This window comes from Eptesicus fuscus, chromosome 17, assembly GCF_027574615.1.
Source record: "Eptesicus fuscus isolate TK198812 chromosome 17, DD_ASM_mEF_20220401, whole genome shotgun sequence".
Lineage (NCBI taxonomy): Eukaryota > Metazoa > Chordata > Mammalia > Chiroptera > Vespertilionidae > Eptesicus > Eptesicus fuscus.
In genome coordinates, this window is record NC_072489.1 from 2,142,335 (window position 1) to 2,286,513 (window position 144,179).

The 144,179-nt window shown below is 43.0% G+C and overlaps 2 protein-coding genes across 3 annotated transcripts; one reads left to right on the plus strand and one right to left on the minus strand.

Annotated features, from left to right (window-relative positions):
• Window positions 1-3,930: 3,930 nt before the first annotated feature.
• Window positions 3,931-112,381, minus strand: WAPL (WAPL cohesin release factor). 2 transcript variants are annotated; one of them, XM_008149063.3, is made up of 19 exons: window positions 111,993-112,381; window positions 107,508-108,028; window positions 84,003-85,046; window positions 80,537-80,637; window positions 44,326-44,421; window positions 42,163-42,315; window positions 41,774-41,910; window positions 39,662-39,773; window positions 35,526-35,753; window positions 31,653-31,764; window positions 31,191-31,288; window positions 29,696-29,772; window positions 26,221-26,396; window positions 25,772-25,887; window positions 24,260-24,424; window positions 21,888-22,095; window positions 18,182-18,270; window positions 6,769-6,864; window positions 3,931-6,226 (listed from the first exon to the last, which is right to left on the minus strand). In XM_008149063.3, exons 2-19 carry the CDS (start codon window positions 108,004-108,006, stop codon window positions 6,161-6,163), a joined length of 3,573 nt encoding a protein of 1,190 aa, XP_008147285.1. In that variant the 5' UTR covers window positions 108,007-108,028; window positions 111,993-112,381; the 3' UTR covers window positions 3,931-6,160. The 2 variants fall into 2 exon arrangements, with proteins under 2 accessions (XP_008147285.1, XP_028012615.1); XM_028156814.2 differs by having other exon boundaries at window positions 80,537-80,655.
• LOC129152083 (uncharacterized) lies at window positions 111,256-117,411 on the plus strand. Its single transcript, XM_054729324.1, has 3 exons — window positions 111,256-111,278; window positions 112,176-112,776; window positions 117,022-117,411. The coding sequence occupies exons 1-3, from the start codon at window positions 111,256-111,258 to the stop codon at window positions 117,088-117,090; spliced, it is 693 nt and encodes a 230-aa protein (XP_054585299.1). The 3' UTR covers window positions 117,091-117,411.
• Window positions 117,412-144,179: the final 26,768 nt, after the last annotated feature.

The window sequence follows — 144,179 nt, forward strand, 5'->3', positions numbered from 1 at the left end:
TGCCCGCAACCAAGGTACATGCCCTTGACCGGAATCGAACCTGGGACCCTTCAGTCCGCAGGCCGACGCTCTATCCACTGAGCCACACCGGCCAGGGCTGTCTTGTTTTATCACGCTACTAGATCCTGATGTAATGTTAACTAGAAGGACTAATTTGGGAAATCTTGTTTTGTCCCTGACTTTAAAGCAAATACTTCTAGGAATTTTACTATTAAGAATAATTTCTGGCCGAAACCGGTTTGGCTCAATGGATAGAGCGTGGGTCTGCAGACTGGAAGGTCCCAGGTTCGATTCCGGTCATGGGCATGTACATTGGTTGTGGGCACATCCTCGGTGGGGATGTGCAGGAGGCAGCTGGTCGATGTCTCTCTCTTATCAATGTTTCTGGCTCTCTATCCCTCTCCCTTCCTCTCTGTGAAAAATCAATAAAATATATTTAAAAAAAAAATAAACAATTTCTGGCTCAGTGGTTAAAGCATCGACCCATGAACCAAGAGGTTTACTGGTTGATTCCAGGTCAGGGCACATGCCCGGGTGCAGGCTCAATCCCCAGTAGGGGGCATGCAGGAAGCAACTGATCGATGATTCTCTCATCATTGATGTTTTTATCTCTCTCTCCCTCTCCCTTCCTCGCTCTCTAAAAAAAAATTAAAAAAGAATAATTTCTGTAGATTTTTACTAGATACCTTTAGCTGTTTCAAGGAAGTTCTTGTCCATTTCTACCTAGCTGAAAGGCTTTTTTCTTTAATATAGTTGAATTTGTTTTACTAGTATTAATGTCAAATATTCAAATAAAAGATCTCAGCTAATATTTTTAATATTTCTTTCAATATTATTTGAATTGAATGCTTTTTGTGCATCCATTGAGAAGATACCATGTTTTCTTCCTAGAATCTACACTAATAAAAGAGAAAGATGCAAATTGACTGTACCTTTGCGAGGCCACCAGCCAATCAGGAGTGAGTATGCAAATTAACCCAACAAAGATGCCAGGTTAATTTGCATATGCAGGTACTGAGCGGCTGGCGGTGGGACGGGACGCAGGTATTCTGCACCACCCTAGCAGCTCTGGGCCTCTGGGCAGCGTGGGAAGGCAGAAAGGTGGCTCCGGGGCCGGAGTGAAGGTGGTGCCGGCAGCCAGGGGAAGGCAGGCCCATTCTTGCACGAATCTTCGTGCATCGGGCCTCTAGGAACACCTGAAACTAAAGGAATAATTAATAGAATAAATTCATGTGTGGTGACTTACTAGTAGTTAGTGATTTTTTAAAAATGTTTTTATTGATATTGGAGAGGGAGAGAGAAACATTGATGTGAGAGAGTAACATTGATACATTGCCTCCTGTACTCAGAGACTCAGGATGGAACCTAAAAGCTGGGCATATGCCTGACCAGGAATCAACCGGTGGTGACCTTTTGGTGCACAGTCAATGCTCAACCAACAGCCACACCAGCCAGGGCTAATTACTGATTTTTCTCATGTTAATTGACCATTGCATTCCCATGATAGACCCAGTTTGGACATCTTGTATTCTCTTTTTATAAATTGCTGCACCCAATTTGCTAACATTTTAAAGGAATTTAGTGTCTATGTTTGAGTGGAATAACCCTGCAATTTTCTTTTTCCTGTTATCCTTGTCTTAGTTTATATCCATTGTATAGACTTCAGACATGAGACACATCGCACTTTTTTTCAGTGCTCTAGAAGTTTATGATTGGAATTATTTCTTGAAAATTTAGTGGAAGTAACTTTCAAAACCATTACCTTTGTGTTATGTTAGAGAATTTTTTTCAATACTGAAAATTTTCCATTTCATTTTGTGTCAGTCTTTAACTCACTTTATTTTTCCAGTAAATTCATTAGCATTTATTTATTCAGAGTATTCAGCTAATGTCTTCTGAGGTCTGTCTCTGTACTTACGTATTTGTTTAATTTTAACAATTGTACTTTATTTCTTCCTTCTTAGTCAGTGTCCCCAAAGTTAATCTTGACCAAAGAATCAATTTTTGCCAAATTATTTTGTTTGTTACCTTCTTTCTACTTGTCAAAGGTTTATTCTGTAACTCTTCATCTACCTTTAAAATGGAGTTGGTATTTTAGAATTTTGTCACTTTGGTATTCAAATATAAACATTTAAGGTTAAACAGTTCTCCTTAGGTAGTTTGCTATATCCCACGATTTTTGATATTTTACTTTTATCATTTAGTTGTAATTCTTAAAAAATTCTAGTTTTTTTTAAAAATATATATATATGTGTGTGTGTGTGTGTGTGTGTGTGTGTGTGTATATATAATTTCAGAGAGGAAGAGCTAGAGAGATAGAAACATCAACGTCCCTACGGGGGTGTGTATGTGGCGGGGGGAGGTGGGGGATTGAGCCCACAACCCAGGCATGTGCCATTGGCCGGAATCAAACCTGGGACCCTTTAACCCGCAGGCCAACGCTCTATCCACTGAGCCAAACTGGCTAGGGCGCATTATAATTTCTTTAACCCATGATTTACCAAGAGATGTGTTTTAAAATTTCTAAATGTAATGGAATTTTTCATCTGACTTTTGTTATTGTCTTTTAAATGAATTGTTGTGCTGGTTTTTCTCAGTGGTTAGAGCATCAGCCCACAATCTGCAGGGTCTCAGGTTTTGCAGGCTCAATCCCCGGCCCTGGCTGGGGCTCGAACAAGAGGCAGCCAATCATCGATGTGTCTCATGTCCATTTCTCTCTCTCCCACCCCTACTCCCCTCCCTTCTACTTTCTCTAAAAATCAATGGGAGAAAAACCTCTCTCTTCCTTTTGACTAATTTCGCCTGTTCTACAACTTTTATCAGCTGATTCATGTTATGTGTGTTTTCACTTGGCTCGTTCCACTCAGCATTATGAGATCCGTCCACACTGCTGATTGAGAGCCCATTCCTAGTTGCTGCTAGGTAGTCTTCTATTGCATACATGTGTCACCATTTGTTTACCCCATTGCCTGTTGGTGGGTACTTGGGTTGTTTCCAGTGTCTGGATATTAATGGCTATAAACAATTTTCCACAAGTTTTTCTGTTGAATGTTTTAGTTTCTCCTAGGTAAAATGGAAATGTAAACTAAACTCAATGGGCTCAGCAATATGAAAGGCATTCTTCCAAGTAGTCACAGTAGTCTGTTTAGAACATTTAAAATTCCCAACAGAGTGAAAACAGAACTGTTTGCTAAAAGCTACCATTTACCATTCTAAGTTGGGAACCTCATGCTAATGCCTCACATGCAGTTTTACTTGACATTCACAACCCGAGGTCACACCACATACTATTTCCATTGTCTAGCGAGTACACAGGATAACAGTTCAGGACTTTGCTCAGTCAATAGAATAAACAGTACTAATACTTGAAATGTCTGTATGTGATTTAGGTCTTTCTATGGTCATAGCCTGCACCATTCAACATGGCTGTACACTGTTGACATAAGAGGGGAGCAGACAGCAAATTCCAGGAGAGGCCCTCCAACCCAGGTTTGAAGTTAACGAGGTGAGGGAGGGAGAGGTTGAGGCCTCCACTTGTAGTAAAAACGCAGAAAACTAAAACTAAGGGCTGACAACTAAGAGACTGAAAAAACTAAAAAGCAGCTATAAAAACTAAAAAAAAAAAAAAAAAAAGTCTTGGGTCATCTTCAGAGACAAAAAGACTAAAGCAACTTAATGAGCAAACCAAGGACCCAAGTACACCATCAGAAGACTGTGCCTAAGGCAGCCCAGGTGCTGAGTTAGCATGGCATCCAGGTGAGTGCTACTCAGCACATGGAGAAGTACATGATGCTTAGCCAACACCGGCTGTGAAGTTTTTACGTGGAAGTTGAAAATGTGGAATTTAAGTGAGACAGTAGGCAGCAACATCAAGTCCGTGAGACTTCTTCCTCCCAAACAGTTCAATAGAGTTATGTTAAAGACAACATGTGTATTGAAAGTAGCAATTTTATTTGAGTTAAAATTATTTACAAAAAACCCAAAGACATACTTCATGAAACTGGTACAAACTATTTTTCCTGCCGTTGGCTTTTGCTCCAAAGATCACAGCTGAGAAATACTGTATAAAATAAGATTGGATTCAGAAAAGTATTCTACTGTTCTAATTTCCAACTGGTAGTATTTACAGAGATATTTACAATGGAAAAAAAGGTTACTTTAAAACTTTAATTTGTAAGTCAGCCTCAAGTACCCTAAAATGCAGAGTTCTCTGAGGGTTAAACACACAAATGTGCTGCAGCTGGTGAGGTGATGTCTCCCCCACCCCCACCAAAATCTGCATCTATCAGTGCTTGACAATTAGTTATTATTTAAATAACAAAACAAAAAACTGTTAAACACCGAGGTAAATCAATTCTCAAATGATTACCAGTGTAACAGAAAAATGTAGTTCGCCCTGATTGTTCTCATCCAAATGTTCTGTATTTCTTACCACCTGCCAGTCAGCTTTACCAAAAAAATCTGTTCCTTTTCCTAAATCAATGATTAATAAATATCAATGTATTTTAAAATAATTAAACAAAATATATCTAATTCCATTTTCTGGGTATCATTTCCTGATATGCCTTTAAAATAGTTTGCTAAGCTAGCTTCTGTACTCAGGGCAAGTACAACCTGTCTTTCCCAAGTTACACTGGCACACTATGCTCTCAAAAGGTGATGGGTGGGGTCAGGGTAGGTGGGAGGGAGAAAACAATTTGTCCAGAACCAGTTACTTCCTTATAGATTTCCCAACAATCTGCATTATCAAAAATAGGAAGACATTAGAAGGCAGCCACTGCATTAAAAACATTACAGCTGGCACTGATACAAGAGCCCCGATTTGTCACTTTATACAAGGAAATAACAAAGTCTAAATGACTAAATATTAGACTTTTAGCTATTTTCCCCAGTACACACCAAACTAATATTTTTATGGCTTCAAGTTTTACAAATCCAATGAAGAAACATGATATGACTACCTGAAAGGTATTTAAAAATATGAATGAAATAGATCTCTAAAAGCCTGTATTCAGGCCTGATCAATTAAAGAAAAAATGTATAACCGGTGGTCTGAACAATAATACAAGAAAAATTTGCAGTGTTGTGAAATTAAATGTGTGTTTTGTGTTCCATGACTGTTCCAAACAACACACTGCTCTGTGAAGTAAGAATCTAAATGGAAAAAAAGGGTCTTTTCTACACCAGCAATTTAAGGCTTTGCGTTTATGCATTTGATCCTGTCACTCTATAGAATATACACGTTATCTGGAAACATGAATTCCACATTGGTGTTTTAGCTTCTTATATTTACTGTACTGAGCATTAGAACATATATCTAGAGAGTCCTCCCTCCAAACTTAGTTCCAGGAGCCTCCCCGAACATGAGGCGTAAACTGCCCTGGTTGTCCAGTCTGCTTCAGCCTTTAACAGGGCGCATCATCTTAGGTAACAGTCCCTTCAGCTGTTACTTGTTTTCTTGCGTCTATAGTTATGTCTCACTATGGTATCATAATGAACATGGTCACGGTCTGAAAAGTGAAAAATAGTTTGACAACCTAAATCAAATCAAGAATAAAAAGTATGCTATTAATCCCTTGTGTCTTTGGATTCCATCTAATTTTAAATATAGACAGTAGTTCAGGGAACAACAAGAAAAAAATTCACAAAATTATTAAAAGCTTTATTTACGATCGGAATCATTCAACAAAAAAAGCAAAAGCAAATGAGCCTGAAAAAGGAACTACGCTGTTGTCCAGAATGTCCTCAGAACATTCGATGCCTCAGTAGCTAAGCTGCCTCTGCACCTGGCTGGCATGACAACAGTGGCTCAACATACACAGCAGTTGCACTAACAGCAGCACAAATTTCCCCCTAAATCTTGCCCAGAGTGAAGCAAGAGAACAAGGGGAGAGTATAAACTCTGCCAAAGTAAGTGTACTTAAATACTGCATGGAATTAACAGCCTGAACCTTTTCCCTCATTTTTGATAGTTGCAGATTGATGTAGTAACTGTCATTTCGCAAATGCAGAATGCATGACGAAGAAATCAGGAGGCCTCAGAAATCCAAACGTGAATGATACTGATGAATGTTCTTGGTGTTCTTCAAGGAGGTCTTTCATGACTTCTGTCTAAGACCAGCTCCAGCATGGCCGAGCGCCCGCAGCAGAGGTACAGCAGCTAGCAATGTTCCAAGTACTCAATCACTCTAGAGATAGACTTCTGGCCTGTGGTTCCAACAGCACACTGAAAGCGGGGCAGGAGGATGGGGAGAGAGGAAGCAACAGTTACTAGTTCACAAATTTTAAAAAGTATTAGATTAAAGCATAAATTCTTTAGCTTTACTAAACTGAACACTGTGACTCAAACACAGAGATTACATTATGGCTTTGATAATATATTTGGCCATTATAACAATTATCCCAAATAGAGCAAACTTATTAAAAGAAGATCCCTGTGGCCCTGGTTGGGTTGCCCAGACAGTTGGAGCATTGTCTCGTATCCCAAAAGGTTCAATTCCGGTCAGGGCGCATGCCCAGGATGCGGGCCTGATTCCCAGTCGGGGCCTGTAGGAGGCAGACCCTTCATCGTTCTCAGCTCATCGATGTTTCAATCTCTCTATCCCTCTCCCTTCCCCTCTCTCTCAAATCAATAAAAACATTTAAAAAATAATAATAAAGATCCAGTTTTCTTTCCACTAACTATGACCACAGAATTTTTAGTTCTGCTGGCATTAATGGATCATACTTATATTTAAAACCACAAAAGCTGCACTGGAAGCTACTTACAGTAAGATTCATAAAGCTCAGGAATTTTTTGAGCATCTCTGTCATTATTGAAAAGTCCCCTTCAGGCAGATACTCCCGCACAGTGGTCACATTGATCTGAGGAGACATCAAAGAAATACTGGTCAGCCCTGGTCAGTGTGGCTCAATTGATTGAGCATCATCCCATGCACTGTAAGGTTGCCGTTTGATCCCAGTCAAGGTGCGTACGGGAGGCAACCGATTAATGTTTCTCTCTCCCCCACCCAGCTCTCTGAAATCAGTAAAAACATATTAAATACACACACACACACACACACACACACACGTATGTATTTATGTATGTCAGGTGGTAGAAAACATGAGCTTGCACCTTGCATGTGTTGATGGTTATGGGGCACATTGTTCCAAAACTCTACAGTTCAAGGGTCCCTGAACTCCTTGGCTAATATGCCATTTCCTCTCTTTCCTCGCTCAACAGTGCTTGCATGCGTGTGTTCCCATTCCCTATCCCATCCTATCCACAGAAAGAAAGGAAAAAGGCAAAGCTGGCAAAGGCTACAAAAGAAATTTATGTGTGCATATTTACTTTTGTAACTGCACAGGAAAATGCTTAAAACAACTAAACATGCCCTAACCGGTTTGGCTCAGTGGATAGAGCGTTGGCCTGCGGACTCAAGGGTCCCAGGTTCGATTCTGGTCAAGTGCATGTGCCTTGGTTGCAGGCACGTCCCCAGTAGGGGGTGTGCAGGAGGCAGCTGATTGATGTTTCTCTCTCATCAATGTTTCAAGGTCTCTATCCCTCTCCCTTCCTCTCTGTAAGAAAATAATAAAATATATTAAAAAAAGAAAACACCCAAAAAACTAAACGTGCTGTTGATTATGTGTGTGTGTGTTGGGGCGGTGGGGAGAGTGTTAGGAGAGGAGGAAGGAGTGCAGATTTAACATGTTACACTTCAGGGACACAGACAATAAACAGGGTGGTGAAGGCTTGGGGTGGGAGATGGGGACAGACTAGAAGAGATCAATGGGGGGAGAAGGGGGACATATGTAATACTTTTAACAATAAAGATTAAAAAAAAATAAAATGTTACACTTCAGAATGTACTCAGAGCTGCTTATGTAACAAAAAGAAAAAGATCAAAGAAAATCCCTCGCCTTAGCTGGTTTGGCTCAGTGGATAGAGCGTCGGCCTGCAGACTGAAGGTCCCAGGTTCAATTCTGGTCAAGGGCACGTGCCAGAGTTGCGGGCTCGATCCCCAGTAGAGGGCATGCAGGAGGCAGCCGATCAATGATTCTCTTTCATCATTGATGTTTCTCTCTCTCTCTCTCCCTCTCCCTTCCTTTCTGAAATCAATAATAAAAATATATTATTTAAAAAAAAGGAAAGTCCTCATGTTCCACAGGTGAATTCAGCTAATTATGTAGGCTAAGAATTAAGTAGATCTTCCCAAAAGGCACGCAGCATAATCTATGCAAAGGAGCATGTCAGGAGCCAGGAGAGATTAAGGTGTTTCCTCCATTTACTGTTAGCAAGAGAGAGTCAAACTACTTATAAACCAGTCTGTTAGGGAAAATGTACGACTTGCTTTCCAAACTGTTGTCTTTCATCTTTGGCTTTCGGGGCAGTGCCATGGGGCTGGCATGAACAAGCGTCTCATGAAAGGCGGCAAAAAAAGGAGCCGAGAAGGAGTGCCCAATCTACTCCCTAAGACAGACCAGTGTGGCTGGAGAGCACCAGCTCTGTCAATGTGAGAGATACTGGGAAACACCAGTCACCAGAACGCAAGGAACCCAAACCGCATCGGATGTCTCAAGGGCCGAGGTTTTGAAGTGAGCCTAGCTGATCTGCAGGAAGACAAAGTTGCATTTAGAAAATCCAAGCTAATTACTGAAGATGTTCTGGGCAAAAACTGCCTAACTTCCATGGCGTGGATCTTACCCAAGACAAAATGGGCTCCCTGGTCAAAAAAACATGGTAGACCGTCAACACTGCCGATGGTTGTTTGCTCGTCTATTCTATGTTGGTTTTACTAAAAAGTGCAACCACCAGATTCAGAAGACCTCTTAGGCTCAGCATCAGCAGGTCTGCCAAACCGCAAGATGATGGAAATCATGACCCAGAGATGCAGACAATGACTTGAAAGAAGTGTCAATAAACAGATTCCAGACCCCATGGGGAAACACCTGGAAAAGGCTTGCCACGCTACTCATCCGCTCCACCATTTCTTTGTTAGAAAAGTCAAATGCTGAAGAAGCCCAAGTTTGAACTGGGAAAACTCATGGAGATTCATGGTGAAGGTCTCAGTTCTAGAAAAGCTACAGGTGCTAAAGGTGAACAAGCTGATGGATATGAGTCCACAGTCCAAGAATCTGTTTAAAATTCAGACTTTTAAGGACTACAAATAAAAAATTTTATTTGTGAGGAAAAACTGTTCTATTTCAATATGTCTTTGAAATGCTTTAGATGTTCATAAAGAATAAAAGGAAACACTCTTCTTAAACGGTTCACCTATAACAAAAAAAACACAAAAAAGATACGCTGTCCTGAGGATGGGGGCAGGGGTGTGCAGGGCAGGAGCCCTTCTGGTTTGAGTTTTGTTGATGGGACAAGGAAGGAGAAATATAATTACTTTCTTTTAGGAAATCTGCTACCAGTCCCCTCCCCCTTTTTTAATATTCTTCTGTCCAGGTACTTTTGAAATTATAAAGAAGCAAAATAATGGCACTAAAACAGTTTCAGAAAAGATCTCATAAAAAACACGTTGCTAAAACAGCTGTATGCTAAGGTATGCATATCAATGGATGTTTTCTCCGTGAACCTCCCACCAAAAGCCACCATAGGCCCCCAGCACTAAGCACTTCAGAGGTTTTACAAAATATTTTAAAAATATACTGACGTTGAGAGCATAAGGGTTGGAGTTACAGTAAAGCTGGATTTAAGAATGTCTCTAGGGCTGAGGCATGACAGTACAGCGGTGGGAAGAGCTGTGCAGTAGTTACAGAAAGGAAAGGTATGAGCAGCAAGGCCTATCTGGGAAATTTAGAAGTACCCAAGGGGTATGACAGATTGAGAAATTGCAGAAGCAGTTTTAGGTTTGGGGTCTTGTCGCAGTAAACAAAGTCACCATTCCCTAAACGATGTGAGCCAGGGAAGATTGGTAAGAGGAGTTATGTGATCAAATATGCTTTTAAGGAAGTTAGCTATGGTGGCAGTGTGCAAGACTTCAGGAATGGAGAGCGTCGAGAGAGCAGGAAGGACCGGCAGACCAGCAAGGAGACTGACCACTGTGTGCACCAGATGTTTGGTGGGCAATGGACAGTGACACCAAGTCTCCTGGGCATCCTCAGCATGAGGCCCTTCATAAACCAGCATCTACTATATGCAACTACCTGCTTTCTTTTTTTTTTAAATAAATCTTTATTGTTCAGATTATTACAATTGTTTCTCCTTTTTTTCCCCCCATATCTCCCCATTGCCCGGTTCCCTCCCCCACCTTTGTCCTTATCCATAGGTGTATGATTTTTGTCCAGTCCCTTCCCATACCCCCTCCACAGACCACTTTCCCCCTGAGAATTGTCAATCCACTCCCATTCTATGCCTCTGATTCTATCACGTTCACCAGTTTATTCTGTTCCTCAGATTTTGAATTCACTTGATTTTTAGAATCACTTGTTGATAGATATGTATTTGTTGTTCATAATTTTTATCTTTACTTTTTTCTTCTTTTTCCTCTTTTTAAAGAATACCTTTCAGCATTTCATATAATACTGGTTTGGTGGTGATGAACTCCTTTAGCTTTTTCTTATCTGTGAAGCTCTTTATCTGCCCTTCAATTCTGAATGATAACTTTGCTGGGTAGAGTAATCTTGGTTGTAGGTTCTTGCTATTCATCACTTTGAATATTTCTTGCCACTCCCGTCTGGCCTGCATAGTTTCTGTTGAGAAATCAGCTGACAGTCGTATGGGTGCTCCCTTGTAGGTAACTGTTTTTCTCTTGCTGCTTGTAAGATTCTCTCTTTGTCTTTTGCCCTTGGCATTTTAATTATGATGTGTCTTGGTGTGGTCCTCTTTGGATTCCTCCGTTTGGGGTTCTGTGCGCTTCTTGAACTTGTAAGTTTATTTCTTTCACCAGGTGGGGGAAGTTTTCTGTCATTATTTCTTCAAATAGGTTTTCGGTATCTTGCTCTCTCTCTTCTGGCACCCCAAAAATTCGGATATTGGTACGCTTAAAGCCATGCTGGAGGCTCCTTATGCTATCCTCACACTTTTGGATTCTTCTTTCTTTCTGCCTCTCTGGTTGGGTGTTTTTTTCTTCCTCATATTCCAGATCTTTGGTTTGACTCTTCGGGTGCAGTGGTCTACTCTGTATATTCTTTATTTCAGACAGTGTATGCATAATTTCTGACTGGTCCTTTTCCATTTTTTTGGTATTCTCATTAAGGTCCTTGAAGGTCTCTTCAAGTTTCTCAGCGGTTTTTAGAAGATTCTTGAGTAACCTTATAAACCTGGGTGGTCGCTCTTGGTACTCCCCTTTGTGGGCTGAGTGGAAAGTCTTGGTGTAGTTAAAAGCCCTGATTGCTGTTGGTACACTGGGAGGAATTGACCTCCGGTCCAATTGGCTGTGAGGGCCTGCTGTGTCTATAACGGAAGAATTGCTGTGCTGGAGACACAGTAGGGCTTTGGTGCTCACTGAGTCTGCCTCTTGAATGTGTCCCTTATGAGAGTGGTGGAAATCTGGTGTCGTCCACACCGACAGAAAAGTCACTCTCACTCTCCGACCGATGGCCGAGAGTCCCGTAGGCGTCTGGGTCCCCCGCGTGTCCCCAGAAACTGGGGTTCAGAGTGGTTGGGATTGTTGGTATCACTGGCGAGAATTGATCTCCAAGCCAGTTGGCTGTGAGGATCAGCAGTGTCTCCGCTGGGAGAGCTTCTGTGCTCAGCTTGGATGGGGCAGAGTCTCAGGGTGGCGCAGACAAGCTTTGGTTTCCCGTCTGCTCCGCCCTAAGAGGGGCGTTTTCTCTGAGCCCGAATTTATGACTGCGCACCTCTGAGAGAAGGCAGCTTTCGAGCCTCTCCCGCTGCCTAACAGACCAGTTTCTCCCCAGCTGGGGCTTTGTTTTTCTCCCGAATGAGAAATCCAGTCACTGGGAGGGCTGTGCTCAGCTTAGATGGGGCGGAGTCTCAGAATGGCACAGACAAACTTGGTTTCCGTCCGAGCCACCCTAAGAGGGCCGGTTCCTCCGTGCCCGAATTAATGGCTGCGCGCCTCTGAGAGAAGGCCGCTCTCAAGCCTCGTCCGCTGCCAAACAGCCCAGTTACTCTCCGACCGCAGCTGGATTTCAGCGCAGTCGGGCGGCCCTGCTTTTCTCCCAAACGAGAAAGCTAGCCACGCAGCGTCTGCTGCCCTCCCTCTCCGTGCGCGCGCCGCGAGCAAGCCTGCCGCGTATTCAGCCGCCCGCCCTTTCCGCGCTCACGGATCTCCGCACCTCCACAGCTCCTGAGGCTCAGCGTCCCCCTCTCTGTTTTTCTCTAGTTGTAGGTTTTCCACTCTGTCAGCTTTCTGGTGGTTCTGGACGGTGTGCGCTCTGTTTTCCAGTTGTAGTTTCAAAATTGTTGTGGTAGGCAACAGTTAGGTGTTTACCTTATGCCGCCATCTTGGTTTCTCCTCTAACTACCTGCTTTCTTGTCTCTCTCCCACCTAACACACGGGGCAGCCAACCAATTTCCTTCACATTTGTGCTAGCTTTTTCGGTTAATCATAATGATCCCCAAGGCAACATCTGTCTCTATGAATTCATAACGTTCCCCATAATGCAGACACTCTTTAGAGATGAGAGAGAAAACAAATAGGAAAGATGTTCCAAGATAAACCCCACAGGGTAATAAAAAAAGTTAATTTCAAGAACCATTATTTAAGAAAAAAATGACTAAAACTAGTGTTTAATAGAATCTCCTAAAATTTACATAGTATGTCCCCCTGCTTTTTTGAGATCCGCCTTCCCTTTGTTGGAAGGGCTGAGCCGAAGAGAATCTCAGAAAGGAAGTAAAGATCTGGCAGGGCCTCCAGAGCCATGATGAGAAATTTGCTCTTGATCCGAAGAGCAGTTGTGCCAGCAAGGGCCACGAATGACGACATGGGCTAGTGTGCCTGTAGATCAGAGCTGGACGGCAATAAAAACATGGACAGACAGACAAGAAAGATTCAGATAAATACACAGGACTTCAGACACATGGACATGGTGGGGGTGGGGGATGGGAGGCAATACAGAAAGCTCAATAGCGAAAATGACAAAGTGTTTGTGGGTGGACAGACCACAGCATGAATGCCTCTCCTAATTAAGCCCTTCACACTATCACCGAGATTCTAACCTTCCCATCTCAGGAAAGAGAAGCGAACCTTCCCACTACGCAACAGACCGCCATGCTTTCTTGGCCCCTGAACCTCCCTTTCATTTGAAAATGGGGCTGTTCTACGGGTCCCTATCCTTAAGAACAAAAAGACAGCCTGGCCAGTGTGGCTCCGTGATTGAGCATCTGTAGGGAGCGGTTATATGGTTAAGCCTCGGACTGACCTGCTGGCAAAGTCGCAAACAAGTCCCAGCTTAAGAGGGCACAGTCCTCTAAGCATAATTAAGCCTGCTGCTCCCTAGATCCTTCCTGGGTAGCTAGTGGGCTGTGGGAGGGGCAGCAAGTGCTGCCAAAACAAGTGAAACTTACAAGAACATTGTCAATTGCCTTGTTTGTCCCTAACTATAAATAAAGCCTCAGCTTTGCAGTTTGGATTGGTTCTGTGGCCTCAGCCAGGCACAGAAAGATCCACCCAGCTCCCAGCTTCATGAATCTATTTCTGCGTCTTGTTTTCTTTTTTTAAAAAATATATTTTATTGATATTTTTACATAGAGGAAGAGAGAGGGATAGACAGCTAGAAACACTGATGAGAGAGAAACATCGACCAGCTGCATCCTGCACACCCCCTACTGGGGATGTGCCTGCAACCAATGTACATGCCCCTGACCGGAATCGAACCTGGGACCCTTCAGTCCACAGACCGACGCTCTATCCACTGAGCCAAACCGGTTTCGGCTTGTTTTCTTTATTTCTATTATTTTCTCAATCCCTGGCTGCCTCCATTTAGAACCGGTTCGTTCATCTGTCTTTCCGCCATGTCTGGGCCCCGCCGCATCAGGCCCCCGCAAGCATCGACCTATGAACCAGGAGTTCTTGGTTCAATTCCTGGTCAGGGCACATGCCCAGGTTGTGGGTTCAATCCCCAGAAGGAGGCGTGCAGGAGGCAGCTGATCCAAGATTTGCTCGCATCATTGATGTTTCTATCTCTCTCCCTTTCCCTTCCTCTCTGAAATCAATAAAAATATATTTAAAAAACAACAACAACCTCCATGTGTCCCGCTCTAAAAGCAGACTGTCCCAAAGGCCAGAACCATCCACTCTGTTCCCTCAGCACAGAACTGTCTGGACATTCATACTTCTTATAGTTCGATTACAATTATCTAAATCTCACATAGTAGCCCCATTTACCTGGCCAATGAGTAGTTCAAACAAAAGCATGTGGGCCAATATTGGCCAAGATGAGGGGAAGTCTACTTGGTATAGTGGGTGTGAAGGGGTTTTAGAGGGGTGGAAAAGCAATGCTCTTAAAAAAAGAAACATACAGAGAGAAACCAAGATGGCGGCATAAGGTAAACACCAAATTGTTGCCTACCACAACAATTTTGAAACTACAACTGGAAAACAGAGCGCACACCATCCAGAACCACCGGAAAGCTGGCAGAGTGGAAAACCTACAACTAGAGAAAAAAAGAGAGGGGGACGCTGAGCCTCAGGAGCTGTGGAGGTGCAGAGATCCGTGAGCGCAGAAAGGGCGGGCGGCTGAATACACGGCAGGCTGGCTCGCAGCGCGCGGAGAGGGGGCGCAGGAGAGGGGGCGCAGCAGACGCTGCGTGGCTAGCTTTCTCATTTGGGAGAAAAACAAAACCTCCCGACTGCACTGAAATCCAGCTGCAGTCGGGGAGAAACTGGTCTGTTTGGCAGCGGACTAGGCTCGAAAGCTGCCTTCTCTCAGAGGTGCGCAGCCATTAATTCGGGCACGGAGAAATCGACCCTCTTAGGGCGGCGAGGACGGAAACCAAGTTTGTCTGCGCCATTCTGAGACTCCACACCATCCAAGCTGAGCACAGCCCTCCCAGTGACTGGATTTCTTGTTCGGGAGAAAAACAAAACCTCCTGTCTGCACTGAAATCCAGCCCCAGCTGGGGAGAAACTGGTCTGTTAGGCAGCGGGAGAGGCTTGAAAGCTGCCTTCTCTCAGAGGTGCGCAGCCATTAATTCGGGCACGGAGAAACCGCCCCTCTTAGGGCGGAGCAGACGGGAAACCAAAGCTTGTCTGCGCCACCCTGAGACTCTGCCCCATCCAAGCTGAGCACAGAAGCTCTCCCAGCGGAGACACTGCTGATCCTCACAGCCAACTGGCTTGGAGATCAATTCTCGCCAGTGATACCAACAATCCCAACCACTCTGAACCCCAGTTTCTGGGGACACACGGAGGACCCAGACGCCTACGGGACTCTCGGCCATCGGTCGGAGAGTGAGAGTGACTTTTCTGTCGGTGTGGACGACACCAGATTTCCACCACTCTCATAAGGGACACATTTAAGAGGCAGACTCAGTGAGCACCAAAGCCCTACTGTGTCTCCAGCACAGCAATTCTTCCGTTATAGACACAGCAGGCCCTCACAGCCAATTGGACCGGAGGTCAATTCCTCCCAGTGTACCAACAGCAATCAGGGCTTTTAACTACACCAAGACTTTCCACTCAGCCCACAAAGGGGAGTACCAAGAGCGACCACCCAGGGTGATTGGGGAAGCTGAGCTACCGGCCCCTATAGGTCACCGACCACACAAAGCCACTCCATCAACACAGGGAGGCAGCCAAAATGTGGAGACATCGAAGTATGTCACAAGTAGGAGAAATAGATGAAAGCAAACTAATGGATGACACAGTGTTCAGAACCATGTTTATAAGGTTACTCAAGAATCTTCTAAAAACCGCTGAGAAACTTGAAGAGACCTTCAAGGACCTAAATGAGAATACCAAAAAAATGGAAAAGGACCAGTCAGAAATTATGCATACACTGTCTGAAATAAAGAATATACAGAGTAGACCACTGCACCCGAAGAGTCAAACCAAAGATCTGGAATATGAGGAAGAAAAAAACACCCAACCAGAGAGGCAGAAAGAAAGAAGAATCCAAAAGTGTGAGGATAGCATAAGGAGCCTCCAGCATGGCTTTAAGCGTACCAATATCCGAATTTTTGGGGTGCCAGAAGAGAGAGAGCAAGATACCGAAAACCTATTTGAAGAAATAATGACAGAAAACTTCCCCCACCTGGTGAAAGAAATAAACTTACAAGTTCAAGAAGCGCACAGAACCCCAAACGGAGGAATCCAAAGAGGACCACACCAAGACACATCATAATTAAAATGCCAAGGGCAAAAGACAAAGAGAGAATCTTAGAGAAAAACAGTTACCTACAAGGGAGTACCCATACGACTGTCAGCTGATTTCTCAACAGAAACTATGCAGGCCAGATGGGAGTGGCAAGAAATATTCAAAGTGATGAATAGCAAGAACCTACAACCAAGATTACTCTACCCAGCAAAGTTATCATTCAGAATTGAAGGGCAGATAAAGAGCTTCACAGATAAGAAAAAGCTAAAGGAGTTCATCACCACCAAACCAGTATTATATGAAATGCTGAAAGGTATTCTTTAAAAAGAGGAAAAAGAAGAAAAAAGTAAAGATAAAAATTATGAACAACAAATACATATCTATCAAGTGATTCTAAAAATCAAGTGAATTCAAAATCTGAGGAACAGAATAAACTGGTGAACGTGATAGAATCAGAGGCATAGAATGGGAGTGGATTGATAATTCTCAGGGGGAAAGGGGTGTCTGTGTGGAGGGTATGGGAAGAGACTGGACAAAAATCATACACCTATGGATAAGGACAATGGGAGGGAGGGAACCGGGTGATGGGGAGATAAGGGGGGGGAAAAAAAGGAGAAACAATTGTAATAATCTGAACAATAAAGATTTATTAAAAAAAAAAAAAGAAGAAGAAAGAAAGAAACATACAGGAAGAGGCCACCTTTACCTGCTCGGTACATGGCCCTGAGGGGAGCTAGCAAAAGAACGACAACATACAGAGGACAGTAGAGTCTAAAGACAGAAATTATCCAAGTCCTTGGTATTACTGAGGCCAGACTCTTCCACCTTGAGCCAGCTAAGCATGAGTTTTATATTATGCTCTTTTTTACTTCAACCAAAGATATGTGAATTGATTTATCATCCATTAGTCAAAAACGTTCTCATTAAACCCAATGTACTATCACTTGGAATGTACCTTTAGAAGTTCACCAAATATTCAAAATAGTCACGGGAATGTAAAGTACAGAATAGGGCCCTAGCTGGTTTGGCTCAGTGGCTTGTTACTGAAGGGTCCCAAGTTCAATTCCAGTCAAGGGCACGTACCAAGTTCCCTTAAGGAGCCTTAACGAGCAATCAGCAGGGACCTGAGGCTACACCCTCCCCCACCCCCATGGGGCTTGACAGGGGACCTTCAAGGTGCCCTTCCCGTCCTGGCGCTGGGCTAGAGGACCTCAGGCTGCTCCCCCAACTCCAGCACCGGGCCAGGGGACCTGAGGCTATGCCCCCTGCCCGGCAGGGCTTGACAAGGGTGGGACTGGCCAGGTCTGGATCTAGCCCAATGAGGGGGGGGGGGGGGGGGCAGGGGACAGCCAGGTCTGGATCTCACGTGATTTTGAGGTGCATGTGGGTGGGCGGGAACTTGACTCTGGATCCCATGGTGTGCCCCAGACTCTGACAGGAGGAAGGTTTTCATATATATTTTACTAATTTTCTTTCATCTCTGACACTTCTATTATAAAGAAAGGGCAAATAGTAATCTTAAATTATTTCCTCTAATTAATCCCCTTTTAATGTGCACGAATTTCGTGCACCGGGTCACTGGTCCATATATATAAAAGCCTAAGCAACCCAATGACCAGTCGACCAGTCGCTATGACGTGCACTGATCACCAGGGGACAGACACTCAATGCACAGTATTGGGCTTTCTCCTGTCTATATTGGGCCTGCAGGGATTGGGAAGAAACTGGCTATCCGACATTCCATTAGGAGTCCCAGATTGTGAGACCCTATCGGTGCACGAATCTGTGCACTGGGCCTCTAGTACAATATGATTGCAAAATAATGTTTTTAAAAAGTTCACCACATATTTGAAAGTTTTTAACATGAGGGGGAAAATAGAGTAATATATAAGCTAATTAAATAATGGTATGAAGCTGCCACAATGGAATCTTTTCAATACACATAAAATAGTGAACTCTTACTTACGGGACTCTCCTGGCAGAGACACCCAAGAAGCAGTGCTGTGTACGAGGCCACAATGCAATCCTCCATATGTTTGCCAGCATGCTGAAGGGCTAAGAATAAACAAAACACTGTAACAGTATATCAAAAAATAAAACCCCACAAATCCAACAACTCAGTTATCGTTTCTTCAAAACTATTAAACATTGATAAATGATGCTAGAAAAATGAGATATCCACACAAATTAACAAAAAATAATAACTCAAGTGGAAGATAATATAAGAGCTAAAACCATAAAACTCTTAGAAGAAGAAAATACAGAGTAGTCCTGGCCAATGCGGGTCAGTGGTTGCAGTACCGTCCAGTACACTGAAAGGCTGCAGGTTCGATCTCTGGTTAGGGCACATCCAGGTTAAGGATTCCATCCCCAGACAGGGTGCATACAGGAGGCAACCAATAGATGTCTCTCTCTCTCCCCTTCCTCGCTCTCTAAAAATCAATTAAAAACGTATCTTCAGGTGAGGATTAAACTCAAACAAACAAAAATCACAGACTAAATCTTTGTGACGTTAGGTTAGCAAATAGTTTCTTCAACATTAAAACCACAAATGATGAAGTAAAAAAATAGGTACTTTTGTATTTCAAGTTACCATATACCATCAAGAAAGTGAAAAGACAACCCTCAGAATATATCTGCAAATCATATACCTAAGATCAGGGGCAAATATCCAGAATAAAGAATGTGTGCAGCAAAAAAGACAAACTGATTTAAAACATGGACATTTGGCCCTAGCCGGTTTGGCCCAGTGGATAGAGTGTCAGCCTGCGGACTGAAAGGTCCCAGGTTCGATTCTGATCAAGGGCACATGCCAGAGTTGCAGGCTCGATCCCGTGTGTGCGTGCGTGCGTGCGTGCGTGTGTGTGTGTGCGCGCGCGTGCGCGCGCATGAGGCAGCCAATCAATGATTCTCTCATAACTGATGTTTCTTTCTCTCTCCCTCTCCCTCTCCCTTCCTCTCTGAAATCAATAAAAATGAATTAAAAAAAACAAAACAAAACAAAACAACATGGGTATTTGGATAGATATTTCTCCGAAGATATATAAATGACCATTAAGCATGTGAAAAGATGCTCAACACCATTTCTTAACTAGGGAAGTGCAAATCCAGTGACATACACCTTTACTCCCACTCGAATGGCTGAAATAAGAGACACGTAACTCTAAGAAACTGAAATCCTTACATGTTGCTGGTAGGAAATTAAAATGGTGCAGCCACTTTGGAAAACAATTTGGCAGTTCCTTAAAATGTTAAACATAGAATTAACAAATAATCTAGAAATTTCACACTTGGGTACATACCCAGGAAAATTGAAAATATACATGTTCACACAAAAACTTGTACATGAATGTTTTAGCAGCATTACTTATAACAACCAAACATAAACACAAACCAAATTTTGTCCATCAACTGACAACTAGATAAACAAAATGTGGTATACACATAAATGGAATACTATTTGTCTATAAAAATGAATTAGGGCCCTAGCAGGTTTGGCTCAGTGAATATAGTGTCAGCCTGTGGACTGAAGGGTCCCAGGTTCGATTCCGGTCAAGGGCACGTATTTAGGTTGCAGGCTTAATCGCCAGCCCTGGTCAGGGTGCAGCATGTGGGAGAGGCAACCAATCGCTGTCTTTCTCTCACATCAATTTTCTCTCTCTATCCTCCCCATCCCTTCCACTCTCTCTAAAATAAAAATCAATGGAAAAATATGCTCAGGTGAGGGATGAATGAATGAATGAATAAATACAAAAATAAAAATGAATTAGGTACTGGCACATGCTATGACATGGATGACCACTAAAACATTATGCTAAGTGGAAGAAACCAGTAACAAAGGGCCATATTGTATGATTCCATTTATATAAAACTAGAGGCCTGATGCACGAAGACTCGTGCAAGAATGGGCCTTCCTTCCCCTGGCTGCCGGCATCGCCTTCGCTCCAGACAGGAGCCACCTTTCTGCCTTCCCATGCTGCCCAGAGGCCTGGAGCGGCTGGGGTGTCCTGCCCTAGCCCCAGCTGCTCGGTGCCTGTGTATGCAAATTAACCTGGCATCTTTGTTGGGTTAATTTGCATACCCACTCCTGATTGGCTGGTGGGTGTCGTGAAGGTACGGTCAACTTGCATCTTTGATTAGTGTAGATGTCCAAAATAAGCAAATACAGAGACAAAAATAGATTAATAATTTCCAGAGGCTATGGAGTGGAGAGTAAGGGGTAATTGCTCTTTGTAGGTATGGGATTTCTTTGGGGGGGGGGGGGGCTGATGAAAATGTTCTGAAGTTAGACAACCTTATGAATATATTGAAAACTACTCAATTATTTACTTTAAAAGGATGAATTTTTTTATATCCCCCTCCCAATTTATATGTTGACCTCGGGATATGACTGCACTTGGAAATAGGGTGTTTGGTTTAAAAGGTAGCTAATTTAATTGAGGGCATTAGTGTGGGACCATCTAATATGACTACTGTCCACATAAGGAGAAATTAGAACAAAGCACACACAGAGGGAAGATCATAAAGACATAGATCATCTAAAAGCCAGAAAAGAGAGGCCTCGGAAGACACCTTGATCGTGGGCTTCAGCCTCCAGAACTGTGAGGAAATAAATCCTGTTGTTTAAGACACCGAGTTTATGTTACTTTGTTATGGCAGCCCTCACAAGCTAATATTTATCCCAAATAAAGCAATTATTTAAAAAGACTGCTAAGTGCCCTATCTGGTTTGGCTCAGTGGATACAGTGTCAGTCTGCAGACTGAAGGGTCCCGGGTTCGATTCCGGTCAAGGGCACATGCCCAGGCTATGGGCTCGATCTCCAGTAGGGGGAGTGCAGGAGGCAGCCAATCAATGATTCTCTTTCATCTCTGATGTTTCTATCTCTCTCCCCCTTTCCTTGCTCTCTGAAATCAATAAAAACATATTTAAATATAAAAAATAAAAAAGACTGCTAAGCAATAAAAAATGTTATGCCAAAGGAAACACCAAAATTAATAAATGAGAAAATAAAACAGATTTCTTACAATATCAGAACTAACGACATTAGATTTGGAGAGCATGGGCACAAGAGAGAGAGGAGACTCAGAATCCAACACTGTGGTGCTTGCTTCCTAGCTGGGTGAAGATGAACATATTACTTAAATTTTGAAACTTGAGTGACATGAAATAACAACTGGCTATTTTGCAGAATTTGCATGAATCAAGTATCATAGTTCCTGACAACAGTAGATAATGTTTGATTAGTGAAGCCATTACCTTCAGTATATTCCTTACTGTGTTTGCCACCAACTACGTATACCATTTGAGAACGATAACTGTAATTTATGACAATAGATCTCAGTACATAAAGGGAGAACGATAAAATAATCTCAAAGTTTCAAAACTAAAAACTTTTAGGGGTCACAATGTTCAGCTGCTTCTCTTTACAGAGACGTAAGGCTGGCCCCGGAAGGAAAGGCACCATTCCTCACTGCACATGTGCTGTCCTCACTGCCAGCGTGCCAACCAACGCCTGTGCGCACTGAGACAGCAAAGCTGTGTGCACTGAACTAGAGAGGCCATGAAGTAGATCAAATAAAAGATCATGACAACACATGAATTAAAAGTATGTCTGGAGAAAAAATAAGCCATCATTGAATTTTCTATGTCAATACACTCAAAATAAATGTACCTTTATTGAGGTCAAGTTCTTCCTCCTCCTCCTCCTTCTTATGTCTCTCTTCTGCACCATCAGTCTTTTCTGTTGATACCCACTGTATTTCTCCACTTGTTTCTTGCCACTCTCCACTCTTATCATGCTGAGTGGTGGGAGTATCTTTGATCAACTCATCTGTTTTACTTTCTGCCAACTGGGCTGCTCGCTCTCGCTCAAGGAATAGCTGACAAAAATTATTTTTGAAGAGATTAAAAAAGAGATCACCAACCAACATGTATGTAGCCAAGTATAAAGTTCTATTTGTTTTTCACCATCACTAATCCTGAGAAGCAAGTTGTATGATAAAAAGGTTAAGTATCAATAAAAGCCCTTGTTTGGTTATCCTTGCTCCACATCTTATGAAGGCCAAAATGAAAGGGCTGGTTTGGCTCAGTGGATAGAGTGTCGGCCTGCGAACTGACAGGTCCCGGGTTCGATTCTGGCCAAGGGCACATGCCTGGGTTGCAGGCTCGATCCCCAGTGGGGAGCGTGCAAGAGGCAGCCAATCAATGATTCTCTCACATCATTGATGTTTCTATCTCTCCCTCTCCCTTCCTCTCTGAAATCAATAAAATATATATATTAAAAAAAAAAAAGAAAGTATAAATGCTGTTGGTATTCAATCAAGTAAATTAAGTGTCTACTAATGATGCAGGCAGGCATTCTGTTTGTAAGAATGAAAATCTCAGTACTTCCTTTAATTTGAATAACAATGACAAAAAATTCAAGTAAAAAAAGCTATAAACTTGAATAATTAAAACAAAACAGCCCTAGCCAGTTTGGCTTAATGGATAGAACATCAGCCTACGAACTGAAGGGTCCCAGGTTCAATTCTGGTCAAGGTGCATGCCCGGGTTGCAGGCTCGATCCCCAGTAGGGGGCATGCAGGAGGCAGCTGATCAATGATTCTCTCTCATCATTGATGTTTTCTCTCTCTCCCTCCCTCCCACTTCCTTCCTCTCTGAACGCAATAAAAATATGTTTAAAAAACAATACAAAACAAAACCCCAAGCAGAATGGATGAATTAACTGAAAAGAAGAACAATGAATAAAACTACATCATACTAGGTAAAAGCAACATGGCTTCTTTAAAAGAATACAAAAACCAGTAAAAAGTAAAAAGTTTCAGAGAAAAACTCAGAGCTGAAACTCTACTAATCATATTAAAAATGAAGTGCAATTGTCAATGAAAGTGCACAGGGAAAATTCAAAAGGGAATACCCTGAACCTCCTTGCCTTCACTTTCCTGATCTTCCCTGGGTGGGTACAGTACTGAACATGCAGAGAGCACTGAACATAATGGTATGATTTGGGGAAAACCCAAAGTTACTAAAGACAACTACCTGATAATCAAATGCAAAGTAGACCTCAGAGATTTCTTAGTGTACAAAGAGTGGTCTATAAAATTTAATGCCTTAAAAAATAAAATTCAGGTTTTGTATAAAGCAGCATTTCTTAAAATTGGTTCAAGGATCCCCAAGATCCTTTCAGGGAGTCCATGAGGTCAATGACATTAAGAGGTCAAGTGACTTCTTTCATTCTCTCTGAATATACAGTAGAGTTTTCCAGAATGCACATAAAAGCTCGTGTACTTATATTATTGCTCTAGTGCCTAATGGTATGGGTGCCCATGTTTCACAATTTTCTTAGTTTTGATTTCTAAATCAGTAAGTTTGGAAAGACAGAGCACATATAAACAAAATACCTTTAATTTTTAAGAGTATAAAGATCAAAATGTTTGAGATGAGAATGATGGGCTCCTAACTGCAATTCAGGAAAAGATCAAATTGTTGTGGATTACTTTTGAGGGCACAGTTCAAACATTATTAGTTTCAAATAGGCCAAAAGAATTAACAGGTTAGTTAGCAAAGGCTTCAGAAACAATGAAAAGGATGGTTTATTATCACTTCTGCATATATGCAAACTATCATTTAAGGAAATGACAAAGGCAGCTAGGAATTTATGAGACTGGAAAAAAGTAAAAATTGTAATGTCCACTGTTGTCAAGAAACAAGAGGTGGGGCTGAAGGCTGATTCCTAATTTGTGATTAAAAATCTATTTTTGACTCATAAACAAATATGCCTTGTTTATGCTTTTCACTAACAATGCTTAACAATGCTTAAGGAGTGATTACAACTGTTGAAGACAGTCAGCAGAGAGAAAGTAAGTAAGGGTATTCATTCTGACCCAGTGTATCTCTCACTGAACTGGTGAGAGTGGGAGCGAAGTGGGGGAGAGGGGGCAGGGAAAAAAGGAAAGGAGGGAGGGGAGACAAGACAGAGAGAAGTGCAACTGATAAGGAAGTTGGAAACATGCAACAAACTGAAGGTGTTAAGTTATTGCTTACCTGCACTAAAGCCTGAACGGCATGAACTTGTCCAGCTATCCTTAAACTGTCATCTCCTTCTCCACTGCAGAAGGAAGAATCGAAAGAACACGACGTTTCCATGTTGACAAGACAGTGCCGATTCCGAGCACTATATTCTACTAAATTTATCAGTAGACCTAGGCCCTATAAAAATTAAAACATGCATGTTACCACAGGTGAGAATTAAAAGCAAATGAACACAATATACATCACTTTTACTGGTAACTAGAAACCTAATCAGTGCCCTACCATCTACAGAATAGTTAAAAACTAGTATGTAAGATAATGGTCTTCCCAAAAAACGATGTCACCACTTTTTAAAAATCTTCACCTGAGGATGTTTTCCCATTGACCTTAGGTAAGTTGAAGGGATGGAGGGAGGGAGAGAGAAACATGGATGTGAGAGACATATAAGACTGTTTGCCTCACACACACACCCCGACTGGGCCTGAAGATCGAACCTGCAACCCAGGTATGTGCCCTTGACGGTGAATCGAACCCCCGAGCCTTTGGTGTGGGGGCAGACACTCTAACCACTGACCCACACTGGCCAGGGCTTGATTTCACCACTTTTTTAAAATCTCCATTTTTTAAATTCTTATATTTATTATTTGTACATAGGGCCCTTCACAGCTCTTTTGTACAATAAGATCATGTTCATAAGGAATCTACTGAAACCCACAATATCTATATACTAGAGGCCTGTTGCAAGAAGAGATTCGTGCAATAGGCCTTCCTTCCCTTGGCTTCCAGCACCGGTTTTCCTCCGGCACCTGGGACTCAGGCCTTCGCTCCGGCCAGAGTCTGCCTTCTTCATCTTTGCTGCAGACTCCGGCCAGTTTGTCTTCACTGCTCTGCTGCAGACTCCGGCCAGAGTCTGCCATCTTTGTCTTCGCTATGGCACTCCGCCCCTGTAGATCCCTTCGCTCCCCGCCCACCCTCTCATAGTAGGCATCCTGCCCCGCCTGGCCACTCCGCACCTGGAGCAGCTGGGCGGCCGCCATCTTTGGCCTTCTAATTTGCATACTCCCTCTGATTGGCTGTGGGCGTAGTGGAGGTACGGTCAATTTTACATGTTTGTCTATTATTAGGTAAGATATAAAAGCCTAAGTGACTGAACAACTGGTCACTATGACGCACACTGACCACCAGGGAGGAGACGCTCAATGCAGGAGCTGCCCCGTGGTGGTCAGTGTGCTTCCGCCTCTGGAGCAGCACTACCAAGTGGCGGCGGCACAGGAGCGGTGCCCAGCCAGGGCTTGGGCTCCTCCCCAGCCGCCTGCCACTTTGCACACTACTACATCCCCCAAGGGGTCCCGGATTGTGAGGGCACAGGCCAAGCTGAAGGACCCCACTGGTGCACGAATCCGTGCACCAGGCCTCTCGTATCCAATAATTGGTTCTAATCCCAAAACTAAGATGAAGTTTTCATTATCAACCAAGCACATAATCAACCAACTACTCATTTCTGAAATAGCTGCTTGGACTCACTAGCACTCGAATATCAAATCTCTGCTCCTGAGGTAGGTACTTTGGAACCTGAAGCACACAGTTCATCGCTGTGCCGATCAAGCCATCCTGTTCTCCTGTTTTGGTGCTGCCCCACTCTAAAACAGAAAACAGTGTCAAAGTGTTGCTGGTTCTTCTTCATGATACCAACAACCAACAAACATTAACAAGAATATGAAACGTTAGAAATGTATAGCTCTTTCTTTTTTGAAACACATTAACTATAATATTTCCAAGCCAAGATACCAGGCTGGTTCTAAAATTACCAACTCCTAAAAGCAGTTAAATCTATTAGTATACATGAATAAGTGAATTACATGATGGCAATTAAAAAAAATCACTATATCAAGAAAAGAAACAAGGGTGTAACTTATTTTTACATGTAAATAAACAACCTTCCAGGGAGAATCTATGTAACACACGTTACTTACCATTGTCGTTAGTTAAATTGAGCAGCACCCCAATAATGGCCCGCATGCAGTCTTCCACGGCTTTGCCCACGTGGTTAGTGACATTCTGCTGAGGCAGAGGCTTGCTATCAGGCAAGCATATACTGTTCTCAGCACGGTTATACTGCTGAATCAATTCTTCACAATGTTGCAATGCTCTTAAGAGAAAACAAAATGTAGACTATTATTCTAAACAAAAAGAGTTAAATTTAAAACTTCTTACTTGGGCCTTAATGTTTCAAAATCTGTCATATATGCTGCCATATTAACTTACTTTCCTATCCCTATGTTATACTGTATTACCTAGTCAATCATGTACCAAGTATGTCTGGTATCACAATAGCTGCTACAGTTGATTTATTTTGGGAAAATTTGATAATTTAAAATTTTCTAGGCCAAGTTAAATTATAAATTCTATACAGAAGTTTTTATCTCTATTACTTAACAGTTGTCCCCCATTTTACCATTCTTTCCAACACAAATGACTACAACCCTTCTCCAAACAAGCTAAAGTTTTTAAGAGTTAACACTAGACACTTCTGAATTTCACTCAGATGTTTTTTAATGCATGTTCTTAGCAGATAGAGAGTATTATTTATATTAATACTGCACAATAAAATGACCTTGTATAGATGGGTATTAAATACTTCATAAATGTTAGAACAAATGACAGGTCATTTAACTGATGTGTCTCCTGGCAGAATCAAGGTATCAGCTGTACTGAAGGATTCTCAAGATGCTACCCAAAATAACAAGTACATTGAATGCTTACGCAGGTATAATATTTATGAATACTCTCCTTAAATCACAAAGTCCATTAAAAAAAAACGTCTATGATGACAGATGATGTAAGCTGTCTGCTGATATGCCATGCATTATATATCACACAACACCCTTGAAGAAAACTGTACTATATCTGTTCCCCCTCTAGCTGCCTTTGGTTAGGACGGTATTCCTCATGCCTGATTTATAATAATGTCTTACGTAGATGTTTAGGGATGTTAGCCAGAACTACTATGCTGTTATGGTTCACTCAACTGCCTTAAGTGGTACTGAGCTAAATCACAGTTTGAATTGAGAGGTGGGTGAAGAAAAGTAAGGTATATTATTTAATTTTTCAATATATTATCCCTGCATTTATCAGGGTTTTACAGAAAAGTTTAAAAAGCCAGATTAACTGTAATATTTGTTGGATCTTTCACAAATATCCAACTCTGACCTCTACCTCTACTTCTAAGACATTTGACACAAAGGTCCTAATTACAACGAAAGAGCTAAAACCTGTCCTTATCAGGAGGCATGAAACATATAAGAGACATTTTAAAAGCAACAGATTTAACTTGCAAGAAGACTCCCTTTTTAACAGAGTAAAAAAAGCTAGAATACATGCCTTAATGGTATGAAGTGTGATACAAAATTTACAAAATACAAGAGAGATGGAGAAGAAATTTACAGATTAAGAAAATCGATTAGAAAATACTGGAAATTGAATACTGACTGGACATAATATTAGGCAATTAATAATTTGTGGGGTATGAAAATAATAATGTGGCTATATTTTAAAGAGTCCTCTTCTATATACTTAAGTATTTATGAATGAAATGATAAATTTGTGGTATGCTTCCAGATAATCTAGAAGGGGGAATGATAGGGTTACAGATGGAAACAAGACTGGCCAGGATTGATGATGACTCAACCTGAATGATATGTACATCAAGGTTTATAAACTATTTTGTCTCCTTATGTCATGTGTGATATTCTCCCGAATAAGAGGTTAAAAAACAGATAAACTTGAGTCAGGTAGTAAGTGGGACTTTGTTACTATACTAAGGACTTTGAATATATGTGCAAAACCAGTAAGTAACTACAGAGATTTGCAGTTTGAGATTATTTTTACAAAGCATAGATATATCTATGCTTTGTAAAATATATATTTTGTAAAAAAAAAAATATAATATATATATATATATACATTTTTAAATATATTTTTATTGATTTCAGAGAGGAAGGGAGAGGAAGAGAGAGATATAGAAACATCAATGATGAGAGAATCATCGATCGGCCGCCTCCTGCACACCCCCTACTGGGGATCAAAACCCCGGAACCCAGGAAGGTGCCCTTGTCTGGAATCGAACCTAGGACCCTTCAATCCGCAAGCCGACACTCTGTCCACTTAGCTAAACCAGCCAGGGCAAAAGCAGAGATTTGAGGACAGTTAACCCCCTGTGGTGTTGTATTGGACAGGCTAGAATATCAAGAGTTAGGACAGAGAGAGCAGGAAGAGGCTGCTGCACTGGGGTGACAGCATTAGCCTAATGTCATGAAGTGGGGCTGAGTGTGTGTGGAATGGGGGAAGAGGCTACATACAGATCTGGGGGGAAGATAAAAACAAAAGGGAAGAGGAGGGATAGTGATGTTTATTCATAATAAAAATAAGGCTGATACTTAGTTTTACTATATGCCAATAATTGTTCTAGGCCAGTGGTCGGCAAACTGATTAGTCAACAAAGCCAAATATCAACAGCACAACGATTGAAATTTCTTTTGAGAGCAAAATTTTTAAAACTTAAACTTCTTCTAACGCCACTTCTTCAAAATAGACTTGTCCAGGCCATGGTATTTTGTGGAAGAGCCACACTCAAGGGGCCAAAGAGCTGCATGTGGCTCGCGAGCCGCAGTTTGCCGACCACGGTTCTAGGCTTTATGCATATATATTAACTTTTTAAAAAATTAATCTTATTGTTGAAAGTGTTACAGATATCCCCTTTTTCCTCTGACTCCCCTTCTTCCTCTCCCCTATATTAACTCTTTTAACATATATTGTTCATAATACATACAACATACAAGAGACATTTAAAAATCATTTTTAAAGTTTAGAAATATATTTTATACATACTAATAAACATTTTAAATGTTATAATTTAACATATAACATGTATGTTATTATTATTTTTAAAATATATTTTATTGATTTTTTACAGAGAGGAAGAGAGAGGGATAGAGAGCCAGAAACATCGATGAGAGAGAAACATCCATCAGCTGCCTCCTGCACACCCCCCACCGGGGATGTGCCTGCAACCAAGGCACATGCCCTTTGACTGGAATCGAACCCGGGACTTTTGAGTCCGCAGGCCGACGCTCTAGCCACTGAGCCAATCCGGTTTCGGCCATGTATATTATTATTTTTATTATAACAACAACCTTGAGTAAGTAGATACAATTATTAACCCCCCTCTGAAGAACTTGTAGCAAGGATCCACTTGTAAAAAGCTAGGATCCACACTCCAGTCACTCTGGCTCCAGAATCTGCACGCCTAACTTTTATTGGACTGTACTGCTTCTGGTACACAGAATTCGACACACGAGGTGTTTTATGGAGGAAGAGGATACAACAGTATTTTCTTTAAGCCAATCTAAATGCTTTAAATAAAAAGTGTAATATTTCAGAAAAACTTACTTAGCTGATGAAACAATGAGTTGTGAATCTTTATATGCTATCAAGTAGCTTTGATTCTCTGGATTATGCACTGTTACCTAAAAGGAAAAAATTTGAAATGATTGTGTCAATCCATAACTTCAGTCATTCACATACAACACACTTATAACTAGTGCTCTAAAAGACAAAGATGAGAAAATTCAGCCCTTGTCATGTAAGTAAATAACAACCCACATGTTCCTGCTTTCAAATAATAAAGCTATCGCTTTATTACAAAGTTAAAACATTACCATTACAATTGCTTGCTCATAATGTATTCTGTGCTATACATTCACTGTAATGACTTACCAAGCACATTGAATGTCAGAAAAGAGCAGTCTCTAACTTATACACAAACTAATCAAGTTCTTAAATGGATTCATTTAGAATTAAAAAAATATATACAGGATTGGGTAAAAGTAGGATTACAGTTGTGAGTACACAAAATAGTTTATTCTTGTATTATTATTAGTTGCATTTTATTTCCATACAAACAACTGTAAACCTAGCTTTGCCTACCTCTGTATATCTGTTTATCAAATGTACTTGAAGTACTCTAGAACAGAGAAGGAACAATTTCAACTATGCCAAATTTTTTTTTTAAAGATTTTATTTATTGATGAGAGAGAGGGGGGAAAGGAAGAGGAACATTGATTTGTTATTCCACTTATTTATGCATTCATTGGTCGATTCTTGTATGTGCCCTGACCAGAGATCGAACCCAAAACCTTGGTGTATTAGGATGGTGCTCTAACAACTGAACTATCTGGTCAGGGCCAAAAAGTTTTAACTACACTAGATTATGTCCCCACTGATGGTTCAAAAAGAACTGGCTACTCCAATCTGATCAATACACAATCTATGCATCCTGCACTTCACTGGCAGCATAATTTCTCTTAACTGGGTTAAGTTATTCATTAAAGGGAAAGAACAAATATACTTATTATGGCACACAGTTCAATAGTACCATTCTTCAACACCAAATATTAAGAAAATTCTTATTAATTAAAAGAACAAATGAACACCTGACTGCTTTTTACTATCATTTTCCCTAAACAAGTTAACATAAAGGGTGTCCCAAAACAATGTGTACACACTTTAATAGCTGATAGTTCAATTTTGAAAATGAAATGTATTTTAACAAACACTGCCTTTATTCAAAGTGTGTGAATACAGTTTTTTGGACACCCTATATATTAAGTAGAATTCCACATTAAGGAAAGAACAATAACATTTGGCAATATAAACAAAACCAACATGCAAGGTTTTGTATGGAGCAGCAATATACATATTCTTAAAAGACTAAACTGCTCATTTAACTTGTTCATTAACAATGGTTGCTCAAAGAATGCATCACAATTACAATTTGGACTTTTTAAAAAGTGAAACTCTAGAGATACATAATATAAATTATTTGGCAGTCTCATAAACACAATTCAGATTAAATAATTTTCTCCAAACAGTTGTCTATACTTACACTTTCTAGAACTCGTAAACATCTCTCTGCTCCCCATAATGAGGCTACTAGTTTCTCTTCATCCTCATCTCTACTGAGATGATCCACACACTCTTTCACTAGAAGAAAAGAAATGGATGTGTACCAATTAGCACGTCTCAGCACCTAAGTACCTGCCCCCTTCACGAACATTAAAAGCCAACTAACTGTACACATGCTGTGGATATGCTGGAACCTCTCTGACATGAATTATTCTAAGTTTTATACTATGAGATGTTGAAATGTATGAGACTCTAATTTATTGTAATTATTTTCTTTCCATTACTTTCCAAGCATTAGTGGCATTTCCTATGAAAGAGATTTGCAAAATCTACTAAAAGAACAGATATTTTCAAGTGATGAAATTATTTTCAAAATATGTAAATAAAATATATTTTTCATCCTTTTAAATATATGAAAATGCTATGAGTATATTTATCATACCTTTATCTACAATATGATCCAGACCACCCAAAAGCCGGAGTTCTTCTTTAAACCAGTCTCCTGCTCGTTTAGAAGTAAGGGATAGTAACGTCTCCATAGCTAAATGCCCAGTCTAAAAATCAGAAGTACCATTAATGAATCTTTACTTTTAACAATGATTCTGAGGCAACAATTCCAGAGGTTTTCTTTAGAAAAGTTCACTGCATGCCCATAAAGTTCACTGTATTCTTTTTCTTTTTTCAGAAATTTTTATTGATCTGAGAGAGAAAGAAACATCTATCGGCTGTCTCCCACATACACCAGACCAGGGACCAAACCACAGCCTGGCCATGTGCCCTGACAGGGAATGGAACCAGGGCCCTTTCAATGTGTGGACGATACTCGACCACTGAGCCAGACTGGCCAGGGCCATGGTGTTATTTACAATGCAGTAAGTGCTTTTATAAGTGAAACTGGAGTGATTTTAATTTTATCTGAATAGTCATCAGCTGAAGAAATGGTTTTAACCAATGGTTTGCTTTCATGGAAGAGGAATCTCATTTATCAGTTCAATGAAATAGATACTGGTGGTATTTCCAAGGTATATGCTCAAAAGTGGGAGTGTTGAATTAAAGGGTGCCTGTATTTTGACTGCAAATCAATATATACCAGATTAATTTACCATGAAGGCTAAAACAAGTAACACTCTAAGTGTGGGCATATCAGTTGTTCTGAATCCTCAAAATCTTATCATTTTAAATTTTTTTCCTGAGGGTAAAAAATTGTATCTTATTGCTTTGGTTTGTATTGTTCTAATTACAGTAAACTTCAGCATCTTTTCACATATTGTTTCTCTTGTCAATTCTTCTTTCCTTATTTACCTGCTAGGTTGCTTATCCTTTGCTTATTGTTATATATATTTTCTTATTTATTAGATTTACCAGGCTTAAACTTTATACTGCAGTTAGCAGCTTGGATACACATTGTCTGGTTACCATGACAAAACTATATATAATTTCAGGACCACCACTAAAGGAAGCACAGAATAGTAAGTCATATTTATAACAAGACTGAAATTTTTCTTTATTTGCCTTTAATTATTATTTTTCTTTTCTATTGTATTTCATTCTAAAAGCATATAGCTATCCCCCGCCAAAGAGCAGTCTGAATCTTGTTGCAATAGGAACTTCAGCATAAAAAATTAGCAAAGCTAAAAAGACCTGGTTTTCTTTCCAAACCTTCTTTCCTTTGTAATTTGCAAGTCTACATTAAGTCCTCCTGAACAATTTGGAAATGAATATAAATTGGGTATTTAAAAATGCAAAAAAAAAAAACACATCTTACCATCAAATTTCAGTATTACAGATTTAGAAGAGATCTAGAACATTTTAGTCTAATCTCTAACAAAGCTGATGTCAAGGTGAAAATATAGAACTGAATTCAATGCTATAAAAACAGATTCATTTCCCCCCATTCCCAGTCTAAGCCCCTGAAAGAATAATTTAATGAGATTGGTTCCGGTATATTAGGCTCATGAGTCACATAGTGAATCTGAAACCTAATGAGACTTTATTTAGGAAGAAAGGGGACAGTAATTTGATGTTAATATCACAAAAGCTGGTGAGTTTTTATGCTAAAAAGGGACTTTATCATTTCCTTCTATTGGCATAAAAAGGATTGTGGGTATTTTAGGCTATTTTCAATATATTATATGCTAGCATTTTAACACAGCCTACACAATCCAAACATTTTACTTGAAAACTGAAATAGTCCTCAGAGTTAAAGCACAGCCAAATCATTAATCAGAATATTATATCCAGCTACTGTTAGCTCTGTTATTTAAATTGTACCTGAAAACATTATAATATTAATATTTTAAATTATCTTTCCAGGGCACATCAGGAGTAGCAGTATATTTCAAGGAAGAAATTAAGCAATTAATAAAACAAACAAAAATTATGCACAGGGAGAGTCAATGTACCAACAATGTCTACTTAAGATTTAAAACAAACAGATATTAAGAGAGAAACAAAGACATTCTAAAATCAGCAACTCTGTTCTGGTTTTAATCATGTGAGTAAACTAGTTAACACAATATAAGAAAATTATTATGCTGGTATTTACCACCCTAATAAATTCAACAAACCATGGAGGAAAATCAATAAACAAGTTTATCATGTTATTTAATATCAAATACCTGGAAAGAATTTAATATTGAACAATATGGGAGATAGAACAAACACATAAAGGTATGCAGCAAATAAAAATTATAGGCTCAAATTTATTCTTTACATGATTAAAAGTTTGTATATATTATAAAAATATAAAAAAATAAAGAAAAATTACGAATACATTTTACAAGTAGTATAAAAATAGTTTGGTGAGGTAGAGGGATTGTTTATCCACTATCTGAGCATAAAACAATTCTTTGTCCAACTTTAACACATGAAAGTACTCTTTAGTAGCACATGTCAATTTTATATCCTGCCTTTAAATGTTAACTTGCTTTCCCTTATCAACCCCACTTTACTCAAATTCCATACTCTACCTTCACCAAATAGAGCAATATCCCTAAGTCATAGCTAGCTAGCTCAACAATTTTTGAGGCAATTGCTGCAGTCTTCAGTTTAGTAAGCAGTTGGAAAAAAAAAACACTGCTTATGTAGTTTTGATGTTGGAAATACCTGAAAGTCAAGTTACATATAAACAAATAATTTTATTTTTTCAAAATGACAAGGCGAAGTATTTTCTACTAGCCTGGTAATCTTGAGGAGTATTATTGATTATACAAGTAAAAGATAAAAAAAGAACTGGAATTAACCAAAAGCAACACAGTCATTTTAAACTTGGAGATATGTATTGAGCATAAGGGTAACAGTTAATGGGACACCCTGACAAACTCTAGAACGAGTGAATGCTCATTGAAAATGACCTTGTAGCTTTAGCCGGTTTGGCTCAGTAAATAGAGCATCGGCCTGCGGACCACAGGGTCCCAGGTTCAATTCCGGTCAAGGGCACGTACCTTGGTTGCAAGCTCCTCCCCAGCACCGGCCCTGGTGAGGGCTCATGCAGGAGGCAACCAAGGGATGTGTTTCTCTTACATTGATGTTTCTCTTTCTGTCTTTCCCTCTCTCTTCCACTCTCCCTAAAAATCAATGAAAAAATACCCTTGGTGAGAATTAACAACAACAAAATAATAATTAAAAAAAGAAAAACATTAGAGAAAGAAAATGGCCTTGTAAATATCTCTGAATTCTTATTCCCAAAACCCACAGAGAATAAGTATTCAAATTCCTAATAGCTTAAAAGTAATTTCTACATTAAAAAAAAAAAAAAAAAAAAAAATCGAGCCCGACTGGCGTGGCTCAGTGGTTGAGCATTGACCTATGAACCAGGAGGTCAGGGTTCGATTCCCAGTTAGGGCACATGCCTGGTTGCAGGCTCGATCTCCAGTGTGGGGTGTGCAGGAGGCAGCCGATCCATGATTCTCTCTCATCATGGATGTTTCTCTCTCTCTTCCTCTCTGAAATCAATAAAAATATGTTTTTTTTAAAAATCAAGAAAAGAATTAATGTGCTGGGGGGTGGGAGAGGTCAATGGGGAAAAAAGGAGATGACATATGTAAAACTTTTAACAATAAAGAATTTAAAAAGAGAGAGAAAAGAATTAGGCAAAATGCAATAAAAATTTTACTGGCAAAAAAATATATAGATGGGCTATAGTTTAGGAATTTCAGGCAGGGAACAGAATTATTCTCAGAACTAAACCTTCAGAAAATCTGCTGTATTGTAAACCAAGAGGCTAAATGATTTGTCCAAAGTCACACACTTGCTGTGACTAAAAACTTTCTGGAAGTAATTTTCATTTTATAATGGAAAGAAGGAAGGAACCCACCGTTATGTTTTCTAGATCAAGATGCTTGTTGTGTACAGTTTCACAGAGCCTTCGAATTTTTTCCTTGATTTTGTTCATGTCTTTTTCATTCAGTAGCTTAGCTGAAGAAGCATCTTGTTCCAGTTCTAGAAGTCGAATCATTAGGTCTAGACTAGCTCTATCAAGATCCATGTTCAAACGATCTCTACTCAATATGTACATGAGGGCAGCTGTACAAAGGGACAGATTCTTCAATGGACAAAAAAAAATTATGTAATCAATTAGTGGCAATTTCAGGAAATAAGACCATTTTGACATTTATTCACATGGTGGAAACCTTGAAAATGTTTGACTCATTGAAACCCCCACCCCTTAAAATATTCTATAGAAATGTGAGTTAAATAAAGTACTGCTGCATGAAGTTGTGCTTTCTGAAGACCTCCCTACCTGAATGCTCTAAAGCAAGAATATAAGTGAAAGTACATATTTCTTTAGCTATTCCGTGTTTAATAAGAAGTTTCAGTACATTTTTTCAGCTCTCTCTATGTAATCCTATTTTACAGTACACTTCACTATCATTCTTTGATTAAATAAAGTCAAATTTCAAAAAATAGATTTCAATAAGTAAAATCAATAATCTGTACCCAGATGCTCAGTGGTTGAGAATCAACCCATGAACCAAAGAGGTCACCGGTTAGATTCCTGGTCAGGGCACATGCCCGGCGTTTTGAGCTCAATCCTCAGTTGGGAGCCTGCAGGAGGAAGTCATCGATGTTTCTCTCTCGTCAATGTTTATCTCTCATCAATGTTTCTACTTCTCGCCCTTCCCCTCTTTCTAAAAATCAATAAAAACATTTTTTAAAGTGAATAATGTGTGTTTTAAAATGTGTACTAGAAACTTAGCTATGTTTTTCTGTAAAATAAACACAACCACATTTGTGTCAATATATAAAACTAAAATGCCCAAATAAACACATTTAGACTCATTTCTTTAAAATAAACCAATTAGGTCTGGCTGAACCAAGTATCCTACCTAATAATAGACAAATATGCAAATTGACCGTACCTTTGCTATGCCCGCGATTGGCCAGGAGGCGCGGGGGGGGGGGGGCGGGACTCGGGGTGGCCAATTGGGCCGGCGGGACGCTGAGCTTGCGTCACCAGCGGCAGCTCGAGCTCAGCATCTGCGCCATGGCTGTGCTGCGGCACAGAAGGGGCCTCTGGGGCAGCGAGCTCACGTCCCACCGCGGACCATCAAAAGCAGGGGAGCTGGGTGCCTGTCCGCTGGTGCACCAGCGGACAGGCACCCAGCTCCCCCGTGATCGAAAGCGAAAGCGTGTAGGGGACCCTACACGTGCATGATTCAATCATGTACCAGGCCTCTAGTTTAAAAATAAAATCATGTGTTCTCAAAATCATTCAAATCAGGTAGCTGGCATACTTTGCTTATAATAGGTACTAAAACCTATAAGTAATGCAAGGGATATAGTTTAGGTCAGCATTATTTCAACATATAAGATATACTGTATTACACTTATTTCAATGCATAAAAACACAACTATGTAAACATTTAAACTTTAAATCCCCCAAAGCAAAGAAATTTCAGACTAAGTGACTAATTAAATGCTTACACAGAAAATTAATTTTGGAAATTAGGATGACACAGTATAGGCTTTGGGAGTCCAATGCCCCCAAGAACACAAATTAATGCTTTGGTCCTCTTATCTACATCTACGTCTACATCTACATCTATAAAACCCTAATATGCAAATAGAACGGTGAACCGGTCGCTATGATGTGCACTGATGACCAGGGGGCGCGCGTGGAACATGGCGGGCATCAGCTGCTGCGGGATGGTGGAGCAGGTGAGCTAAGGCGCCAGACCAAAGCGGGGCGCCAGTCGCTCTTTGCTCCTGCGAATCGCAGTCTTGCCCGGCGCTTCCACCCGCTGCCAGCGCTGGTCCCGCTTGCACCGGCTGGCGGCCTCAATTACTCGACGCCGTCAGCGGGTGCAAGTGGTGGCTGTCAGCCCCGATCGCCTCTGAGGGCTTCTCCATCTCCCCCTGCTCTTGAGGGGCAATTGGGGCAGCAGCTACTGCTGGCACCAGCCCCAATCACTCTGTGCTGTCAGTAGGTACGAGCAGGGCCGGCACCGTCAGCGCGTGGGAGCAGCGGTGGCAGGAACGGGGCTTCTGGCAGATAGGGCACCAGAGGCCAGGCGGGGGTGTGGAGGATGGGCCGAGACCCGCTCCAGTGCCCACCGCAGCCTCGCAGCCCTCAGTTCCTTTCAAGGTGCATAAATTCGTGCACTGGGCCCCTAGTAACTGCATAACAAAACAAATTAACAGGTCTCTTCTCTTCCCCCTCATTTTGTATCTGCTACAACTTGGTAATGGAGTTATCCTCACAGAGGGATAAGTACAATGCTTTCAGTTTCGGAAGACTCAAGAGTGTCTTCCTTATTCTGCATTTGAAACATAATTTCCCTGAACAAAAATATATAATAAAGTCATCTCAAAATACCACTATTGATAATGATTAGCAATGATTATTTTTTAACTTCAAAAATGTTAAACCTGACTTTATCACATATTTTTAAGAGGAAATGTCAAAGTCAAAATGAAAATGAGGAATTCTTTTTCACAATGAGCTATGTCCCAATTCAACATCCAGACAAAATGCTTTTTAAAAAAGTTCAAAACCTTTTTTGTCATGCTACTGATATCAAAGATTAGTAAAAGATTTTTTTTCTAGTACTTCCTGGTTAGAGGAAATCAATGCTTACAGAATTAAATACAGTGGATCCTTGGTTTTCAAACCTAATTTGTTCCGGAAGGCTGTTTGAAAAGTGATTTGTTTGAAAACCGAATCATTTTTTTTCATTAGAAATAATGTAAATTGAATTAATCCATTCCAGACCCCCAAATGATTCCCTGCTTTAACCTTTCTTATATACACTGCATGTCTAATGTACTGTTTAATTTATAAATACTTTTTTTTTAATCCTCACATCCAGGGATATTTTTCCATTGATTTTTAGAGTGTGGAAGAGAGAGGGAAAGACAGAAAGAAATATTGGTGTGAGAGAAGCACATCAATTGGTTGCCTCCTGCATAAGCCCCAGCAGTACTTGCCCTTGACCGGAATCAAACCTGGGACCCTTCAGTCTGCAGGCTGATGCTTTATCCACTAAGCAAAACTGGCTAGGGCAACACTTTTCTTAAATTTATCGAACCACCTTAAACGAATCACTTTTAGCATTCAGTCCAGGTAAGTCTTTCAGGTCTGCATGAAACTTTGCTTGTTTATATATCACTGCCAAAATGGCTATCACTGGCTAACTGCTTTTTATTTATCCAAATCAACAAGTTTTTCTACTTCTTCAATTGTCTGTGATCATTGTTTCTTTCGCACCCTTAGCAATATTAGGAATTTTGATGGCCGCTTTGTTTTAAAATTGTGCTAATCATTGGTTTGATTTTGCCAGCAACAAAAGCATTCTCTCCTTTGTTGCCTGAGAGACACTTTTTGTCATGCTGCGGCAGCAGCCCAAAAGGATTGTCAGGTGGAAAACCAAAGTTTGGTTGACAAATGAGACCTTTCTTTCTGTGAACAACTTGGTGGAGAACTGAATTGTTTGAGATGGGGTATCCAGTATGCTATAACTGAATAATGTTTTGTTTTGTTTTTGTTAATCCTCACCGGAGGATATTTTTTCCCCATTAATTCTTAGAGAGAGTGGGAGGGGGGGAGAGAGAGAGAGAGAAACATCAATGTGAGAGACACATCCATTGGTAGCCTCCCACATGCATCTGGGTCTCAGGATCTGGCCTGCAACCAAGGTACATGCCCCTGACCAGAATCAAATCTGCGACCCTCCAGTGTTGGTGGGCCAACGCTCTAACCTCTGAGCAAAACAGGCGAGGGCCTGAATAATGTGTAAACAGTATAAAATGACCAGAGGAAAAAATGTCCTGAGAAAATAATCTTAAATGCTTAAGCAAAAACTTCTAGCATGAAACTCTATATTTAGCTAATAAAACTCAACCCATATTTAGGAAATATTTATATCTGAATATACATAAATATATTTGTCAATAACCAAACAGAATAGAATTTTTAAATAATGCTTCTCAAACCCAGAAACTTAAAAATACCTGATGGTGCTGGGAATCATCCAAGGTTTTAAAGACCATTGCTACCATTCCGTGTGCTCTCAGGTGCATTCGAAAACTGGGCATGGCGCATTTAGTAGCCAAGCTAATAACACTAGAAGAAAATAGACTAGTTAGGGAGGCTAAAAATAGCTAGTGCATTGGTATTTTATTTGCACAATACCAAAACAAGGTCATGGGGTGGGATGTCAAAGCGTTGCCTGCACAGATCACAATATAAAAAGCATGGGCAAACCAAATTATTAAAGATTTACTAATATATATGTGATTAGGTATGTTATATTAAACTATATAAATAACAAATGATCATCCTTAGTTTACTTCTTACAGTACTTACTACCATGAAAAGCAAAAAGCCTCAGCTACTTTTCATAATGGCTCCAATACATAAACTTTATATTTGATTGAATATATTCTGATTGGATAATTCAATCAAATCAAGATATTCAATCCTATATAATAAAAGCGTAGTATGCAAATTGTCCCCTCAACTGGGAGGTGTCTGGGAGTTCGACCAGGGGGCAAGGCCAGCCAGGAGAAGGGAGTACCTGGCCGGCGGCCAGCAGCCACTAGGGACACTACCAGTACACAAATTTTGTGCACTGGGCCTCTAGTCTATACTAATAAAAGGGTAATATGCTAATTAGACTGGATAGACCAGACGTTTTCTGGACGTCATTTCGGATGTCCTTCCTGACAAAGCCGGGGTCTAGGTGAAGCTGCCCGGGGTCCCAGGTGCCTGAGGCCAGCCCAGGTGAAGCCGCCTGGAGGTCCCAGCGCCGCGGCCCCCTTCCGCAGAGGTGGTGGGAGAGGGGGCTGCGCAGTCTCGCCCCTTCCACAGAGGCAGCCACAGAGGCAGCAGTGTGGGCCCGGTCCTGGCGCCACGCCTCCGCAGAGGCGGGGGGTCGGGGGGAGGATTGGGCGGGGAGGGAAGGGAGCGGCGTAATCCCAGAGCCTCCACAGAGGCTGGACAGGGTGTGACCATGGTTCCTCAACCTCCCACAGCCCCTCGCCCAACCAACCTGGTCCCAGATCACGCCCCACCCCCCCACCAGTGGGCGGGGTCAGTGCTAAGAAGCAGCGAGCCTGGTTTCTGGTTGAGCCACACTCCCCCTCACCCTCACACCTGCTCAACCAGAAGCCAGGCTCATGGCCGGTGAGCACAGCAGAGGTGATGTAAGCCTCTCCTGCCTCCGTGGCAAGTGGGCGGTAAGAAGCAAGGGGCCCTGGACTACGAAAGCCCCGGACTGCGAGAAGGATGTCTGAGTTCCAGCTTAGGCCCACTCCCCGGGAGGTCCTGGGCTGTGAGAGGGCACAGGCTGGGCTGAGCCCTGTGCACAGGGCCTCTAGTATATATATAAAAGCCTAAGCGACCACTGAGGTCGCTATGACACGCACTGACCACCAGGGGGCAGACGCTTAACGCAGGAGCTGTTCCCTGGTGGTCAGTGCACTCCCACAGTGGGAGCGCCACTCAGCTGACTGACGGGTGCCAGACACCGGACTCACGGCTGGCAAGCGCAGCTGCGGTGGCGCGAGCCTCTCCTGCCTCCACGGCAGTGCTACCAAGCGGTGGCAGGCGAAGTAGGAGTGGTGTGGCACCTGGCCCAGGCTCGGGGCTCCTCCCTGGCTGCCTGCCACTTCTTGCACTACTATATCGCCCGAGGGGTCCTAGATTGCGAGGGCGCAGGCCAGGTTGAGGGACCCCAACGGTGCATGAATCCGTGCACTGGGCCTCTAGTATAGTATGCAGAAGATTATCCAAATTAAAAGATGCTTGAATTTATCAAATTTACTACTTGCATGTTTAAAATATTGGGCTGTAAAAGAACGTAGGGATTCTTTAGCATAACACTTCTTTCAAGAATCTGGAAATTGAAGCCTAGATTATGCTAAAAAGATATAAACATCCAACTTTCCTTCCTCCATAGAATAAAATCCCTTATACGAAATCAATCACATTTTAACATTATTATCACTGACTATAAACTACATCCATAACAAAATCACAAATGTTTAGCTCCATCCATCTGAAAAATTTTAATGAGCTATATAGCATGTATACAATTATCAAAAGTAAAAGTAAGAGCTTACCTAAGGCAACGTGTGTTTAGAGGCTGAGTGCTCTTTAAGCCACTTAACAAATACTCAATGTCATCAGTGAACTCTTGATTTTCACCAAATTCCACCACATCATTGAAGTGCTTCACGTGCTGAACAACAGTATATAACTGCCAAGAAAATAAGTCCATCTCTTTGGTAACTATGAACTGGTATATTTAGTTAAATCTATAGGCTTGCTGCACTGTATTTATTACATGGCCACTGACAGTTGCTTTGAAAACACTGGTAGTACCAGGACAAGATAAGTTCGTGACTCAAAGCTGTGAGTATCAGTGTACTGTATTTGTTCAAGACACTAAAATGCTAAATGTTAGACACAAAAACCTATCCATACATAGGAAAACTACAGGACTGCTTACTTCTTTGTCTTCTTTTCTGCATTTTAGTGCGGTAACTATATCTTGGTAGGGCTGAGTAGGTATTGTCACAGTTTTTATCACTTTGGGTGGTGGTGCAGGAGCCTTAAAAACTCCATCATCTTTTTGATTTGGTTCCTTTGAAGACAGTCTCACCTATTAAAAAGGGTATTAAGTTAGTTATTCTAAAAAATATATACATATACATAAAAATAGTAACATGTCCTCTACCTAGCACATGTATAGCTTAAGATAAAAAGATGGGAGGAAGCCTCTAAAAGGTCATAAGGGACATTTAAAAATTCCATTTACTCCAAGGTAAAATTAATAATATGTTTTACTTACAAAAGAACCACTCAGGAATTCCTACTGTTCTTTCTTAAACTGACATTTCACACAATCTACTATTTGTCTCTAGGACTATTAGAAGGAATAAAGAACCACAATTCTATATATAAGCAGCATGGATAAGAAGTTAGGAATGGGATAGATAAACTACAACAGATAGACAAAATAATTTTTAAGTACAGAAATAAATAGCAAAGTAAGAATATAATTACTAATATGTACAATGATGATTTTATACTGTAAAAGTTTAATGTATTCAACTTAAGAAGAGAGGGAACTAATTATACATTATATTTTAGAAAGATCTCTATGGCTAACTTTTGTTGTTATAAAGAACTCACTCCTTAAAAACAAAAAAGAACTCACTCCTTGATAGCTCCAGATGACCATTATCTAGAACAGCCATGCCCACCTAAGCATCTCTAAAATCCTGATGCCCCCCGTGACACAGAATTCTTATTATTCAAAAAGTGAACTCTTATTCACGTGGAGGAAGCCTAAAAGATCATTAACTTGGTCAAAACAAGCTTTCAAAGAACATGGCATCCATGAAAGAGAAAAATAAAAGAATGAAAGGATTAGCTGAAGTACTGAGGAAGAAATCACAAAGAAATAGTTAAAATAATGATAATATGAAGTGATATGAAAAAAAGCAAGTTTCAAAACATATAATAGAGAACTGAAATGCATAAATGTCATAATATATATTTATATACTGTATATGAGGCCCCTAGAATCATAAGAAAAGCAAAAAATTCAGTTAATAACTCATTCTCGAATTGCCCCCTTAAAAATCAAACTGCCCCTCTGTTGGGAACCACTGATCTAGAAATATTACTGTATATGGTCCTACCAGTTATTCTGAAGAAATTAATTTGATAAGAATATTTTTCAAATGCGTTCTGAATTGAATTACTGGAATGCAGGAAAAAGTTCTCTAAAAAGTGAATTAACCACTCAAAGCCACTTTATCATCTATGTAGGATATAATGTATAACACAACTCTAAATACACATTTCAAAGACAGACTAATTTGCCCTTTAAAACGGAACACTATCCTATACAATAAAAGCCTAAAATGCAAATTGTCCCCTTGACCGACAGTTCGACTGGGAGTTCGACTGGGAGTTCAACCGCTCGCTATGACGTGCGCTGTCCACGAGGGTGTGGTGTGGAACATGACGGGTGTCGGCACGTGACGCTGGCAGTGGGCGGCAGTGGAAGCACTGCCAGCCCCGATGGGCCCTGATGAGCGCGGGATGGCAGAGCAGTTAAGTGGGCGGCGCCAGGCCAAGGGGGTTTCGAGCGGGGCCCAATCGCCCTGCAGACAGCAAGCAGCGGCAGCGGGGCCGCCACCCGGCTCCCAGGTGCTGAGGGAGCTGGGCGGGGGCCTGATGACTCAGCCGGAGGTGGGTGCGCAGGGGCGGGGGGGCCCAGGTGCTGCCCAGTGCCCAGAAGTCAGCTGGGACCTGCCCTTCCATGCCAGACGCTCACACTTTGATTGCTGGCCAGGCCTAGGCACCGCACCCGTGCATGAATTTCATGCACCAGGCCTCTAGTAATTCCATAAAATGTGGGTCAGAAGTAAAAAAAAATTTTAAGGCTTTTATTTATAACCTAGTAGGACCCGAATTTCTGTAATCCCATCCACAATCCTCACTTTTCCAATGAATTAAACTAAATTTTTATTAGGAAGCCACTAAATTTTAGTTAAGAAGTCCAAAATAAACTGGTAAAGAGGAAAGTCAGAGACATCCAAATTATGAATAAAGATAGCAAATAAAACAAACATGAAATTAAAAACTACAGTTCACTTACTGTAACACTCTGAGGTTTTGCTACTGGTGGCCCAGGTAGTTCTTCTGAGTCTGGATGGTTCCAATGTCTGGCATTATACACAGCTTTTGTAGGAGACTATAGAAATGAGAAAAAGGTCAACTGTTTCCATATTTTGCATCCTTATGAAACTGTCTCATTTCATAAAATAAAAATCATAATGAATAATTTAAATGCATAAACATATACCCTAGACCAGCTGTTGCCAACCTTTTGGACCTCCGCGGACTACTGGTTGGCGACCCCTGCCCTAGACAGAGCAGATAAACAGTATCTAGCTCATATTCCCACCATGTACCTATCCCTATGGTAGACATGGAGTCACTGTGATATTCTCCCATGAAATTGACAATCAGTGCTCTAGAGGACAACTATTAACAACCAGGAGAAGAAAGTAAACCTCTCGCCAGGCTTGTACTAACTTATTAATCAATGTAAGTCATTCAATATGTTCTTTATTCCTCATGCTACTGATTCATGCCCCACATTCTTCCAACCATAGGAATCAGGCAGCATAAGTGATAAAGGCCCATATTCATTTAAGTGAAACTGTCAGGGTCAGATGAGTATCATCATTCAAAAGTTTTCAAATTTTATAAAGGTAAATTTTGTACATATGCCTGTTACAAAACATAGAGGGGTCTAAAGCAGTACTATGTAATAACATCCATAATTTCTACAGCAAAATTTATACATATTTACACTAAATAGGATTTTGCCCCAACTCAGTTTAGGGTAGTTCACTGGCAAATCAATTTACTATAAACAATGAGAAAAAAACTTTCAGTTTAACATTCTTTATTTCAGAAATGAGAATAAAGAACTGTGAACCTGTATAATCAAATCCATAGGATAAAACCTGTATAAAATGAACATATTAATTATTCCAAAGGAGACTGATTACAAAGACCAACATTTTGTCCATCCTTTATAAATGATGTTAAATTTTGTTCTTTAACCTTCAAATAAGTGGTTTTAATCTCATTAGAGATTATAGGAGTATGATAATTTACGTATTTTCAGCACTAATACAAAAAAATAAGAGTACAAGAGGAGAAACATACTTCAAGATTGGCCAAATATCTACATAAAAATATTACCCATCTTCCCTTACAAGCTGCAATGAACTAACATAATTGAAATTAAGCATCATACAAAGGTATCTTTTTATACAAATATTATCTTCAAAATAACCATGTTATAACATCAAGATTGCAGTGTAAACTCCACAAGAACTCTGCTTTTTAAGATTTTTTTTTTTTTTCTAGAGAGAAAGAGAAAAGGAGAGGTTGTTCTGCTGCCTCCTACATGTCCCCTATGGAGAACTGAGCCTGCAATCTGGACATGTACCATGACTGGGAAGCAAGCTGGCAACCGTTCAGTGCTCAGGACAATGCCCAACCAACTGAGCCACACCAGCCAGGGCAACAACTGGTTTTTAAAAGATAAAGTTTAAATTGATTCACATATTAAATGTGTTAGAAAATCTTAATGTTAAAAGAAATTCTACTGTGAAACTTACATCAAGTAGAAAGTCTCTCATTTATAAACAGACCCATTATTCTTATGTTTGTATAAAGTGATGGTGCATTAGTAATCTAAAAGGCAGTTTATGTACTCACACAATGGCTTAATTAGCCTCTTGAGGCACAACACAGGCACTCAAGCATCCACCATATAATCTACATGCTACTAGTTGATAGATCCCTCGTTTAAACAACCTCTAATACACAAACCACTGACCTGTGGAAAGAATAGGTACCTCAAAGCTCAAGAACTTTCTTTTTAAAACTCACTGATTTCAGCTCAGTTAGTAGGAGTGTCGTCCTTAGCACCAAAAAGGTTGCAGGCTCAATCACTGGTTGGGGCACATACGGAAGGCAACTGATCGATGTTTCCCTCACATTGATATTTCTTTCTCTCTCCCTTCCTCTCTAAAAATCAATAAAAATATATATTTAAACATGAATGGAAGGAAGGAAGGAAGGAAGGAAGGAAGGAAGGAAGGAAGGAAGGAAGGAAGGAAGAGTTATCTGGTTCCAGAAGTAACACAATAGCATGTCAGGTCAAAGTTCTAAATTAAATTGACACCCTCCTAGTTAATTGTAAGTGGCAACACACTGAACAGTTAACAAAGTAGAGTTAGGAACCATATGGTCTGGATTAAAAGCCAGATAAATAGTAAGCTCTACTACTACGTATTACTCAACATTTTTCTCATCTCTAAAATGTGGTTAATAACAGTACCTACTGCAATGAGTTGTGAATATTAAATAAATATATGTAAGACACTCAAGAGAGTGCCTGAAACAATATGTGGTATACAAATATTATTATTGATAATACTAATGATAGTTATTATGTAATCATGTGCAATTCCATCTGAGTCCAGCATCTTCATAAGATTATTAGCATATAATGGTCTACCCACCTAACAGAGAGACTACAATAGACAAATGGAATAACTGACATGAAAACACTAACATTTATAAAAAAGCAGACTGGGATACATCGATCTAACTCATCTCAAAAGCCGTTGAATAATATCCCTGATGGATATAAATGCAAAATCCTCAACAAAATACTAGAGAAACAAATTCAAGAACAAATTAAAGGATCATACTGCTTTTATTCAAAACAGTACTGTACATACTAGTAAAAGCAATTAGATAAGAAAAAGAAATAAAAAGCATCCAAAATAGAAATAAATAAAAGGTTCTCTATTCACAGATGACATGATCTTAGATGCAGAAAACTCTAAAGATTACACATATAAAAATAACTTTCGAACTAATAAATGTATTCATCAGGAAAAGTTGTACAATACCAAGTCAAGACACAAAAATCAGGTTCATTTCTAATACAACTAACAAAAAACAATCGAAAAGATAAAATGAAATAAATCCCATTATAACAGCATCAAAAACAAAAAATACTTAGGAATAAACTTAACCAAACAAGGCCAAAGATCTGTATACTGACACCTACAAAACAATGTTGAAAAGAAACTAAAGACACAAATAAAAGGAAAGATATCCTGGATTGGAAGACAATATTGCTCAAAAGTCCATACTACCCAGAGTAATCTACAGATTCAATGTATTCCTACCAATGATATTTTTTACAGTAATAAGAAAAACAAACTTAAAATTCATATGGAACCACAAGCAACCTTAAATAGCCAAAACAGTCTTGAGAAAACAAAAAACTTGGAGGACTCACATTTCCTGATTTCAAAACATATCACAAAGCTACAGTAATCAAAACAGTAGGATACTGAGATAAAGATAGATATATAGACCAATGAAACAGGATGGAGAGCCCAGAATCTATAGGCATATGGTCAAATGATCTTCATCAAGGGCGCCAAAACAACACACTGCAGACAGTCCCTTCAACAAATGGTGCTGGGAAACTGGATTATACAAAAATCAACTCAAAATGGATTCAAGACTTACACATAAGATCTAAAACAGTAAAACTCCTAGAAAAAATGCAAGAAAAGATACAGAACACTGGTTCTGGCAATAACTTCCTAGATATGACACCAAAAGCCTGAGCAACATAAACAACCATAGAAAAGTAGGACTACATCAAACTAAAAGGCTTCTGCACAGCAAAGAAAACAATTGAAAGCGTGAAGAGGCAGCCCAGCCAGTATGGCTCAGTGGTTGAGTATCAACCCAGGAACCAAGATTCCTGGTCAGAGCACACGATGTCTCTCTCATCAATGTTTCTATCCCTTTCCTTTCCTCTCACTCCAACAATCAATAAAACATTTTTTTAAGAGGCAACCTACAGAATAGGAGAAAATACTTGCAGATGATATATTTGATAAGTGTTTACTATAGAAAATAGTTGACCCTAGGGGGACATCTATAATACTCTCAACAATAAAGATAAAATTTTAAAACATATTTTTATTGATTTCAGAGAGAAAGGGAGAGGGAGAGAGAGAAAAAAACATCAATGATGACAGAGAATCATTGACTGGCTGCCTCCAGCATGCCCTCCAATGGAGACTGAGCCCACAACCTGGGCATGTGCCCTGACTGGGAATAGAACTGTAACCTCCTCATTCACAGGTAAATGCTCAATCACTGAGCCACGCCAGCTGGGCATAAAGATAATTTTTTTAAGCCCTAGCCAGTGTGGCTAAGCGAATAGAGCTTCAGACTGCAGACTGAAGAGTCCTGGGTTCAATTCTGATCAAGTGCACATGCCCAGTAGGGGGCAAGCAGGAGGTAGCCGATCAATGATTCTCATCACTGATGTTTCTCTCTCTCTCTCTCCCTTCCTCTCTGAAATCAATGAAAATATATTTAAAGGTAAATTGTTTAAAAAGAAAGAAAACATAGTTGACCCTTAAACCATGTGGGTTTGAACTGCACAGGTGTTAATACATGATGTTTTTCAATAAACACAGTTTGCCCTTCATATCTGAGGGTTTTGCATTTGCAGATCCAGCCAATAGCATATTCAACCTATGGTGGATAAAAAACCCAGTATTTTTGGATTCCCAACTGCAGATCACAATATTGTCTTCAACCGGCAGTTAGCTGAATCCATGGATGCAAAATACTGACTGTAGTTTTTTTTGGAGAGTTAAAAGTTATACACGGATTTCTGACTGGGGGATAAAGGGATGCAGTTAGCACTTCTAACTCCCGTATTGATCAAGGGTCAACTATAAAAGGAATTCTTAGAATTCAGCAGCAAAACAAATAAAAAATGGGCAAAGAACTTAAATTTCTCCCAAAGAAGACATACAAAGGGCCAGTAAGATTTATGAAAATATGCTCAACATCATTAGTCATTAAGAAAAATTCAGGAGGAACCAAGATGGTGGCATAGGTAAACACCTGTACTTGCTGTTTCTCACAACCACATCAAAACAACAACTAAAAGACAAAACAAATGTCATCCAGAACCACGGGAAAGCATGCTGAGTGGAAGTTCTACAACTAGAAGGAAAGAAAAAAGCGCATTGAGACTGGTAGAAGGCGCGGGGGCGCACGTGAAATGGGCTGACAACTGGGTACGCTGTTGTCTTTTTTAATCGGGAGCGAGATACAGCTCCCGAATGCTCTGAACTCCATTTCCAGGCGAGACTCTGGGGACCCAGACTCGTACGGGGAGAAACTGGACTGTCTGGCATCGGGCCGGAACGCGAGAGTGGCTTTCTCTCAGAGGTGCTCACAGTTACCACTGTTCCTGCATGGGGGTGCAGGATGCGGAGACACGGGGACCTCCCTGGTGCAGGACTGACAGGCAGCCATGTTTGCTCTGCCCTGGTGATTCCCTGAGACCCGGCCCCACCCAATTTACAACCCCACCCAAGCTGTGCATAGCAGCTTTTGCATATGAATGGCCTGTCCTTTAGCAGCCTAAAACCTAACCAACTGCAGGTGGGTCAGAGAGCTCCAAAGCTTCCAAAAGAAGGCCCAAGGCCTGGCAGCAGCAGCCTGGCTTGCTTTACAGCTAGACCTCATCTGGGTACCTCCAAACCCCAAACAAAGAGGAGGAATCTGCAGATCTTTCTGTAGCTCTTGCTGGGTGGCCTCAGGCAGTGACTGACTTTGCACCTCCTTGGAGATCCAAGAGCCAGTGTACCCCAGTGGTCAGTGTGAGACCATACCAGATTACAACTCTCCACATCCATAAGCGACACACTCAAGGGGTAGACTCAGTGAGCACCAAAGCCCCACTGAAGCAAGTTCTGCCCCATAAGGGTATCTTCTATGTGCAACAGATCTTCCAGTGTAGACACAGCTGGTCCTCACAGCCAATTGGCCTGGAGGTCAATTCCTCCCAGTGATACCAATAGCAATCAAGGCTTAACTACAAGACTGTGCACCCAGCCCACAAAGGGGTGCACTAAGAGTGTCCACCTCGGGTGATTGGGGAGGCTAAGCCACTGGGCCCTATAGCACACCTAGCACACAAGGCCACTCTATCAACACAGGGAAGCAGCCAAAATGCGGAGACTAAGGAACATGTCACAAATTAAAGAAATGGAGGAAAGCAAACTACTGGATATGAAGTTCAAATCCACAGCTATAAGGTTACTCAAGAATCTTCTAGAAACCTCTGAGGAACTTAGTGAGACCTTCAAGGATCTTAGTGAGAATGCCAAAAAAATGGAAAAGGACCAGTCAGAAATTAAGCATACACTGACTAAAATAAAGAATAATATACAGAAATTCAACATTAGACTAGAGGATCCCAAAAATCAAGTCAAAGATTTGAAATACGAGGAAGCAAAAAATACCCAACCACAAAAGCAAAAAGAAAAAAGAATCCAAAAATATGAAGATAATGTAAGGAGCCTCTGGGACAACTTCAAACGTACCAACATCCGAATTATGGGGGTGCCAGAAGAAGAGAGAGAGCAAGATATTGAAAGAAAACTTCCCCTACCTGGTGAAAGAAATAGACTTACAAGTCCAGAAAGTGCAGAGAACCCCAAACAAAAGGAATCCAAAGAGGACCACACCAAGACACATCATAATTAAAATGCCAAGAGCAAAAGACAGAGAGAGAATATTAAAAGCAGCAAGAGAAAAACAGTTAGTTACCTACAAGGGAGTACCCATACGAATGTCAGCTGATTTCTCAACAGAAACTATGCAGGCCAGAAGGGAGTGGCAAGAAATATTCAAAGTGATGAATAGCAAGAACCTACAACCAAGATTACCCAGCAAAGCTATCATTCAGAATTGAAGGTCAGACGAAGAGCTTCACAGGCAAGAAAAAGCTAAAGGAGTTCATCACCACCAAAACAGTATTATATGAAATGCTGAAGGGTATTATTTAAGAAGAGGAGTAGAAGAAGAAGGTAAAGATAAAAATTATGAACAACAAAGTGACAATAAATGCATATCTATCAACAAGTGAATCTAAAAATCAAGTGAATAAAAAATCTGATGAACAGAATAAACTGATGAATATAATAGGATCAGGGGCATAGAAAGGGAGTGGACTGACAATTCTTGGAGGAGAAGGGGTTTGGGGGGTGCGGGAAGAAATTGGACAAAAATCTTACACCTATGGACGAGGACAGTGGGATGGGGGGTAAGGGCATGAGGTGAGGTGGGAACTGGGTGGAGGGGAGCTATGGGGGGGGGGAAGAGGAACATCTTTAATAATCTGAAAAATAAAGATTAAAAAAAAAAGAAAAACGCAAATCAGAATCACAATGAGTTATCACATCACATCCATTAAGATAGCCAACGTCAAAAGAACAGAAAAAAAACAAATGGTGGCAGACAAATTGGAACCATTTCCTTAAACACTGTTAGTGGGATTTTTTTTTAATGGCTGAATGACATTCCATTATCCACTTGGACTTTGGATTACTGGAGCTGTTCCTGGCTCCTATCTTGAACCTACATTTCTTTTTTTATTTTTTAAATATATTTTTATTGATTTCAGAGAGGAAGGGAGAAGGAGAGATAGAAACATCAATGATGAGAGAGAAATCATTGGTCAGCTGCCTCCTGCATGTCCCCCCACAGGGAATCGAACCCGAAACCTGGGCATGTGCCCTTGACTGAAATCAAAGCTGGGATCTCTCAGTCCGCAAACAGACACTCCATCCACTGAACCAAACAGGCTAGGGCTGTTAGTGGGAATTTAAATAGTGTAGCCATTATGGAACACAGTATGGAGATACCAAAAAATTTAAAAACAGAACTACTACATGATCCTGCAATTCCACTTTGGGATATTTATACAAAAGAATTGAAATCAGGATCTTCAAGAAATACATGCACTCCCATGTTCATTGCAGCATTTAATCACAATAGCCAAGAAGTGGAAACAACCTAACTGGCTATCAACAGATGAATCCTAACTAATAAAATAGTAATATGCAAATTGACCGCACCTTCGCTACGCCCAAGCCACGCCCACCAGCCAAAGCCATGCCCACCAGCCAATCAGGGTGAGTATGCAAATTACCCAACAAAGATGGCGGTTAATTTGCATACACTGAGGGAGGGAGGAGTGAAGACTGAAGGAAGAGGGAGGAAAAGCGGAAAGCAAGGTGGCTGCCAGAGGGAAAGCCCAGGCGGGGCGGAGCGGGGCGGGCGGCAGCGGAGCGCGGGTGCAGGTGCATCGGCCGCAGCGGCCGCTTGCAGGATTCTTCCTGCAAATGGGCTACTAGTGGATAAAGAAAATGTTAGATACATCCATACACCAGAATATTATTTAACCATAAAATTCAATCACATGCAATAACATGTATGAGCCCTGTGAACGCAGGGGGTGCGGGGTGGGGGGTGCAGGAGGTGGGGGGCGAGGGGAGGAAGGGGGGAAGACACCTACTAAGAAAGGTTCCTCATGGCTATCTGGGCTCAAATAAAATATCAGAAGCCGCCCAAGCCAGTTTGGCTCAGCAGATAAGATTGTCAGCCTGTGGACCAAAGGGTCCCAAGTTCCGGTCAAGGGCACATACCTTGATTGCAGGCTCCTCCCAGGCTGGGCCCTGGTCCGCACACTAGCAAGAGGCAACCAATCAATGTGTTTCTCTCTCATTGATGTTTCTCCTCTCTCTTACACTCTCCCTAAAAGACCATGGAAAATTATCCTCAGGTGAGGATTAAAAAATAAATAAATAAATTATAAGGCTAAACAGCCATTTCTTTCTTTTTTTTAGTAACTCTTTAATATTTTTAGTTAAATTGGCTCATTCTTCAAATCTAAATAAATTTATTTTTAAAAATTTATATGATGGCCATAAGTTGAAAAATCAGTATGATTTAATGCTAATAGAAGATAACCATAGAATAAGCAGAATGAAAATACCACGTTATTATGAAATTCTGTCCAGGTGCTTGAGCCTTCAGCCTCCCTGGTCTTTTTTTTTTAAACAGCCTTTTCTGCACAAGGGCCTCACATGCAAATTGCACTCTGTGCTAACCTGCCTGCCCCTACACTGACTGCCTGCAGTTTCTGTCATCTGAGCCAGTCCTTAAATGGTTTCTTGGAATCCTATTTCAACCAACAGGATTGAAGCTTTCCTCATTCAATCAGCTACATAGCTCTGACCAATCAGCATGGCTCTATTGGACCAATCAAACTCTAAGGATTTGGCATCCTTATTTGCATGAGGATGGACAGGTCAGGAACCAGGGGTGGGAACTTTTGTCCATACAAGCCAACTCTCCTCTGGCTGGGGAAGCACCTTCTCCACTGAAGATTGAAGACTATAAGACACCAAAAATGAAAATGTCTCACTGGAGCACGGTCACAGAGCAGAGCAGCCTAGCCGAACAAGGGCCTGGCACCAGGGCTGCCTGGCCAGGGAGCAACCTTAGTCATGCTCTTTTCACAGCAGCTCTGCATCACTACGGAGCTGTTCATAGCAGTGCTATATCACTGTTTGCACTGAATACAGTTTCCTTCATCTCACCCCAAATTGGGGATTCATGCTGGCACTGAATTGGTGTCAACTACCATCATCTGACACGCTTAGGATGTTGTGCTAAATAAGCAACTCTCAGAGGGACTAATACCGCATGTTACCATTTGTGTAAAATATCTAAAGTTGTCAAACTCATTAAAACATAAAGAATGGTGGTTGGCAAGGGCTGGTGGAAGAAATGGGGTGTTGCTGTTCAATGGGTATAGAGTTTGTTATGCAAGATGAAAAAGTTTGAGGTATCTGTTGTACAACATTGTGCTCACAGCTAATAATACTGTATGGTACATTAAAAGTTTCTTAAGAGGGCAGATCTCATGTTGTGCTTTTAACCACAACGAACCATTTTTCAAAAAGCCCTTGAAAACTAGCTATGTAGAGAATAACTGAAAATTTATATTAAAAGGACCCATTCACCCCCTGGTGTGGCACAGTGGTTGAGCGTTGACGTATGACCCAGGAGGTCACATGCCCAGGTTGCGGGTTCAATTCTCAGTATGGGGCATACAGAAGGCAGCGGATTAATGATTCTCAATCATTACTGATGTCTCTCTCTCTCTCCCCCTTCCTCTCTAAAATCAATAAAAAGATTTTTTTAAAACATGGGTTTATTATAGGGTTTACTATAGGAAGGGGGAAGAGATGAAGATACATCCTACTTTCTAAAAATTAGTGAGATAAACAACATCTGAATGTAATTATTGCACACTGGGAGGAGAGGAACCAAAGTGCATGACAATGACTGACTGAGGTCTTCACATGATTCCAAAATGATATAATTCACATGCACTGAGATGATTTGTATCTGAAAATTACACAACACTATATCACATGCTAATGTCACTTAGTAAAAGTGACTGTGTACAGTATCTGCAAAAAATGTAACCACCAACTTTTCATGGAAAATGAAAGTCATCCTTACCATACCATTTAGCAACCTAGCTAAGTTTTATCTGGATCATTCTGACTGCACCACCAGGCTCATCTTTAATCTTGTTAATTTTATTCTGGTTTGTGAGGCAGACAAAACATATTAACCAGATTCCTCAACTTTTCTCTGTTAAAATATCTGTGAATTGTTTGTTCTGCAATCTATATAAGAAGAATATTTAGAATAAATTAAGTAGAAAGCTCTTTAGAAATATTCTAAGATTGAAATCATTTTAATACAGTTCAGTTCTAGTCATCTTAAATATACTATTCTTTACTATTCAATTATCCAGGGCACAACAAACAAAGAGAACCTCAAATGTAACACACTATTACAGTGAAGGAAAAAATATTCCAAAGACAGGCCTATGAAGGAATCACATATTCATGAGAGAGAATCCAGTTTCTATCAAGATAATGGATAAAAATCTGTTTTTACAATTATAATGCCAAGGCTATGGTTAAACAGAATGGTGTGTTGAATCACAATTATAAGGAAAGAAAATTTCCTTCATGAAAAGCTAAGAAGAAATGACAGTATTATGCTATACTTCATTAAACTGGTTCCCAAAAGGGGAAAAAATTAGAATAACTGCTTTTAAGTCATATGAACTTTCAAAATAGTACTTGAGTTTTCAAAGAAGACTATGTACTAAATGAGGACAAATACAGTAACCTGATCAGAATTCATCCAGCCTGCTCTGGCTGAGAGTTCAGCTGGCTGGAACATTGTTGGGTTCACCAAAAGGTTGCAAGTTTAATGGGAGGCAGCCGATAAATGTTTCTCTCTCACATTGATATTTCTCTCTCTCTCCTTTCCCACCTCCCCTCCCTCTCTCTCAAATCAGTAAACATATCCTCCATTGAAGATTAAAAAAAAATTCATCCAGCTGTTCCCACTCAAGAATATCAGACCAGAATCACACCAATCAGCACGCTCTAAACTAAGTTCTGCCAAAACCAAGAGCTGCAATGCACAAGTGTGTATAGTGTGTGTGTGTGTGTGTGTGTGTGTGTGTGTGTGTGTGGATGTGTGAGGCAGAGGGGTACTTTGGTGGCAATTCAAACAGGAAAATCTGGATTTGGCTTTTTAAAAAACTGTTAAGGATATATATATTTTTAAAGATGAGTATTAGAAGCTGAGGAAATTTGACGGAGAAAGGTTTACAAAGATTAGGATACCTTTTAGCTCTTCATAACTTTTAGGCATAACATATAATCTCAAATTGTTCTAAACTATGATAAACTTAAAATAAAATTTCATAGTTTGTTCAGTATTCAGATGATTAAATTGTTTGAGGGAAAACTGCAGATATCTCTAAAGTAAAACCAAGAATGACTGTACTGCTTTAGACATTTAGAATATGTTAAGACAGAGCATTATGAACAGAATATAATACACGGGTAAAAAGGAGGAGTAGAACTGAAAAGTGTCTTTCCTGACTGATTCACTTAAGTTTCACAGATAAACTCTTTAAAGATACAGCTGCTATTTTTATGAGAAAACTGTCAACTCATACCTACCTGAAAAACAATACATATTACTACTCAGTTGTGAGTACAACTTCAAAAGTGTAATTGGTAATGAAAGTTTTATAAAAGCAAGCCATTGTCACATCAGAATATCACCTTGAAATAGAATCCTATCTAATAATAGACAAATATGCAAATTCACCATACCTCCGACACACCCACAAACCACGCCCACCATCCAATCAGAGCAAGCATGCAAATTAACCCAAACCAAGATGGCTACAGCCACAGAGAGCAAGGTTTCCTAGGTAACAGAGGAAGCCAAGCTTTCCGCCTGCCCTGGCCAGGCCTAAGTCTCCACTCAAGCTACAAAGTTTCAATTATAGAAGGTAAACAAATTCAAACAAATGGTGGCAGAATGGAGCTTGAGAGAGCATGCCAGGGTTGCCGCCGGCAACAGGGGAAGCAAAGCTTTCCGCACACCCTGGCCGGGCCCACCCGCTTAAGGCAACAGAGTTTCAATTATAACCCCAACACAAATGGCTGCCGGCCTCCTCGGAGGGAGCCCCAGGCTTGGCTCCGCTCCAGGCTACAAAGTTTCAATTGTAGAAGGAAAATAAATTCCAGATACCAGGGCCTCCCTTTGGGTTGCCAGGGGGCGTGGCCAGCCTGCAAACCACCACAGGCCGCCCCACGCCCCAAGGGAACCCGCACCTGATCCGGGATGCCCTTCAGGGCAAACCAGCTGGCCCCCACCCCTGTACCAGGCCTCTATGCTATCTAATAAAAGAGTAATATGCAGATTGATCATCACTGCAACACACAATATAGCTGCCCCCATGTGGTCAAAGATCCTGCCCCATGTGGACACAAGATGGCCACCACAAGATGGCCAGCAGGAGAGGGCAGCTGGGAGGCACCTGGCCTGCAAGGGAGGGCAGTTGAGAGGGACCAAGCCTGCAAGGGAGGGCAGTTGGAGGTGATCAACCCTGCAGGAGAGGACAGTTAGGGGTGACCAGGCCGGCAGAGGAGGGAAGTTGGGGGCAAACAGGCTGACAACAGAGTGGTTAGGGGGTGATCAGGCTGGCAGGCAGAAGCGGTTTGGGGCAATCAGGAAGGCAGGCAGGCAAGCAGTTGGGAGCCAGCAGTCCTGGATTGTGAGAGGGATGTCCGACTGCCTGTTTAGGCCCGATCCCGGCCTAAACGGGCAGTCAGACATCCCTTGAGGGGTCCCATATTGGAGAGGGTTCAGGCTGGGCTGAGGGACAACCCCCCTCCGTGCACGAATTTCGTGCACCGGGGCTCTAGTATAAACATAAACACTTAACTTCCAGATAATAAAAAAATTTACTTTGTGAAATACAACTTAGCTTTTTATTCAACTAGAGGCCTGGTGCACAAATTAATGTACCGGTGGGGTCCCTCTGACATGCCTGCAGGGATTGGGCTGAAACCGGCAGTCCGACATCCCACTAGGGGTCCCAAATTGTGAGAGGCAGCAGGCCAGGCCGAGGGGCCCCACCAGTGCACCTGGCCTCTCGTATGCATATAAGATCTTTAGTTAATCTCTTCTAGCCCTCCTCGCTTCCTTCTGAGATTCATTAGTCTGCTCCATGTTTCCATGCTGTGCGTTAAGCGTCTGCCCCCTGGTGGTCAGTGTGCATCACAGCTACCGGTTGAATGGTCGCTTAGGCTTTTATATATATAGACTAGAGGCCCGGTGCATGAAATTTGTGCACAGGGGGGGGGGTGGTGGTGGTGTCCCTCAGCCCATCCTGCATCCTCTCCAATCTGGGACCCCTCGAGGGATGTCCGACTGCCCGTTTAGGCCAGGATCGGGCCTAAACGGGCAGTCGGACATCCCTCTCATAATCCAGGACTGCTGACTCCCAACTGGTCGCCTGCCTGCCTTCTTGATTGCCCCTAACAGCTTCTGCCTTCCAGCCTGATCACACCCTAACCACTCCCCTGCCAGCCTGGTTGATGCCTAACTGCTCCCCTGCCAGCCTGATTGCCCCTAATTGCCTCCCCTGTTGGCCTGGTCACCCCTAACTGCCCTCCCCTGCTGGCCATCTTGTGGCGGCCATCTTGTGTCCACATGGAGGCAGCCATCTTTGACCACATGGGGCAGCCATCTTGTGTGTTGGAGTGATGGTCAATTTGCATATTAATCTTTTATTAGACAGGATTATAAAAGATATTAGAATAAGCCATGATGAAAATTATCAGCTGAAAAGGGTTTCAGCATTTTACAATTAAAAATACCATTTAATACTAGTATATAATGAACCAGTTATATTGGGAAGATGACTAACATACTTAGAAATATGAAAAGAGAAACTAAACACATTGAGACACCTGTGCTTAAAGAATATTCATTTTCCTTTAAGAATATTTAGCTGGACACATGCTTGTCCCAATTTTCCAACATCTCTTGCGGTTTGGGTACATGACTAAGTTCTAGTCAATGATGTATGAACAGAAGTGAGGTAGCCTCCTGGCTCCTGGCCTTCTAGATTGCCTCCCCCTTTTCATTCCTTCTGTTTTTAAATCCTCTAGAAATGGTAGAACACCACACAGAGGAAGCTGGTTTCCAACAATACAGCAACTTGAAAATAGTCCAGAGATAAACACCTAAAAACTGGTTAAGCCAAAGAAAAACAACCTATTTAAAAACTAATTTGAAATTTCTTTTACAGCAACTGAACCAAATCTTAACCACATCAGAATAATTTCCCATTGAAACTAGGACCAAATAATAGGGATGTGCTGACTATACAAAATTCTACCAACACTGAATTTGTATACAGCAGGTCCTCTAATAACAACGTTTCATTATAACATTGATAAAATGTCTGTATCAATTAACCTATGGTAAAATTGGTTGTTATACGTCTTTTCACTTAAAGTTGCAGAATCCTACCTAATAAAATAGTAATATGCAAATTGACCGCACCTTTGCTACGCCCAAGCCACGCCCACCAGCCAAAGTCACGCCCACCAGCCAATCAGGACGAGTATGCAAATTACCCAACAAAGATGGCGGTTAATTTGCATATGCTGAGGGAGGAAGGAGTGAAGACAGAAGACAACTTAGAAGGAAGAGGGAGGAAAAGCAGAAAGGAAGGTGGCTGCCAGAGGGAAAGCCTGGGCGGGGCGGGGCGGAGCGGGGCGGAGCAGGGCGGGCGGCAGCTGCCCGCGGGTGCAGGTGCAGCGGCCACAACGGCGGCAGCAGCGGTAGCGCACACGGCCGCAGCGGCCACTTGCAGGATTCTTCCTGCAAATGGGCTACTAGTCTATTAATGATGTTAAGTGAAGACTTAGTGTATATACATAACCTATACACATATAACCTTAAGGAGAAACAATTTAAAAGATATAATCATGTAAGAGAATGGAGAAACTAAGGAAAAAATACAGTCTAAGCCAACTTTTTAAAAAACTGTAAATAAACATACTCTAAAAAACCTAAGAGAGTGATTTCCAAGAGTTATTACTAAAGAGTGCAAAAGAGCATGAGGGAAAATGAGAACATTCGTAGTAATTTTTATTAAAAAAAAACAAAAAGGATAAAGCAGAAAACAATGAAGTTGATTTAGGGGTGGATGATGAACTGGCATATACCTCAGTGAAGTGACCCTTCACTGAACGTACCTTTTAGTATGGTTTTGACTTTTGGAAGCATGTTAATGTTGTAATATTAAAAAAAAAAAATCAATTAAGATGGAAGGGAGGGAACTAAAGCTGAAAGCAAACCAGAACAAATAAACCTATCCATAATTCAAATGAGTAATAAACACAACGAAGGGAAGACAAAAAAAGACAAACCAAGAGGCAGGCAGATAACTAATCTAAGTAACTATGAACACAGTATTTAACTTTGGACCCTCAGTCAGGGACATGGGCATGTGCAGGATTGCAAAAAAATCTTGAATACATTAAATGTATTTATTGTAGAGAAATAGACAAGTTCTGTAACTATTTCAAATGTATGATAGGTTTGAGTCAGGGTTAAGACAGAAGGCAAGAAAGAACCTTGTGGGGATGGATTAGTATTTGAGATAGCGTGAATTCATGATTTCTGGAACAAAGATGTACATAAGCAGGAATCTATATGCATGTGTGAATATATGTGAATGTATATGTTTCCTATCGCCATCTGCTAAATGGGCCAAGGAATAATGAGTACATCTAAAGCCCAGAACTTGATCTCTACTACCATATCCCACTAAATGGAACCAAGACTCCTCAGAGAATAGGCCTGATTCCAGGGTTGGAGCAGAATAGGTATAAGATGAACCTGGAACATTGTATTATGCCCGAAAAAGTAATTAAATGCTCATATAATAATGAAGGCATGTCACAGGGACAAAACAGCCAGCTTGAAGAGGCCCCACTAGCCAAACCAAGACAAATTTAACTCCAAAATAACTAATGAATTATGAACCTTAAAAAACATAACAAAACAGGGATTCATGAGTTCATACTAATAGAAGAAAAATAATAAATAAATGGGTGAAGGGTGGGTTCATGAGTATAGCAGTGCTGAGAACTGATGAATATAAAAGGAAAGTGAGAGATGGAAAATAATTATTTTGAATGCAGCATAGTAAACAATACAACAGGAAATGTATACTAAATCCACAGCCCAAAAACAGAAGGGTTGTGGATTCAATTCCCGTCATATAACTGGGTTGCAGGTTCAATTCCTGCCCCAGTCAGGGCACTTCTGGAGGCAACCAATTGATGTGTCTCTCTCACATTAATGTTTTTCTGTGTCTCTTTCTCCCTCCCATCCACTCTCTCTAAAAATCAATGGGAAAAAAATATCCTCAGGTGAGGATTAACGAGAGAGAAAGAGAGAGAGAGAGAGGTTAACAGCTAAATACCCAACTCTAGACTGAATCCTATATCAAGAGAAGAGAAATGCTAAAGGACATGTTAAGTTTACTGAAGTTAATTACTGTGATGGGAACATGTAATTGGACTAGGAAATACAGTATATTTAGGGTTAAAGGATTATGATATTTATAACTTACCAGTAAGTATTCAGAAAAAAATACAACACACACAAATACCGAGAAAAATAACATGAGAAAGCAAATGTTAAGCAGAACCCTCTTATAGTTAGTGGGGTTATAACCCAGTACTCTCACTATGGAAAATAGTATGAGGATCCTTCAAATATTAAAAAGAGAACTATTGGCCCTGGCTGGTGTGTCTCAATTGGTTGAGTGTCTTCCCACGCACCAGGAGTCACCAGTTCCATTCCTGGTCGGGCACATGCCTGGGTTGCTGGCTTGATCTTCAGTAGGGAGTATGTAAGAGGCAGTTGATTGATGTTTCTCTCACATTAACGTTTCATTCTTTCTTGCTCCCTCTCCCTTCCTCTCTCTAAAAATCAATTAAAAATAGAGAACACAGTGCTGAGGCTGATGGCAAATGTCGGTTAAAAAAAAAACCCACAGAACTGCTAATACAACCCTGAAATTCCACTTCAGGGTATAATTTAAACTATAACTTAAAAAGATATATGCACTCTGCCCTGGCTGGTTTGGCTCAGCAGATGGAGGGTCGGCCTGCATACTGAAGGGTCCTGGGTTTGATTCCCGTCAAGGGCACATGTCCGGGTTGCAGGCTCGATCCCCAGCGGTGGGTGTGCAGGAGGCAGCTTATCAATAATTCTCTCATCATTGATATTTCTATCTCTCTCTCCCTCTCCCTTCCTCTCTGAAATCAATAAAAATACTTATATTTTTTAGAAGATGTATATACATCTTTTTCATATATATATATAAAATGTGTGTGTTTATATAAATAGAGTATTACTCAACAATAAAAAAGAGACCTAACTGGTTTGGCTCACTGGATACAGCATTGGCCTGAGGACTGAAAGGTCCCAGGTTCGATTCCGGTCAAGGGCATGTACCTTGGTTGCAAGCACATCCTCAGTAGGAGGTGTGCAGGAGGCAGCTGATTGATGTTTCTCTCCTATCGATGTTTGTAACTTGCTATCCCTCTCCCTTCCTCTCTGTAAAAAAAAAAATCAATAAAATATATTTTTTTAAAAAAATAAAGAATGAAATCTTGCCATTTGTGATAACATGGATGGAGCCACAGAGTATTACATTAAGTGAAATAAGAGAGACAAGAGGAAGAGAAAGACCTTATGACTTTATTTATATGTGAAATCTAAAATACAAAACATATGAACAAACAAAATGAAACAGAAATAAGCTCGTAGATACAGAGAACAAACTGATGGTTAAGGGGAGGAGATGGGCAGAAAAGGGAAAGGGGATTAAGTACAAACTTCCAGTTATAAAATAAGTCACAGGGATGTAATGTGCTGCATAAGGAATAGTTATTAACTTTGTAATAACTATATATGGTGGCAAATGGTTACTAGACTAACTGTGGTGATGACTTCACATGGTATGTAAATGTTGACTCACTATGTTATCGACCTGAAACTAACATAATATTGTATGTCAACTATGATTAAAAATAAAATTTAAAAAAATAATCAGAATAAGAAGTGTTCTTTGTACTATTTTACTTTTGTAACTCTTTATAATTTTGATATATTTCCAAAGTAACTTTTATAAAAATATATTTTATTTATTTTTTAGAGAGAGGAAGGGAGAGGGATAGAGAGTTAGAACCATCGATGAGAGAGAAACATCAATCAACTGCCTCCTGCACAACCCCTACTGGGGATGTGCCCACAACCAAGGTACATGCCCTTGACCAGAATCGAACCTGGGACCTTTCAGTCCGCAGGCCGACGCTCTATCCACTGAGCCAAACCAGTCAGGGCCCAAAATAACTTTTTCAATCCTATATTATTTCCAAATAAAAAATCTTTTTAAACATTTAAGTTCTCTCAAAAAGACTTGTAAAATGTATAAGTCATGTATTATTCTATCAGTTAATATAGTTTTAATTTCCATGAAGTAAGTTGAGCAAATGCAGACAAGAGTAAAAGTAAAAGAAAGTAAGTCAAAAAGTAATAAAAGGTTAATATAACCTTTATACAGGCAATTTTACAAAGTAGGAAAGGATAAAGATATCCTTCATTTATATTCTGACATTAAATATTGTTAATTAAATAACCCACCAATAACAATACTTCCTTGTTTGAGGTATAGAAAAACATTAAAATATAACACATAGTTGGCCCAAGGATAGTAACGAGTTTTGTTTTTCTTTTTCTTTTTTTTTGTTAATCCTCACGGGAGGACTTTTTTCCCATTGATTCTGAGGAGTGGAAGGGAAGGATGGAGAGAGAGAAATATCAACACATTGATTGGTTGCCTCCTGTACATATCCAACTGGGACCTGTGGATCGAGAATGCAACCCAGGTACATGCCCTTGACCAGGAATCAAACCCAAGACCCTTCAGTGCACTAGCCAACACTCTAACCATTGAGATCACCAGCCGGGTCAAAAGTTTTCTATTTTTAACTAGTGGCCCGGTGCACAAATTCATGCACAATTTGAAAATAGAAGTGTCAACCAAATTCATGATCGACAATGACAGATCAAAACACACATGTGCGACTAGCGCCAGCCTAGAGCTTTATATGTATCACGAATGCACGAGTCAACTTACCCTTTTATATATATAAACTTCCTTAATTAGACCTGCTTTCTGATTTAGTTAAATCAGAAAGCAGGTCTAATTTTTTCTAGCCCAGTGAAGCACCCCAACTTCTCTTTCAGGTAATTGTCAGCAACACAGCAGTAAATATCAATACGAAGCAAATTATTATTGTAGATCACGCAGGGAGGACAAAGGATAAAATATATTTTTTATTTTTTTATTGACTTTTTACAGAGAGGAAGAGAGAGGGATAGAGAGCTAGAAACATCGATCAGCCGCCTCCTGCACATCCCCCACTGGGGATGTGCCCACAACCAAGGTACGTGCCCTTGACTGGAATCGAACCTGGGACCCTTGAGTCTGCAGGCTGACGCTCTATCCACTGAGCCAAACCGGTTTCGGCAAAGGATAAAATATTTAACTGCAGCAGTGTTTGACTATATTCTGCACAGTGAGAAAAGCTGAAGTCATTTTCAAGGTCCACCATTTCTTACTTCTTTTCAGTTGGGTCAAGTTTCTAAGCTTTCTAAATCTCCGTTTTCCAGCTAATGAAAAGAAAACAGAATTCCACTGAGTCTCCTATCTACCTACTCCAGGACTTCTGTGAGGATCAAATGAGATGAGGCACGGGAAAAGGATTCATAGACATTTGGTTAAAGTGTAAAATGTTTCCACCTGGCTAAAAAGCAAGTCATGTTCCCAGGCTGAAAAAACTCCAAGGAGGCTAGTCACTAGGGAGAGGAAGCTGAGTGTTGCTATGTGATGTCATTACCCGGCGCCCACAGCCACCGTTTCCAGGCTGGGCTGGGCTGTGGGCCAAATTTTGAGTCATGGGGTCTTAGGATCGGCTGTGATTTGGTGGGATGTCACTCCAGGGTGGTGGCGGGGCCTGTGTCCCACTTGGGGAAAGCCGAGTGTTGTTTTGTCAGCTCCAGGTCCACAGTGCCATTTCTCTGTAAATGGCCAGTGCACGTCATGGCAGCTCCTGCGTTGAGCATCTGCCCCCTGGTGGTCAGTGCGCGTCATAGCGACCAGTCGGACACTTAGCATACTAGCCTTTTATTTATTTATTTAGATAGATAGATAGATAGATAGATAGATAGATAGATAGATAGATAGATATAGATATAGATGATTCTTCCTAAAAAGCAAAGAGATACACTGACAACCTCTGCTCTGGCTTTTAAGAAACTCACAGTTATATTTCTGGAAATGTATCAAGACAAAAAGGCCTGAATTTAAACTTCCTCTCATTCTATTCCTTACTTTTTAAAACAATTTCCTCATTTATTTTCAACCTGGTTCTACCAAATTTACATATGTGCGCTATGCTAAAATATTTTTTATACAGGCAGCATATAAATCATAACTATGCATGAAAGGATACAACTGTAGTTCAACTTTATATGAAATTCCAGATCAAGTCAAAAGCAAGGCGAGAAGAGAAAAAACAAACAAAACAAGAATGGGTTAATTTTGGAGATAATCATTATATTCTTAAGTCCTCATGAAAGAAAAAACAACACTTTATAGACTACAAAGGTATAGAACATAGCGATTATCCTAACATATGAACCTAGGCTTTCCATTTCTAGACGAGATGAAATAACAGAGACCAAATTCACCTTTCCACCTAAAACTAACTGGACAAAAATCTCAGAAATCGTTTCAGACAACGGACATCAGGCAACTCTATGATACCTGAGGAGGGGGAACACTTGAGGTAAGCACTAATCTTGCCGAGGGAGATGAAGGTGGCTGGAGTTCCTCCGAGAGCTTCATAAAGAACTTTGGAGATTTACAGAGGGTCCTGCTCAACTATGTAGCTAAATACTGTGGGGGGAAAAACACAAAAAACACCTGAAGCAAGGAAAGGGACTTGCCCCACAACAGCAAAGGAAACAATCCCTAGACCTTTTCCCCCCAGGGACAAAAAAAGTTCACGTTTCTACTAGCCACAGTAGAAAATCTTGTAATTTCAGGGGAACCAGGTAATATATTTTGGGGGATAGAGGAGGTGAACCCTAAAGGCTCCTCTCCCACTTACAATTTAAAAGCCTCATAAGGATCAAACATAGCATTGATGCATCTCAGAATAAGCCAAAACTTAACATGGAAATATCCAGTATCAAACAAAGTAAAAGTTTAAATAAAAAATTATCAAGCATACAAAGAAGAAAACATGGCCCACAATAAGAAGAAAAACCAGTCCATACAAACAGACCCAGGAACTAAAAAGATGATAGAATTAGTAGACAAGGGCATTACAAATAACTAACTATACCAGTCTGGTTCAGTTGGGTGGACAACATCCTGTACATGGAAAGGTCTCTGTCCAATTCCTGGCCCAGGCATGTGCCTAGGTTGCGGGTTCGGTCCCAGGTTGGGGCATGTGCAAGAAGCAACCAACGAATGTTTCTCTCTCTCCCCCTTCCTCTCACTAAAATCAATAAACATGTCCTCAGGTGAGGATTAAGAAAAACTAACTATATCCTATACAGTATTCAAGAAGGCAGAGGAAACAATGAATATGTTAAATAGACAAGAAAACTATATAGACCCAAACTAAACTTTCAGAGATGAAAATTATAATGGCTGGAATTAATAGCTGATAAGACACTGCAGAACATCTTGAAAATGTAGCAACAAAAAATGATCTAAAGTGAAACAGGAAAAAAACTAAAAAAATAAAAATGATGGACAGTATATCCATGCACACTGGGGCAAGTTCACCCAGTCCAATAAATGTATTTGACAAGGCAACAATTAACTGTAACTGTTCAACTCTGCTCTGCCATTCATGAAGCTGGAATAACAAGCAGGAAAAACCAGCTAGAAAGTCAACAGGAACAATACTGTTCCAAGGCCATGCTACAGCTGGTGGTTATAGAAGCACTCTTCTGTGACCACTATTACTGCTGCTTACTCACAGTGCACTGTTTACTAAAACCATAAGCTGTCAGAAACTTTGCTGTTTCAAATCATATCTGTAAGATTAACATATCCCACTCTCTCTTGGAGAATCTAAGCCACTTTGGAGGGATGCAGAGCTTCAAATAAAGGGTTTCTGAACACAACATTCCACAATTACTTTAACATCATAGTTCCCAAGTAAACAGGACTCCTGGGCCCACTTTGCAGCCCTGACCTGATTGGAGCCCTTCACAGATAGCACCACTCTGCTCTGAGCCTCTCAAACAATTTCACTTAAATTTCATCTAAAACCCCCGTTACCCGCAAATCCTACAAAATCTTTTTTTCTTTGGTAAGATTCCCTGAGGTTCCTCTGGTATATAGAATCCTTTATTGCAATAAGCAGCCTGATTTGATCAGACTATAGATTTTGCCTGTTAATCTTGAGCTGACTGAGAGGTAGGACAAGTGCAAACTGGAATTTCCAAAGGGAGACAGAGACAAAAAAAACATTTGAAGAATATTGTCTGAAATCTTTCGAAATTTGATAGGCTTACCAATTTTCAAATATACATATAAAATATTTAGTACCAAATGACAACTCTTAGCTGAAAGATACTTCCAAAAATTCCAGAAATGAACATTTATGAACTCCTTGTATAACTCAGATACTGAGAATTTAAAGATGAAAAAAATACAGTTACCATCCTCTAAACTCCCAGTATTATACATCTTATGTTAATTTGTGGTCATCATTAGCATGAAGTCATCAGAGTATCAGTAACAGTTGAGCAAAGAGTTTGCTGAATGTTTGAATCCCAATGAACCATAAATATTACTAACTGGAAAAACAAATTTCAAACTATAAACACTGTAATACACACACGTACATACACAGTCTTTGGCTAAGTGTCAAATGTATGTCAAAGTTCTCAGGCTCCTGATTTACGTAGGACTATATTTTCTCATTTCAAACTCCATTGAACTTTCAAACTTTAAAGGCACTTGAACTAAAGGAAATAAAAACATTACTAGTACTTTTATTCCACATTAAAATCCTTCCAGAATAAAATATTACAGGAAAAGACCCCCACAAGATTTAGACTATATAGAATGAATAATATACATTTTCCTAAGTCTCTAGGTAATACAGATCAATGATTTAAGTACCTGGCTTAATACTTAATTTGAATGCTATGTATATAAAAAGAAGATGGATGCTTCTGCTTTGGAACAAACACACTATGGAAATACTAAGACTACTCAAACATTTTCATAGAGGAAAAATATTCTACTTCACCAGACACCCTTTTTAAGACAATTATCTATTCCTTTTTGTATCCCCAGCACCTGGTACAGTGAAAGGCATGTAATATCCTATCTAATAAAGAGGGAATATGCTAATTGACCATCACTCTGTCACAAAGATGGCTGCACCCACAGCTGAGGCCAAGTTCCCATAAGGAGCCTTAACGAGCAATCAGCAGGGACCTGAGGCTACGCCCTCCCCCACCCCTGTGGGGCTTGACAGGGGACCTCAGGCCATGCCCCTCACCCAGCAGGGCTTGACAGGGGATCTCAGGCCACGCCCCCCACCCAGTAGGGCTTGACAGGGGACCTCAAGGTGCCCTTCCTGTCCTGGTGCTGGGCTAGGGGACCTCAGGCTGCTCCCCCGCCCCAGCACCAGGCCGGGGGACCTCAGACTGCACCCCCCACCTGGCAGGGCTCGATAGGGGACCTCAGGCCGCGCCCCCTGCCCCAGCGCCAGGCCAGGGTACCTGAGGCTGCGCCCCCCTGCCTGGCTGGGCTTGACGGGGGACCTCAGGCCATGTCCCCCACCCAGAGGAGCTTGACGGGGAATCTCAAGGTGCACCCCCAGTGCAGGGCTGGAGGAACTCGGGCCACGCCCCTGCCAGCGGGGCTTGATGGGGGACCTGAGGCTGCGCCCCCCTCCCGGTGCTGGGCTTGACAGGGGAGGATCTCAGGCCATGTCCCCCACCTGGTGGGGCTTTATGGAGGACCTCAAGGCACGCCCTCCGCCCCGGTCTGGGCTGGGGGATCTCAGGCCACGCCCTCCATCCTGGCGCTGGGCCAGGGGACCTGAGGCTACACCCCCTGCCCGGCAGGGCTTGACAAGGGTGGGAATGGCCGGGTCTGGATCTAGCCCAATGCGGGAGGTGCTGGCCGGGTCTGGGTCTCACTCGATTTTGAGGTGCATGTGGGTGGGCAGGGACTTGACTCTGGGTCCCGTGGTGTGCCCCAAACTCTGACAGGAGGAAGGTTTTCATATACATTTTACTAATTTTCTTTCATTTCTGACACTTCTATTATAGAGAAAGGGCAAATAGCAATATTAAATTATTTCCTCTAGGCCAAAACCGGTTTGGCTCAGTGGATAGAGCGTCGGCCTGTGGACTGAAGGGTCCCAGGTTCGATTCCGGTCAAGGGCATGTACCTTGGTTGCGGGCACATCCCCAGTGGGGGGTGTGCAGGAGGCAGCTGATCGATGTTTCTCTCTCATTGATGTTTCTAACTCTATCCTTCTCCCTTCCTCTCTGTAAAAAATCAATAAAATATATTTTAAAAAAAATAAAATAAAATAAATTATTTCCTCTAATTAATCCCCTTTTAATATGCACAAATTTCATGCACCGGGTCACTAGTATGTTAAGTAAAAACAATGACAAAAAACAGCCAACTAAAATGAACCCTCTTCCTACCCAGACTCTGCCAGAACATGCTCAGTTTCAACAATTCTTTGGATCACCCAACTAGGAGTTATAAATGGGGAGCTGTGGCTTTTTACTTTTACACTTTGGCCAATATTATCATCAGCAAACCAATGGCTAGAGTCTCTTTTCCTCCAACTTCACATCCATGTTTTAGGTTTCTATCTAGTATGTGAGAATACAGTGAATCTCACACTGCCATCTTGATGACTAGATTCCAGATGGACAGTAAATCCCCAGATACAGAACAATTTTTTTTAAGTTTTTCTTTTTTATTGATTTCAGAGAAGAAGGGAGAGGGGAGAGAGAGATAAAAACATCAATGTTGAGAGAAAATCATTGATCGGCCGCCTCCTGCACGCCCCCCACTGGGGATCAAGCCCACAACCTGGGCATGTGCCCTTAACCGGAATTGAACCCCGGGCCCCTCAGTCCACAGGCCAACACTCTATCCACTGAGCCAAACCAGCTAGGGCAGTAGAACAATTTCACAGAAAAATTAGGTGCTTCATGAGTGTGAATCCTAACTGCTAGAGAAGGATACTACGAGGAAACATCTGTTCTTGGGTGGGAAGAGGGACTACTTACCCTTTAAAATCTCTTAAACTGTAAGATTCTGTTTTTAAGTTGACAATCTCTATAAACTCATTTTATAAAACAAACAAAAAATGAGTTTATAAACTATAAAGCTACACTTAAAACCTCAGCTTTATGCAATTTTTTAATACAACTAAATCTGTAATTATGTTACATTAACAATCAAATTTTAATTATCCAGGAACACACTATCCAGTGTCATACTGCATGACAGAAGGGAAGAAAAAAAAATAAAGTCCAGAATGTTCCTTTGAGAGTCAAACAAAAGATAGTGCCAGACAGGCCCAGCATTAAATCACAGGGAAATTATGAAAGTGAAGATACAATATATTTGAGAACTGAAACTAAGATTGACATTATGGTTAGTTTCATCTATGACCCAGCAGCAGTCTTAACTGACAAAATAAGATGGCCAAAGTCCCATGTAAAATATAACCCTCCTTCAAACAGTAAAGATTAGTTAGGATGATTATACAAGTAATGCCTTATAAAGAGGGCAGACACAGCAGCTGAACGAAAAGCTAGAAATTAAACGAAAAGCAGGGCAGACAGAAGAAATGACCTAAGTAGATCAGCACATATATGGCAACTGCAAATAACAGAATACAGAGAAACTGTAGCCAGTGATCAGAAAGAGGACGGTATTTTTTAAAGCATTAAAATTGCCAAATTACCAATAAAACTGTATGTAGAAACATGTAATTATATCCAGGTATGTCCCAACCTAATCTCTCAAACTTTTCACTTTTCTCCCCAGCAAGTGACTTTTCTGAGTAATCATTTCAACTATGTTCTTATCAGAAGTTTTCTTCACCCTCATCTTTCTGCCTCATGTGTTCCTAGCCAGTCCTCAATACTGTAATGAACAACCCCCCCAGTGAGGTGTTGGGAGAAAATCCTCACACCGGGCATGCTTAGAAAGGTAATGTTTTCTAACATGAGGAGGTGGGAAGAGGGAACTCTTGGCTAGTGCACTAAAGCTAAGAAGATGGCCTGTGTGGTCAGGAAATTGGTTATATATGTGAGGATTGAGCAAATACGTAAACATGGTGAGCATAATGGGAACCAGATTTCTCACTGTTGGCAAAGCAAAATGTGGAACGTGGAAAGGTTAGAATAAAATATGTGTGGCTGAACTAGAAATGGAGGTATCATATTGAACTCATGGTTCTAAACATATATAGAAACAAAAGTGTATGCTCCAGATTGAAGGAGAGTAGGGACTTGTGACAACTAAATACACATGATTCTGGACTGGATCCTGGGCTCTTTAGGATATTATTTTGCTATAAAGGTCACTATTGAGACAGTTGATGAAATTTGACATCTGTGGATTAGACTGTATTACTGTATTGTTATTAACTTCTGGATTTTGATGGGTATACTGAGATACTGAGATACTGTGTTTACAAAGTACAAACTACCGTACAGTATTTAGGAGAAATAGGCATCAAGTCTGCAACTTACTCTCAAGTCATTCATAACCCCTAGATGGGAGGGGCTTCCATTTTGACCCCCAGAAGACTTTTTGGTTGAAACAAAAAGGGGGGGAGGGATGTTGCTACTAGCACTTAGTGGGTAGAGGCCAGGGCCACACTTCACAACATCTCCAGTGTTGAGGGTAAGCCTGATAGGTAGGGAAGGAAGCTCCTGCCACTATAAGGACGGGCTACCTCTTTACCATGAAAAAATGAAGTCATTAGTGTCTTAAAGACCCAGATATTCCCACTGACCTATCAGCTCCCTGATGGTGTTTCTACTGTAATAGAGAACTGGAACAACTGCTGAGAATATTTTCTACACCCACTTAGATTTGGGAGATAGCTTACATAAAAATTCCTTGGGAAATTAAGCTAATTTCTTATATATAAAACAAATCTATCATTTCCACCATATTAATTTATGCCATCTAACTTAATGCTTAAAACTGGATCCCATTTATTTCCTCTATTCCTTTACACTCTTCAAAAATCAAAAGGGCCCAGCCGTGTGGCTCAGTGGTTGAGCACAGACCCAGGAACCACACAGCTGATTCCCAGTCAGGGCACATGCTGGGATTGCGGGCTTGATCCCGAGTAGGGGGCGTGCAAGAGGCAGCCAACTGATGATGTTCCCCTCTCATGAATGTTTCTTTCTATCTCTCTATCCCTCTCTTGCCCTCTTTCTAAAAAATAAAAAATTTAAGTCAAAAGGTACAATTTCCCCTTATTTCTGTTTCTCAATGTTCTCTTCTTTTTAACACCTTTTAAGTAGTCTTTTAATGTCTTGAAGGCAAATGGATGACCTATTTCTTATAAGCGCTAGGGATTTTATACTGCACTCTTCCTGAAGTAGGCTTCTACATTCCTTGCCTACATATTTCCATAAAGATACATAACTTCCCTGGGGTCTAAAATATTTTTAATTCCTTCTTATTAAATAACTATAACACTAAGGAGCAAAATTTCATTTTTAGAGCTTACTGGTCCATCTAAAATTTAAAATTCAGATATAATTCCACTTAAAATGAAAAGGGTCTTGAAAAAACATTTCAGTTGGAGGTTTAAAAGGAAATTAAAACCTTTAATAAAGCAAGCCTCTTCAGAGAATAAAATGTTGTTTGGCACTATTGTTTTAAGACAGGGTTTTACCCACATTACATCTTCCAATGAATTCAATCCCACAGCTCTTTTGGTTTTATAAATAAGCACTATTTCTTCTGACATTATCTATCAACAATAAATAGGTCTTCTGCTTAATAGGTTGCATGACCTGATTTACTTTAGGCCAGAGAGATTCCTTCAAAATCAGGTCAAGTACATGTACACTGCTGCCTTCTATGCCATTTAGTAGAAAAAAAACACACAAAAAACTCCAATATTAAGTTTAAAACGAAGTTAAAAAACTTAAGATAAATAAGTACAAATGAACTCAAATGATTATTGAATTAACATAAGTATACATGATAAAATTAGTTCAAATCTTTGGAACAAACACATCACTATTACTTCATCCTTAAGTGAAATAATAGAAAGACAAAAAGAACTGGAAAGAAATTTTTATTCTTCAATGTAATATTGATATTATAATAATCTTAGCTTATTTTTCAACATATTCCATAGCTCTGTTCAGTGAAAGAGCCTATAAGCAATGAATACACCCAGCACTCAGATCTGGTGTCTAAGTACTAATCCACATAAAAAACACAAGGACCCTTGATTAAATGGATGATTCCATGATTGAAACAGGTAAAGTACAAGATGAATCTGGGTAATCTTATGTGCAGAAAGCAAGGGAAGTGCTCAAAGATGATGGGGTTATATCAAAAGGACACAAGAGATAGCTGGAAATGGTTCATACTAGCTAAATCTATTGTAAACATATTTACTAAGTAAAAATTATCGAGTCTATAGTGATCGAGTGGGTGGGGGGAAGGGAGAGAATTATTTTTTATAGAATTCAAGTCATTAAATGTGGAAGAAATAGCAATTAGAAAACTCCATTCTCCAACTGTCAGTGTAATAAATGATACAGGCAAAAATCAACAATGGCTGCTAAATTGAACAGTGGGAGAAGGATATTCACACGGTAGCAGAGCAGCACCCAGAAGCTTACTGACAAATTAAATTGTAAAAGGAAAAATGTACCTATATTTTGGAGAAAGCTGGTGATCACAACCTTCACTAGGTGGTCAAGGCAATAATAAGAGTAGAATAGCAATGTGTTGTGTAGTTTCTGATGTGAAGCAACATATACAATATCACTTTGAAGCATTCTTGCCAAATTATGTTTAACCTGAACCTAATCAAGCTTATCAGACTTAGCTTCTAGTGTTCTCTGACACTGTATTACTTTAATGGTGTAACAGCTTACATGACATCATCAGGAAACTAGAGGCCCATGAAATTTGTGCACTGGGGCGGGGGTGCGGGGCCCCTCAGCCCGGCCCCCGCCCTCTCACAGTCTGGAACCCCTCGCTTATTACCGCCCGCTTGCTCACTGCTCCTTAGCGCTGCCACGGAGGCAGGAGAGGCTTCCACTACCACCACTGCGCTCGCCAGCCGTGAGCCCGGCTTCTGGGAGCGCACTGACTACCAGGGGACAGCTCCTGCGTTGAGCATCTGCCCCCTAGTGGTCAGTGCGCATCATAGTGACCAGTCATTCCACCATTCGGTCGATTTGCATATTAAGCTTTTATTATATAGGACTAGAAGCACAGTCCACAAAATTTGTGTGCAGGGGGGGAGGAGGGGGGTAGGCAGGGGGTGTCCCTCAGCCCGGCCTGCACCCTCTCTAATCTGGGACCCCTAGGGGGATGTCCGACGTCCTTGCAGGATCGGGCCTCAACCAGCAGTCGGACATCCCTCTCACAATCCGGGACTGCTGGCTCCTAACCGCTCCCCTGCCTGCCTGATTGCCCCTAACCGCTTCTGCCTAATCACATAAATTCTGCCAGTTCGATCGCTCCCCTGCCGGCCCAATCGCCCCCAACTGCCCTCCCCTGCTGGTCTGATCGACCCCAACTGCCCTCACCTGCCAACCCGATTGCCCCTAACTGCCCTCCCCTGCTGGCCCGATCACCCCCAACTGCCCTCCCCTGCTGGTCTGATCGACCCCAACTGCCCTCACCTGCCAACCCGACTGCCCCTAACTGCCCTCCCCTGCTGGCCAACTTTGTGGCAGCCATCTTGTGATGACGTGACGGCGTTGCGTGAGGGCGCGAGAACCACCTAGGATTCTATTAGTGTAGATAATCACATAAATTCTGAATATGGAACATTCTACAAGACAAATATCCTGGGCCCTTAAAAAAATCAGTTCCATGAGAAATTTTTAAAAGATGAGGAGAGTGCTCAAGACTAAAAAGTACTATAATCATATCACCAGTTAGGTATGAGACTGTTCTTTTTCTTAAGAAAAGTATACTATCATACATACATACACACATACACACACACACACAAACACACACACACACGGAGAGAGAGGAGCCATATGTGTGCAATTATGTAAAAATGTTAACTGAAAATCAATCTAGATAGAGAGGTATGGGTATTCATTGCACTGCTCTTTCACGCTTTCTATATATTTTAACTTATTCATAATAAAAGGTTGAGAGTGAGGAAAATAAAGTAGAATGTTATAAATCAGGATCCACAAAACTTTCAGAGTGTCTACAAAACCAAAACCATTTTCACAATAATAATGTTAATTTGCCTTTTTCACAATGTTGACATTTGTACAGATAGTAAAAGCAATGGTGGGCAAAGCTGGTGCCTTACCACATACCAGGGTAGGGATGCCAAAGGGTATTAAGTAGTCATATTCTTCACTGCCACATACTTCACAGTTAAAAAATGACAGTTTCACATTAGAAAAAGCCCTTGATGAAAGATGAAAAATTATTAATTTTATCATATCACAACCCTCGAAGGCTCTAATATGCTGTGTGACAACATAAGTATGATTCAACACTTCTGCTGTATACAAAAGTATCTGTTGTGTTAAAGAGAAAACATTACTGCTCAAATTGCCAGATAAACTAGCCACTTTTTTTCCTGGAATACTACTCCTTACTTGAAAGACTGACAAACTACACTTACATAGATTTGAGTATTAGGCAGATCATTTTTTTCAAAAATGAACAAAGTGGGCCCCCCTCACCGTCAGTCATTTTTCTTAAAGTCATTTCTACCAACAAAAAATTTCAACTTTTAAGCAAAAACTAAAATCCTGGAGAACTTTTTTATCTACCACTGTGAACTTGATAGCTTCCCAATACCTAAAGGCTTTTCAGATGAGTTTGGCAGTGATAGTATTGTGATATTTTGATACTGTATAATGAGGTGTGAGCCCTTTTGCATGAATCAGTGTAACTAGAATTTTCCAAATGACAAATGTATGATGTTACAAAGCAGGCATATGTAAAAGGTCCATTCAAAGTGCAAGACAAATAAATAGATTTTAATGTAACAGCTTGGAAAGGTCATTAGAATGGTGTTAGATTTCAAGCTGCAACTAATCTATAGATATAAAAGCCTAAGCGACCATTACGGCGGAACGACTAGAACGACTGGTCTTTATGATGTGCACTGACCACCAAGGGGCAGACGTTCATTGCAGGAGTTGCCCCCTAGTGGTCGGTTCACTCTCACCAGGGGAGCGCCCTCAGCCAGAAGCCAGGCTCACAGCTGGTGAGCGCAGCTGCCACAGTGGGAGCCTCTCCTGACTCCATGGCAGCACTATCAAGCGGCAGCAGGCGTAACGGGCTGGGATGAGCGTGAGCAGCATGGGTGCCCGGCCCCGATTCGGCTCTTCCCTGGCCGTCTGCCACTTGGCACACTGTTACATCCCCCAAGGAGTCCTGGGTTGCAAGAGGGATGTCCGACTGCCAGCTTAGGCCTGATCAAAGTGCCGTTCTCTGTAAAAGGCAGTCAGTCTGAACAACTCAGTGACTCAGGGAAGCACAGGGAACTCAGAGTGAGCCTGCCTCCACGCTTGACTCACCCACTCAATGGTGTTCACAGGACAGACCGCGATGACCCAACCCGTGCATGTGCAGCGGCTGCTGAAGTTCAAGCAGCAGGCTGTGCAGCAGCAAAAGGCCATCCAGCCACAAACCAGCAGTTGGACATCCCCTGAGGGGTCCCGGACTAGGGACCCCCCTCTCCCAGTGCATGACTTTCATGCACTGGGCCTTTAGTCTGTAATAAACTCCCATTTGTTGAGTTTACAATTATGTGGAAAAATCTATTGAAAATACCACATAGCTGTGTAAGGCTGAATTTCTTCATATACTTCAACCAAAACAACATAATGAAATATACTTAATTCAGGGGATATGAGAATTCAGCTATCTTTTTATTAAGCCAAACTATTATTTTCTTTTTCTTTCTTATTTTTTTTGTGTTTAGAGAAAAGGAAGGGAGAGGAAGAGGGAGGTAACATCAATTTGTTGTTCCACTTATTTATGCATTCTTTGGCTGATTCTTGTATGTGCTCTGACCGGAATCAAACCTGAAAACTTGGCATATCAGGACGATGCTCTAACTAAGCTACCCGGTTAGGGCCTATTAAGCCAAACGTTAAAGAAAGTTGCAAAAAATGGAAAACAATGTTATTCTACTCACTATTTTTTAAAGAATATTTATTTCATAAAAATATTGTTAACATGTAATGGGTTGTTGTTATTTTTAATTTTAGAGCAGGTAGGAGAGGGAGAGGGGGAGGGGGAGGTAGAGAAACACTGCTGTGATCAACTAACATAGATTGGTTGCCTCCCACATGAACCCCAATCGGGGACCGTACCTGTAACCTGGGCATGTGCCTTGACTGGGAATTGAACAAGAGACCTTTCTGTGCATGGGACAACACTCAACCAACTGAGCCACACCAGCCAGGGCAGGTTATTGTTACTTTAAAGTGACATACTAGTAAGTATTTTTGAAATATTTCACGTCTCTAATTTGATAAATATTGATATAACATATAATCAAAAGCTCTTTGGGATTCTCAATAATTTTTTTAAGATTGTAAAGTAGTCCTAAGACTAAAAAAAGGATTTAACTGTTTCTCTGGAAATCAATACATGCCATATACAACTTTTAATAAACCAAAAACCTCACCTAAGCATTAATGACTATGGTCTTTACACTACACTACCCTGGCCCCTGGCAAGTTAGCTCTGCTGAAATTAACTTTAAGCACCTTTTTATTTCTTGTGGGAGTTGGGCACCTGGAGTATAGCACAATTACTTTGACAAGATTCCCAGCTCTTTACAGAGGTAAAAGAAAAAAATAAAATGAAGCCATAAAAAAACAGACACACTCATTCTTTAGTTGCTTAAAATTGGCCAATCTACAAAGATTAGACAATTTCAAACTGATTTTCAGTAACAAATACATTTACCACTCTAACAAGCTATTTAAGTAAAGAAACCTGTATATATAAAAGCCTAAGCAACCGTTACAACCAGTTGACCAAACAACCGGTCGACCAAACAACCAGTCAACTGGTCACTATGATGTGTGCTCAGCCAACCTCCCGCGGTCCCTCCCCTGGCCAGCCCTGATTGGCCCCGATCGCTAGCCAGGCCGAGGGACCCCACCCATGTAAAAGGTCCATTCGTGCACTGGGCCTCTAGTTTTTAATAAAAAGGCAAAGCCAAGCAAATTATTCTCAAAATTTATGCTGAACTACATTAAAATGACTTACATAATGCATTAAGAATGAAGTTGGACCCTTAACTTACACCATATACACAAATTAACTCAAAATGAATCAAAGACTTCAATGTAAGATTTAAAACTATAAAACTCTTAGAACAGTTGAAAAGCTACATGACATTCAATTTGGCAGTGATTTCTTGGATATGACACTAAAAGCACAGATAAGAAAAAATAAATTGGAGTTTGCTGAAATAACTTTGTACATTTAAGCACACTATCAAGTGAGTAAAGAGAGAATTCACAGGATGGGGGAATCTATGTGAAAAATTATATATCTAATAAGGGGTTAATATCAAGAATATATAAAGGACTCCTCAACAATAAAAACAAACAACTCAATTCAAAAATAAGCAAAGTACCTGCATAGACATTTCTCCAAAACAGATACAGAAATGGCCAGTAAGTACATGAAAAGAGGCTCAATATCACTAGTTAGCCAAACAAACCACAAGCAGATACCATTTCACAGCCTTTAGAATAGTTATTATAAAAAAAATCTCAGGTCCAGCTGGTGTTGCTCAGTGGTTAAGCATCAATCCATGCACCAAGATGTCACCATTTTGATTCCTGGTCAGGGCACATGTCCAGTTTTCAGGCTGGATCACCAGTAGGGGGCGTGCAGGAGCCAGCCAATTGCTGTTTCTCTCACTGATGTTTCTCTCTCCCACCCCCTCTCACAAATCAATAAAAATGTATTAAAAACAAAACAAAACTCAGAAAAGGTGTGCTGGTGATGATGTGAAGAAATTAGAACCCTTGTGCATTGCTGTTAGGAGTGTAAATGGTACAGCCAAGGTGGAAAACAGTTGGGACAGTTCAACAAAGATCTACCATATGTCCCCAAAATTCTACTCCAAGGACAAATCCAAAAGAATTAAAAACAGGGACTCAAATAGCCAAAAGGTAAAAACAACCCAAGTGTTCACCAACAGATGAATGGCTAAACAATGGGATGTTATCTACACTAATAAAAGAGTAAGGTGCAAATTGACTGTACCTTCATGACACCCACCAGCCAATCAGGAGCATGCAAATTAACCCAACAAAGATGGCAGGTTAATTTGCATACACAGGCGTCGAGCAGCTGGGGGCAGGGTGGAACGCTTGCATCATCACCATGGCGATGGTGCAGGCATTCCGCACCCCCACAGCCGCTCCAGGCCTCTGGGCAGCGTGGGAAGGCGGAAAGGCTGCTCCGGCCAGAGCAAAGGTGGTGCCGACAGCCAGGGGAAGGAAGGCCCATTCTCGCACGAATCTTCGTGCATCGGGCCTCTAGTTCAGCTATAAAAAGGAATGAAATTTTGATATAGGCTACAACATGGATGGACCTTGACAAGATTATACATAATGAAATAACTCACTTACACGAGATAACTACAATAGGCAAGTCCATCCTATATAATAAAAGAGGTAATATGCAAATTGACCATCACAACCTCGCACAAGATGGCCGCCCCGTGTGGTTACAAGATGGCCGACACAAGATGGCCGGCAGGGGAGGGCAGTTGTGGGCAATCAGGCAAGCAGGGGAGGGCAGGTAGGGGTGATTGGGCCAGCAGAGGAGGGGAGTTGGGGGCGACCGGGCCTGTAGGGGAGGACAGTTGTGGGGGATCAGGACTGCAGGGGAGGACAGTTGGGGGCGACCAGGCTGGCAGGGGAGGACAGTTGGGGTGACCAGGCCTGCAGGGGAGGGCAGTTAGGCATCGATCAGGCTGGCAGGGGAGTGGTTAGGGGTGATCAGGCTGGCAGGCAGAAGCAGTTAGGGGCAATCAGGCAAGCAGGCAGGTGAGCGGTTGCGAGCCATTGTGAGAGGGATGTCCGACTGCCGGTTTAGGCCCAATCCCACAGGGACATCCAGCAGTCGGACATCCCCCTAGGAGTCCCAGATTGGAGAGGGTGCAGGCTGGGCAGAGGGACAACCCCCCCCCCCCCGCCCCAGTGCAAGAATTTCGTGCACTGGGCCTCTAGTAGAAACAGAAAGTAGAATAGCATTTACTAGGACTGGAAGGAGTAAAGGAAGAGTCATGAGTTATTGTTTAATGTGTACAGAGTTTTTGTTGGAGATGATTAAAATGTTTTGGGTTACACAACATTGTGAATGTATTTAATGTCACTAAATTGTATATTTGTATATAATAAACATATTATATGTTTATTGAAAAAATGGTTACTTTTTTAAAAAAATGACTTACATTTATTTTTTGCAAGAAAATTTAATTGCCTTAATGTTTGTTAGTATTTTTCAAATAAAAATATTAAGAGTTGAGCCCTCTAATAAAAATAATGCGAGTCACTGATAATGCTTTACTTACCCGTTTGGGGCCACTAAAAATCTTTCTGGTATTTTCCTTTGATTTATCTCCTTGTTTACTTGGGGGCTTCTTCACACTTTCAGGAACACCAGGCAAGTCCTCTGTAAAATCCAAGTTTTCTGAAATGGTAATCAAAACTATCTAGCTTTCTAAGATTTCAAATTATCTACCAAACAATCTATGGACATTTGGTGGGGAGGGGAGAGGGGCAAAAACAATAAAGGAATAAAAGCACCACACGGTTAATAAAATACTGCCAAAAATATTATCTCATTCTCCCATTCTCACCCTACTTGTCACTTGTCCCACCCCCACCATCAAGAAAAAATTCAGAAACCTACTTGCTCCAGTTTTTACTTTGTATAAATGGCAAAATCAATTCTTTTACAGAGTAACTGCTGGATATCTATGAACACTGACATTGGTATGATCTAGTTTAAACACACACACAATATCAAGTGGTATCTATCTTAAACATTTTCCTAGAATTTAAGGACACAATCATGTTGGGCTTCAAAGAAGGCCCACTTACATCTACAAAGATACATTTAAAAATAAATTTTTTAGCCCTAGCCGGTTTAACTCAGTGGATAGAGTGTCGGCCTGTGGACTCAAGGGTCCCAGGTTCGATTCCGGTCAAGGGCATGTACCTTGGTTGTGGGCACATCTCCAGTAGGGGGTGTGAAGGAGGCAGCTGATTGATGTTTCTAACTCTCCCTCTCCCTTCCTCTCTGTAAAAAATCAATAAAATATATTTTAAAAATAAAATAAAATTTTTAAAGGATTACTATCTTTGGCAAAAGATACAAAATGACCAAATACAATGTACTTAAATGATTTGGGGGGGGGGGGGTCTTCACACAAACCTAACCAAAAGATCAGATGAATTCCCAGATAGCTATAAATTTTTATTTTCAAGCTTAAAAAAGAACACAAAAATAGACTTTTCTCCAGGCCAAAATTTTAAAATGTTTGCTACTCCTGTATAATTATATGAAGACTCAAATTTCAACTCAAATGGTCTCTAATTTAAAATGGTCTCTAATTTAATTTTTGATATCAACCTGACGTTTTTGAAAGGGAGCCTAATGGTTTCTCATTTTAAAGTTGAAAAAATTACATATCCCAAGATGTAAACTCCAGCCACAGATGTTCAATTGCAGATTAAGATAATTTGCTATCAAGGTTAGCAGACATTGTTACTTATCACCCCCACGCCACCCTCCCAGAGAACAACTTTAAAGCTTATTATCCAGTCAGCTCTCAGAAACTAGCAAGGTTCCTGCAATCATCAGTTCTCCAGAAGAGATTCAAGACAAAATTAATAATTCTGACAATACCTTTATTTTATTTTATTTTATTTTATTTTATTTTATTTATTTTATTTTATTTTATTTTATTGCAGTGGGTGAGTCAGGAGTGAACCCTTAGAGACTACTCCTATATAATTCTAGTTTTAAAGATAAGAGTGATTCAAATCTAGCAAAACTATTTTTAGGCCAAATAAAGCAAAAAGATGGGTAGTCTCAAGTATGACTATGAGAAAACCTATGTGGGAGAATACGATTAGAATTCTAATTTACCATGACACTTTCTCTATGACCCTAACAGGACAAAAGCTTTATTTAAGAAGTGAACGGATACAGAAAAACTATATCTAGTCAAATACAAATAAATATAGCTCCTGTAACCCAGAGGCTTTCACATACTCTTTCTCACTCAGCAGTCAATCCACTTCACAAAACCCTTGTCAGGTAATGACTTAATTATAGCAAAGCTAACCTACTTCTTGTGTCTCTCACAGTAGAGGCTATCAACTCCTTGAGGACCTCTAGTCATTACTGGTCCTGCTATCTTAAAAGATAAATTAAATTTTCACCATTGAGGATGAAAAAATACTTAACTATCACTTTTTAATTTTATAAAATCAATTTAAGAGGGTAATTTTTTACAAAAATTTTATGAAGTTTTATTTTAATGTTTTCATTACTGATCTTAAGAGAGCGAGGAAGAGGAAAGAGAAACATCTATGTGACAGGATAATAACATCGATTGGCTGCCTCTATACACCCTCTATTGGGGATCCAGCCCACAACCCAGCCATGTGCCCTGACAGGGAGTCAAACTTGCAGCATTTTGGTGCCTGGGACAAACTCAACCAACTGAGCCACACCAGTAGGGGCTAAGAGGATAATTGTTAAGATTAAGATTTAATCTTAATTTTAATATTTCTTTAGAATGTTTTAAACATTTATTAGTTGATTAGTTTTGAGCCAAATGCAAAGGCTTTTTATCAATTTTAATTTTCTAATATTTTCCTCATTACAACCATCCACTACAAGCATGTCAAACTCAAAGGCTAAGACGGGCCAAATAAACAAGATTTAAGTTTATGTGGCCACAAAAAACAAAAGCTTCAATTTTCATAGAAATGTAGAGACATGCTGAATACAAAGAGCTGAAATGAATGAGTAATTATTAACATAAAATAGAACATTTTAATAAAAATATTTTTTCTTACCCAACACCGAATAACTGCACAAATTAATAAGTGTAATGCAAATAAACCTATTTTTCTTGTTCTCCAAAAGCGAAATATTTCCTGTTGCGTACACCCAACAAGTCAGTCCAAGGCCAATGACATGGCGATCGCCTGCTAAAATATTCGCTGCTAGTATTAGTGGAGAGAAATGGTGCTACTGCGCATAACGCGCATAAGGGAAATGAATGCAACACGATTATAGTCATCAGTCATTAGCAAACGTTGTAGTTCCTTATCAATAATTATGTATAACAGGATATTGTAAAAATTAAGTTATGAAATTTTTATTAAAACATTTCTTACATACCGTTATATTGGCTGGGCCGCAAAAACATTTGTTGTGGGCCACATGCGGCCCATGGGCTGCGAGTTTGACATGCTTGATCTACTATCAGTGTAATTCTAAATGTCCAAAATCTATCCTTATGTCTCAAATGCCGAACACACACTTTCTTTAAAATTCTCAAGTGCTAATAGTAGAATTAAAAAACAAATATGGCGCTGGCTAGTGTGGCTCACTTGGTTGGGCATCCTCCCATGCACTGAAAAGGGTGCGGGTTCAATTCCCGATCAGGTCATAAGCCCAAGTTGCAACTCAATCCCCAATAGGGGGTGTGCAGGAGGCAGCCGACTGAAGTTCCAGGTGTTTCACTCTCTCATAAGATGTTTCTCTCTCTCCCGCTCAAAATCAATAAAATAAATAATAATGAAAAGATTCCACAATCTACAAATTGGCTCCTTACAATATGGAACTTGATTATTAACATTTAAAATGTTATACCTTTGAATAAACTAATCTGTAGTTCTAAATAGTACTTATATTAAAATTAAACATGTTAAAATTGAGTATCTAGGAGGAAACTAAGTAGCTGCTGATTTAAGCCTGAAAAGCACTTAATACAAAAAAAATTTTTAAAGTCTTACCTGCGTTATTAGTATTAGACTGACTGTCCTGGGAATTATCATTGCTTTCTGGAGCAGGATGCAAGGAGGATGGAGCTGTTTTAGTTCTTTTTTTGCTTGTCTTTCTTTCCACTTGACAGTCATCATCTTCATCATCTTCACTTTCACTGAGATCATCAAAACCAAAATACTTAATTTTGTAATTAGAACTCCCTGAACCTCCTTCATCACCTCCTGTCTCATCATGAGCTTCAAAACCAAAAAATTCAAGTTTAACATCCTTTTTGGATTTAGTATTACTAGGTCGAAATCTAGTAGTGGTCTTAGAAGTTGCAATATCTGCCTTTTTTCTTAGGCGGCCAGCTTCTCCCAAATCGGCAGGAGTTGATACAGTGAACTCATCCATGCTGCGTTCCATAGTATCCTGTATGGTAACATTACAAACTGACAAGCAAGATGGATGTAAAACAGTGTAATCTCTAGTCCGTCCAACTGTCCCTCTAAAACTGGTCCCACAACTTACACTGCCTTTCTTTGCCTGATTCAGGCCATCTTTACTTGACTCACTGTTTGCTTTGGCTAAGGCCTGACTGGTGCCGTCTAATAGCTTATCAAAATTGGATGTTCCTTGTGAAGATTTTGCTTTATTGACCCTACAGTACGTCCTACAATTGCTTGGCCTAAGAACACTTTGCATGATGTCTTCTTCTTCAATGGCTTCGTTCAGATTTTCCAACCGACTTTTTAAATCCTCATCCTTCATTTCCAAAAGAGGATCACTATCCAAATTTAAGATACAATCTTCTGATCTGACATCTTCGAAATCATTATCCCACTCATACAAACCAGTTCTTACAGATCCCTTAATCAGAGATATTTCTGAAGGAGATTCTGACCTTCTTCCAAGTTGGGAGTTCCATGTATCATTTGTTTCCTTGATTTCATCAGCTTTGTATCCAGAAGCCACTATAGTTTCTGCATTGGGTTTCTTAGTACTGTCTTCAGCATTTTTGTAAATATGGTGACTATCCTTTTCATATTCGTCACTAAAATTCTCCACTTTATCTATAAAAATTAAATAAATCAAGGATTAAAAGCGAGTGACATCAAAGTAAAAGTTAACAAGTAACAGTATATGTGGCTAATTAATACCACAGAATCAATTAATCTTGAAATGATTGCAATAATTTTAAATTGAGACATTAATGTTTACATAGTTGACATTTCTCCTTATACCTTTTATATATATCATGTCTTCTAGTTACCTCTTCCTAGGCAACCAAGTCCCTTAAAATTATTACCCTAAATTCATGAGATTTCAGTTGCTAAGCAACTGGATCAATTCAAAATGACACTTAAATGACTCAGCCAAACCTCCGAGGTATAAAGGGTTTTTCAAATTAAAAAATGCTTAAGGTATGGGAAACCAAGATGGCGGCATAAGGTGAACACCTAATTGTTGCCTACCACAACAATTTTGAAACTACAACTGGAAAACAGAGCGCACACCGTCCAGAACCACCGGAAAGCTGGCAGAGTGGAAAACCTACAACTAGAGAAAAAAAGAGAGGGGGACGCTGAGCCTCAGGAGCTGTGGAGGTGCAGAGATCCGTGAGCGCGGAAAGGGCGGGCAGCTGAATACACGGCAGGCTGGCTCGAAGCACGCGGAGAGGGAGGGCAGCAGACGCTGCGTGGCGAGCTTTCTCATTTGGGAGAAAAACAAAACCTCCTGTCTGCACTGAAATCCAGCCCCAGCTGGGGAGAAACTGGTCTGTTAGGCAGCGGGAGAGGCTCGAAAGCTGCCTTCTCTCAGAGGCGCGCAGCCATTAATTCGGGCACGGAGAAACCGCCCCTCTTAGGGCGGAGCATACGGGAAACCAAAGCCTGTCTGCGCCACCCTGAGACTCCGCCCCATCCAAGCTGAGCACAGAAGCTCTCCCAGCAGAGACACTGCTGATCCTCACAGCCAACTGGCTTGGAGATCAACTCCCGCCAGTGATACCAACAATCCCAACCACTCTGAACTCCAGTTTCTGGGGACACGCGGGGGACCCAGACGCCTACGGGACTCTCGGCCATCGGTCGGAGAGTGAGAGTGACTTTTCTGTCGGTGTGGACGACACCAGATTTCCACCACTCTCATAAGGGACACATTCAAGAGGCAGACTCAGTGAGCACCAAAGCCCTACTGTGTCTCCAGCACAGCAATTCTTCCGTTATAGACACAGCAGGCCCTCACAACCAATTGGACCGGAGGTCAATTCCTCCCAGTGTACCAACAGCAATCAGGGCTTTTAACTACACCAAGACTTTCCACTCAGCCCACAAAGGGGTGTAACAAGAGCGACCACCTAGGGTGATTGGGGAAGCTGAGCTATCGGCCCCTATAGGTCACCGACCATACAACGCCACTCCATCAACACAGGGAGGCAGCCAAAATGTGGAGACATCAAAGTATGTCACAAGTAGGAGAGATAGATGAAAGCAAACTAATGGCCGAAACCGGTTTGGCTCAGTGGATGGAGCCTGCGGACTGAAAGGTCCCGGGTTCGATTCCGGTCAAGGGCATATACCTTGGTTGTGGACACATCCCCAGTAGGGGGTGTGCAGGAGGCAGCTGATTGATGTTTCTAACTCTCTATCCCTCTCTCTTCCTATCTGTAAAAAGTCAATAAAATATATTTAAAAAAAAAAAAAAAGCAAACTAATGGATGACACAGTGTTCAGAACCATATTTATAAGATTACTCAAGAATCTTCTAAAAACCACTGAGAAACTTGAAGAGACCTTCAAGGACCTAAATGAGAATACAAAAAAAAAATGGAAAAGGACCAGTCAGAAATTATGCACACACTGTCTGAAATAAAGAATATACAGAGTAGACCACCGCACCCGAAGAGTCAAACCAAAGATCTGGAATATGAGGAAGAAAAAAACACCCAACCAGAGAGGCGGAAAGAAAGAAGAATCCAAAAGTGTGAGGATAGCATAAGGAGCCTCCGGGATGGCTTTAAGCGTACCAATATCCGAATTTTTGGGGTGCCAGAAGAGAGAGAGCAAGATACTGAAAACCTATTTGAAGAAATAATGACAGAAAACTTCCCCCACCTGGTGAAAGAAATAGACTTACAGGTTCAGGAAGCGCACAGAACCTCAAACAAGAGGAATCCAAAGAGGACCACACCAAGACACATCATAATTAAAATGCCAAGAGCAAAAGACAAAGAGAGAATCTTACAAGCAGCAAGAGAAAAACAGTTACCTACAAGGGAGCACCTATACGACTGTCAGCTGATTTCTCAACAGAAACTATGCAGGCCAGATGGGAATGGCAAGAAATATTCAAAGTGATGAATAGCAAGAACCTACAACAAAGACTACTCTACCCAGCAAAGCTATCATTCAGAATTGAAGGTCAGATAAAGAGCTTCACAGATAAGAAAAAGCTAAAGGAGTTCATCACCACCAAACCAGTATTATATGAAATGCTGAAAGGTATTCTTTAAAAAGCAGAAAAAAAGTAAAGATAAAAATTATGAACAACAAATACATATCTATCAACAAGTGATTCTAAAAATCAAGTGAATTAAAAATCTGAGGAACAGAATAAACTGGTGAACATAATAGAATCAGAGGCATAGAATGGGAGTGGATTGATAATTCTCAGGGGGAAAGTGGTGTCTGTGTGGGGGGTATGGGAAGGGACTGGACAAAAATCATACACCTATGGATGAGGACAATGGGGGGGGGGGAGGGAAACGGGTGATGGGGAGATATAGGGGAAAAAAGGAGAAACAATTGTAATAATCTGAACAATAAAGATTTATTTAAAAAAATAAAATAAAAAATGCTTAAATTAAAATGTATTTAGAATAAAAATAGGATAGCACAATAAATGAAAACATTCCAGTGTGTCTGTATTTCTCTGGGATAAGACTGCCCATAGACTGATCAGCTCTGTCTAGAAAATTGTCCCAAGATCAGGCTTCTTTAACTATTTCTGCTTTCCATTCTTTCTTCAAATCTTAAAAGCCATTATGACTTCAACAGTTTTTTTGGTTTTTTAAACAGTGGTTCTGAGGCCCAAGTTAAGTAACTACAGTAGTTATTTATGCATATCAGTCAGGAGTAAATCTTAAACTCCCTATTCATTTTGTGCTTGAGGAATTCATTATTGTTGTCTTTAGTTTTTATCATCAGAGACATTTTTGTTAACCTTTCTAAATGAGAGACAGAAGTATGATTCAAACTGGTATTATGATTAATTCTCCCAGGACTCATTGGTAGAAAAACACCGGCAAATATCTATGCCAAAAAATAAAACTCGTCTTGGCTCGTGGGTTAGATTCCTGGTCAAGGACATGTACCTAGGTTGCAGGTTAGATCCCCAGCCCCCATCAGGATGTGTGTGGTAAGAAACCAATCAATGTGTCTCTTTTATACCGATCTTTCTTTCTTTCTTTCTCTCTCTCATCCCCCCTTCCCTCCCTCCCTTTCATACTCTCTCTAAAAATCAACGGAAAAAATATCCTCGGGTGAGGATTAGGAACAAAAAAAGGCACCTACAATTGTTAATGCTATCCAATGGGTTTAAATATAATTTAAGATTTGTATTTACTTACCTTTAAAGGCATCTAATTTACAGGTATATCTGTTTTATTCTTAGATATTTCCTAGCTGAAGGCAAAAGGAACTATAGTTTTCATAATCTCAGAAGTACCAATCATTTAAGTATAAAATACTAAAAAACAAAAATTAAAAGCTGACTATGACATCTCTTACTTTTAAAAGGCATGGAAGCAAAACTAAGTATAAAAATCAAACGTAATAATAACTGCTTTTATAACAAGTGGAAAGAGCACTGATAGCTGAGACTGGAAACTAGTGTTGCCCTGGTTAAACTAGTTCTTTAGAGCTCAGGCAATACCCCTAACTTTGGGAGTTTTCCTGAAGGCTCCAATTTTCTCACCTGTTCAAAAAGGAAGCCACTGACCCAAACTACCTTATACTGTTACTGAAGGAATTATTTATAAATAAATGCCTATGGGAATGCTTAGTATTTAGCTATACAAAGGCCTATGAGATGTCACTGAATTCCATACTACATCCTATTTGTAACTATATAGCATCTCACTGTATTAATGTCACAAATTTATTGAGGTTGCTTATGATTCTTTATGAAATAAACACCTCTGACTTAAAATAAAAAATTTAAGTGAATAATAAATTTTATAATCCATGTTTTTAAAAATTACTATTCCCATTTCCCTTAAAATCAGAAAGAAGAATCCATATTATGTTTTAACAGTAACTACTCTCATAACCAGGCTACCTTACATATAAGTATTGTGAGCCTCTCATAAATTTGTTTTAAATGCAAAGAATAATAAAGAGCCCTACATAATTAAGTTGTATTAATAAGTATAATTCAATTATATAGCATAAACAGTCCTACAAATGAAATACTGAAGTACATTACATATTTAAACGTCTAAAATACACAGATAAAAGCCAATTTAATCAACAAAAGTTCTGCATAAGAAAAGCGTCCGCCAAGGCCTGTTTGGCTCAGTGGATGGAGCGTCGGCCTGTGGACTGGAGGGTCCCGGGTTCGATTCCGGTCAGGGGCATGTGCCTTGGTTGCGGGCACATCCCCAGTGGGGGGTGTGCAGGAGGCGGCTGGTCGATGTTTCTCTGTCATCGATGTTTCTAACTGTCTATGCCTCTCTCTTCCTCTCTGTAAAAAATCAATAAAATATAAAAAAAAAAAAAAAGAAAAGAAAAGCGTCCAAGTTCTCCACAAGAGTATTTCAACATAAAAATAAACGCTTTCTACAGTCCTTGATCCTTTAGCTCTCCAGTATTGATAACTATACCTTCACAAGATAAGGCAAGGCTATCTTACCCTAAAATGCAGACCAACAATTACTTCCAACTGCCCTCCTCCCTTAAACATGCCAGCTTCTCAGTCAGATAAACCCATTTAACATCTCAAAACATCAAGTATTTTAAAAAGAGGTAAATAAAGATGGTTTTTTAAAAAGAGAGGCTAAGTATTACTCTTTTTAAATCTAAACTATATACATATATATAATACATGTATATGTTTATAAACAAAATGCACTTCTAGCTCCAATAACATTTTAGGAATTAAGTGGATAGTGTCAGCTCTACCATTTACTGGCAAAAATGAGGTCTTAAGTTCAGACAGTTCCTTCACCTAATGAAACCAACTAATAAAATCCATCTCAGGGCAGGTTGAACAGATAAAAGAATGTAACAACCCTGGCCAGTGTTCCCAGTGGTAAGAGCACGAATCTGGAGGTCATGGTTCAACTCCTGGTTCAATTCCAGTTCAGGGCACATACCCAGGTTTCAGGCTCTGTCCCGAGTAGGGGGCGTGTGGGAGGCAGACAATCAATGATTCACTCTCATTGTTGATGTTTTTTCTCTCTGAACTCAATAAATATTTATAAAAAGAGGTTTTTCTTGAAAAGTAAAAAAAGAATGTAATACTAGAGCATCACACAAATGCACATTATCATAACTATTCTAACTTTGCCAGAATACAGGATATATTTTTAATAATCTATTAATAAGACTTAGTGGAATTTAGCCTGTAAGTTCACCAATATTCCCTTATGTTCTGTATCTATCAGCTTCATGCAAGGAATCCAAAACCACATTCTAAAGCCTACTGTTTTTCCTCAGGCTAGAGGATGAAGACTGGATATATAGAAAGTTCAGTACAAGACTTAGCCAAGCACCATCTGCAATCAGATACTTAATGCCTTTTAACATCACTACATTTTAGCATCACTAGTTACTCAATATTTAATATATTAGGTAACACATAGGGAGGGAATTGATCTTAATGAAGACTACATGTAATCTGGAAATTCTGAGTAGCATGGGGTTGAACCACACAGCTAAGCCAATAACTAGATGTGTAAATATTTCACAAGTCATATTGCTTCACTAGGCCCTATTCCTGCTTACCTAAAAAACAGTGAGCAACTTCTAAAAGATTAATTAAATGCCCATTATTTTCTTAAGGATTCTTAAGTTTGAAAGAAAACAGATGATTCCCTTAAAATAAAAACACAAACATATCAGTACTTGCAATAATAGGAATGTGTATACATAGTTTTATAAAGGAAATTAAACGGTGAGATTATTTCAGGCTTCCATGAGTGAAGTGAATTCTCTGAAGTATTTTAAAAAGTGGGAAGGGAAGAGAGGCTCTCCCTCCCTGTAGAGTACCCTTGTCTTTCCCTTCCCTCTCCTTCCCCTAGGCACTTTACCATCGGCACATACATTTATAAAGCTGTATGCATCTTTGGGGGGGGGGGGGGGAGCACGAGTCCAGCTTCAATTCATAGCCAATCTTATTTTATTTGATCCCCACTTATTTTCTTTTTACAATGGGTTATTTTGAAACAAATTCCAGACATTGTATTTTATACATAAACTAGTGACCCAGTGCACGGATTCATGCACATTGAAAGGAAATTAATTAGAAGGTGGCCTGGTCGCCCCTAACTGCCCTCCCCTGCCGGCCTGGTCACCCCTAACTGCTCTCCCCTGTGGACCTGATCACCCCTAACTGCCTCTGCCTCGGCCCCTGCCACCATGGCTTTGTCCAGAAGGATGTCCGGAAGATGTCCGGTCTAATTAGCATGTTACCCTTTTATTAGTATAGACTAGTGATGGCTGCTAAAAAACTGAATAACTACAGTAGATAAACCATATTTTTTTATTGCTAACCTTCATTTTTACTTAAATAAAGTGATTTTTTTTTAATCCTCAAAGATATTTTTTTAATCCTCAAAGATAATTACCCAAAGATATTTTTTCCATTGATTTCCAGAGAGAATGGAAGGGAGGGAGGAGGGTGAGAGAGAAAGAAATATCTACGTAAGAGGACACATCAATTGGTTGCCTCCTGCACGCGCCCCTACCAGGGCTGGGGAACTAGCAACAGAGGTAAGTGGCCTTGACTAGGAATCGAACCCGAGGGCCAATGCTCTAACCACTGAGCAAATGGCCAGGGCTACAGTGATTTTTTAAAAATATATTTTTATTGATTTCAGAGAGGAAGGGAGAGAGGGAAACATCCATGATGAGAGAGAATCATTGATCGGCTGCCTCTTGCACACCCACAACACTCTATCCACTGAGCAAAACTGGCTAGGGCTATAGTGGTTTTTTAATCCACATTAACAAAGAGGTCCAGAAAAAAAAGAGAGGTCCAAATGAGAGGCTAAAAATCTAATGTGTTGGATAAATATATACCACATGATGTGCTGAGGACGAAATTCAGTCAAAACCTTTGACTCCTGCTCAGGAGACTGTACAAATCATAAGGTGGCTTTGTAGATCATAACCCATGAAACAACTTGGGAGTTAAGGGGGTGCTGCCATTACATGTAAACTGCTTTTAAATTAAGTATCTGAGTAGCTATCATGAGAAGAGGGGAAAACTTGTTCAATGTGTAGAAATCATTCAATTCATAAAAACTCTAAGAACTAATAAGCAAGAACATTAAAGAACTATCCAACAAAGAAAGGGTTGCCTAGGAAAGCGTATAATCCCTGTCTAAAAGAAATATTTGATAAAATGGGACTTGATTAAAATTAATTACTTCTGCTCTGCAAAGGATACTGATAAGAGAAAGCCACAGACTTGGAGAAAATGCCTGCAATAAATATATCTGATAAAATCCCTGTATCCAGAATACACAATAAAGAACTTTTGAAGTTCAATGAGAAAACAAACCACCCAATTATAAATGAGCATAGCCCTAGCTGGTGTGGCTCCAGGGGAGGTTGGCTGTGGGAGCTGACCACCAGGGGGCAGTGGATAGAGCATCAGCCTGTGGACTGAAAGGTCCTGCGTTCGATTCCCGGTCAGGGCACATGCCAGAGTTGCGGGCTCAATCCCCAATGTGGGGCGTGCAGGAGGCAGCCGATCCATGATTCTCTCTCATCATGGATGTTTCTATTTCTCTCTCTCTCTCCTTCTCCCTTCTCTGAAATCAATAAAAATATGTATTTTTTTAAAAAGGACCATAAAATCTGAACAGACATCATCAAAGAAACTATACTGATATTAAGTAAGCAATCATTAGTCATTAGGAAAATGCAAAGGCTAATTTCCTTAAAATATATGAAGAATTTTTACACATAAATTCAAAATCTCAGTAGAAAAAGCAGCTAGAAACATTAACAGAAAAAGAAATAGAGCCCTAGCTGGTTTGGCTCAGTGGATAGAGTGTCGGCCCTCGGACCAAAGAGTCCCAGGTTCAATCCCAGTCACGGGCTTGTACCTCGTTGCAGGCTCAATCCCCAGTCCCAGGTCGCAGTGCATGCAACCAATGGATGTGTCTCTCTGACATGGATGTTTTCCCTCTCTCGGTCTCTCTCCCTTCCTTCCACTCTCCCTAAAATTAAAAAAGTCAATAGAAATATATCCTCGGGTGAGGATTACCAAAAAAAAAAAAAAAAAAAAAATAGAAATGAACTTATGAAAAAATACTCTATTTCATTCACAATTAAAAATCAAAGTACACAATGTTATATATCAACTAGAGACCCAATGCACGAATTTGCGCACAGGTGGGGTTCCTTGGCCTAGCTGGTGATCGGGGTGATTGGGGCCGTTTTGCCCAGTCCCTATTGAGGCCGGCTGGGGGGAGGGACCACGGGAGGTTGGCTGGCCAGGGGAGGTTGGCTGTGGGAGCGCACTGACCACCAGGGGGCAGCTCCTGTGTTGAACATCTGCCCCCTGGTGGTCAGTGCATCATCATAGCAACCGGTTGTTCAGTCGACGGGTTGTAATGGTTTCTTAGGCTTTTATATATATAGATTATATCTCAATAAAGCTGGGGGGAAAAACAAAGTAAAAAAGTTGAACTATATTTATATTTACTAAATCCCCAGCATGTGATACTGTTCTAAATACTTTCCATCTATTAATTCATTTGATCTCAGCAACCCTGAGGAAGGTACTATTACAAAGTTCATAAGCTTTTATCCAACATCCAAAAAGTTCTGAAAACTAAGTTTTCTCATAAACATTCTAAAGCAAAACCTGACCTCACCTAAGTGAGGCTACTGACAGTATTTATTCTAAGATTTTAGAGAGAAAGGAAGAGAGAAACATTGATTGGTTGCCTCCCATACGTGTTCTGACCTGGGATTGAACCTGAAACCTAGGTATGTGCCCAGACCAAGAATCAAACCTGTAACCTTTTGGTGTTTGGGATGACGCCCCGGACAGGGTGGCATTTTATTTTTATGAAGAAACACTGTCTTTGGGTGCCAACTCAAGACCCTGATTGGTTGTTAATATAAAATATACAGTATACACTGTCAATATTCCAAAATAATCCTAAATTCCAAGACAAGTCTGGCCCCAAATGTTTCAGATAAGGAAATGTGAACCTGTCCCATTCTGCAGACAAGGGACAATAGACCTAAGTTACTGGCTGACAGTCAAAAGTGGTGTTTTCCTGGAAAAAATAAAGCAACTTAAAAATAAAACATTAGAAGCAACTCAAAAGTCTAAAATCAACAAGGGCCTGGTTAAGGAATTTATAGCACGCGTAGAAACTGACATACCATGCAGCAGTATTTTAAGTAAAAAAGGAGGGAAGGTCAGAAAAAAACTTTTGAATTATCCCTTTAGATACATTAAGTGAAAGAGCAAGATACAAAACAGTATGTTATCATTTTGTGAATTTAAATACACACACATGTAATTGCTTGTATGTACACAGCATGTATCAGAAAAGCTGAAACAAGTAACAATAAACAGTCACTCCGGGGTGAGTGGGGAAAAGGGCTGGGAAGCTATAAATAAAAATTTTAAGTTAAACAAAAATAAAGATACATATATCCTAAAACTTTTTTAAAAATTAAACCCCCCAAATAAACATTTTTCTACCTTGCAGTTGGCAAAGTCCAGTCTGATAGGAAAAGTATGCAAATAAAACAAAAAGTTGCACTGGTAGTGGGAAATTTGGCAATATCAACTGAAAATTTAAATGAATGCCCTTTCAATTCCACTTCTAGAAACATCTCTTACACTGAGACATGATGCTCAAAAACATAAGTAGAAAGATGATCAACGTAGCATTTATTTGTAATAGGAAAGGACTAAAAGCAGCCAAAATATCCCTAAGAGACTAAAGTAATGTATATCCATAAAATGAAAAACCATGAAGCTGCTAAAAAAAATTAAGGTAGATCTAAAAATATAGGTAAGTGCACATCTTAAATATCTTTCCTTTCCTTAAGTGTTTGTAAAGGCACAATACTATATATACATATATTAAATATGTATATCACACACAATCATGCTCCCATTTGTGTGATGTGTGTTAAGTTTTTTTTAAGACAAAGATGTGCCTGGCCAGCATGGCTAAGTGGTTAAGCATCAACCTATGAACCAGGAGGTCATGGTTCAATTCCCGGTCAGGGCACATGCCCAGGTTACGGGCTCCATCCCCCAGTGTGGGTGTGCAGGAAGCAATCAATGATTCTCTCTCATCATGGATGTTTATGTCTCACTCTTCCTCTCTCTTCCTCTCTGAAATCAATAATAAAAATATATTTTTAAAAAAGACAAAACAAAACAAAAACATATTTTTTTAAAGTTTCCTTACTCTGCCCTGGCTGGGTGGCTCAGTTCATTGGAGCATCATCCTATATACCAAAAGATTGCAGGTTTGAGTCCTGGTAAGGGCACATACCTAGGTTGCGGGTTCAATCCCTAGTCAGGGTGCGTACAGGAGGGCAACCGATCAATGTTTCTCTCACATCAATGTTTCTTTTTCTCCTCTCTCTAAAATCAATTACAAAAACAAACACACACACACACATACAATATTTTCGAGTAAGGATTACTAAAAAAAAAAAGTTTCCTGATGCTTCCCCTCCTGGGAGCACGCCTGTGCCTTTCCCTTTTCCTTCCCCCTCTCCACCCGCCAAGTACGTTACCATTAGCTTCCACACTCCCAGGCTGCAAGGGCCCTGCCTTTACCTCTATAACTTGTTTCCTAGGAGCCGCCAGTGCCTTCCTTAGGAAGCCCTTCAACAGAAGGAAGCTTCCTGTCTGACTCAGACAATCCTTTGGTCCCTGTGAAATGGGTAACAGCTTCACTGCAGCTAACCTGGCCAGGGCACCATCCCTTCTGCTTTCCCTAATATTCTTCCCACATCTTTGTAAATAACCCGTATATAAAAAAACCTTACTGATATTACATTAATTGGGGCATAACTTGTTTTCAGTTGGGACCTTGACTGAGAAATCAAAATGAAAACTTTAAAAATTTATTGGGGAAGGGGGGGAAATGTTTGAAGTGGGATCAGTTTTCAAAAACTGTTCAGATGATTTATGAGCTAAGATTTGAAAACTGCTCTAGGAAAATTTGGTTCTAGAACCACCATGCCTCTTTCACCATTTCTCTGGGTCATAATCCAAAATGTAAACACATCTTGTCATCTACCTTCTCCTATACTCTAATACTCAAAATGTATCTGTACTTCTTTTCAATCTCATAATCCAACAACCCACCACCACCACCACCCACCCCAGAACCCCAGAGTATCCAGCCCTGAGTGATCCGCATACTCACATATATATGGGAGTTCATTCCCACTCCCATTTCTTGTCCTAGCTGAAAACTTAACTAAGAATGCTCTCCTCCCCCCCTCCGCCACACACACACACACACACACACACACACACACACACACACACACACACACACACACACGAAGCCCTAGCCGGTTTTGCTCAGTGGATAGAGCATCGGCCTGAGGACTGAAGGGTCTCTGGTTCGATTTTGGTCAAGGGTACATACCTTTGCTGCAAGCTGCAGGCTGGATCCCCTTCCCTGGTCAGGGCACGTACATGAAGCAACCAAGAGATGTGTTCTCTCACATCAATGTTTCTCTCTCTGTCTCTCCCCCTCCCTTCCACTCTTTCAAAAAAAATGAATGGAAAAATATCCTTGGGTAAGGATTAACAACAATAACAACAAAAAAATGTCTCCTGAGTATCTCAGAGTGGGATGGTTTTAGGGTCACTGGTATGCTGGCTCTCCAGAGCATCTTTATAAAACTACTAGAGGCCCAGTGCATGATTGAATCATGCACGTGTAGGGTCCCCTACACGCTTTCGCTTTTCGCGGTGGAGCTGGGTGCCTGTCCGCTGGTGCACGAGGCCTTTCAGAAGCCTCCGGCTCGAGGCTTCTGAAAGGCCTGGTGCCGGAGCAGACAGGCACCCAGCTCCCCCACTTTTGATGGCCCGTGGCCACTGAGGGGGGCTACCCTGCTGTTGAGAGGCGCAGGGGGCGGGACTCCTGCCCCCTGCGCCTCTCAACGGCCAGATCCGTGGCCGCTGAGGGGGCCTGCCGAGGACACCCAGTTGCGCCTCTCATCGGCCGCCACGGACACCTGGCTACCCTGCTGTAGAGAGGCGCAGCTGGGTGTCTGCGGCAGGCCCCCTCAGCAGCCGCGGATCTGGCCGTTGAGAGGCGCAGGGGGCGGGAGTCCTGCCCCCTGCGCCTCTCAACAGCAGGGTAGCCCCCCTCAGTGGCAGCGGATCCGTGCCTCTCAATGGCCGGATAGGCCACCCCTAGTCCCGCCCCCCAGCCTCCCGCCGCCCAATCGTGGGCATAGCGGAGTGATGGTAATTTACATGTTACTCTATTATTAGATAGGATTACTCCACTATCCTTATAAAAGCCAATTCTTTTGAGTCTTGTGCCACCTAGGTAGTTACCCTCCAATCTTCTCCATACCTGTCATCTAACAACCTCTAATTCATTTAAGAATTTTACACAAGATTTATAATCTACCTCTTCATGCCAGTTTTGCTATCATCCTGAATTCCACCAAATCCAAACTCCCCTAACCTCCCAGTTCTTTAACTTCCTATCAACAGTCTTCTATATTCCATCTCAGCCACTAGTTCTCAATTTCATCAGAACCTTCTGTCCTAAAAGGCTTCATTTCTTAAGTATTAAAATCAAAGAACCCACTTTTAAATCACAACCTACCTACTATCCAACTTGACTGTTCCAGTAATCCCATTCTTGTTTTTATTTAATAAGACTCTCAGTATACTGACCCCTCTTTCTCTCCTTCCTCTTATCTACCAGGCTTGTTCAGTTACTAAACATTTTAAATCCCCCAGTCCATCACTTCAATCACTTTCTGGGCAATATCCTAAATTCTCTTTCTTCTGTATCTGTTCATTCCACATCTTGTCAGATAAAAATGCCAATTTGGGATAATTCTAATTATCCTACCCAATATTCTATATTCTGTGTAGGTTCTAACTAACAGGACCTACTGAGGGGATGGGAGGGAGAAGGGAACACTTTCACTCATACAACAGGTAGATTGGTGACCATGAATTTTTAGTGGCAGACTTCAACTGAGACCCCAATAATGTCCAGACATCCTCTGGGCAGTTTCCTCTCCCCTTTCTGCAATGTTTGAACTCTTTGCCTTTCCCTTCCAGCCCCATTACTCCTGCCCTACCTCCTCCCTTTCCAAGATAACTTCTTCTGTCATTGTATGGGAGAAAAAAGATGCTTCTGTCCATAAACCACCTTATATTCCATCCTCCCACTAAGCTCACATTTTCACCCATCTTTCCTCCTGTCCAGGAAATGCAGCATCCCTTCTCCCAAGACGACTTTCCCCCTCTGCTTCCAGGGTCTTTCATACAATCAAATCTTCCAGAACCCCTCATATATCTCTAGCTGCCCTTTTGTTGTTGTTAAGCCTCACCAGAGGATATTTTCCTTTTTTTTTTTTTGAGAGAGAGTGGAAGGGAGGGAGGTAGGGATAGAGAGACAGGCGAAACATCCACTGGTTGTCTCCCGCACTTGCCCATTGGGCAGGGGATCAAACCTGCAACCCAGGCACATGCCCTTGAGCAGGAATCAAACTCTGACTATTCAGTCCAGTCCATGGGCCGATGCTCCAACCATTGAGCCACGCTCACCAGGACTTTAGCTGCCCTTTTAATTCTCCCCTCCAAGCATCTTTAACAACTGCATATACTTGTTACCTCTATTTCCTCACTGTGCTCTCACTACGCAGCTTCAATCCAGTATCCACACTCCCATGCCTACTTTGCAGTCTCTGGTTCATTGACTTTGCAGAAGCATTACAATTCAGCTGATCCTCCATGAAACAACTGTCTGCTGGCCTCCATAAAATATCACTTGCTTGATTTTCCTTCAAGTGTTCTAGCTGCTCCTATTCAATTTCTTTCTAGTTTTTCTTCCTCTTCTCTCCGTCCATTAACTATTACAAGTTCTTCACAGCTCAGTTGTTTTTCCTCTCATGTTCCCCTTAATGACTAGATCTAACCCTATACTTTCAAGTAACATTTATACACTTAACCTCAAATTTATCATCTCCAAACAAGATTTCTTACGAGTTCCACACCAGCAGATCCTAGTAAGAAAATCTTCTACAAGAAATTAAAGTTCTACTTTAAAACAAAATGAATTTAATTAAAATTACAGCGCCTCCTTCAAGATTTATATACTGTTGAACTTTCATTTGTACACAGCACAAAAATTAGAAAAGATGATACTTATTACTTGTAAAAATAAGGTTACAAGTAGTTTGAACATCATTATTATTTTTAAAAATAACTTAGAGGCAAGACAGAATCTATATTTTGTTCTTTGTCAAAATAAAGTTATTTCCAACATCAAGTCAAAACTGATCATACAGTGACAGTCTGTTAGTTGAAATATAAGGCTTTAAATATAATAAAATTAAGATTATTCACATCAGAATACAGCAGCACTTTGCATGTTTCTCAGATCTTGTATTTAATAGTCCAAGTTAGTTAGCCTCTCTAAACTGTACTTTAATAAAATGGGAGTAAAGCCTGCCTTACACAGTTGTGATTAAGGATCAATCCTATATAATAAAAGCCTAATATGCAAATCAACCAAAGGGTAGAACGACCGACTGGTAACTATGACACACACTGACCATCAGGGGGCAGACACTCAATACAGGAGCAGCCCCCAGCCTGCAGGCCTAGGCCAGCCAAGACGGGTGCCAGCGGGGAGCCCCCAATTACCCCACAGATTGGCCTTGATTGCCGGACAGGCCTAGGGACCCTACCCATGCACGAATATCATGCACTGGGCCTCTAGTTGATAGATAAAGAGCTCAGCACAAAATAGGAACTTAACAAATAATAGAAATCTTACCCACGTCTTTTTAAATTTTTTATTAATAGTTTACATTCTCAATATCATTCTGTATTAGTTTCAGATATACGGCACAATGATCAGACAATCATAAACTTCACACAGTGCTTTCCCCAATATTTCCAATACCCACCTGGCACCATATATTGACTATATTCCCTATTTTACATCCCTCTATTTGTAACTACCAATTGGTACTTCTTTTTTTTTTTTTTAAATACTTTTTTTATTGATTTCAGAGAGGAAGGGAGAGGGAGAGATAGAAACATCAATGATGAGAATCATTGATTGGCTGCCTCCTGCACGCCCCCTACTGGGGATCAAGCCTGCAACTCAGGCATGTGCCCTTGACCAGAATCAAACCCAGGATCCTTCAGTCCATAGGCCAATGCTCTATCCACTGAGCCAAACCAGCTAGGGCCAATTGGTACTTCTTAATGCCTTCACCTCTCACCCAGCCCCTCAACCTCCCTCCCCTCTGGCAACTATTAGTCAGTCTGTATCTATAAGTCTATTTCAATTTTGTTTGTTCATTTATTTTGTTCTATATTCCACAGATAAGTGAAATAATATGACATTTGTCTTTCTCTAACTGAAGTATTCCATTTAGCATAATACGCTCTAGGTCTATCCATGCTGTCGAAAGGGTAAGACTTCTTTTTTTGTTTTTATGGCCGAGACTTAGGCATTTCTCTTAAGAGAACTTGATTTTAGTTATGACTTAAGTATAGTTTATTCAACAAATACACTCACTATCTAAATTGAGGCAAGTAACTCTTGCTGATACTATACTTTCAGAATTCTTTAATAATTGTCATTAATCACCTGTACTTTATCCAATGAGCAGATGACAATCTTATTCCAGGTCACAAGTTCCTGGCCTACTTTAAGCTTTCAGAATAGAACAATCATTTCCCTTTCTAAAAATCATCTCAGTTCTAAATCAAAGTTAACTTCCTGACAGTAACATCCCTCTAACTTACACATATTTTCAGTACAGCTTTAGCAAATGGAAGAAATTTTACTGGCTACAAAACCAGTCATGCAAATTAGAAGCCTATGCAGTAGTTATCTCAATATTTGGCAGGATGTGTAGACTGAATCCCAGCTGGCTGGCAAGTAAAGTGTGCCAAAGTAGAAATATAAGTCTTTGCATACTTTATTCTAGACTCCAGATTAAAAACCTAGAGCAGATAGCACAGATGGAAAATGGAAGTAGCCTCATATAAAAGGCAAGAGAAGCTTTCTTTCACCCTTAATGCACACAGCTCTGGATTCTACACTAAAGAATATTCCAAGATCTCTTAAAAGGGCAAACCTTTAAGTCCTATTAACAGTCATTTTTAAGTGGCACACTTGTTTGAGAACTCACTAGTTTTAATAGCAACTGCAACTAAGTATTTGCAAATGAAATAGGAAATCCTAAATCTGCTTTTAAATAATGCAGGGGTAGAGGATAAAAGGTGGAAAGAGTAGTGTATAAAATAGATGAAACAAGATTTGCCATACACTGGTAAGTTTTTAGCTTAGTTTTTTAAAATCAAGAACTAGGATATTTTACCAATTGAATTGTTTTTTGCAGTTCTCATTCAGTTTGTAATCTTGCTTCTTGTTCCCTTACCCATCAAGCATCTATTAGGAAAATGGCAACCATTATGTTATACCATGACCATTCTGAGTTACCTCTTCAAATAAGCCACAATTTTTAATATACTATCCAGTATAAAATATTTAAAACGAATTTTAATAGCACCTAAAAATTAACCACAAACTCCCCTAAAGAGCAAGAGATCACTAATGTCAAGAGAAATGATATAATAAGTTTAAGCTTGAATAAGCCTTTTACACTGATATGATGTACAACGGTCCCCCCTCCCTTATATGCAGTTCCATTTTCCAGTTTCAACTGTCCACAATTCACCAGAATCTGAAATTATTAAATGGAAAATTACACAAATAAACAACTCCTAAGTTTTATATTGTGTACCACTCTGAGCAGTGTGGTGAAATATCTCGCCGCTCCAACCTGCCAGGACATAAATTATCCCTTTGTCCAGCATATATATCCACACTATATATGCTACTCATCTATTAGTCACTTAGTAGCCTTTTCGGTTATAAGATGACTGTCATGGTATCACAGTGCTTGTTTCAAGTAAACCTTACTTTACTTAATAATGACCCCAAAGCAATTCACGTAACTTTTATTACAGTATATTGTAATAATTGTCTTATTTTATTATTGTTGTTGTTAATCTCTTACTGTGACTTAATTTACAAATTAACCTTTACCATAGGTAGGCATGTATAGAAAAAAACAATATATAGGGTTCAGTACTATCTATGACTTAAGGCATCCACTGGAGGTCTGAGAATGTATCCCCTGTAGATAAGGGGGGACTACTCTAATTATACAGTGAAAAATGATCTCAATGAACAGGAACATTTTACTGGAAGGATGCTATGGAACTTAACTTGTACATTCTAAATATGCTTGATCATAAAATTTCTCAAAAATTCTTGAATAAAACGCCTGAAGCCTATGTCTTTAACATGACCTGCAAAGGATTTCAGAGATTCCTGAGACCTAAGTAGGTGTACAAACACTTTTATCTGAAATCCAAAATTTTATTCTCAAAAAAGTTAGGATCCACTTTTTAATTCAAAAAAGTTAGGATCCACTTTAGACTTAGGATTCCTTTTATCAAAAACTTGGGTTTGGCCCTGGCTGGCGTGGCTCAGTGGTAGAGTGTGGGTTTGCACACTGGAGGGTCTCAGGTCTCGGTTTCGATTCTCGGTCAAGAGTACATACCTGATTTGCAGGTTAGATCCCGGTCCTGGTGGGGGTGCATGCAGGAAGCAACCAATTGATGTGTCTTTCTCACATCTATGTTCTCTCCCCTCCCTCTTCCTTTTCACTCTCTCTAAAAATCAATGGAAAAAATATCCTCAAATGAGGACTAATAAACAAAAAAGAAAAAAAACTTAGGTTTGAGTTTCTAAACTTCTACAAAATCAGAAGGCTTTCTGAATGAGAATAAAGGCAATGACAACCTGACAGGCATAATGCAAGAAAAGAGTTTAGATACATGGGGAATTAAAAACACACACACAAAAAAAACTGATACATGGGGAATCCAAATTTTACAGGGGAGAGGCAAAGGAAAAAAAGGTCATAACATGTAATATTCCCAGAACTATAACCAACTTGTAAACATACGAACTTATAAATCTTTTATATAAAAACAACTTAGGCTAAGACTACCATGAGACTTAAAAGCACTCCCTCAAAGTTCCCCTCTTATTGTACAGGGGCTGCCAGTGTTGCTGCAGCTCTGGATGGCCCAAGGAGAGGAGGAAAACAAAAAGGAAATATTCACAGTATTACCCCCCATAAGGGTGCCTTGTAAAGGAAGATGGACAAGATGTTCGTGAACATCTATTCATGTGTATTTTAGTACACATTTTCTTCTCACAAACCCATTATAATGGAGTTTGGATTCCCAGTCAGGCCACAAAGTGTCAACACCAAAACTACAATTCAGCAACATGAGCCTAGGAAGATAAGATCTCACTTTTACAGAAAACTGTTTCTAGTTCCCACCAAACAACTTCACATGGCAGTTTGGACATGTACGTAATACAGATGTAACACCAGCAAAGCTATATATGCAGTTGCTGCCTTTGAATATTTAACTTTCAGTTCCTGTTCTGCCTCTACATAGGGGTGGAGAATCTTTCTCTGCCAACGACCATTTGAATATTTATAACATCATTCAATAAAATTCACTTAATATAAATTTATGTTGCTATGAAAAAGCTCCTAGATTTACTGAATTTCGAGTCCCACCTGCAGTTGCCTTGGCAGGGCCAGACCCAATGATTTTGAGGGCCGTATACAGCCCACCCGCAGGCTGGACAGTCCCTAGTCCTACTCTACATAAACATTCATCCTCTTGCTACCCCTCTGCCTGCCAGTGATGCCCTATTCCCCAAAAGACAGCACTTGGAGAAAGAAGCCTAGGTCTGCCTTCCATGACCAGTTTTACCACTTCCCAAGCCTCACCTTCCTTCCTCCAGCCTATCTGCCCCATGTGGATCAACTATCAGAGGAGGGAAAGATATGACTGTGAAAACACTATACAACTGAAGTGAAACAGCATTCCCAGAGCCTTAGCACAGTGGAGGACACACAGTAGCTGCTCAACATATTGAAAACGAATAAATTAATCTCATCCCAATTCTGCCACTAGCTCAGTGATGGCGAACCTATGACACGCGTGTCAGCACTGACACGCGTAGCCATTTTTGATGACACGTGGCCGCTGAGGCGGCCGCATGCCAAGGATGAAACATTTGCTGCTCCTGAGGATGAAACATTTGCGAAATAATGTTTTTTCCTCAAAGTGACACACTACCCGAGTTATGCTCAGTTTCTTGGCGAAGTTTGACACACCAAGCTCAAAAGGTTGCCCATCACTGCACTAGCTGATCCTAGACCTCTTCATCTTGGCTCAATTATAATACATTTTTAGGAGCTGATCTGGGAAAGTTTTTATGCTCTGTCGTTTTCTGAAAAGTTATGAACAATGCTTCAGGGGAAATGTGAGCAAAGCATAAAGACAGCCAAATGAGAATTAACCAGGAGGATCAAGGGAATGACAATAACAGCTGGCTCATCCTCTAATCCAGCAGTCGCCAACCTTTCGGACCTCACAGGCCACCGGTTGGTGACCACTGCTCTAATCCAAGGGTGAGAAAAAGTGAAAAAGGAAAACTATTCAAGGCAAAGACTTTTATCATATTGTTTGAGACCCCCGATATTAAAAGCCTCAAAAAACAAATTCTTCTCAAGAACTGAATACTAAGAAAATTTTATCTTTAACTTTTTAAAATATGAGATCTACATAACCTTTCATATTATATTACTAAACTTTGCCAATAAGTCAAGAACTAAGGTTGGCCATCCTTGTCCTATTGCTGATAAGGTGCATGCTGTCTCCCCTGCCACCTCCAATCTTAGCTCTTCAGCCTTTTTTTTTAAATCCTCACACAGAGGACATGCTTAAAGAGAGAAAAGGAGGGAGGGAGACATCGATGGGGTTATTTCCTCCACCAGGGATCTAACCTGCAACCCAGGTATGTTCCCTGACCAGGAATTGAACCAGCAACCTTTCGGTGCACAGGATGACACACTCAACCAACTGAGCTACTCCGAACAGGCAGCTCTACAATCTTTTATTTAACTGCACTTTTATCATTTACTGTAAGTCTCAATTCCTTTACAAAAGGAGTAGGGATACACAACTGATAAAACATATTGTTTTAGGAATGAACACTAGATGCCAGATTTACAAATTAACATTTTAAAAACACATCTGATTTTGTGGATTAAAATTTATTAATAGAAGTTGCTACCTGTGCCAAACAGACTACAAACTAGTCTCAATTTGCAATGAAGTTTACTTCTTCAATGTTTGTACTCAGTACCTCCTTAATCTCAATTAATTTAGAAAGCCTAACACTCCTAAACCTAATACTCGTTGTAAATGCTCATCTCATTTTCATTATCAGTAACCATCCAAATCCTCTACAGTAATAAAAATTAGATATTGTATAATCCTAACCCAACAAAAAGAGATGTTTCTGCCCAGCTGGTGTGGCTCGGTGGTTGAGTGTTGACCTATGCACCAGGAGGTCATGGTTCAGTTCCCAGTCAGGGCACATGCCCACGTTGCAGGCTCAATCCCCAGTGTGGGGTGTGCAGGAGGCAGCCAATCAATGATTCTCTCTCCTCTCTCCCTCTACTTTCCTCTCTGAAATCAATACACACACACACAATCTAATAATAGACAAATATGCAAATTGACCATACCTCGGACACACCCACAAGCCACGCCCACCATCCAATCAGAGCAAGTATGCAAATTAACCCAAACCAAGATGGCTACAGCCACAGAGAGCAAGGTTTCCTAGGTAACAGAGGAAGCCAAGCTTTCCGCCTGCCCTTGCCAGGCCTAAGCCTCCACTCAAGCTACAAAGTTTCAATTATAGAAGGTAAACAAATTCAAACAAATGGCGGCAGAATGGAGCTTGAGAGAGCAGGCCAGGGTTGCTGCCGGCAACAGGGGAAGCAAAGCTTTCTGCACACCCTGGCTGGGCCCACCCGCTTAAGGCAACAAAGTTTCAATTATAACCCCAACACAAATGGCTGCCGGCCTCAGAGGGAGCCCCAGGCTTGGCTCCACTCCAGGCTACAAAGTTTCAATTGTAGAAGGAAAATAAATTCCAGATACCAGGGCCTCCCTTTGGGTTGCCAGGGGGCGTGGCCGGCCTGCAAACCACCACAGGCCCCTCGCTCAGGCCGCCCCACGCCCCAAGGGAACCCCCACCTGATCCGGGACGCCCTTCAGGGCAAACCAGCTGGTCCCCACCCCTGTACCAGGCCTCTATCCTATCTAATAAAAGAGTAATATGCAGATTGATCATCACTCCAACACACAATATAGCTGCCCCATGTGGTCAAAGATCCTGCCCCCATGTGGACACAAGATGGCCACCACAAGATGGCCAGCAGGAGAGGGCAGTTGGGAGGCACCCTGCCTGCAAGGGAGGGCAGTTGAGAGAGACCAGGCCTGCAAGGGAGGGCAGTTGGAGGTGATCAACCCTGCAGGAGAGGGCAGTTAGGGGTGACCAGGTCGTCAGAGGAGGGAAGTTGGGGGCAAACAGGCTGGCAGCAGAGTGGTTAGGGGGTGATAGGCTGGCAGACAGAAGCGGTTAGGGGCAATCAGGAAAGCAAGCAGTTGGGAACCAGCAGTCCTGGATTGTGAGAGGGATGTCCGACTGCCCGTTTAGGCCCGAGTCCCATATTGGAGAGGATACAGGCTGGGCTGAGGGACAACCCCCCTCTGTGCACGAATTTCGTGCACCGGGCCTCTAGTACATATAAGGTTATATGAGTGTAATCATGTAATTTGAAACAAACAAACAAAAAGAGATGTTTCTTATTGGAATTGGAGTTAGGGATTTATGAAAGACTGTTCCCAAAATGATTAAGTCTGGAAACATTACCCAAGTTGTTGAAGTAAAATTTCAACCCCCAATTGTTTTCTTTAAAGTTTTTAAATCTCTTCTATGAAATTATTTGTAGTCCCCATTAATTATAAAAGTAGAAAGAAAACCCAAGTATAGTTAAAGAATTTAAATCCTTTAACTAAATGGCTTACATGAAGCTCTTTAGCTCACAATAAAGAAAATCAAAACTTACCTAAAGTCATTAATTTAGCACAACTACTTTTGTTTGCATCGTCTTCTAAGACTCGGTTTGTGCTCTTTTCTTTCTCAAGCAAAGTATCCTCCAAATGTAAGCATTTATCAGCTACAACACTGTCTTCATCCACCACATGACTAATTTTGCTATTAGCTTCAAGTACAGAAGTGAAGTCTTCCAGCTGAGCAGCTTCACTAGTTTCTGAATGAGAGGAACCCTTACCCTGGGCTAAATTCTTTGAAGAAACTGGTAGAGATTCATCATCACTATCAAATCCAAAAGGATCGCCAGTATTTTCTTCTTCCACCTTAGGTTTCTTCGGAATTTCTTGGATATCTGATTTGAAATTGGGCCTCTTCTGCCCTAATTTAGCCATAAACGTGGTCTCTCCCCATTTTGTGCTAAGGGTGGTCCGTTTGTTGGAAAAGACTTCATCAAATTTTGAACTGCCATTTCCGCCTTTCCTACTGTATGTTTTCCCAAATCTGGATGTCATTTTGACACCTGTTTCATATTCTCTGTGAGAAAAAATAAAAAAGAATATATATAATCACCAAATACTTAAATGTTAACATTGAAAATAAAATTAAGAACCCAGGGATTCTCCCCATGTGACTTTTCAACATTCAAGATACAAATCTTGCCCTAGCCAGTTTGGCTCGGTACATACAGCCTGTGAACTGAAAGGTCCCAGGTTCGATTCTGGTCAAGGGCACATGCCCTGGTTGTGGGCTCGATCCCCACTGGGGGGCTTGCAGGAGGCAGCCGATCAATGATTCTCTCTCATCATTGATGTTTCTCTCTCTCTCTCCCTCTTCCTTCTTCTCTGAAATCAATAAAAATGTATTTTTAAAAAAGATACAAATCTTTAAAAATTGTTAAATACCGGGGGGGGGGGGTGGTTTGAAAGAGAGGCTAATTTTTTACTCTGATTTCCATGTCAAATTTTTTGTTTTTAATCTTTACCCGATCATATTTTTTCATTGATTTTAGAGTGGCTGAGAGAGGGAAAGACAGAGAGAAATATCGATGTGAGAGAAACACATCGATTGGTTGCCTCCTGCATGTGCCCTGACCAGGGCCAGGGCTGGTGAGGAGCCTGCAATGGAGGTACGTGCCCTAGACCAGAATCGAACCCTTCAGTCCACAGGCCAACACTCTATCCACTGAGCCAAACTGGCTAGGGCCCATGTCAATTTTTTATATTCATATTCTGTTTACAAAGACTATCCATCTTATAATACAGCATACACAAAACCAACACCAACTTCTAGTGGAACATCAATTTTATTTTGTTTCAAATGAATCTACTTACTATTCTTAACAGCACTTTTACCTTTAAAAGATGATCTTAAGGGTGATTTTCCCTAATATAAAATCTTAAGCACAAAATATTTACATTTTTCACCCAGCTGGCCTGGCTCAGTGGTTGAGTGTCCAGTGGCTCAGGGGTTGAACACCAACCTATAAATCAGGAGGTCATGGTTCCCAGTCAGGGTACATGCCCAGTTTGTGGGCTTGATCCCATCCCTAGCGTGGGGCGTGCAGGAAGCAGCCGATCAATGATACCCTCTCATCATTGATGTTTCTCTCTCTCTCTCTCCCTCTCCCTTCCTCTCTGCAATCAATAAAAATATATTAAATATACATATTTACCTTTTTCAGGATTTCAGAAATATCAAATAACTGACTAAATTTAGTTCTTTGAAATTTCAGAACACTTACTAACATGAGGGAGAAAATCGGGAAAATTGTGCAATTTTCTCATATATTAAAACATGCAGCTTTTAACCCAACCTTAAATTCTAATTCTTGGTCTAATGTAATTTTGAAGTGACTTGAAAAATACTCATTAGCCCTGGCCAGTGTAACTCAGTGGTTAGAGTACCACACAGAAGGGTCTCGAGGGTTCAATTCCCAGTTAAGGACAAGTACCTGGCTTACAGGTTCCATTCCCAGCCCTAGTCAGGGTGAGTAGGAAAGGCAGTCAATCGATGTGACAAGCAAGTTTTTCTCTCTCCCCCCTTCTCCTTCCCTCCCTTCCACTTGCTATAAAAATGAATGGAAACGATATCCTCTGGTTAAGAATAACTATATATGTATATGTGTATGTATATGTATATGTATATTTATTATTTAGTTGATCATTTCCCTAAGCACAAGCAACCATACTTATTCTCTCATTCTTAACCCTATAGGCCTGTGATCATTGCTGAGCTACATTTTTTGGAGCTGGTGAACTCCAGCATATTACAATGGTCCTTGGATTATTAAACGAAGCAACAGAAACATGTAACTTTATTTTCCTCTTCGCTTTATAAAAAATAAATGGTTTCATCTGAATTATCTACATTTTAATAACAAATCTAAAAAAAATTTCAGGACAGTAAATCAGAAGAGTCAAACATTTTTAAAAACAAGTTACCATACAGTACGCTTTAAACTCTACCAACTCTTTTCCATTTCTTTGACATTCTAAAGTTTAAATAAAATACTTAAATATAACTAGAAAAAAATGAACAATTGCCTAGGGGCTTGAAAAAAAATCTTCATCCTGGAATGATATCATTCAACTGGAATGATATCTGACTTACATATTTTTGTTTTGATTTTTCTTTTCTGGCATATTTTTAAATATACTTGATCTATCCTTTAAATGTTTTCCCTGTATTAACTTAATCACTATAAACTTAGTTTTCTATATATTCAGTAGAGAATTTCCCCCTCTCATGTTTGGTTAGAGGCCAATTCTAATTTGGCAAAATAATAATTTAGTCATCATACACACCTGAACTAAGAGTCCATAAATTATTTGAAAACCCTTTAACATATCACAAAACTTTTTACTAGGGGAGATCTTTTTTCCCTTCTACTGGAGATTTAGACTAAAGAATCTTATCATCTTTTTTAAGTACTGCCTAAACAAAATTAAGTATATTTGGCAGCTACAAGAATTACAAACTGAAGTGATTTTGAATTATTTTCATTCCTCCAAGAATGTAAAGCCTTGATCTACAGACTTACATTTACACACAGATCCCAACAAAGCTGGAATGTTCTGGATACACTTACACGGTAATGACCTAAAAATGTTAACTGAAGGCCAAACCAAAAATCTACACTTGAGATCCTTTAGGCCCATACCAGAAAAACTCATTGCAAAAATGGTCCTGGAACTACAAAGCATTCAATGGTCCTCGAATCAGCTGCAAGCTGAAAGTCTGAAGGTAAATATTTAATGTTAAGGAGTTACTTTAAAGGTAAGAAAAATCATGCTTGTATCTTTAAAAATAATTTGTCTTTTAGAAAGATATACTAAACACTGATGAAATGATGTCAAGGATTCTCTCACTTCAAGGGGTGTGGAATGTGAAGTGTGTAAATGAGAAAATTTCAGTGAAGTTAATAACTGTTAAATCTGAGAGTACATGAGAGTTCATTATATAATATCCCCTACTTTTCCTTTCCTTTACAGTTTTCCATAATGTCTTTTTTTAAAAAGACACTAGACAGCCCTGGCTAGTTTGGCTCAGTGGATAAAGTGCCTGCGGACTGAAGAGTCCCAGGTTCGATTCCAGTCCAGGGCACATGCCTGGGTTGTGGGCTCCGTCCCCGGTGGGGGGTTGTGCAGGAGGCAGCCAATCTGTGATTCTCTCTCATCGTTGATTTTTCTATCTCCCTCTCCCTTCCTCTCTGAATTCAATAAAAATAATATTTTTAAAAAGGCACTAGGCAGATTATCGTCATGGCATTATGTAAGCCTACAGTGTAAAGTGTGTATACATTAAAAAATAAGTATGCGGACATACCTGACACTATTTAAGTCTATTTCAAGTACACAGGCTGTGTTGCACAGGCTTCCACTTCCAAAGAAGGAATGATTCAAAACGAAGTCTTTTCGGTCGCTGGGCCTTTTCCTCCCTTAGCCAAAGTCAATTTTCAGGGAAGTACGCTAAGTCCTCACACTTGCCCCCGTCCAAATCTAGTCTTTCGGCTCCCCAAGGTTTCAGGGGAGTCCCTTTAGGAAATGAAGCCGGAAGGGGCAAAGCTAGCCCCCCAGAAACCCTCACCTGCGGCTGCCGGTGCGCCAGGGGGCAGCGCGAGCGGCGGCCCCACTCCGGCCGGAGCTCGCGCAACTTTCCTGCTCCCCGCCCCCACCGCCCAGGAAAGACGTCGCTCCCGACGCCCCGGAAGCCTCGGCCACAGAATCCCGGGCCGCCGAGGCCTCGGAGGCGCCCGGGCGGAGGGAGAGGGCCAGGACGCCGGGCTGAAGCGGCACACTCGGCGCGGCTAGGGCGGGAAGTAAATCAGCAGCCACCCGGAAAGAACTCAGAAAGGGGACAAATAATAGGGAGTTCGGGTGTCCCTGCCCAACTTCCTCCGACCCGGGCGGGGAGACAGCCAGCCTCCCGTCACCCGCCGGAGCCAGCCTCCCGCCCGCCGGCTCGCTCCGGCCCAGGCAGCCGCCCAGACCGCACTCACCCTCGGCGCCTGGCGGGTGCTTTAGCCTCGGGCCGCCTCCGCCTCTCCCAGCCCCAACGGCCCACGGCGGGCGCCGGAGTCCCGCGCGGAAGGACAGGGCCCGCTGGTGCGCGAGGAGCGGCGAGGGCTCCGCCGCCGTCAGACCCCGCGACTCCGCTCGCGGTAAATAGGAAACCGGTGAAGGGGGGAGGAGCGGCGGCACCGCAACTTCCCTCCGGGCCTCGAGCGTCCCAGCCGGGCCTCGGCCTGGGCCTCCCGGGCCGCCGAGCCCGCTACGTGCCGCCGCTGGGCCGCCGCCGCCTCCTGCGCCGCCGCTTCCGCCGGTGAATGGTCAGCGCAGGAGTTTGAACAGGGCCCTGAACCATCTCAACGCCATTTGCGCTCCGGCCCCCACCTCCTTCCTCCAACAGCCGCTCGCTCCGTCACTCGCTTCCCACAGGCCCCGCGCGGCGCCCGACCCCGCAGCCAATCGCGCGGCCGCTTACTCAAACCGCCGCGCAGGCGCCGCGCCGTGCCCCGCACGCGCCCGCGCCCGCCATTGGTCCGGCCGCGGGGCCCGACGGGAATTGTAGTCCCGGTCCGCGAGGTGGCCGGGTGCGGAGAGCCCCGCGCGGGAGCGGGATCGGCGGCGGGCGGAGCAGCTCTCGCGGTCGTGGCCCGCCCGGCTCGGGAGCCAGTTCCAACCCCGGCCGGTCGGAGACGCACGTGGTGCGGGAGGGCCGGGCGCGGTGCAGGCAGCTGTGTCAATCGTTTCCCCTCCGGGGACCGCCGGTGTCTGGGGACGGTGGGTTGTGCAGCTGCGCCGGGCCTGCTGCGGCCGCGGCTCGGGGCGGGGAGGCGGGGTGGGGAGAGCTCGCGTCTCAGCTGCCTCGCGGGTCCGGTCGGCGCTGGCCCGGCGCAGGTAACGACCGCGGGGCCGGGGAGGCTGGGTGCTGGGCACCCGACGGCCGCCTTTTACTGCGCGGCCCTTACCTTCGCAGTTCTCCCTCCGTCTGCCCCGCGCTATGGAGTGAATGAGAATATTGGGTGGTATTGAGGAATTATCGTTAACCTTTTTGGGTGTGATAACGATAATGTGGTTATGTGGTTTTTTTGTTTTTTAAAGGCGTACTAAAATGTTGACGGGTAAAATGATACGGTGCTGGTGCCTAGAATGCACTTTAAAGTAATTCCTATAAAAAAAATAATAATTCCTATAGAAACTGAGGGAGGCCCGGCGGGCGTGGCTCAGCGGTTGAGTGTGGGCCTATGAACCTGGGGTCCCGGTTGGATTCCCTGTGGGGGCACTGGCCCGGGTTGCGGGCTGGATCCCCGGTGTGGGGCGTGCAGGAGGCAGCCGATCCAGGATTCTCTTTCATCCCTTCCTCTCTGAAATTAAGGAAAAAAAAAAAAAAAAAACTGAGGAAGAATAAAATAAGCCAGCGGGATGTTTTTCATTGTTGATGCTGCGTGATGTGTATACACGAGCTCATTATTTCGGTCTCTCTACATGCATATCTGTAACTTTCCGTAATAAAAGGGTTAAAGAAATGAACGAGTGATTGCTGGGAAAACAGGGAGGTGGGGGTAATGATTTTTCGCTGTTTAATCTTTTGTGCCATTTAAGGTTTTTCTGATCAATATATTACTTATTCAGAAAAGCGAGAGAGTGTGTGCTGAAGAGCAACTCAGTTTCTCCTGAGCGGCATGACTCATCTGCTCCGCCCTGGGCCTGTGGGTCTGTGGGTCTGTGGGTCTGGTGGGGTGGCTAATGGGGATCCTCCTGGGAAATTAGAAACCTGCTTATTGCTTTCAGTGAAAGGCCTGGCTCCTCTTCCACAAACAGATAATTTGCTCTGAGGGCACCCAGAAGATACCAGGTTCCTCCGTTCTATTCGGAAAACTCTAAATGAAGAAGAAATAGTTCAGAGCTCCTGCAGCCCTTCCCAATAGGAATTTAAGGTGGATCTTAGCATGGTTGAAATGTTTTACTTTTCTGCTGCTGCTTACAAAGTTAATGTTCTGACATTTATAATTTCCCAAATGCTATGTGGGTACTTTCTTTGGTTCAAAATAAATCAACTCAGGTAGCCCATGTGAATGAATGGCAGTGACAAGTCTGTACATTCCACTATGGTTTGTGTATACATAACTTTTTTATTTGGGTCAGTTTTGTCTTTTTAAAAAATAAGCATAGAATCTTGTTTTGTCAGTTTGTTTGAAGCTGCCCTTACTATAATTATTTAAATGACAAGTGGTGGGTGCTAATTAAGGGGTATTATCAGAAGCGAAGGCTGAGATCAAAAAACCGGAAGTGGTGGTGACAGTTTGCAGATCTTCCTGAGAACCCTCCCGGGCCGCAGGCCGGCCTGGCTGGTGCTGGGAACTTGGCTGGGGCAGTGACTGCACTGAGCTGACGTGGAGAGTTAATTTTTGTAAAGAAGTAGACAATCTGTGGAGCCCTTTGGGGGCTTTGTGTGGTTATGTTGAGTAATGGAACTAGTGGTGTTAATTCGTGTTACTCAGAGAATGATCCCAGTCAGCAGCATGGGCTTAACCTGGGAGCTTGTTGGCAGCACAGCATTCCTGTCCCCACCAAACTCCACTGAGTCAGAACCTGCCCTTCAACGGGGCTCCCGCAGGGACTGGTCCACAGTAAAGGCTGACAAGCACTGGTTTAAAGTGCACCCATAGCATCTGGCCACAGCCTGGACTTGGCATTTGGATGAGGGAAGGGAGAGGGAGAGCATTAAGAGTTTACTAGGCATCAGGTATGATGCCAGCGCCTCTGGAAAGCCTCGTTCGCATCCCTTCCTGAAGTTATCCCTGTTTTATGGGTGAGGAAATGGAGAGGTTGGCATTCGCTCGAGCTATTGCAACTCCTGGGAGAATCAAACTTTTCCCTAAACATTTTATTTCCATTATTACTTGTACACATTCTTGAATCTGGTAGAAAATGGTACATGATTTGAAAAGTAAAAAATTGTGTGTGTTTGAGTATATGGAAGCTTAGTATATGAATTCCGAGCAGAGCTGTGCTCGGCGCCTCCACCCTTATATGCCCCCCCCCCCTCCCCCTGCTAGAGACAAGCGGAGAGCCTGCCCACGCTAGGGCTCCTCCTGGAGGAAGTCCAGACTGCAGACCTGCAGGCTGTACCAGCACCTTCACCGTTTCCCTCCTTGGCTCCAATGTAGCCAGCAAGTGCCTTGAAGGCCCCACCCCCTTCCCTTGACTTGGCCCTGAGTTCCACACCGGAGTGAGTGAACTGGACTCCAGTGTGGATAACACCTAGGCAAACAGCTTTTTTATTTTTATTTTGCTTTTGTTTCTTAGTTCCCTCAGTTTATAATCCGCCACCTCGATTGGTTCTCTTAACCTCTTCAAATCTGCCTCACACACAAAGCAGATAGCCGCCTCCTTTGCTAGAATGGCTCTAAGCAAACTCTCAAATATCTGATTTTCCCCTATTAAATGCCATATTTATGCCATAAACAAGTCCTGGCTCTGAACCAAGCTTGTATGCTTTGATACAGCAGACTTCCCTCCTGTGTGCTGCGTGGAGCAGGGTAGAATCCCCATGACCTTGAGTTCCACTCAGGTGGATTCATACTTTGCTTTAGCTGAGAAAAGAAAATCCTGCAAACACAACTAATAGGAGAATCTGTTCGCCATTATTGTGCCTTTGTTCTAGCCCAGACATGGGGACTGTCAGAACTAAAGTTGCTAAATAGAGCTGTGTAGTCTTTTTCTGGCAATGTTAGTAAAATAAATTACATCTTAAAAACTCAGTTCAGAGAACTAGAAGTCAGAAATTACCACATTCGTTACTAAAATTCTTCCTTGTCATAGAAAGTGGAATAAAACTATAAGTCGTACACTTGGACGTTGTGGTTATGTTGCAAGACCCTCCAAGAGGTGGGCCAGACACTGCCCTTTCCCTGACACTCCCCAGCTCCTCTGCTCTGCCCACAGTGGGCAGATGTGACTTCAATTAATTTCTTCCTGACCAGCCTATTTGAAATTGTAACAGACACACACACACACACCCCTGTTCCCAAATGCTCACTACTCCTACTTTATTTCTCTCCAGGGCGTTTATGTTCTGGTGTAACATACCACATATTTTGTGTGTCTTACGTATTTATCTTCCCTATGAGGGCAGGAATCTGCCTGTCTTTTCTGCTCTGTCCCTAGCACCTAGAAGAGTGTGTGGCACATGGTAGATGCTCAACAGGTATTTGTTGATAAATGCCCCCATTTGTTTTCTTTTTCATGTAAAATTGTAACTTAAAAGGAAAGTGACTTGAAACAGTAGTTTATTACATAACCTGTGACCCCATAAATTGTTGATGGTTTTCCCAATGGACAGGGGAAGTGCTTTCTGGAGTTACCTTTTGTTCTTGCTTTGATAGGTTTTCGTTCTGAGAATTGAGAAAAGGAATACTACTATAATCCCAATTACCTTGTTTTTCAGGGTAACTGGAATGTGTTCTCTGGAGATGGTGATTTCCTTTGGGAAGTGAACTGTCTAGGTAGTTGAAAGACCAAGCTAGAGAAATTCCCTGGGGACATGTTGCCTGACAAGGTTTGGTACCCACAGATCTCTAAAGCTCCCAATACCTGACTTTTATCTTGGAACAGCTCCCTTTTCCCCAGGGTTTTCACCTCTTCCACCCTCCTCCCAAAAAAAGCGCTCCATCACCAAGAGGAAAATCCAAAGTCCTTAGCAGTCTACAAGGTCCTACATGATCTGGCCCCTGCTACTCCCATCCCTTCCCACAGTGCCAAGCCTGCCCCTATCTACTTCCAGAACCTGCCAAACCAGCTGCTGTCAAGGCCATTGCTGTTCCCTCCATTCGCCCTGGAGACAGGCACATGACTCCTCACCTCTTTCAGGTCCTCGCTCCTTGCACCCTGACCGTGCTCTTTAAGCCCAGCTCCTCACCTTGCCATCCCAGTGCTGCATATCCCCGTTACTGTCGTTTTTCTCCAGAGGAGTCATGTTTGTTTTGCATGTTAACTTAATGATTTTTTGTTTTTTTCCACTAGAATATAAACTATGAGAACAGAGATTGTTGGCTTTTCTTCATTGCTATATGCCCAGCAGATCTAGAATAGTGTGCCTTAAATTGTTGACCGAAAACCTAAGTTGTGATAAACTCTTCTGTATCTGTGTGGATGTTTTTGTGTGCTTGACCTATCAATAATTGCAAAAGATAGGTTGAAACCTCCCACTATAAGAATCATTTTGTCAATTTCTCCCTGTAGTTCTATTTTTATATTTTGAGGACAATATAATGACACATATATTAGTAGTGTAAAATCGTTATAACTTCCTGGTGAAAATTGAAAGCTTTTTAAGTAATAAGGGAGATTAATTGCAAAAAAATGCCTGAATTTCCCATTCCTCCCTGTTTGCACATCTTTTGCATTGTAACTTTGCAGCTGCTCTGAGAATCTGGGCTGACCTTGTAACTGGTGTTGGCCAGAAGAATGTGGCAGAAATTACATAGTTCTGAGCCTGAGCCTTAAGAACCCTTGAACGCTTCCACACTCTCTCCTGGATCCCTGCTACGTGGAAAAGAGCTGAGGTCATCCAACACCCAGCCACAGCCAGCAGACCCCAACACGCAGGCCTCACCAGGATCAGCATGGCCACCCATCCGACCTGCAGCCGCCCACTGATGCACATGTGAGTCCATCTGGGACCAGAAGAACTGCCCAGCTGACTTACAGACTCATGAGCAGTAATAACTAGTCATTATGTTAAGCCTCTGAATTTTGAAATGGTTTGTCCTACAGCATTATTGTGGCAATAGATAATTGATGGTTAATGCCTCCTCATTTGGATTTCAGCCTTGCAAAGGCTCTCCCGACTGCCCAGGCAACCTAACTCAGCTTCCCAGTCTCTGTTTAATTTGGGTGCATTACTTTCTCCGTAATACTTATACTCTCTGAAATGACTATGCTTCTTTATTATCTGTCTCCCACCTGGACTGTAAACTGTGTGAGGGCAGAACCGATAGCCGCTCTGGTCGCTCTGTCCCCCGGGCTGCAGTGCCCACTGAGTGCTGGAAATGCGGCCAGTCCAGCTTGAGCTGTGCTAAAAATGCAACATGCCAACTGGGCTTCAAAGACTGAGTACAAAAAACACATAAAGTACCTCAATGTTTATACTGATTAAGTGTTGAAATATTTTCAATATATTAAGTAGAATATGTTATTAAAATTTCATCTCTTTTTACCTTTTTTATGCAGTTACTAGAAGAAGTAAATCTGGCTTACGTTGTATTTCTATGGGAGAGTACTGTACTGATATAGGAGTTCAGTAAACATTTATTGAAGGAAAATATAAAATAGACTTACTGACATAAATGAGCTATCAAGCCAAGGGTACGGGGCGAGAGGAGGAGTAAGGAGTGGGCCAAGTGCCAAGAATGTTCAGGGTGTTGAAATGATTCTGTCTGACACTATGATGGTGGGTCCATAATGTTATTATGCATTTTTCAAAACCCAGAGAAATGTACAACACAAAAAGTGAACCCTCATGTAAACTATGGACTTTAGTTAATAATGTATCAATATTTGCTCATTAATTATAACAAGTATACCACACTAATGCTAGACATTAATAATAAGATGTGAGGGTGAGGATCGAGGCAGTTGGGAGCCCTCCATACTATCATATGCTCAATTTTTCTGTGAACTTAAAACTTTTTAAAAAGTCTTTTAAAAAATGAATCCACTCATGCAAGCCACCAGAATTGTATTTCTAAACATAAATTTAATAAACCACTTCCCTCTTAAAAAACTTTAGTGGCTCACCACTGTCTCCCAGAAACAAGTATGCGTCCATTGGCATTTACAGCCTTTTGCCACCCTACTACACCCCTGCTTCCCACCACCTCTCCCCAGCTATAACAAGACGACTCAATCCAGGGTCTCAAGCCTCCATTGCTGGACTCAGGCAATCCCCTCTGCCTGGATCATCCTCGACCTCCGCTTGGACCTTATCCTACCCTACACTCTCCCATATAAGTCAGTCATGCTGTCTTTCTTAGTTCCATGGGTTCTAAATTAAAAGTAGATACAGAGCCCTAGCCAGTTTGGCTCAGTGGATAGAGCATCAGCCTGCGGACTGACGAGTCTAGTGTTTGATTCCGGTCGAGGGCACATGCCTGGATTGCGGGCTCGATCGATCCCCCATGGCGGGGGCAGGATGTAGGAGGTAGCCGATCAATGATTCTCATTGATGTTTCTATCTCCCTCTCCGTTCCCTTCTAAAGTCCATAAAAATAAATTTTTAAAAGTAGATGCAGAAAACCAGGCACATGCCACTTTTTAGTAAGTTTGGAAAGTGAACAATATGAGTTTATATATTAATTTGGAAATGTTAGAGAAGTCGGACAACCATGGCGGGCTAGGTGCTAATATTCTTAGGATGGGAACAGGGGAAGCGGAACAAGGTATTGAATGTCAGTCAAGACCTGCCTGGGCTCAGCTCCTGTGCCGGAGGCAGTGCGATACCCTCTGGAAGCAAGATCCATCTTAGCAGTGCGGTGGTGTTGGCTCACTGCCTCCCGGCCACGATGGGAGAGAGGCCTCTGGGCTGTCACCTGCTCTGAAAGCCAATCTGCCTGACCACGGCTCTCCCAAACCAGGGTGCCAGGGTGATTCAGTTTCAGGTATCTCACTTCCAGGGCTGATGACGGTGTGCAGTGACGTTACCCTCGCTCCCAGCTTCACTGTGGAGCCGCAGGAGAGCTTGCAGGAACAGGTGAGCAGGCTGCCAGGCGCTGAGCTTACAGTGCAGACCTCTCTGCATCTGTCAGGGGTGTTACAATATCCCACCACTTGGCTGATGGGAAACTTAAGGAATACTGAACAAGTAGATGACCTGCTCGAGGTTACCCAGCCACTTTCCACGGGTTACGGCATGAAGCATGTGCTGTCCTTGGCCCTAAATATGCCAGGTAGAGGCGCCCCATCCTTCTGTCCTTTCAGGCAGGGGGTACAGACCTGTCCCAAGGGGTGAGGATCCAGTTGAGACCTTGCGGGTATTTAGAGGAAAATGGCCTCTTTATTTCTCTAAAAAAGGAGTTGGGAATGGCCTGGAGCCTGCGGGAAGGTATAGCAGACCTGGGAGACGATGTAGAGGGGCAGACCAATGTGTACAAAGCTGGGCTTAGTCACCAATCCAGGCCACAGTGCTTGTCTCAACCAGGTCACGTACAGTCTCTTCCTACCGTGCCCACTGGGTTCCCTGACAGCACCCAGGTGCCCTCACTGGATGGAGGGGGCGGGCTCCTCCGCTACAAGCTGTTCCTTCCGTATTCCTCAGCTGGCCCACGGCATCCACAGGGCCCTTGGCACAGAGGAAAAGGAAGAATTGGATTTCTAAGAAATGCTTATGAATAACCTAGGCTGGGATTGCTTTGGGTGCCAACTCCAGCCTTTGGGTGTAGGAGGGCTCCTCAGCGGGCCCCACCCCTCTGGGTGCACCCCAGCCTGGCCCATAGTTCGGGTGTTTGGCAGCTCTGAAGAGTCCCCGGGCTGAGGGGCTTCTCCCAGGAGAGCAGGAAAGAATCCTGTCCTTTGTGTGACTTGCTTCCTTATGTGTGAGTGGTTTGGGCTCCCATGGTAGAAAAATGATCATTCCTCTCTTGGACTTTCCTAGCCTGAGGCACAAGCTTTTGGAAGGCCAGACACCACCTGCTTGGAGGAGGTAGTGGATTAAAGAACCTTGAAGCTGAGGAATTGTGGGGTTCTGGCAGCATCTTGGGACCATGATGGTGCCTGGGAGGGCTGCAACCCTCCCCAGCACACAAACCCCGGGCCTGGGAGTTATTCCTGCACAACTGGAACCCCATAAGCAACCGGGGAATCGCGTGTCCCACTCTGTTCTCGCCCCTTGAGAATGGATGGAGAACAGGTGGTGTGCCCTTTCTAGAAAGAATCGAGTCAGTGACTGACGTTTGATCACAGGTTAATCCACGGGAAGGGCTTCGAAAGTGCCTGGCTTAGTGTCTGCGCCCCCAAAGCGGTGGCGGGCACTAGCGTTACCCTGCCGCCACTCCGAGGAGCGTGGGCGGGGGCCCGGGCTTGGCCCCGCCCACACGGCCAGGCCCCGCCCTCCGCCCTTGACCTGGTTTCCTCCGGGCGAGGCGGGGGCGGGGCTGCGCTGCCCCAACCTCAGCCTGTGGGTGCGTCTGCTGATTGGGAAAACTTACCCGGCTCCTGGGCTCGGTGCACGGGGAGTCTGGGAAGAGTGGCCGGCTGTGTAACCATCCTCCCGCGTTTGTCTACGTATCACCTGCCTCTCTTGACCCAACACGTGTTTATCCGGTTCCCACCCAGCCCAAACGCGGGTTCGGTTTGTCTGCTAATCCCAGAGCCGCTTTCAAATAGCCAGACCGGCCACGGGGAGCTTCCTCTCCAGGGCACGTGCTCCTGCGTGGGCGGACGAGCGGAGAGGGCTCCCGGCGCCCGGGACTCGCTCCTCCCCGGGGAAGCCTGCGGTTATTGACCAGACGGTGGCGCCGCTAGAGGCTGCCTTGTGCTGATGACCGTGCGGCCCCTTTCTGGGCAGGTCGGTGGCTCCCAGGCTGCGGGCTGAGCGCAGCCGAGTGCAGGCGGGTCTTGGGGCTCCCGCCGGCCCCGCCCTGGAGCTGCAGGGGACCGCCTGGTGGCTGCGAGACTGGCCTGTCCGCCATCTGGGCTTCGATCTCCTTGTCTTACGCTTTTGAGCCCAAAAGTGCTTCGCCACACGCACTGCACCAGCCCCGAAGAGGGGACACCCGCCCCTCGGTGCCTCCGCCGCCCATCCCACCGAGGGCGGCCAGTGCAGCCGGAGGAGGTTCGTGTGGGCGCGGACCCGCCCCGGGGAGCGGGCTCTGGCCGCCGAGGCGCTGAGCGGCGTGTCTCCGCATCGCCCACCCTGCGCGGCTTGGCTGCGCTCCGCGCTCGGGTCTCGGCGCTCCGTCCGCACCGCCTCCCCCGTCCTGCTGAGGCTGACGGACACGGAACCTCAACGCCCCCGGCCGAGGCCTCCTCTCGGCCCCAAACCCCTCGCGAGCCCTGGGAGCACCCGACCAGGTTCCAGTCCTGCTGGCTGCGCGCGCCCTCGGCTTCCCTCCGGGCCCGCCTCCCGGGAGAGGGAGGTTTTCACGGTCCCGCACTCGCCTCCGCCGTGCGCTCTCGGGCTCTGGAATCACAGATACTCCCGAGTGCCCTTGGGACTGTGGAAAGGGAACTGGGTGTCGGTTCTGATAAAATGAGGACAATACCCGTCCTCGTCCTCTCCCCCGGGGCCTCGGAGGCACCGGTGCGGCCCGGGCCCTGCTCCAGGCGGCGATAAGCTAAGATCAGGCGGGCAGCGTGGCTGGACCTCGCTCCGCAGGAGCCGCGGCGCTGCGGGCAGTTACGGAGACTCCCGATTGGTCTCGGCCATTGAGAGAGGATACCCACTCTCTCCAAACTCTGTGCCTTGAAAAATGCACGTGGTCTCCCAATTTTGCACCCAGTTTCAGGCTCCAGCCATGAAATTTGTCCAGGCCCAGCTACAAGGGTTCGGTTCCAGGACCTTCCAGACAGCACGGCCCTGCTCACCCTCCTTTCCTCTGCCAGGCGGCCCGGGACTCCCGCAGGCCCGGGGCTGCGCGGTGCAGGGTTTTGGTTATGGGGCTGCGCAGTGGAATGCCCTCCCTTGAAGTGCGCTGCCTCACAGCCCTGCACCAGGGCTCGTCACCCCTCCGGGGCTCCTGAGAAAGGGCTGTCGCCACAAGGACTATCAGAGACAGCAAGGCCAACCCCCACGGACTTAGGGCTTAGAACCCACAGAAAACCAGCTCCATCCAACCTGGCAACTAATTTCACCTTGTGGTGACCCCGGCCGCATTTTACGCTCATTGTAACACATTAGCACACCAGCCACACCCGCTCCCCAGCCACCATGACCCAGAAGGAAAGCCCATAAACGGACACAAAATGGCCAACAGGGCTCTTCTACGGAGTCTCCAATCCTTTCCCGGAAAAATCCCGAGTATGCCTCCCCTTTATAGAATGCCCTTCCCGTTATTAAGTAAACCTCAATACGAGAATTAAGCCCCTCCAGGGAGGGCTGCTCTGTCTGTGGAGTACCACTCGGTCACTTCACCAATAAGCTCTCTTTCACTGTAAACTCTGTGCTGGCTTGCATTTGAACCCACCGTGGGCCATGGACCCGAGGAGCCAGGCCCCTGGGACGCCTGCACCGCTGCAGCCTCTGGTTGAACCTTCTGCCCGGGAGCCTGCTGCCTCTCGCCTGTGCCTTCATTGGATTCCGCTCGTCCCTGTGACTGACATGCTCTGGGACAGAGCTTCCACTTTGCCCTTCTCTGTCCCCTCCCCACCGTGAATCCAGGCATCAGTGAGCCACTGGAAGCTGAGCCCCAGCCTCTGCAGAAGAGGTCAGCCCTGTCCACGGCTGCCAGTTGAGGCCCAGCCGTCACCGAGCAGCCACAAGCCCTTCCCGCTGTGCCGTCTGAATTCCTGGCCCACAGCAACCGTGAGGCAGGAGAAGATTACTGTTCTAACCCACCAAGTTGGGGGTAATTTCTTATGCCACAGAGATGACTAACACACGATTGCCCCCCTCAGGCCGTGACACCTCGCTGAGCAGCTCCTCTGGGTGCTGTCCTCCTCGCCCTCCTGGGGCTGTGACACCCACGCAAGACCAGCCCCTGTGTGAATGCCCCCTCAGCCAGCTCAGGCTCTGACTCCATGCGGGCAGCCCTCCCACACAGATGCTCTTCTTGCACAATTCAGGTGCAATACTCCACTCTGTGCCTCCTTAGCGCCTTCCTGTTCAGGCACAAACGCCTTCCTTGCTTTGTTCTATCTAATGTCTTCAGGATGAATTTTTAAGGAAGGCAACGGAAAAGAAGAGCAGGGAAGAGTAAAAGTAAAAGCAAGCAGAACAAGGAGAACTTAGGAGCTAGTGTTTCTCGATCTCTTTCCTCAAACTGTCCAGCTGAGTTCAAAGCGCTGGAATCACATATGGTCCTTGAATTCCTCATTTCCTACATGATGTGTTTGGGGGCAGCCACGGGTCCCCAAGAGCCTTGTTTCAATTTCATTGTTGAAAAACCTAAGGAATAGTTATATCACTAACTTCATCACCATGTGCCATTACTTGAAAGTTCCATCCCTGAATAATTATTGTGTTAGTTATCTATTGGTGCATAACAAACTACTCTACAGTTTAGGGACTTAACACAACACATACTTATTATCTCACAGTGTCTAGGCAGGAATCTAGGCACAGTTTATCTGCTCTATTTATGTCAAGGTAGCAATCAAGGTATCAGTAAAGGCGTGGCTGCTGAAGGACCCATTTTCAAGCTCACTCGTGTGGTGCTTGACAGGATTCAGTTCCTTAGAGCTATTGGGCAGAAATCACCCTCTGTTCTTGTCATTTTGACCTCTCCAACATGTCAGCTTACTTCATTAAAGTGTGCAAACATAGAAGGCAATAGAGCAAGATGGAAGTCCTATCACAGTCTTTTGTAACCTAATCATGGAAGTGATATCTTTTGTTAGAAGCAAGTCACTAGGTCCGGGTTACACAATAGCCTGAATAGCAGGAGGGGAAAACCTTTGTGAGGTTTTTTAAAAATATTTTTATTTATTTCAGGGAGGAAGGGAGGAGAGATAGAAACATCAATGATGAGCGAGAATCACTGGTCAGCTGTGATTAACAAAACCTTTTTTTGTTAATCCTCACATGAGGATATATTTTTTCCATTGATTTTTAGAAAGAGTGGTAGGGAAGGGGAGAGACAGAGAGAGATGAGCATTGATGTGAGAGAGAGACATGAATTGATTGTCTCCCACATGCACCCCTACTGGGGCCGGGGATTGAGCCTGCAACTGAGGTATGCGCCCTTGACTGGAATTGAACCTTTGACCCTTCAGTCCTAGGGCCAACGCTCTAACCACTGAGCAACCAGCTAGGGCTGGGAGCCATCTTAAAGACTGCCTACCACAATTATCTTCAACTCTATCAAGGGACGATGACCAATCTCAGATTCTCTCCATTCCCCTGAGACTGTTGCTTACACCTCACACCTCATATGAACACTGTTCTATTCAGGGTTCTTCAGTGCAAGATTAAAAACCAATTTGGGTTGCCTAGCTGGTGTGACTCAGTGGTTGAGTGTCCACCCATGACCAAAGAAGTCACTGGTTCAATTCCAGATCAGGGTATGTGCCTGGGTTGCAGACTCAGTCCCCAGGAGGGGATGTGCAGGAGGTAGCCAATCGATGTATCTATTTCTTCAATGTGTCGGTCTCTGTATTCCTGCATTCCTCTCTCTTTCTCTCTAAAATCAATGAAAACATTTTTTTAAAGTTATATCTTTGACATATCTTACTTATCCATTAAAAGAAACTTGCCCAACTGGCATGGCTCAGTGGTTGAGCTTCGACCTATGAACCAGGAGGTCATGGTTCGATTCCCAGTCAGGGAAAATGCCCTGGTTGCAGGCTCATTCCCCAGTGGGGGGCGTGCAGGAGACAGCTGACCAGTGATTCTCTCTCATCATTGATGTTTCTGTCTCTCCTCCCTTCCTCCCTGAAATAAATAAAAAATATTTTTAAAAAACACACACACACAAAAAAACTCAATTTGGGTTAACTTAAGTACACATTGTCCCTGTAAAATTAGGCTTAGAGTTTCAAAAAGTTCTTAATATTCTCGAAAACTATCACTTGACATGTAGGGAACACTTTATGGTGTTTTGAATGAGCAAATGAGAAAATTAATGTATAAATGAATGAATTAGCAATTTCTCTGGTAGTAGGTGGATGTTATCTGTGGCATATTCATCTTGGGAAACTTTTTAAAATGTTTGTTCTTAGTTGTTACTCTTACAAAATCTCGTTTTTGACTGGGCTCAGACTTTGAGCAGATGCTCTATGAGAGGATGGCTACGCCCCCCGCCATCTGCCCCGGCACTTTCCTTTGGCCTCCTTCGTTCTCTTAGCCCAACGTTTGGCACATTCTGCGGCCTCTTCATTCTTTTTCTTTTTCTTTTCTTTTTTTAACAAGCAGCACTTTTTTTTATGTTTTTATTGATTTTTTAGAGAGAGAGAAAGGGAGAGGGAGAGAGAGAGAGGAACATCAATGATGAGAGAGAAACATCATCAATCGCTGCCTCCTGCACACCCCCTACTCGGAATTGAGCGCTTAACCCAGGCATGTGCCCTGACCAGGAATTGAACCATGATCTCCAGGTTCATAGGTCAACGCTCAACCACTGAGCCATGTCAGCCAGGCAATTTTTAAAAATATTTTTAGAGAGACAGAGAGAGAGAGAGAGAGAGAGAGAGAGAGAGAGAGAGAGAGAGAGAGAAACATCAATATGAGAGCAACATATTCATCAGCTTCCTCCTGCATGCCCCCTACTGGGGACCCATCCCACAAGCTGGTATGAACCCTGACCAGAATCGGACCTGTGACCTCCCGGTGCAGGGACAATAGCCACCCAGCCAGGGTCGGGGTGTTGGTGGTTGTTTTAGGGGGGATGCCTATAGTCACTCACTTGGAAAGTTGTCAACAATGTATTACTTAGTGGGGAAAAACAAGTTACTTTTTCTGAAAAAGAATTCGGGTACATTTAATTCCAAGAAGTTAACTTTTAAAGTATCCAGGAGCAAAATCTTGGACTAGATCACGGTGGAGCTAAAGATGGGGGAGTTGGGAGTTTCTGGAGAGTGAGAGGAGCCGTCTCCCAGGACACACCGGACGCGGAGGAGAACCGATGCCGGTGGCTCCACTTCTGCTCCGAAGGGAGGTTGGATTTTCCGTTGCTGTGTCACACACGAGCCTAAACTCGGACGGAAACAATGGCCCTCCTTGTGTTAGCATTCTCTGTCCCAGCCAGGCCGTCCTCATGCAGCTGTGGCAAACCGTGGCTGGGGCCGAGGCTTTCCCACAGCTGGCTCCCCGGCCGGGGCCGCCGGCGCCGCTGAGCCCCGGAGGGAGGCAGGCACCGCGGTCTGCCTGGGACCCGCCCGGCAGCGCCACGTCCCTTCCCGGGTGTGTAATCGCTGGAAGCCAGGGACGGGGTCGGCCCGTGTGCGCGGGAGGAGGACTCTGGTGGGGCGGACCTCCGGGAGTGTCTGCGGTGTGGAAACCGCCCCAGGACCTGGGGAAGGAGAGCCCTGGGCGCTGGAGCCAGGCCCCGGGACAGAGGCAGAGACCGCGGGGGCGGGGAGGGCACGGCCGCGGGAGGAGCGGCCGGGCGGCCGGGGCGGCGGGGAGCGGGCGGCCCGGAGCGGAGTCCTCCCCGCCCGGCGCCGGGCCGGTCTCGGGCCTAACCTGCCGCCCGCCCGCAGGCTCCTTCCGGGCGGCGCCGTCGGACTCGGCGGAGGATGCGGACAGACTGGTTCCCCAGCCCGGCCGCCACTCCGCCTCCCTGTCTCCGGGGAAGGTGTGGGTCAGGGTGCCACCTCCCGGGTCCGGAGGACAAGCCCGGAGACGGAGAGGCTGTGGGAGGCCCCCCAGGAGGCGGCCGGGAGGACCTGGGGTGGGCCCGCACCGGTGCTCCCTCCGTGGGCGGCTCCGCAGGCGCCCCTCCTGGCCAAACCCAGCGAAGCCAGGCGCCAGCCGGCGCTCTCCGGGCTGCCTCTGGGCACCGCGGGCGGAGGGGGAGACACCCAGCTCAGAGATTAAGCAGAAAAATGTATGAGAACTGCCGGCCCCAGAGAAGGCACTCCGTAGACCTTATTCCAGCTCCCAGCCTAAGATGTAGAAGAGGTGTGTCCAATCCACCGGGTTTTGTGCGCTATTACAAATGCACACAAGCCCTGGCCAGTGCTGCTCAGTGGTTAGAGTGTCTGCCCGCACACCAAAGGGTCTGGGGTTTGACTCCCGATCAAGGGCATGTACCTGGGTTGCAGGTTTGATCCCCAGCCGCACCAGGTAGACAACCAATTGATGTGTCTCACATTTATGTGTCTCTCCCCCCCACCTTCCTTTCACTCTCTCTAAAAACATCAATGGAGAGGGGGGAAAGGAGGGACATCTGTAATAATTTCAGCAGTAAAGATACATTTTTAAAAATCAATGGAAAAAATATCCTCAGGTGAGGATTAACCAACATAAATAAATTAAATGAATAAAATACATACAAGTGCCCCTAACACAGACATTTAAAGTGCATGTCCCCATTTCCCCAGGAAGGAGGACAGGCATCTAGAGGCTGTGTAACACATGGGAACATGTGGCGGTGTGGGATATTCCTCCCAACCAAGTGTTATAAACTTAGTGATGGTTTTCAGCCAACTGCGACAGATTTGTCTAGGCCTCCTAGAATTTGGACACCATATTTTTAATCACACCCTTCTCAGAACTCATCTGAGGATGGAACCAGGCAAAAAGCGCCAGCAGAGGATCCAGAATAAGTTTCAAAAGGATAGTAAGAGATGCTGCTTGACAGAAATGAAAACTGATATAGAAGGATCTCTGCACTCCCCCGGTTATTGCAGCATTCCTCACAACAGCCAAGATATGGAAACAACCTAGTGTGCACCACACAGCGTGTGTTCCCAGGCCTGGGGTGGGAGGGAAGAGAAGTTGTTTAAGAGTACATATTTGTGCTCAGCAGGGGTGGCTCAGTGGCTGAGCGTTGACCTATGAACCAGGAGGTCACGGTTTGATTCCTAGTCAGGGCACATGCCCGGGTTGCAGGCTCAACTCCCAGTGTGGGATGTGCAGGAGGCAGCCAATCAATGACATTTTTATTTCTCTCTCCCTCTCCCTTCTCTCTCTGAAATCAATATAAACATTTATTTAAAAAAAAATTAAGAGTACATATTTGCAACTAGCAGATAAATTGTCCTGGGGACCTAAACTCAGTGCAGTGATTATAGACAACTGAGTTATAAACATTACACTTGCTAAGAGACTAGATCCTCATTGTTTCCACCACTAGAAGAAGTGGTAATTATGTGACATGCTAGCTAATGCTACAGTGGCAATCATATTGTAATATAAGTGTATCAAATCAATATGTTGTACAACGTTAAATGCAATTATGTATCAATTTTAAAAATGAGAACAGCCCTGGCTTGTGTGGCTCAGTGGTTAAAACACTGGCCCTCACACCAAAGGGTCACTGATACAATTCCTAGATAAGGGCATGTACCTGGGTTGCAGGTTCAATTCCCAGCCGGGTCAGGGAGCTTTCCAAGGCAACCAATTTTTCTCTCTCATCTCTCCCTCTTTCTCTCTCTCTCTTTCTTTCTCTCCCTCGTTCTCTTTCTCTCCTCTGCTCTTCCTCCCTCCCACTCTGTCTAAAATCGATGGGTGAGGATTAACAAAAAAACAAAAACAGAATGAGAACTGACATTTGGTTGTCACTCATCAGGCAACTACCATGAAGTGTCTGGCTCACTGCGTCCTTCCCTTTTGTTACTGGAAACACAGTAAGAGCACATGCATAATGTTTTTAAAAATCACCTAGAATGCCACACCCCAACAGCAACTTTTGAGGGCGAGTGTGTTTCTGGCCTTTGTTCCTGCAACTTCATATTATTATGTAACTAAAGACCACTGTCTCCAGATCTTCAGGCCCTCACTGTAATCACCTAGCACTTGAATTAGGGCCTTGCCCATAGGAGATGACCAGCAGTAACTGACTCACCTCCGCGCAGGCCAGCTTTTGTTGAGGAAGCATCTGCTCTTCTCAGCATCCTGCATGGACCTGTGAAGCCCCAAGGTGGTCCCCTCACCCCCAGCTCAGGGTGTCTGTGCCTCAGTCCTCCTTTCTGTCTCGGAACCTCTCATGTATGTGGGGTATATATGTATGTACATATGTATGTATTGAATGTGATTATTTTTCCTTGCTAATCTATTTCATGTCCATTTGATTATTAGACAGCCAGAGAACCTTGAGGGTAAAGGGAAGTTTGTTCCTTCCACACACTATTATTATTATTATTTGTTGTTGTTGTTAATTGTCAACATAAGAAACATTCAAACCCGTGAAGAATTTTTGTGAGTTTATTTGAGCCAAAACTGTCGATAATTGTCAGGAAGCAAAAGCTCAACGGATTGAGATGATGCTCCAGAGAATGGCAGTTTTACACCTTGTTTTTTTTTTTTTTTTTAATATATTTTATTGATTTTTTACAGAGAGGAAGAGAGAGGGATAGACAGTTAGAAACATCGATGATAGCGATACATCGATCAGCTGCCTCCTGCACACCTCCTACTGGGGATGTGCCCGCAACCAAGGTACATGCCCTTGACCGGAATCAAACCCGGGACCTTTCAGTCCGCAGGCCGACGCTCTATCCACTGAGCCAAACCGTTTTCGGCTACACCTTGTTTTATACATCACAATCAAAGGAGACATAAGTGGGTTACATGAAGCCCATTGGTGATAGACTAGGGAGGCGGGAGAAGGTAAAGAAGGGAAACCTCTGGGATTGGATAAAAAGTAAAATGATAGACACTTATTTATTTCACTTAGGTGGGTACAAGATAGTTAACCGCCAACAATTAACTCGATGATGAGGGGATTTGTAGTCTCTGCAGGGGTGCCTGTGCTTTGAGGGGTCTGAAAAAAGGAAAATTACTTTGACATTCCAAGGATATGTTATTGTGGATGCAAAAAGACAACAGACAGGCTCAGTTAAGGTGAAGATTGACCTTTGTCAGGGACGATCCTGGCCTAGGACACGACTACCACCATAAACTGCTCTTAGTTTCAGACCATCCTTTGTGGTTCCTTTAGGTCTCTGCGTTTGTAAGCAGCCATGCGGCCTTCCTCAAGCTAATCATGTTAGCATGTGGCCCCTTTTCATCCACAAAATCCTCACCCAAGGATATTTTTTTCATTGCTTTTAAATTTATTTATTTATTTTTAAAATATATATTTTTATTGATTTCAGAGAGGAAGGAAGAGGGAGAGATAGAAACATCAATGATGAGAGAATCATTGGTCGGCTGCCTCCTGCGCGCCCCTGGAAGAGTGTGCCCCTTCAGCATCGTGGTCTCTGCCAAATGCTCGTTGTCAGGGCAGGGGTATCAGTCACTGCAGCTGATCGCCCACCTGGTTTTGCTGCTGTTCTGGTCCCGGAGCTGAAATACAACTGAGGTCTAGATGTTCTCTCCAGGAAGGTGACCTCTGTGTGGGCTGTGAATTACTCGGCCAGTTTGTTTAGCTCTGTCTCCGTTTCTCCATTCCACTTGCCAAAGAATTTCCCTAGCTTCTTAGCATCCTGCTTCCCTTCCTCTTCCTCTCCCCCCTTCTCCCCTGTCCTCTGTCCTTTAAGATTGATAGGACATCTGTACCCTCTTCTCTCTTTTCCACCAGAGGTACAGGCCTGGAGACCCCCACTGGGTTGTGGGTTCCCTTATTTGCTCTGATTTCCAGCTAGAGAACCCATGCGCAGTCCAGATGCATGGATTGTCTTCTGTAGAGTATACCACTTATGAATACACAATCATTTGTTTATCCATTTTCCTGTTGATGGACATTTACATTGTTTCCATATTTTGACTCTTATAAACAAAGCTATTATGAATATTCACCTACAAGTCTTCGTGTAAGTACATATTTTTTTCTCTTGGAAGTGTAATTGCTGTATTTTATGGCAGAACTATGTTAAATTTAATTTTTTTTAAACTGCCAAACTCCCAGCCAGTGTGGCTCAGTTGGTTGAGCACTGTCCCATGTACCAGGAGGTCACTGGTTTGATTCCTAGTCAGAGCACATGCTGATTGGTGTTTCTCTCTCATTGATGTTTCCCTCCCTCCCTCCCTCCCTCTCTCTCTCTCCCTCTCTCTCTCTCCCTTTCTTTCTCTGAAATCAATAAAAACATATTTTAAAAACACACACACATACACAAACAAACAAAACACTAAAAAAAAAAAACAAAACAAACCACTGCCAAACTGTTTTTCTAATTGGGTTTAACTATCAACACTAATACCAGAAATATATGAGTTCTGGTTCACCTCCATCATCATAAACAGCTGTCGGTCTTTTTCATTTCAGTTGGCCTAGCGGGTGTGCGGTGGATCTGGCCGTAGTGTTGATTTGCATGTCCCTGGTGATAACAGGTGGTCATCTTTTCCTGTGTGCATTGGCCACTCTTGTATCTTCTTTGGTGAGGTTTTTGTTCATATTTCATTGGGATTTTCCCTTATTCCATTTTTCTTAAATCTGTCAGAGTTGGTTTCTGTTGCTGATAACTAGTAACCGTGAAAGAAGAATTTAGAATCCAAGAATAAACCCTTATATTTATGGTCAATTGATTTCAGCAAGATGCCAAGACAATTCAATGGGAGAGAAAGTGTTTTCAACAAATGATGTTGGGACAACTGAGTATCCACATGTAGAAAAATGATGTCAAATCTCCACCTCACACCATATGGAAAAATTAACTCAAAATGAATGGTAAGAACAAAAATCACAAAAAAAGAAAACACAACGAAACCTTCATGACCTTCACTAGTTATGGCACCAAATGCACATGAAAACAGGGGGAATAAAGAAAACTGGACGTCATCAAAATTAAAGCCTTTGGGGATTCAAAGGACACCATTAAGAATGTGAAAAGAGCCAAAACCGGTTTGGCTCAGTGGATAGAGTGTCAGCCTGCGGACTGAAAGGTCCCAGGTTCGATTCTGGTCAAGGACATGTACCTTGGTTGCGGGCACATCCCCAGTAGCGGGTGTGCAGGAGGCAGCTGATCGATGTTTCTCTCTCATCGATGTTTCTGGCTCTCTATCCCTCTCCCTTCCTCTCTGTAAAAAAATCAATAAAATATATTATTAATAAAAAAAAGAATGTGAAAAGACAACCACAGAATGCCAAAAGGTAATTGCAAATTACATGTCTGATAAAGAACCAATTATAACCAGACTATATAAAGAATTCTTACAAATTAACAGCAAAACAATCTAATTTAAAAATGGGCAGTCCAGGCCAGGTAGCTCAGTTGATTAGAGCATCGTTCTGTTATACCAAAGTTTTGGGTTTGATTTTGGGCAGGGCACAGACAAAAATCAACCAATGAAGGCATAAATAAGTGAACAAATCGAAGTTTCTCTTTCTCTCTCTCCCTCCCTCCCTCCCTTCTGCTCTCTCTCTCACATCAATAAAAAATTAAATTTAAAAAGATGGCAGAAGGCTTGAATATACATTTCAGCAAAAGAGATGATGTTATTGAATAGATATGGGGAGACTAGGTCCTAGTCATTAGGAGAACCAGGCCTGGAAAACAGGCAGCTCTGAGGAAAGCTAAGCTGCCAGAGTCACAGCAAAAATCATGCTGTAGCTCTAACTGGTCTGGTTCAGTGGATAGAGCGTCCACCTATGGATCGAAGGGTCCCAGGTTCGATTCCGGTCAAGGGCATGTTACCTTGGTTGCGGGCACATCCCCAGTAGGAGGTGTGCAGGAGGCAGCTGATCGATGTTTCTCTCTCATCGATGTTTCTAACTCTCTATTCTTCTCCCTTCCTCTCTGTGAAAAATCAATAAAAATATTTTTAAAAAATCATGCTGTAAAATGAAACCAGGATGAGAAATGAGGCCACTGCTGCATCTACTTGATCTGACAACATGGACCTGAGATATCGCCACTGGCAGCCCTGGACTCTGCTAATGCTGGTTCCAGGTCCCTTCACTCTTCCAGGACCTGGATGGCACCCTGGGTGCCACTGATGACCCTAGAAAGGGTTCCTCAGACCAGACTCCCCCTTCAGGTTCTGGAGAGGACACGACGGATGGGCCGAGCTGTGTCGTATGTGCCCATCCCCTGTTTGCAAAGGAAGCTGGGAGAGTGCGTATCTGGCCTTCGTGGTTTCCTCCGTGGAAGAGGATGGTCGCAGACTTCCACCCGGAGTCAGAGATGGGTCCCAGTGGTTGGCAGCCTTGAAAGGAAGTCACAGCTCCAGTTTATGGCCTACTTTTTCTCCTAGTTACAGAACACATGTCTGGTTTGTTCGGTGTTTAGTAAGTTGGAACGGGTGCTGGATAAAGATTTATACTGTTGAGTGCCTAAATTTTGTTGTGTTTCTTTACTAGGTGTTGGGCTTTGTTCTCATATCCAATGAGGTTACCTGCAGTTCAATGTGATCCTTTTGAGGCTTTTAAAAAGTGTTGTCAAAGTTGTGAATACAGAGAGACAGACGATAATCTAAGTCTTTCACTGAGGCATGGCCCCTGAGGGCCTCTGCTGAATGCCAGTTACCGATCTCCACTCTGGCCGTCAGAACTCCAATGAGTTTCAGTCATCTGTGAATTTGGGAACCATTCAGCTCATCGCTTCCTGGCTGCTCTCTACCCAGCCTTGTGGAGTGTTATCCTGTGTATTCCCACCTTAGTATTCAGCAAAGATTCATGGAGGTACCGATGGAGATTTCTGGAATTATTTTTCTGCATAATTCACTGCTCTGAACTCTGCCCTGCCATTCCCAGCCACCCTGGCCTCTGTCTGCCTCTTCGTCTCAGCAAGATGGTTGGGCTCTGCTCCCCCTTCCTTACTCCACAGTCTGACACATGCCTCCCGGCAGAAAGCCGTGGTGATCACAGGGCCCAGTCCTGTTTTCTTTCGCTCAGATATCATAGTTGCGTGTTGCCTGTAACTCAGTGTCTGAAAGCAACTGTTCCATATATGTTGTCGTTTTGTTTTTTGGTGGGATGCTAAACCTGGTGCTTTTTATTTCATCATGGCCTGACATGAAGGTGGCCTGACATGAAGATCTGCCATTTATCCTGACAACTGTTTCTCAAGTCTTTGTTTTGTTTTTTGCCATGCAGAAATGCCGGGATATTATATAATCCATCGATGGACTTCTTATTCTGACTTCTCAAGTTCGGAGGGCTTTGAAGTTAGAAATAACGTCTCCACTCCAAACGGAGGGAGGCCTCTGGGCCATGTCTTCACGCCGGTTCTAACCCTGTTTGCCACGACAGTCCTGTCAGCGTGAGTTGAACCTTCTCACCTCTGATCAAGGTGTCTACCCATCCCCAAGGCAGGGGAGCTTTGACGCCATATGTGTGAAGTGGGGTTGATTTGGCATTTTGTCTGCATTTTATCATATAAGGTATCTGCCCTGAGTTCTTTTGTTTTATTTTTGTACTGTAGCCCTGGCCAGTTTTGCTCAGTGGTTAGAGAGTTGACCTGCTCACTGAAGGGTTTCAGGATTGATTCCTGGTCAATGGCACATTCCTGAGTTTCAGGTTCAATCCCCAGCCCTGGTGGGGCACGTGCAGGAGGCAACCAATCAATGTGTCTCTCTCTCATCAATGTTTCACACACTCTCTCTCCCCCTTCTTCCCTTCCACTTTCTAAAAAAATCAATAGAAAATCAGGTGAGGATTAACAAACAAACAAACAAACAAACAAAAGCAGCCCGGCCAGTGTGGCTTGGTGCTTGAGTGTGGCCCTAAGAACCAGGCGGTCATGATTTGATCCCATTGTAGACTCGATCCCCAGTGGGGGCGTGCAGGAGGCAGCCAATTGATGATTCTCTCTCCTCATTGACGTTTCTCTCTCTCTCTCCCTTTCCCTTCCTCTCTCAGAAATCAACACAAATCAATGTACTGTGTAACTTTCCAGATTTTGGATGTATGTATAGATTTATATTTTTACATAGAAGAACTTATAAGGAACATACTAGTTTTTTTAAAATATATATATTTTTATTGATTTTTTTACAGAGAGGAAGGGGAGAGTTAGAAACATCGATGAGAGAAACATCCATCAGCTGCTTCCTGCACACCCCCCACTGGGGATGTGCCCACAACCAAGGTACATGCCCTTGACTGGAATTGAACCTGGGACCTTTCAGTCCACAGGCCGACGCTCTATCCACTGAGCCAAACCGGTTAGGGCCTGTTGTTTGTTTTTTATCCTCACCTGAGGATACCCTTTCCACTGCTTTTCAGAGTAGAAGAGAGGGAGGGGGGAAGAGAGAGAAACATTGACTGGAGAGAGACACATCGACTGGCTGCCTCCGATATGCACCCAGACCAGGGGGGCAGGGAGCAAACTGCAATCCAGGCACGTACCCAGACCAGGAATCAAACCGGATCTTTTGGTGCGCAGGCCGATGCTCTGACTACTTAGTACACCGGCCAGGGCAGGAACATACTAGTTTTAATCAGTTTTTTTGAGGTCATATTGGCATACATCAAGAGGTATGGATCTTTCTTATTTTTTAAAAATAGCTAGGTGGTGTCCCATTGTATGGTTATACCATAGTTTAACCAACCTCTTTATTTTAATTTGTTGATTTTAGAGAGACAGAGGAAGGGGGGAAAGAGAGGGAAGAGAGAGATCAATTTGTCATTCCACTTACTTATGCATTCATTGGTTGATTTTTGTATGTGCCCTGACCAGGGATCATACCCGCAGCTTTGGTGTATTGGGACGATGCTCTAACCAACTGAGCTGCCCGGCCAGGGCTGACCAATCGACTCTTGATGTACTATCCCAGTGGTCGGCAAACTCATTAGTCAGCAGAGCCAAATGTCAACAGTACAACGACTGAAATTTCTTTTGAGAGACGAAAACGGACTTCTGTGCATGGGCCACAAAGTTTCAATCGCCCTGAACGTGCGTGCCCGCACGTGGTATTTTGTGGAAGAGCCATACTCAAGGGGCCAAAGAGCCGCATGTGGCTCGCGAGCCGTAGTTTGCCGACCACTGTACTATCCTAATATATAAAAACCCTGGGTCCGTCACTACCAGAGGCTGGACCAACCAGAAGTCAGTCCTGCAGTCAGCACTGGGTTGCTGTGGTGACCCAGCACTGACTGCTGCTGCTACAAGCCGGTGACTACAGGGGCCTGTGAATCAGGCCCAGAGAGAGGCCTGAAGAGAGAAGCAGGGTCTGATCCATAGCCTGTGTGGCAGCTGTTGATCAGCACTTGCCTCTCTCTTTCTCTCCAGGCCAGGCCAGCAGCCGTGCCTCCATTTCTCTCCAGGCCTCCACAGGGGCTGCTGATCAGCCCCGCCTTTCTGATCAGGTCCTGTTGATAGGCCCAGAGACGCTGACTGGCATAGAAACTGACCAATCAGAACCAAATTGGCTGGCAGAGGAGGGCAGTTAGGGGTGATCAGGTCGGCAGGGAAGAGCAGTTGGGGGCGAGATCAGGCCAGCAGGGGAGGGCAGTTGGGGGCAACCAGGCCAGCAGGGGAGGGCAGTTGGGGGTGAGATCAGACCAGCAGTGGAGGGCTGTTGGGGGCAAGATCAGGCTGGCAGAGGAGGGCAGTTAGGGGTGATCAGGCAGGCAGGCAGAGAGGTTAGGGGTGATTAGGCAGGCAGGCAGAGGGGTTAGGGGCAATTGGGCAGGCAGGCAGAGGCAGTTAGGGGTGATCAAGCAGGCAGGCAGGCGAGCGGTTAGGAGCCAACAGTCCCAGATTGCGAGAGGGCAGTCGGACGTCCCCCAAGGGATCCCTGATTGGAGAGGGTGCAGGCTGGGGTGAGGGAACCCCCCTTCCATGCACGAATTTTGTGCACTGGGCCACTAATATAGTAAATAATGCTACAAGGAAAATCCTTGTACATATGTTTCTGTTTAGTTGGGTAGATGCTTCCACAGGATAAATTTCAAGAAGTGGATTTGCCTGATCAAAGAGTATACATATTCAATATTTTGAAACTATTGCCAGTTGAAAGGACTGTTTAAAACTATATGCGTAGTCATAGAAAGTGAGGGCCAGCTATGCCTCAGTAGCCCTCAGCATTTCCTGACATTTTCTGAATTGTACTTTTCATGTGTTTTGCCCACTTTTCAATTGGGGTACTCATGTTTTATTTGATTTACGTGAGCTCTTTATGTATTAAAGATAATGCACAACACAGGTACTGACAACGCCAACAATAAACTCTGAGGGAAAGGTCAGGCACAGCTCGCTGGCCCACGTTCACTTCTCACATTCAAAAAGGGAGCTCCGAGGTGGGAGGCTTTCCGTAGGTCAGGCAGGGTCAGTCTCCAGGTCCCCAGGCTTCTGCTGGACACTCGGTGGCAGACAGTAAATGTGTGTGTGTTGGGGGAACCCTCCCGCCCCTCCCGCCCCAGCCCACAGCTCCTTGCAGCCTGGAGAACGCAGTGACAATCTGACTACAGTGTGTGGCACCTCAAAGCCCCAGCCAAGTGTGTTTCCTGGTTTACTGCTGAGGGCCCTTCAATCCATACGTGGGAAGTAACTGTTTAGGAACAAACAGGGCAAAGGCAGAGGGGCCGAAGGACCTGAAGAGTTATCTCCCTCCTCTGCTCCGCTCCCCGCGGGCACCCTCCTCCCCTCTTACCTGTAGTTTCGCTGCGGGACGTGTAAATAAAAGCACTGTTTAAGGACGGGCTGTGCGTGCTGTGCCGGGTTGGCATCGTCGGGTGGAGCGGTCTCAAAGGTGAGCTGGGCACCCGGTGTGGGTGGAGGCGGGAGTGAAGAGGGGCCCCTCCCCGGCGCCCCTCCACCTCTCCGGCCCTCTGGTCCGAGGCAAAAGCAGGCGTGGGCGTCTCTGCTCGAAATGACCCACGGCCCGGCCGCCCGCGGCCCAGCTCCCTGGCCCCTCAGCGCCCGTGTCGGGTTGGACAGAAGCAGCGCCCCTTCCCGGGACGGGGAGGCCCACAGGAGGCCCGCGGCCCAGCTCCCTGGGCTTTGGTCCAGGAAGCGGATTCTAGTTCACGGGCAGGACGGGGTTTCCACGCCAGGATGGACTACCTTCTGAAAGAACATCTGGAAACAGTCTCTGTTCTGCCTTTAAAAACGCCATTAGCATGTGTGTGTTAGGGGCAGAAATGGGATATTGGGGACGAGCGTTATTGGAATAAGCGCTCATATAGGATTCAACCCTGTCTCTGCTTACCGGGCGCAGGTGGGTCCCCCAGGTGCAGGTGGGTCCCCCAGGTGCAGGTGGGTCACCGGGCGCAGGGGGGTCCCCCAGGTGCAGGTGGGTCACCCAGGTGCAGGTGGGTCACCGGGCGCAGGCGGGTCACCGGGCGCAGGAGGGTCCCCCAGGTGCAGGTGGGTCACCGGGCGCAGGGGGGTCCCCCAGGTGCAGGTGGGTCCCCCAGGTGCAGGTGGGTCACCGGGCGCAGGCGGGTCCCCGGGCGCAGGTGGGTCCCCGGGGCGCAGGCGGGTCCCCGGGCGCAGGGGGGTCCCCGGGCGCAGGCGGGTCCCCGGGGCGCAGGCGGGTCCCCGGGCGCAGGGGGGTCCCCGGGCGCAGGCGGGTCACCGGGCGCAGGCGGGTCCCCGGGCGCAGGGGGGTCCCCGGGCGCAGGGGGGTCCCCCGGGCGCAGGCGGGGACAGGCAGCGCGACCCGCTGGTTCATTTCCTGCTGCGAAGCGCGGCTGCCAGAATGGACAGGCCCCTGGGATGACCTGTTCCCCAAGGGCAAAGGCTGCCCGGCCCGGGCCAGCGGGGGGTGCTCTTTCCCGCCCGCCGGAGCCCGGAGCCCCCGAGGCGGGCCAGGGCGGGCCGGGCCGGAGGCAGCACGCGGGCCTGCTGCGGGCGGTCACTGGGCCCAGCCCGGCTTCCGACCGACCGGCCTTCGCTCTTCTCCACGTCTGAGCGCAGGAACGCCCACCGCGGCGTCACCGCCCCGGGAGCTGCCGGTCGGGCCCGGGCCGCGAGCGAGGAGGCCGGAGCCGCCATCTCGGGCCTCTGCCTGCGCCCCGTGCTTCCTGAGACGGAGGCCCACCCGGCCGCCCCGCTCCCGGCTTCCCCGCGCCCTCCCGGACCCTGCACCCCGCCCCGCCCCGCCCCAACCTGTGGAGGGAGCGACCTCCAGGCTCCTTGCCTCCTCCTCCCCGCGCCCCCGTGGGGACCGGTGGTTGAAAGAATTAATTACGTCTATTATTGGAGCAATTACCTAGTTACCCGTGTGCCCACTGGACCTGCCGTGGCGGCCGCAACTATTCCTCGTGCCTCTTTCCACGCTGAAGGCCAGCGCGGGACGGCGCGCGCGGCCGCCCCCACTCCGCGTGGCCCGTGAGCGCTGTTCCCTTTGTGCGGAGCCGCAGCGCCGCCCAGCGGCAGGCAGCGGGACTGAGGCTCTCACCGAGGCCCCTCCGCCCTGCCCCCTGCTGGTGGTAGCCGCTTACTGCAGGAGTACAAGGCGACCAACTGCGCCCCACAGCCAAGGTCAGAATGGGGCAGAACAACAGAGAGCCACGCCCAGTGCCTTTGGGATCCTTGGGCACAGAGACCTGGCTCCAAGTCGCTAAGTCTGCCTGAGGCTCAGGTTCTCCTCCAGCCCCGCTGACCTTTCTCCCTCCCCAGTCTATCAGAGCTCCCACAGTCAGCTCAGACCCGCCTTTCCATCCCCCTCCTATTTGCACACGCAGGTCTCTAGCTTACGCAGCCTGGATGCACATCCCAGCTTTGCTGTTACCTGTTGTGAGGCTGCAGGCAAGTTACTTCACTACATTGGCCTCAGTTTGTTAATCTGTAAAACTAGAGGCCCGGTGCACGAAATTCGTGCATGGGGCTGTGTGTCCCTCAGCCCAGCCTGCACCCTCTCCAATCTAGGACATCCCTCTCACAATCCAGGACTGCTGGCTCCCAACTGCTCACTTGCCTGCCTTCCTGATTGCCCCTATCCACTCTGCCTGCCAGCCTGATCACCCCCTAACCACTCTCCTGCCAGCCTGATTGATTCCTAACTGCTCCCCTGCCAGCCTGTTTGCCCCTAACTACCCTCCCCTGAAGGCCTGGTCACCCCTAACTGCCCCCCCCTGCAGGCTTGATTGCCCCCAACTGCCCTCCCTTTCAGGCCTGGTCCCTCCCAACTGCCCTCCTCTGCTGGCCTGATTGCCCACAACTGCCCTCCCTTGCAGGCCTGGCCCCTCCCAACTGTCCTCCCCTGCTGGCCATCTTGTGTCCACATGAGGGCAGCCATCTTTGACCACATGGAGGCAGCCATCTTGTGTGTTGGAGTGATGGTCAATTTGCATATTACTCTTTTATTAGATAGATGGAGAAGAATAATTGTACCTGCCTGGCCAGGTTGTGAGGAATAAATGAATCCATACAGGTGTGGACAGAAAAAAAAGGCCACATGTTAACTTGACAAGCTCAGGGAAGGCCTGCATGGCGGTCTTGCAAATTTAAAGACCTAAAGTCACCACAAAGATGGTTTGAAATTAAAACTTTAACTAAAAGCAGTTATGGTGGGTAGTCATGTCCTAGGCCAGTATTTTCCCTGGCAAGGTCAATTTTTACCTTAACTGAGCCCATTGTCTTTTGGCATCTAAGGTAGCATACCTGTGAAATGTTAGGGTAACTGGAAACTCCTCCCTCCCTCAAGCACAGTGGAAGGGGTCCCTTCAGGGGGCAGCTCCCAAGCTGGGGGTCCTGAGCAGTTCAGGTGCCAGCCAGATGGTCACAGGAGCCTCTGAGACGGACTCACCCAACCCAGCGCTAGCGTGGAGACTCCTGCTGACCTTCACCAGGTCCCTGGCCCTCCTCGGAGAGGCCGTCCCAACCTGCCATTGGGGCCACTCCCAGGAGGCTCTGTCACTCCTGCTTCTGTGGGAACCAGAGGAGCCCTTCGCTGAGCTGAGTGTTGTGGCTGCCGCACGGTGGCTGGCACGCCCAGGCTGTCAGACCCCACCCGGCGTGCAGCGGCACAAACCACTGCCAAGAAAGAAACCCAGAAGCCGTGTCTTCTGCGGGACAAAACAGCCAGTTTCCTCTATGCCTCCTGGGTTTACTGACATGTGCAGCTGCCAAGACTATGAAAATACTTTTCTATATATTTTCAAGGACTTTGCGTGGCAGTCCGCCTCCAAGATGGCCCCTATGTTTCCTGGGCCTTATGTTCACTCCCTCATAACATCCCCTTCATCGTGCCAGGGTTAGGACAATGTGGCGAAAAGAATATGGCAGAACTAGTGGTGTCACAGCTGAGAGGAGGCTGTAACCAGTGTGCCTTCCACTGGGGGCTCTTTCTCTTTTGGGCCACAGTCTGGGTGACGTTAGCTGCCATTTCATTAGGACTTTCAGAAAACCTACGAAGGTGCCCCAGTGAGGAGCAGGGTCTCCAGCCAACAGCCACAGGAAGCGCGGCCTTCCAGCAGCCACCCGGGTGACCTCGGAAATGGTCCCTTTCCATGCGAACCTTCGGATGGCTGCAGCCTGCGCTTCTATCTTCACCGAAACCTCCCGAGGGGCTCTAAGCCAGGACTCACGTTGAGATTCTTTTCCTTTGCGCCTCTGATCAAGCCAGCACACACCTTCTCCAGGGACTTGACGTTGCGTCTGGTGAGCGTGATTCGAATGCGGTGACTCGCCACCTCTGGCTCCATGGGTGTCGGCGAGAGCGACCAGCGGTGAGTCAGGAGCAGGGGGGCAGGGGAGGGGGGCGGGACAGAGCTGCACTGCAGCAACCAGGTCTCCCTGAAAGAGCTATGCTTACCTTTTTGATTTTCTACGGTGGTTGTACCATTCTGTATTTCCCCCAGCAATGCACAAGGTTCCAGTTCTTCCACATCTTTGCCAACATTTAAAAAAATCTTTATCGTTGAGAGTATTATAGATGTTCCCCCTTGTCCCCCCATGGCCCCCCTCCACCCTGTTCCCACCCCACCCCAGGCCTTCACCCTCCTATTGTCTGTGTTCATAGGTAAGATCTTTGGTTAATCTCTTCCCACCCCTCCCCCATCCCTTTCCCTCTGAGATTCATCAGTCTGTTCCATGCTTCCATGTCTCTGATTCTATTTTATTCACCTGTTTATTTTGGTCATTAGATTTCTTGTTTATTTTGACTTTTAGATTCAATTGTTGATATGTATGTAGTTATTGCCATTTTATTGTTCATACTAGAGGCCCGGTGCATGAATGGGTGGGGTTCCTCGGCCTGGCCGGTGACCGGGGCTGATTGGGGCCATCTCACCCAGTCCTGGTTGGGGCCACCTGGCTGGCTGGGGGGAGGGACTGCGGGAGGTTGTCTAGTGGTGGGAGATTGGCTGTTGGAGCACAGTGACCACCAGGGGGCAGCTCCTGCATTGAGCACAGTGTGCACCATAACAACCGGTCGGCTGGTCGTTCGGTCGCTCGGTACCTTAGGCTTTTATATCTATAGATTTTTATTTCTTCTTCTTCTTCTTCTTCTTCTTCTTCTTCTTCTTCTTCTTCAAGAATACTCTTCAGCATTTCATGTAATACTGGTTTGGTGGTGATGAACTCCTTTAGTTTTTTCTTGTCTATGAAGCTCTTTATCTGACCTTTAATTCTAAATGATAGCTTTGCTGGGTAGAGTAATCTTGGTTGCAGGTCCTTGCTATTTATTACTTTGACTATTTCTTACCACTCCCTTCTGGCCTTCAAAGTTTCTGTTGAGAAACCAGCTGACAGTCATATTGGTATTCTTTTATAGGTAACTAACTGCTTTTCTCTTGCTATTTTTAAGATTCTCTCTGTCCTTAGCCTTTGGCATTTTAGTTATGATGTGTCTTGGTGTGGGCCTCTTTGGATTCCTCTTGTTTGGGATTCTCTGCGCTTCCTGGACATGTAAGTCTATTTTTTTTCACCAGGTAGGGGAAGTTTTCTGTCATTATTTCTTTTTTTTTCTTTTTCTTTTTTTGGTTAATCCTCAACCAAGGATATTTTTCCATTGATTTTTAGAAAGCATAGAAGGAGGGGGAGAGACAGAGAGAGTGAAACATTGATGTGAGAGAGTCACATCAATTGATTGCCTCCTGCACATGCCCCTACCAGGGCCAGGGATTGAGCCTGCAACCAAGGTATGTGCCCTTGACTGGAATTGAACCAGGACCCTTCCCTCGGAGGGCCAACACTCTAGCCACTGAGCCAAACTGGCTAGGGCTGTCGTTATTTCTTCAAATATGTTTTCAATATCTTGCTCTCTCTCGTCCCCTTCTGGCACCCCCATGATGTGAATGTTGGGACACTTGAAGTTGTCCCAGAGGCTCCTTACACTATCTTCATATTTTTGGATTCTTTTTTCTTTTTGCTCTTCTATTTGGGTGTTTTTTGCTTCCTCATATTCCACATCATTGATTTGATTCTCAGAATCCTCTACTCTACTGTTGAATCCCTGTAAATTATTCTTTATTTTAGTTAGTGTATGCTTATTTTCTGACTGGTCCTTTTTCATGTCTTTGACTTTCTCACTAAGATCCTTCAAAGTCTCATGAAGATCCTTGAGTGACCTTATAACCATGGTTTTGGACTCT

Excerpts from the sequence above, each read along its gene's own strand:
- LOC129152083 (XM_054729324.1), top strand. The coding sequence starts at position 111,256 with ATGGCATTATGTAAGCCTACAGT. Across the intron at positions 111,279-112,175 it reads GCATTATGTAAGCCTACAGT|GGGGGAGGAGCGGCGGCACC; the intron begins GTAAAGTGTGTA and ends AAACCGGTGAAG. Across the intron at positions 112,777-117,021 it reads ACCGCCGGTGTCTGGGGACG|AATATAAACTATGAGAACAG; the intron begins GTGGGTTGTGCA and ends TTTTTCCACTAG.
- WAPL (XM_028156814.2), bottom strand. The coding sequence starts at position 108,006 with ATGACATCCAGATTTGGGAAAACATACAGTAGGAAAGGCGGAAATGGC. Across the intron at positions 44,422-80,536 it reads TTTTTAGTGGCCCCAAACGG|TCTCCTACAAAAGCTGTGTA; the intron begins GTAAGTAAAGCA and ends TCATTTCTATAG. Across the intron at positions 25,888-26,220 it reads CAATTTAACTAACGACAATG|AGTGGGGCAGCACCAAAACA; the intron begins GTAAGTAACGTG and ends TTTCTGTTTTAG.